Genomic DNA, 144,179 nt, shown 5'->3' with positions numbered 1-144,179 from the left:
AGTGTTTGCCTTTTAAACAACTTGTAAACATACCAAAAAAACCTGCTTTGAGGATCATTTGGGACTCCTTGGACATAAGAAATTATCATCAAGGAGTGTGGTCTCTAAGTCTTGCCATCTTTTTCTGGTCATTAAAAACTATTCACTGAACATATACTACATCATTGTGATAAACAAACTAACCATGTAATCACCACTATAATCACAGGTACATGAGTATGTGTCAATACATAGTTTTGTGTGTTTGTGTGTGCATGTTTGTGTTGCTTTCTCAGTCTAATAGATATGCCAGTAATCTATTAGGTTAGAATATTAGCATTCTAAAGGCTGGAGAGTTGCTCATCAGTTAAGAACACTGGCTGTTCTCAAAGAGGACCCAATTTGGATTCCTGGATATCTCACAACTTTCTGAAAATCTAATTCTAAAAGAATGGCAGCCCTTTTCTGGCTTTTTTAGGCACCAAGCATATACACAGTGAACAGACATCTATGCAGGCAAAACATGCTTACATATGATATATAAATATATTCCACCTCAACTCTTAAATCTTCAGTTTCCTCCTTGTATATGATTTGCCTTTGTTTGCTGGCTTCACAAAATGACAGCATGCTTTCACTTAAAACAAATTTATTAATTACTGGCATACACTGTTAGGTCCCATCACAGCATACTTCAAGAAAAACTTGGGTTTTGTTGTCTCTCATTCTCCTCATTCCCTTATTAAAACAACAGTTTTATGACTCTCTAACAACTCCAACATTTGGGATTTGTTTTACTGTTGACCAAGAACAATCATTTGCAAATTAACCTTTTTCTTAAAGGTGCCTATTTTTTGTTATTCTGTGTATGAGTTTTTTGGGTGCATGTATATTTGTGTGCCATTTGCATGTCCGGTACAGTCTGAGGCCGGAAGAGGGTATTGAATCCATTGAAACAAGAGTTATAGATGGTTGTTAGCTGGTATGTGGGTGCTGGGAATCAAACGCAGGTCCTCTGGAAGAACAGCCAGTGCTCTTTACTGCTGGGCCATCTCTTCAGCCCCTTAAAATTATGTTCTAAATTCATTCTATTTCTGCTTAAAGTCAAAACATGACTTGAAAGTAACACACTTTCCAGCTGAGCAGTGGTGGCACATGCCTGTAATCCCAGCACTTTGGGAGGCAGAAGCAGGCAGATTTCTGAGTTCGAGGTCAGCCTGGTCTAGAGTGAGTTCCAGGGCAGCCAGGGCTATACAGAGAAACCCTGTCTCAAAAAAAAACAAATCCAAAAAAAAACAAAAAAGAGGAAGAAGAAGAAGAAGAAGAAGAAGAAGAAGAAGAGGAAGAGGAAGAGGAAGAGGAAGAGGAAGAGGAAGAGGAAGAGGAAGAGGAAGAGGAAGAGGAAGAGGAAGAGGAAGGAGGAGGAGGAGGAGGAGGAAGAAGAGGAAGAAGAAAGTAACACATTTTCCAAATCTTAGTTAGGAATTCTTTCAACGTGTTCTCTTCTACAGCAACTGTGAGACTGCTTGTCCAAGAGAGAGTTTGTGACTACTTTTCATAAGCAGTCTACCACCATTCCCAATTAGATGCAAATGACCTGGGTTTTGTACTTTGAAATTTTCAGGGGTGGAGGCTCAAGTAAAGCTCAGAGGTGTTGTTTTGTTCTGTTTTGTTGTCTTCTCACCTTTCAGTAAGGTAGGGCCTGAGATGACTTTCAGGAAGCTTTCAGATGAGGAAGTAAGTAGCAAAGAAGACAGAGAATACAGGGCAGGCATGGCAGCTGCCACTGTTCCTGACTGAGAAGATCCAGAACAGGGTCCTTGTATGTTCATCCTCTCTATTGATGTGATTAACGAATATCTACTGAGGACATTCAGTGACTGCTCAGCTGTGTGGGGCTCTGGGCATGCTCTTCAAACAGATAGAAGTAGATGGACAATAAGTCATTCTCACTCCATCTTCCCACACACAATGCCTGCAAGGCATAGAGAATCAGTACCCTGAGCAGCAAATAGAAGGCTACCCATTTTTTTAAGCTCAAGTATCTTCATCTTTTAATACTTTCCTAGCAATACACTAAAGAGTCATATGCTTGTTGTCTATGACTTATTTCCTTGTCTATGAAGTGACAATAATAGTAGAAGCTGCCTTATGATGTTGGGGCTCAGGAAATCGCCACTCAAACCATACATACACGCTCAGTTAAGCAAGAATAGTTTATCGAATATACACCACAATACTGCATGTCCAGGTCTGCAAGAAGGAAAAACGTAATCATGGCACTAGTCTGCTCTCAGTGTAGACTTTTTTATAGGAAAATCCAGGTTCAAAAGTTTAAAGGGCAAGGAAGGGAGTAGTTGACTCACTAGGCAAAATATTATCAGCTACCCTGTAAGCTGATTGGTCCTGAGTAAGCTAAGGGGTGGTGGATGGGCGATGAACAGGGGAATTTCAGAACATTGAGATAACAGAGCATGGGTATTATAATCATAACCCTTTGGCTTATTAGTAGCATTCTTCAACGTCAGCCACAAAAACCATAGTGAACTCATGCCTTGGTGCAGGAAGGGCTGCCCAGTGGTCAGCTCTGACTCACGCCATTTTAGACATGACAGTTCATATTGACCTTTATTTGATGGGTCCTTCATAAAGCTTTGTGGAATTTTTTAAGATTAGCAAACCTCATCCAGATAATTCAGAACAAAACAGGGTCTGTGGTCAGCATGTCCTTGAGCCAAGTCCCTTCTCTGTGTGAATGACTGGCAGGCATGGTACAGCAACAACATTGAACAGCTGTTGGACATGGGACAACATGGAATAGCTGTCAGGCATGGACAACATGGAACAGCTGTCAGGCATGGACAACATGGAATAGCTGTCAGGCAAGGGACAACATGGAACAGCTGTCAGGCATGGGACAACATGGAACAGCTGTCAGGCATGGGACAACATGGAACAGCTGTCAGGCATGGGACAACATGGAACAGCTGTCAGGCATGGGACAACATAGAACAGCTGTCAGTCAGGCACGGGACAACATGGAACAGCTGTCAGGCATGGGACAACATGGAACAGCTGTCAGGCATGGGACAACATAGAACAGCTGTCAGTCAGGCACGGGACAACATGGAACAGCTGTCAGTCAGGTATGGGACAACATGGAACAGCTGTCAGGCATGGAACAACATGGAACAGCTGTCAGGCAAGGGACAACATGGAACAGCTGTCAGGCATGGACAACATGGAACAGCTGTCAGGCATGGAACAACATGGAGCAGCTGTCAGGCATGGGACAACATGGAACAGCTGTCAGGCATGGGACAACATGGAACAGCTGTCAGGCATCAGACAACATGGAACAGCTGTCAGGTATGGGACAACATGGAACAGCTGTCAGTCAGGCATGGACAACATGGAATAGCTGTCAGTCAGGCATGGGACAACATGGAATAGCTGTCAGGTATGGGACAACATGGAATAGCTGTCAGGCATGGGACAACATGGAACAGCTGTCAGTCAGGCATGGACAACATGGAATAGCTGTCAGGCAAGGGACAACATGGAACAGCTGTCAGGCACGGGACAACATGGAACAGCTGTCAGGCATGGAACAACATGGAACAGCTGTCAGTCAGGCATGGGACAACATGGAACAGCTGTCAGTCAGGCATGGACAACATGGAACAGCTGTCAGGTATGGGACAACATGGAACAGCTGTCAGGCATGGGACAACATGGAACAGCTGTCAGCCATGGGACAACATGGAACAGCTGTCAGGCATGGACAACATGGAACAGCTGTCAGTCATGGAACAACATGGAACAGCTGTCAGGCATTGGAAAACATGGAATAGCTGTCAGTCAGGCATGGACAACATGGAATAGCTGTCAGTCAGGCATGGACAACATGGAATAGCTGTTAGTCAGGCATGGGACAACATGGAATAGCTGTCAGTCGGGCATGGACAACATGGAATAGCTGTCAGTCAAGCATGGGACAACATGGAACAGCTGTCAGGCATGGGACAACATGGAACAGCTGTCAGGCATGGGACAACGTGGGACAGCTGTCAGGCATTGAACAACATGGAACAGCTGTCAGGTATGGGACAACATGGAACAGCTGTCAGGCATGGGACAACATGGAACAGCTGTCAGGCATGGAACAACATGGAACAGCTGTCAGGCATGGAACAACATGGAACAGCTGTCAGGCATGGGACAACATGGAACAGCTGTCAGGCATGGGACAATATGGAACAGCTGTCAGGCAAGGGACAACATGGAACAGCTGTCAGGCATCGAACAACATGGAATAGCTGTCAGTCAGGCATGGACAACATGGAATAGCTGTCAGTCAGGCATGGACAACATGGAATAGCTGTCAGTCAGGCATGGACAACATGGAATAGCTGTCAGTCAGGCATGGGACAACATGGAATAGCTGTCAGCCAGGCATGGACAACATGGAATAGCTGTCAGTCAAGCATGGGACAACATGGAATAGCTGTCAGGCATGGGACAACATGGAACAGCTGTCAGGCATGGGACAACATGCAATAGCTGACAGTCAGGCAAGGGACAACATGGAACAGCTGTCAGGCATGGACAACATGGAATAGCTGTCAGTCAGGCATGGACAACATGGAATAGCTGTCAGTCAGGCATGGGACAACATGGAACAGCTGTCAGTCAGGCATCAGACAACATGGAGCAGCTGTCAGTCAGGCATGGGACAACATGAAACAGCTGTCAGGCATGGGACAACATGGAATAGCTGTCAGTCAGGCATGGGACAACATGGAATAGCTGTCAGTCAGGCATAGGACAACATGGAACAGCTGTCAGTCAGGCATGGACAACATGGAACAGCTGTCAGTCAGGCATGGACAACATGGAATAGCTGTCAGTCAGGCATGGACAACATGGAATAGCTGTCAGGCGTGGGACAACATGGAACAGCTGTCAGTCAGGCAGGGACAACATGGAACAGCTGCCAGTCAGGCATGGACAACATGGAATAGTTGTCAGTCAGGCATGGACAACATGGAACAGCTGTCAGTCAGGCATGGACAACATGGAACAGCTGTCAGGCATGGGACAACATGGAACAGCTGTCAGGCATGGGACAACATGGAACAGCTGTCAGGCATGGGACAACATGGAACAGCTGTCAGGCATGGGACAACATGGAATAGCTGTCAGGTATGGGACAACATGGAACAGCTGTCAGGCATCGAACAACATGGAATAGCTGTCAGGCATCGAACAACATGGAATAGCTGTCAGTCAGGCATGGACAACATGGAATAGCTGTCAGTCAGGCATGGACAACATGGAATAGCTGTCAGTCAGGCATGGGACAACATGGAATAGCTGTCAGTCAGTCATGGACAACATGGAATAGCTGTCAGTCAAGCATGGGACAACATGGAATAGCTGTCAGGCATGGGACAACATGGAACAGCTGTCAGGCATGGGACAACATGGAATAGCTGACAGTCAGGCAAGGGACAACATGGAACAGCTGTCAGGCATGGACAACATGGAATAGCTGTCAGTCAGGCATGGACAACATGGAATAGCTGTCAGTCAGGCATGGGACAACATGGAACAGCTGTCAGTCAGGCATCAGACAACATGGAGCAGCTGTCGGTCAGGCATGGGACAACATGAAACAGCTGTCAGGCATGGGACAACATGGAATAGCTGTCAGTCAGGCATGGGACAACATTGAATAGCTGTCAGTCAGGCATAGGACAACATGGAACAGCTGTCAGTCAGGCATGGACAACATGGAACAGCTGTCAGTCAGGCATGGACAACATGGAACAGCTGTCAGTCAGGCATGGACAACATGGAATAGCTGTCAGTCAGGCATGGACAACATGGAACAGCTGTCAGGCGTGGGACAACATGGAACAGCTGTCAGTCAGGCATGGACAACATGGAACAGCTGTCAGGCGTGGGACAACATGGAATAGCTGTCAGTCAGGCATGGACAACATGGAACAGCTGTCAGTCAGGCATGGACAACATGGAACAGCTGTCAGGCATGGGACAACATGGAACAGCTGTCAGGCATGGGACAACATGGAATAGTTGTCAGGCATGGGACAACATGGAACAGCTGTCAGTCAGGCATGGACAACATGGAACAGCTGTCAGTCAGGCATGGACAACATGGAATAGCTGTCAGTCAGGCATGGACAACATGGAATAGCTGTCAGTCAGTCATGGACAACATGAAACAGCTGTCAGGCATGGGACAACATGGAACAGCTGTCAGGCATGGGACAACATGGCTACAGCTATTTGGTGGGGTTGGGGTGTCAGACTATAACAGTGAAAATATAAAAAACAATACAGGTGAGGGTGCCACAGTACAATAAGGGACAGTTTGAACTTTAGTCTTAGTCAGGGTTAAATCTGTGTGCTTGACTACAGAACTGTGGTGCTTTCATAATATAAAGGTGTTTTGATAAGTAGTTTGATAGCTGCTCCATTTAAAAAACAATTTAAAAAGCCGGGCAGTGGTGGCACACACCTGTAATCCCAGCACTCTGGGAGGCAGAGGCAGAGGCAGGCAGATTTCTGAGTTCGAGGCCAGCCTGGTCTACAGAGTGAGTTCCAGGACAGCCTGGGCAATACAGAGAAACCCTGTCTGGGGGCGGGGGGGGGGGGGGGGGGGGGGGGGCGAAATCCAGTGCTGGAGAGATGGCTCAGTGGTTAAGGGCACTGACTGCTCTTCAGAAGGTGCTGAGTTCAAATCCCAGCAACCACATGGTGGCTCACAACCATTGGTAATGAGATCTGATGCCCTCTTTTGGGGTGTCTCAAGACAGCTACAGTGTATTCACATATAATAAATGAATAAATCTTTGAAAAAATAAAAATCATAAAATTAAACAAACAAAAACATTTATGTAGTCAAGCCTTTACTCTCACCACTTTGGAGATTGAGCCAGGAACATTTATGAGTTTGAGACCAGCCTAGTGTACACAGCAAGTTTCAAAAGAGCCAGGACCACATTGAGAGATCTTATCTCCAAAACCCAGAAAAACAACAAAAAAATGAAAAGCAAGCCAGGCAGGTGGATCTCTGAAAGTTCGAGGCCAGCCTGGTATATAAAGTGAGTCCAGGACAGCCAGGGCTTGTTACACAGAGAAACCTTGTCTCGAAAAACCCAAACCAACTAGCCAAAAACCAACCAACCAACCAACCAACCAACCAACCAACTAACCAAGAATGTATTTATTTTCCACATACACACATGAGGATTATGCAGAAGTTGATTTTCTTCTACCATGTGGGCTCCCAGAATTAAACTCACATCATCAGGATTGGTGGCAAGCAACCTTGGCCACTGAGCCAGCTCTCTGGGCCTGCCTTTTTTTTTTCTTAAGACCATTTTGCAATACTATTAAGTAAACCCTTTCAAATGTTAAAGCTTGACATTTTCTCTACTAAGCAACACTGGAATTTGATCTAACAGAAATTTGAAACTATTCCTTGGAGGCTTAAATTCCAACCCATTTTCAGTGTATATTCCCTTTTGGTTTTCAATCATTTTTGTTTTTTTTACTTCTATGGTTAAAAATAGACATTGGTCACCTTTGGGAGCAACATTGATGAAGAAAAAGAAAAATTACCGAAGGCAACAGTTGGCTGGAGTGAAACTCAGTAGTATGGAGACCGTAGAAGGAATGAATACCCACTAAATACCTCTGTGACAGTGTGGATGAGGTTCCCAGAGCACCTACTGTGTTCTCAGAGCACCTACTGCGTGTGTTCTCAGAGCACTTGCTGTGTTCCCAGAACTCTACTGCTACTACTGCTGATTATCAGATTTTCACCACAGCATTGCAAAATGAGGACACAGAGCCTTAAACAAGTTAAGTAATTTCCACAAGGTCACATGAGCAGCAGTGTTGGCACAACCTAGTTCCATGGTCAAGTCTGTGTGGTTTCAGCTCTGTTGCTTCCATAATGTCTTTCCACTTTGCTCAGGTATTGCTGGGAAAGGGACCATTCTAAGCTGGTGAACCAGGATTTCAAATCCCAGTTGGTAGACCTATCTTTATCCAAGTTCTCACAAGTCTGGCTCATGAGTTTGGAGAGGCTGAGAACTTATGAAACTTATGAGACAGGAGCTCTGACTCCAGAAAGTTCCTGTCTTCCTTCTTCCCTTCCTACTTCCTTCCCTCTTTTCTTTTTGAGGCAATATTTCTTGTTTTCCAGGCTAATAGCTAACTCATTATGCTCCTGCCTCCATTTCTGGAATGCCTTGGTTACAGGCTTTTCCCACCCTGCCTAGTTTGTAATGCTATACCAGGCATGGAAGCTGGCTTGTGTTTTGTGCATGTTAGTTAGGTAAACACTTTACCAATTAATTGAGCTGTGTTTCAATCCTTGGTAAACTTTCTTTATCTTTTTGAGACAAGGTTTCATTGTGTAGCTCTGGATTCCCAGAGCTTGTTATGTAGACAAGACTAGCCTTGAACTCAAAGGGACAGAACTGTAGTTACCTCCCAAGTGCTAGGATTAAAGGTATGCCTGGCTGGGCAGTGGTGGAGCATGCCTTTAATCCCAGTACTTGGGAGGCAGAGGCAGGCAGGTTTCTGAGTTCGAGGCCAGCCTGGTCTACAAAGTGAGGTCCAGGACAGTCAGAACTATATGGAGAAACCCTGTCTCAAGAAATAATTTTTAAAAAGCATTAAAAAAAGTGCCTGGCTATGGATATCTTTTTTATATATTCAAGAAAAGACTCACCTGTTGTTATGTACAACTGTAATACTAACACTAGAGGCAGAGGCAGGAGGAGTCTGAGATTAAGAGTAGCATGGGCTATATAGTGAGTTCCAGGCCAACTTGTACAAAATGCTGAAAAACTAAATATTGCTGTAAAGGCTGTTTTTGGAAACATCTCATTAGCTTTAAAAAATGCCTTTTAAAGTGCAAAGTATATGCAACTGTGGAGTACCCAGCCCTGACTGAATATCTGTATCACACCCCTGTCCTCCAAGACTCAGGAAGTATCACAGAAGAGGGGACAGAACGTTGTTAAGAGCAGAGATCAGAGAGCACTGCTTTAAAATAGTGCCTTCTGGATAGACACAGTCAGAACACTCACAGTCTCGCAGCAGCAAAGGCCACCTGCACAACACAACCTGCACAAGATCAAGCCAGTCAGATCCCAACTAGAGTGGGAGAGGGCCTCCCAAGATCCCACGCCCAACTGAGGAGCTTTTACAGGTGACTGTTGAGGAAAAGAGAGTTGGTTTTACTCAGCACTGTGGCCCATAAACATTGTTCATGGTTCTATGGATGGCTCCACACCTGTGAACATACAGGCAGCACTAATTATACTCAGAGAGATTCTTAAAAAAGAAATAAAAGACACAAAACTAAGAGGAGGTTAGAAAGAGGATGGTTCAGGAGGGGGTGGAGGGTAAAGTAAGGGAAGATGTGATCTAAATAATTGGTGTTCATGTCAAGAACATATAATTCTAAAAATGCCTTTAAAGCTTCCTGTGATGGGCAGTGGGGGCAAGGAGACCGGGAATTCACAGTCATCCTCATCACATAAGGAGCTGGAAGCCAGCCTTTGTTCTCAAGAAAAACATAAAAGCCACACAGGGAATGACTTTTAGGAGTTGCTGGTTGCTCTAGACAATACTAAATTCCAGTTTGCTAGAGCGCTGGAGGCTTCATTGTGAGTACAATGTTTGCACTTCTCATGGGAGCTGTTGGGGACATGCACTTTGCTGATACATCACGGGAGTCCTCTAGGAGCAACACGGCTCAGAGTTCAGAGGCCAGAGGCTGGACAGCTTCTGCTCTAAGCAGTCCAAGTGGAGTGAGAAAGAAGAGGTGTATGTAAAATGTTTCACAGGGTGAACTATGCAGTCAGCCCCACACTCGCCTGTGCTAGCTGCACCAGGAGGCAGGAGTTTGTCAAATGCTTAGATTTGTTCTCTTTTGCACAGTAAGGCCCGAGGACATCAGAATATGAACTTAATTCTATGGATATCATCACCACCCTGATTTTTGCTTCTTAAATTGCTTGGCATGTTCTCTCTCACGTGCAGATCCCAGCTTCCAATTTTTATGTACTGTTTATGTGGGAGTGAATTTTGAGCAGAGGTCAAGAAATTAGAAAGAGGACCTTGAGAGGAGGAGAAGACACCTCAGTGGTAGAGGGCTGGGGAGCACAATAGACTACATGTGATAACTGGGAATACGAGGAATGGTGGAATGGTGTCTGTAAGCAGAGAAAGGGAACCAGGAGGGGTATGCAGGGAAATCAGGAGAGGAGCAGGTCGTGGAAGAATCAACCGAAACTAAGTGTGTATGAACATTCCATAAGGAACCTGTTAATTTATGCTAATTAAATATTAAATGACAGGAACTTGGGCTGTGACTCAGCCGGTAAAGTGCTTGCCCCGCACGCACAAAGCTTGGGATCGGGTCCCAACAATGCATATATTACATGAGATAGGAGAATCAGAAGCTCAAGGTCATTTTTGAGGCCGGGTTGGGAGGCAGATGCAGGCAGATTTCCTCTGGGTTCCAGGCAGCCTGGTCTACAGAGTGAGTTCCAGGGCACAGAGAAATCCTGTCTCAAAAAACCAAAATAAATAAATAAACAAAATAAAGTAAATTAAATTAAATGAAAAAAATTCCTTGGCCTGATGAAATCAGATGGTCTGCGTCTTGGAGAAAGGATGGCAGTCATTGCATTTACATCTCAAATATAGGATTTGTTAAAGAAAGTCGTCTAGGTTTCGGCAGCACTCAGCAGCCCCCTGCCCTTTGCAGAGTGCTCAACGCACTGCTCCTCCTGTCTAAGGGGTGACATCATTAACCAGTGTCCTGCTGCCTTACTGCTCTGTCACCTGACTTCACACTTACACTTTCCCTTCTATACAGAAGACAAAACGACGGAAGGAAGGAAGGAAAGAAGGAAGGAAGGAAAGAAGACCACCTGATTTCATTATGCTAAGTAATTTTTTAAATTAGTTATACTCATTTACTTACTTGGGGGATGAGACAGCGTGTGTGTCCAGCCTGCGAATGGAGGTCAGAAGATACCGTGACCTTGTTGGAGTCAGTTCTCTCCTCCCATCCTGTGGGTCCTGGGGATCAAACCAAGGTTGTCGGGCTCCACGGCAGGTACTTTTACCAATTAAGCCATTTTGCCAGACCCAGGGAACATTTACCAACAGTAAACAGGGAACGTTTAGACAGTGGTTCTTAACCTTCTTAACACTTTGAGACCCTTTAATATAGTTCTTCAAGTTGTAGTAAGCCCAATCATAAAATAATTTCATTGCGGGCTGGAGAGATGGCTCAGTGGTTAAGAGCACTGACTGTTGTTCTAGAGGTCCTGAGTTCAATTCCCAGCAACCACATGGTGGCTCACACCCATCTGTAATAAGATCTGATGCCCTCTTCTAGTGTGTCTGAAGACAGTTACAGTGTACTCAAGTAAATAAATAAATGAATAATTTAAAAAAAAAAAAAAAAACAAAAAAAAAATTTCATTGCTACTTTGTAAGTATAATTCTGCTACTGTTATGAATCACAGTGTAAATATCTGTGCTTTCCAATATTCTTTGGTGACCCCTGTGAAAGGTCTGGTTGAGACCTCTAAGGAGTCTCGACCTACAGGTTTAAAATTACTGACTTAGATTCTTCAATATCTGTAAAACATACTTTTTTTTTAAAGGAAAATAAACTTTCCCTAAGGATTTACCATGTGCCAATCATTGTGGCTGATAAAAGGACAGATACTTGCTGCCTTTAAGAAGTTTTCTAAGGTCCTGGAAAGATGGCTCTGCGGTTAAGAACACTTGCTCTCGCAGAGGACCTAGGTTCAGGTCCTATCACGTACACGGAGGCTCCAGTTCCTCCTTCTGACTTCTATTCACAACAGGTACAGCGTGGTACACATACATCTATGCAGGCAAGCCAGTTATGTAAAATAAATAAACAAAAAGCTTTAATCAAGTGAGCAAGCTGGGCATAGTGATACATCTCCTTAGTCCCAGGACTCAGCAGGCAAAGGCAGGCACATCTGTGTGATGTCCAGGCTAGCCGGGTCTAGATAGCAAGTTCCATTCAGGAACAGACAGTGAGACTGTCGTAACACTCAGGAGGCAGGCAGGAGGATCTCTGCGAGTTTGAGGCTAGCCTGATTTACAAAGTGAGTCCTGGACAGTCAGAGCTGTTACGCAGAGAAACCCTGTCTCAAAAACACAAAAACAAAAACAAATCCTAATTTATTTAATCATTATTTTACTTTTGTTAGAAACTATGCCACCATGTAGGACTCTTTTGAGATGCCAGACTAAGATATCATTAAAGAGATCTGCTAGATTTTGCTTAATCATTGTTTTGCTACTTTGAAAAATAATACATGTGGGGCCAGTTCAAGGCTAGCCTGAGCTAAACTGATAATGACATGTAATGACAATTCTGGAATTTTGGTTTCTTTAAAAAACACCGAACTATTATAAGAATGTGCTTTTGTTTTCATCCCATGTGCAGGGATGTGGGGCTGCTTCGCACTGTTCTCAGCAGCTGACTATGATTTGCCTTAAGCTCTGAGGTGTAGTTTTGCCAGCTGCAGATAGTTTCTGCAATTGTGTGATGCTCGGAATTCTGGGAACATTTTAAAGGGTATATATAATGCTAAGAGCCCTGACAGGCATGGTTGGTGTTTGTTCAGAGGGGTTGTGTGTGGTTTGTTAGTAGCTGTGCTCAAGGGATGGTGAGACGGCTCAGTGGGTAAGAGTGCTTCTCTGAAGGTCCTGAGTTCAAATCCCAGCAACCACATGACGGCTCACAACCATCTCTGCACAGCAACAGTGTACTCATATACATAAAATAAGTAAATAAATCTTTTTTTAAAAAAAGTAATTGTGCTCAAAGAAGAAATTAAATTCAGGGATCTCTTTCTCTCAATCTCTCTCTGATAGTATTAAAGATCTAGTAAGAAGGGTTTTATGTTAGTTATGTATACATTTGCATGTATATGAATGTTGAATAAATGAACATATATAAATGCATACACAATGAACTTAATTTCATAGCAACCTTAATAGGAAACCACTATAATCCATTTTAATATGGAAAGACCTAATTAAGAAGGTGACAAAATAAGAAGGTATTGGATTTCTCAGAAGGATTCATCCCAGAATTCTAAGTCTGACCTAGTGAAGGCAGAATGAATGTTCTTTACCTTGGTTCAAGCTATCTGAGCTTGATGAAAGCATTTGGGGAGGGAAAAAGCCTACTTGGCATCACACCAGGAACTGAATTGCCCACAGTGCTGCAACTCACCAGGGACCCCTCCCCAGCAAGCTATCGCTATCATCAGTTTGAATCCGATCACTCTCTCTCTTGGGAGGGCATGTTACAACTCACAGCTGTCTCCATTAGGAACTGACTAGAGTCACTCTCTTTATGGGCACAAACCAAGCCCACACTCTCTTTCCTCCTGTCATTACCCTGCAGCTCATTTGTGGAAACACATAGCATTGAATTAAAACTTTGAACACTGTAAAAAACAGACGTATTCAAATGCTACTCCAAAATGCCTCTCTGAGAATAAAGCATCTTCATTAAATGCATTGCCTGTTAAATCAGATGGGGCCTGGGAGCACAGATGTACATAACTCTCAAAGAGTACTGGGCAGTTGAAAGAAAACAGCCTGATTATTTGGGACTGATATTACAGTTGCATGTGTGACTCTGTCTCATTGTCTGACTTGAAGAAATTATGTTTGTTTCTATTTTACTGTTACTACTTATCAACTTGATAGCTTCTTTCCATATGTGTTGTTATTTTGTTTTGTTTTATTTTTTTAATTTTTGGTTTTTCCAGAGAGGGTTTCTTTGTAGACCGGGCTGGCCTCAAAGTAAGAAATCTGCCTGCCTCTGCCTCCCAAGTGCTGAGATTAAAGGCGTGTGCTACCACCACCCAGCTGTGTTGTTATTTTTTATTCTAAGTATTTTCTGTGAATAAATAAATACTGTCATTGTAACTATTTAGTGTTTGCTGAACCCAGCAAGGTAATTGGTTGCATGACTGCTTAGTATTTTATTCCCAAAGCTAATTAGACGCTTGATATATACAGTCCCTAAAGAAGACAGTTTAAAAAAAAAAAAAACCTACTAGGGCCAAATGCAAAAATCAGCAAGAATAACTTAACTATAAATAAACAAGCACTTATTCCCTAGGAATTGGCTTATAAAGGTACAGACATGACATGATAACTTTCAAAAAATAAACTTGGCAGGGAGCTAACAACCGTAAGTTGAATACTTGCATCAGGAATTAAAGGCTGGGCTCTGATACACAGCAAGTTTCAGACCTGTCTGGGGTACAAGGTGACTCTGTCAACACACGAAGACACACACACACACACACACACACACATCTCACTTCAAGTTTGTCAAATCTGGACCATAACAATGGAGGAACTTGAGTCCAGCGTAGTGATGCTGGCATTCCATAGGCAGGGCCAGGAGGAGCATGAGGTGGAGGATAACTTGAACTATCAGGAGCCCTTGAGTTTAAAAAGAGAGGCAAGAGGTAATAATGAGGGGATCAAGGGAGTAAGAAAGGAAGATAGAGAGAGAGAGACCAAGAGAGACAGAGACTTTTATGCCAGATTAACAAGAGGAAGAAGTACTTTACTGGCAGATTTAGAGAGCGAAGCAGAGGAGGAGGCTCCCTGATCATATGTGCGAATATCCAAGGAGAGAGAAAGCTTGTCCTCAAAGACCTGAGGATGGAGTTTCCAGGAAGAGACTTTGTATGAGTTATCTCTTTCTTTAGGTTTCCTAGAGGAAGGGAATGCATCTGGGTCAGCCCTCTTAAGGTCTTTCCCAGGGAGAGCAAAGTTTGTGCAGTGAAGAGAATGAATCACGTAGGCTGTTCCAGGAGGAGTGATTGCCTGAGGAGTGAGTTACTAGAAGTGGGAATAAACCTCCGAGTGTACAAGTTTGGAGGAGACACTTGAAGAGCTATCAAGAACCCCTGGTGCTTAGGAGGCAGAGATAAGAGGATCTCTGAGATGGAGGCCAGCCTGCTCTACAGAATGGCAGGACATCCAGAGCTACACAGAGTAACCCTTTTCAAAACACAAATAAACAAATAAATAGAAAGAAAAAAACCTTCCCCCCACATAAAATGCACCACCACTGCCTGGTTTGAATTTTTTATTGTATGTGTATGTGTGTGCTGATGATGGTGATGGTGGTAGTGGTGGTGGTGGTGGCGTGGTGTTTGTTTATAGATGATATCATTGCTTTCCTGGAAAATGATAAGAGAACTAACACAATGTCTATTACATGCAAAAGAGAATTGATTTCAATTGTTGCAATCTAAAATCACAAAAAAGTTAATGTAAAGTTCTCTAGAAAATAAGTAATAGTTATGAATATAGAAAGTAAATAGAAAAATTAACAATAGCAACAAAAAATAATGTATGGGAATACATTGATGAGAAATGTACAAGAACTATATGAAAGTTCCAAGGGATAAAAGTATCCAAGGGATAAAAAAGATTGAAACAGTCTGGAGAGATGGCTCAGCGGTTAAGAACACTGACTGCTCTTGCAGAGGTCCTGAGTTCAATTCCCAGCAACCACGTGGTGGCTCACAACCATCTGTAATGAGGATCTGATGCCCTCTTCTGGTGTGTCTAAAGATAGGGACAGTGTATCCACATACATGAGATAAATAAATAAATCTTAAAAAAAGAAAAAAGATTGAAGCAGTTAGGAGCATGGACCCTGCTCATGGGAAAGAAGTCCATAGAGACCTTAGATGTAGAAATAGAATGTATAATTTGAAGCTTTACTAATAAGAATTCTAACTGAATTTTAATTTAGAATAAAATTGTGTCTCAAATCCAAAATAGTAAGCAAGGATGGAAATAACTGTTATTTAACAACAACTGTTTGTCCAATAACTATTATATGTGAGGCTGGGAAGATGGCTTATCAGTTAAGAAAATTTGCTGTTCTTGCAGAAGACCTGGATTTGGTTCCCAGTAATCATGTTAGGTGGCTCATATATGCATCCACTCATGTACAAACACACACACACACACACACACCACCACCACCACCACCACCACCACCATCATCATCATCACACACATACACATACAATAAAAAATTCAAACCGGCAGTGGTGGTGCACGCCTTTAATCTCAGCACTTGGGAGGCAGAGGAAGGTGTATGTCTGAGTCCGAGGCCAGCCTGGTCTACAGAGTGAGTTCCAGGACAGCCAGGGCTACACAGAGAAACCCTGTCTCAAAAAAACAACAATAAAAAATGTTAATGGTTTTCGAGAGGAGGGGGAGGTGGAGAGGGAGGGGGAAGGGACAAGGGGAGAGAGGGAGAGGAGGGGGGAGGGGAGAGGGAGAGAGAGGGGGAAAGGGAGAGAGAGGGAGAGAGGGAGAGAGAGAGAGAGAGAGAGAGAGAGAGAGAGAGAGAGAGAGAGGGCCACAAGTTCATGACCCTTCAGAGGTCATGTACATAGATAGCCTCTGCCTTCTCTGGAGATGGGTTCTCCAGTGTCCAGTTTGGTACTGTAGCCCAGGTGGGAACAGTAAGTCCATTTTGAGGTCAGGTTAGCAATAACAACAACCAATCAGGAGGAAGAAAGAAGAGAGAGTACCATGCTGGAGTAATGACATGGAGTAATAGCCATGATGCACTGCTGACAGCGGTGTGACAGTGCAATCGACAGAGAAACTGCACAAACTGGGTGGAGTGCTACCTGCCTGTAATCCTAGCACTCAGGACAGGGAGTCAGGAGGATGACAAGTTCAAGATCACCCCCAGGTTTTTTATATATCTATAGTTTGAGGCTAAGCTAAGCTACATAAGACCCTCTCTCTCTAAGGAAAACTAAAATAAAGCAAGAAAAAGGAAAGAAAAATTTTAAATGTGTATATATACACATCAAGAGACAAGTATGTTTGGTACTGGATGTGTAAAATGTAATACGAAGAGCTGGGCGGTGGTAGTGCACGCCTTTAATCGCAGCACTTGGGAGGCAGAGGCAGGCGGATTTCTGAATACGAGGCCAGCCTGGTCTACAGAGTGAGTTCCAGGGCAGCTAGGACTACACAGAGAAACCTTGTCTTGAAAAAAAATGTAATATGAAGTTCCACAACTTATTTTGCATGCTTATTTCTTTGTTCTTCTGTTTGTTTGTTTGTTTGTTTGTTTGTTTGAGACAGGGCTCACTATTACAACCCTGGCTGTCCTGAAGCTCAATATGTAGACCAGGCAGATTTGCGATCACAAAGTCCCTGGGCCTCTGGAAAGTGTTAGGATTAAAGGCTTTTGCTACCATGCCTAGCTTATTTTTTTTCTTTTTTTTTTTTTATTCGATATAATTTATTTACATTTCAAATGATTTCCCCTTTTCTAGCCCCCCACTCCCCGAAAGTCCCGTAAGCCCCCTTCTCTTCCCCTGTCCTCCCACCCACCCCTTCCCACTTCCCCGTTCTGGTTTTGCCGAATACTGCTTCACTGAGTCTTTCCAGAACCAGGGGCCACTCCTCCTTTCTTCTTGTACCTCATTTGATGTGTGGATTATGTTTTGGGTATTCCAGTTTTCTAGGTTAATATCCACTTATTAGTGAGTGCATCCCATGATTCACCTTTTGAGTCTGGGTTACCTCACTTAGTATGATGTTCTCTAGCTCCATCCATTTGCCTAAGAATTTCATGAATTCATTGTTTCTAATGGCTGAATAGTACTCCATTGTGTAGATATACCACATTTTTTGCATCCACTCTTCTGCTGAGGGATACCTGGGTTCTTTCCAGCATCTGGCAATTATAAATAGGGCTGCTATGAACATAGTAGAGCATGTATCCTTATTACATGGTGGGGAATCCTCTGGGTATATGCCCAGGAGTGGTATAGCAGGATCTTCTGGAAGTGAGGTGCCCAGTTTTCGGAGGAACCGCCAGACTGATTTCCAGAGTGATTGTACCAATTTGCAACCCCACCAGCAGTGGAGGAGTATTCCTCTTTCTCCACACCCTGTCCAACACCTGCTGTCTCCTGAATTTTTAATCTTAGCCATTCTGACTGGTGTAAGATGAAATCTCAGGGTTGTTTTGATTTGCATTTCCCTAATGACTAATGAAGTTGAGCATTTTTTAAGATGCTTCTCCGCCATCCGAAGTTCTTCAGGTGAGAATTCTTTGTTTAACTCTGTACCCCATTTTTTAATAGGGTTGTTCGGTTTTCTGGAGTCTAACTTCTTGAGTTCTTTATATATATTGGATATTAGCCTTCTATCTGATGTAGGATTGGTGAAGATCTTTTCCCAATTTGCTGGTTGCTGATTTGTCCTCTTGATGGTGTCCATTGCCTTATAGAAACTTTGTAATTTTATGAGGTCCCATTTATCAATTCTTGTTCTTAGAGCATACGCTATTGGTGTTCTGTTCAGAAACTTTCTCCCTGTACCGATGTCCTCAAGGGTCTTCCCCAGTTTCTTTTCTATTAGCTTCAGAGTGTCTGGCTTTATGTGGAGGTCCTTGATCCATTTGGATTTGAGCTTAGTACAAGGAGACAAGGAGGGATCAATTCGCATTCTTCTGCATCCTGACCTCCAGTTGAACCAGCACCATTTGTTGAAAAAGCTATCTTTTTTCCATTGGATGTTTTCAGCCCCTTTGTCGAGGATCAAGTGGCCATAGGTGTGTGGGTTCATTTCTGGATCTTCAATCCTGTTCCATTGATCCTCCTGCCTGTCACTATACCAATACCATGCAGTTTTTAACACTATTGCTCTGTAGTATTGCTTGAGGTCAGGGATACTGATTCCCCCAGATTTTCTTTTGTTGCTGAGAATAGTTTTAGCTATCCTGGGTTTTTTGTTGTTCCAGATGAATTTGATAATTGCTCTTTCTAACTCTGTGAAGAATTGAGTTGGGATTTTGATGGGTATTGCATTGAATCTGTATAGTGCTTTTGGCAAAATGGCCATTTTAACTATATTGATTCTACTGATCCATGAGCATGGGAGGTTTTCCCATTTTTTGAGGTCTTCTTCCATTTCCTTCTTCAGAGTCTTGAAGTTCTTGTCATACAGATCTTTCACATGTCTGGTGAGAGTCACCCCAAGATACTTTATACTGTTTGTGGCTATTGTGAAGGGGGTCATTTCCCTAATTTCTTTCTCAGCCTGCTTATCCTTTGAGTATAGGAAGGCCACTGATTTGCTTGTGTTGATTTTATAACCTGCCACTTTGCTGAAGTTGTTTATCAGCTGTAGGAGCTCTCTAGTGGAGTTTTTTTTTGGGGGGTCACTTAGGTAGACTATCATGTCGTCTGCAAATAATGATAGTTTGACTTCTTCCTTTCCAATTTGTATCCCTTTGACCTCCTTATGTTGTCGAATTGCCCGAGCTAGTACCTCAAGTACAATATTGAAAAGATAAGGAGAAAGGGGGCAGCCTTGTCTGGTCCCTGATTTAAGTGGGATTGCTTCAAGTTTCTCTCTCCATTTAGTTTGATGCTGGCTACCGGTTTGCTGTATATTGCTTTTACTATGTTTAGGTATGGGCCTTGAATTCCTGTTCTCTCCAAGACTTTAAGCATGAAAGGATGCTGAATTTTGTCAAATGCTTTTTCAGCATCCAATGAAATGACCATGTGGTTTTGTTCTTTGAGGTTGTTTATGTAGTTGATTGCATTGATGGATTTCTGTATATTGAACCAACCCTGCATTCCCGGGATAAAGCCTACTTGATCATGGTGGATGATCGTTTTGATGTGTTCTTGGATTCGGTTGCCAAGAATTTTATTGAGTATTTTTGCATCGATATTCATAAGGGAAATTGGTCTGAAGTTCTCTTTCTTTGTTGGATCTTTGTGTGGCTTTGGTATCAGCGTAATTGTGGCTTCGTAGAAGGAATTGGGTAGTGTTCCTTCTGTTTCTATTTTGTGGAATAGTTTGAAGAGTATTGGTGTTAACTCTTCTTTGAAGGTCTGATAGAATTCTGCACTGAAACCATCTGGTCCTGTCCTTTTTTCAGTTGGAAGACTTTCTATGACTCCTTCTATTTCTTTAGGCATTATGGGACTGTTTAGATGGTCTAGTTGGTCCTGATTTAATTTTGGTATTTGGTATCTGTCAAGGAAGTTGTCCATTTCCTCCAGATTCTCCAGTTGTGTTGAGTACAGACTCTTGTAGTAGGATCTGATGATTTTTTGGATTTCCTCAGTTTCTGTTGTTATATCTCCCTTTTCATTTCTAAGTTTGTTAATTTGGATACTTTCTCTGTGCCCTTTGGTCAGTCTGGCTAAGGGTTTATCTATCATGTTGATTTTCTCAAAGAACCAGCTCCTGGTTTTGTTGATTTTTTGTTTGGTTCTCTTTGTTTCTACTTGATTGATTTTGGCCCTAAGTTTGATGATTTCCTGCCTTCTACTCCTCCTGGGTGAAATAGCTTCTTTTTGTTCCAGGGCTTTCAGGTGTGTCATTAAGCTGGTAATGTATGCTCTCTCCATTTTCTTTTTGGAGGCACTCAGGGCTATGAGTTTTCCTCTTAGCACTGCTTTCATTGTGTCCCATAGATTTGGGTATGTTGTGTTTTCATTTTCATTGTGTTCTAAAAAGTCTTTAATTTCTTTCTTTATTTCTTCCTTGACCAAGGTATCATTGAGTAGAATATTGTTCAGTTTCCACGTGTATGTGGGTCTAGCTTATTTTTTTTAATATTTATTTTATGTATATGAGTATCTTGTAGTTGTCTTCAGACACACCAGAAGAGGGCATCTGATCCCATTACAGATGGTTGTGAACCACCGTGTGGTTGCTGGGAATTGAACTCAGGACCTCTGGAAGAGCAGTCAGTGCTCTTAACTGCTGAGGCCCATCTCCATCCCCTAGCTTCTTATTTTAACTATACAGAAACTGATTGATTAGTATAGACTTTGGGTCTGGTTGATTTTTGTGTGTGTGATGTTTGTATTTATTTCCAAGGTTTTTTTTCATAATAAAGTTTATAAAACGGGCTGGAGGGATGGCTCAGTGGTTACGAGCACTGACTGCTCTTCCGGAGGTCCTGAGTTCAAATCCCAGCAACCACATGGTGGCTCATAACCATCTGTAACAAGACCAGATGCCCTCTTCTGATGTGTCTGAAGACAGCTACAGTGTTCGTAAAAGATTTTTTACAAGTTTATAAAAGTACACTTATAACAGCATTCAGCAGCCGAGCAGTGGTGGCGCACACCTGTAATCCCAGCACTTACGAGTCAGAGGCAGGTGGATTTCTGAGTTTGAGGCCAGCCTAGTCTACAGAGTGAGTTCCAGGACAACCAGGGCTACACAGAGAAACCCTGTCTCGCAAAACCAAAAAAACAAAAACAAAAAACCCTCCAGTGTTCAGCATTTTTCACAAGTAAGAAAACCTAAACAACCAACATTAACATACAATAAAATGAATAACTAAATTAACATATCTTTATAACAGAATTCTATGCAATGAAGAAATATACTGCAAGTGCAAATGACATCAAATTCAAAGTATCTATTATTTCACTGTTACAGTGTACAAATAAGCAAAAACTAAACTATAGGGGCTCATTTCTAGGTGTACACACAATGTCTTGCTATGTAGCCCTGGTTGCCCTGGAATTATCTACATAGTCCAGGCTGTCCTTAAATTTACAGTGATCTGCCTGTTTTGTTTTCCAAGTGCTGGGTCACTTCAATACTGTAAAACTATGAAGTCATGATTAAATTCGGTATGGTAGTTACCAGTTTTTAAAAATTAAATTTAAAAGCTATGTGTTTATGTGTATATCTGTGTGGATACATGCACACGTGAGTGGAAGAGTTCTCGGAGGTTAGAAGAGAATCCAGTGCCCTGGCCCTGGGGTTGCTGGCAGTTGTGAGCGGCCTGATGTGGGTGCTGGGGAGCAAGCTTAGGTCCTCTGCATGAATAGCACACACTCTTAACCTCTCGACCAGCCCACAACTTTTCTTTTTCATGTGCTGAAAAAGTATAAGCTAACCAGGAGCCAAGCTCCTGTTGTCATAGGCAAAGGAGTCAAGGTGCTTAGGGACAACGTGGAATTATATTCCTTGATCTTAGTAGTTGTGACCATTTTTATTTTGTGGTCCTTTGCTGATTTATATATTTCTGGGTTTTTACCCTTTCTGTACGTATATTCAATTTCAATCCGATGGAAGGTAAAGTAGGGTATTAAAAGGCTCAGTGATGACTGAGGCAGGATAATTACAAGTTGGAGGCAATTCAAAGTTACATAATTAATGGTAACCTGGGCTATAGGGAGAACCTATCAGAAAGAAAAAAAGAAAGTAAGGAAGGAAAGAAGAAAGAAAGTAAGGAAGTTAGGGTTTCATTGCTGTGAAAAGACACCATGACTGCTGCAACTCTTATAAAAGAAAATATTTAATTGGGACTGGCTTACAGTTTCAGGGGCTCAGACCATTATCATCATGGCAAAAATATAATGGTAACCTGCAAAAGTGCTAGAGAAAGGCAGCCAGGAAGAGGCTCTGCGACACTGGGTGGAGCCTCAGTATAGACCTCAAAGCCTGCCTACATACAGAGTGACTCACTTCCTCCAACAAGGCCACACCTACTCCAATAAGGCCACAGCCTCTAATAGTGCCACTCCTTATGGGCAAGCAGAGAAATACAAGAATTTATGGTGGCCAAATCTACTTAAACCACCACAGGAAGGAAGGAAGGAAGGAAGGAAGGAAGGAAGGAAGGAAGGAAGGAAGGGGAAAAGAAAAGGGGAAAAGAAGGAAGGAAATGAAAGGTTATTGGGGGGCTAGAAAAGGGGAAATCATTTGAAATGTAAATAAAAAATATATCGAATAAAAAAAAAAGACAAAAAAAATGTCTGAAGAGAAGGCAGCTGAGGTGCAATGCCAACAGTAGTGCAGATGCAGGGCATGTTGACATTGTAGCATTTATCAGCCTTTCTGTAAGTTGGAACATTTATTTTTATTGCTTAATTAGTTAATTATTGACAAGGTCTAACTATGTAGCCCTGGCTACTCTGGAACTTTTCATATAGACTAGGCTGGTCTTGAATTCATGGAAATCTGCCTGTCTCTGCCTCCTGAGTGAACTCTTTTGAACTGACTTATGCTGAAACCACTTTCCATTTCAAATCCTGTTCCTTCTGGCTAATCTTTTGACAATGCTGTGCACTGCGGGTCTCCAGTTCCTTTTCTCCACCATTTTCCTAGATGGCTTCTACAGCAGCAAAACTGGTTCCTTAGTTTCCAGGAACATTATGTGAATAACTGAAATCCCAGTTCTTGGTCTACTTTTTGTGATGTTTTGCTCTGTTTATCTCTTTCCTAACACATTTTCCAGCATATAGATTATGTGCTTGGGGCTTGGGGATGTTGCTGCTCAGTGGTGAAGAGTTTCCCAGCATGCATAGGGTTGTGAGTCTGATTCCCATTACTGCCTCAGGGCATGTGATTGACTGTCATCTTACCATCCAGATGCCTCTCTCTGGTCCTGTTCCTGACCCCTACATGTTGGAGTGGCCGCTTGAGGTTCTGTCCCCTAGCTTGTACACGAGCAACTAGACCTTACTTAAATTCATTTTTTTCAGTAAAGATTTATCTGGCCACCCATTTTTTTCTTAGTTCAACTTTTTATTATTTTAAACTGTGTGTCTGTGTGTGTGTGTATTTTATTAGTTCTATTCCTTTAGTACAGGAATCCTGATGAATACAGTCATTATTTTAAAATATTTTCTATTTTATATTCTTGTGTATTGCCTGCTATTCTTTCTAGAATATCTTCTTTTGAAGTTTTATAAGACGAGGTCTCTCTACGTAGCTCTGGCTGGCTTGGAACTCATTATGTAGACCAGGCTAGCCCAGAATTTAGAAATCTGCCTGCCTCTGCCACCCAAGTGCTAGGGTCAAAGTTGTGTACCACCCTGCCCATCCCTAGAATATAGCTTTCAAAAGGGAGGTAACTATATGTCACTGCTGCATGTACAGTATTTGGAACAGCACCTGCATACATGAAGCAGCCAATCCATGTAGAGTAACAAATTGCAGAGTAAAATCCAGGCCTAGGTTGTTTTCTTTTAGTGTCTCTGTTCTCATTTCATATCCTTTTCAGTTCACTGATCATAGCAAGCTCTTCTCCAGCCCATAGACTTAGAAACTTTGCTGTGTGGGCTTTGATGTTGGGGCTCTGCTGAGAAAGTTTTTATAGGGATATTTCTATAACTGACTCAGTCTTGGCTGGTCCTGGTGTTGCAGGCCTTTTATCCCAGAATTCAGAAAATGAAGGTAGGAGGATCTCCATCTCTTGATTTAAGGTTGATTTAAGCATCCTGATCTATAGCCTGAGAGAAACTCTGTCTTGAAACACTTTATGTGTGTGTGTGTATGTGTATATATATTCTTCATTCCACAAAAAAAAAAAAAAAAAAAAAAAAAAAAACCCCAATACTTTCTGGTTCTCCTGAGTTACTATTTTTTGCTATAGTTTTGTTTTGCGATAAGGTCTCATTCTGTAGCCCAGCCTGCTATTGAACTTAAGTTCTTGTTCCTCAGCCTTCTGTGTTCTCGGATAATGTGTGTACCACCATACCCAGTCCAATTACTCTTTTACATATTTCCCTCTTTATTTCTGTCATAACACTTCTAAAGAACTTCCTATTTGACATGTGTATTTCTCTACCTTCATAAAGTGTAAGCTCCATGAGGAATGGTTTAGGGTGTCTTTCTTGTTTATAAATCCTTGAGATCTAGCACAGGCCTGGCACATATTGGTTCCTTATTAAATATCTAATAAATAAATGGAGCGTAGATAAAGTGCTTGGCTTGTAAGAATAAAAAATAGCCTGTGATCCCCAGAACTCACATAAAAAGAAAGTTAGCCATAGTAGAATGTGCTTATAATCCCAGTGTTATGGCGAAAACAGGCAGATCTGTGGGTCTTACAGGCTACCAGTAGGACAGTAGTGAGAGACTTATCTCAAAAAAGGTGAACCTGTGTAACCATCCATCAGTCACAGACAAACTGGGTTTATCTGAAAGAGAGGATGGAATTAAGGTAGGGGGGTGAGAGAAGAATGGGGCCAAAAGTTCTGATCAAGGCTCCAAGTTTAATTTTCAGTTCTGTGTTTCTATAGGTAAAGACCAATCCTTAGTTTCGGCTGGGTTCTTGTTTCCAAACAAGCTTCAGCAGGCAGTCTTGTTTTTGCAGGAATACTGTGGGTGTGGTAAACAGGAAGACTTCCACCTGGTCAGAAGACTCCACTCCAGGTGGGCTAGGCAACTGTGGCAAAACAAGGTCTGATTAGCCTGCTCAAGGCTGGGGAAGGGTACAGACCTGAGGTTACCTTCTGGACCTTTGTGTGCACAACATATATGTACATGTGTGTTCTCTCTCCCTCCCCCTCCCTTTCTTTCCTTCATACAAAGGCACACAGTGTCTATTGAATGGGTGAATAAGGGGTTAAGCAAATAAAGAAAACAACTTTGACAGTCTTTAAGGCAAGATGCAGTTATGAAGAACCAGTGCCCCTATTACCAGTAAGAGGACAATAGGCATTTGTCTTGATGCATTAAGTTCCAAAAATGAAATCTCAACATTCCTTATATTGCTTGCCTTATATTCCTTATAAGATCTTTTATCCTTGAGTAGCCTGGCCCTATCCTGAGGGAAAAGAGCACATGTAGCAATAGTCCACCTGCACCAAATGGGTTTCTTTGATGTGCTGGTTTGAAATGTGTGGTTATGGACCATTAAAGGTGACTGGCCTTTGAAACAAAGTAAGTAGTGCATGAAATAATAATAGCTGCATGGGAAGAGGAGTGGGAAGGTGGCTTCTGGATATATTATGTTTTTCTCCAACTTGTCTATTATTTTTATTACCATTACTCTATATATGAAAGCAAATTTTACATTAGAGTAAGACCAAACTATCGGGGCAGAGGACAGAAGTCGTAAAAGAGAAGGATGTAACTTGGAGTCAAACTGTAGAGTTGGAAGGCCATGACATTTCCCTGGAAGAGCTACTATGGGCCAGACATTTGCTTAAAGGATCCTAGTAAATCTCAAATAGAGATGTATGAATGACATGTGGCATGATCATCACTGTATGCTCTTCCAACCTGGCTTTACTCCCAGCATACACAGCAGCTTAAACTCTATATCTCCAGCTCTAAGGGATCTATTGTCTTCTTCTGATGTCTAAACACACACACACATACACACACACACACACACACAGAGAGAGAGAGAGAGAGACAGGCAAACCAACCATACATATGAAATAATAAGCCTTTAGAAATAGCACAAACAAAGAAGAGACCATATACACTGTGGGGAGAGAGTGTTTCTACTCTCAAAAGTTCTACAGGAATAGCATATCATTGAAAAACTACTACAAAAGCCCCAGAAAAGGAGGGAGGACCATAAGTTTGGTGTTATGTTTCCCTGCCCATCCCTGGAAACTTGGATTATATTGCCTGCAGGATTATGTTTTGGTGATGTATGTAATGTATTAATACCAATGCCTAGCATTTATTGATCACATACTAGGCATTGTATTGAAGCCTTTCTAGTTTATTCACTCAATCCTCCAAGATCTGAGAGAAAAGTGGATTATTTCAGTTTCACAGGTAAAGGAGAGGTTGTGTATGTCTGAAATAACTGTCAATTTGTAAGGCAAATACAATAAAATTCATTTTCTGTCTTTTTTTGCCTTTCTTCTTTGCGCAAGTTGTGAAAATACAATCCACAAAGAAACTTTATTTGACAGAAAAGAGGTTACACAGCTCCCCCTTGCTCATAAAGACACAAGGCGTTGTATTTAGCCTGATGGCTATACTAGACCAGGGCTGTTTTCATAAACACTTTAAACAACAATTTTTAAAATGATGTTCTGAGTTTGTGCAGTGAGTGCTGGTGACTCTAGGGACAGAGGTGTTGGATCCCCTTCAGCTGCAGTGACAGGTGGCTGTGTGCTGTCTGATCAGGGTCTGAGAACTGAACTCAGGTCCTCTGCAAAGCAGAAAACACTCTTAATTGCTGAGATATCTATCTCTCCAGCTTTCTAAAATGTGCTTTTATGTGGGAGAAAGTACTGGCTTTCATATTAAAACCATAAAATCTTAGCACTGGGTCCTGCTCCATGGTTGACTAGGTATTTATCTGGCATCAGCCTTAAAGAACTTGAGCTTCAAGTATGTAAGGGTAATGATACAAATTCATTCCCAGTGAGGCTGCCCTAAGGATCAAATAAAAATCTGAATAGAAAAAAACCCTGTCTCTCTCCAAATGCTATTTTGCAAGGGGGTGGAAAAGACAAAACTGCCTGATATAACAGACAACTCCCGCATCTCACTGAGTTCATACAGGAGTTATTATCTGTGGCTTAATGCATGCCTATAGTCTCAACACTTGGAAGTTGGAGAAAGGAGCATTTGAGTTTTAATACAGGTAGGTTACACTATGAGAAACTATCTGGAAAAAAAGTCACACAACAGTCCAGACCACGCTGGAGGTAAGCAGAGGAGCGGGGATACACTCAAGGGCTCTACTGAGTCCCACGAAGGAAGTAGGCGTGAGCATGGAGAAGAGAGACAGGTCCCTGCCTGAGCCAGGCCTGGAGGTACTGTTGATCACTTCCGATTCCATGTTGTTGAGTAGAACCAGTAATGTGGCTGGCCTAACTGCAACAGAAACGAAGTCTTTCTATGTGGTTAGGATGAAAAGGAAACTGTTTGACTAACTAGTCAGCCTCTGCCCACTGGTACTCTAACCATCCAATGTCTGCCTGGCTGCCCCTCAGCCTCATCAACAAGTCGCAGAGTGAAGAGTAAGGGCTTTATTAGCAACAAGGCTGCCTGGTGGAGAGGGCATGCTCCCTCCTTCCAGCAACTATCCTTGACTTTAGGGAGACTCTTTTATGACTTTCCGAGGAAAGATATGTGTGTTCCTGACAGGTGGGTACCTTAGTCCTCAAGTGTTTTAACAAGGAGCTGTTTCTAGGTTGTGGGCTGTGTACTTCTTATCTAATTCACAGGAGAGAGTGCTGTCTACTGGATCTAAAGGAGGCATAAATGAGCAAAGTTTCAGCGCTCATTAAAGTGATTTGTATTTGGCTTTTGCTGTGGCCAGGGTTTCTAGCAAGTAACCTTGCAGGTGTGATTTTTTCCTATAACTTGAACTAGGCTATGCTCAGGAAGGGGTTTCTGTATTCCTAGATAACTTTAGTGTACAGTTAATCAAAGCCAAACTTCAGTGAGCAGCTAATCCTTAAGAGATAGAGTAGGCACGAGGTGGAGCAACACCTGAGAATGGGGTCAATGTGTGTGTGGGTGGGGGGAGGGGGGTGACGTGAACCTGCAGTATATCAGATGATTTAAAAAGTCTGGCTCAGCATCTTTGCACCTGGAGCAAGGGTTTGATTTTTATCATGTTATACTCCCCAGCGAGCTAATTATAGTACCAATTATCTTCAGACAGACAGACAGATACACACACACCAAATAAGCAAATATGGTTATATTCCAAAAGGTTGTTACTTTCCCAGAGTTGCATGGCTAGTAAATAGCAGAATGAACATTAAATCTAAAGACTTTGAAATAACTGAACAATCCATGCTTTTCTTTTATAAGGACAATTCTTTCTTCTGATTTCCTAATAAATCTTACCATATTCTTACTATTGGCCAGTAATAAAAGAATCTGGACCAGTCTTTGCTAAGGGTGTTATTCCTACTATATAACTGCAGGTCCTTTGGACAACTGATCTCTAAATGGAGTGTACACGCTAAGGCAGTGAGGTATGGTAAGAATTGTAACTTCTTATGTCTTCTATTTATGAATCAACAAGTTTCCATTCATTTGGATTGAGGTTCGCATACTCTGTAGGAGCTTTGCCTTTCTGCTCTTTTGCAGTGCTGGGTATTTGAACTTAGAATCTTATGCATGCTAGGCATGTACTCTGCCCTGAACTACACTGCCAGTGTGCTTTTACAAACCAACTTTTTTATTTTGAGATGGCCATGCTGTTGTGAAACTGGCCTGTAGCTTTTTAGCCTTCTGCTGCAGCCTTCCAAATAGCTGGGGTTACAGACCTGATCGACCATCTCACTAAAGTCCTCACTCAATTCCAGGCATCCTTGAACCCATCTTTTCTTGTTGGGTACATGGCACACACACCTACACCCAACTTTACTCTATCCATTTAAAGTGTTTTTGCCTGCATTTTATATCATATCATTACCAGTAGTACTTGTAATTTGAGATGTATCTTACACATATTGTGGGTATATGTTAAAATTAATTTGATATTATTGATTTAAACACTTTCTATCTTTTACCAGCTGAGTGTCTAGTATGTGAACACAGTACTACTCAGGACATAGTAACCATGAAAAATACGAGTTCCATGCTAACCTGGTGGTGGTGGTGGACATCTTTAATCCCAGCCCTTGGGAAGTAGAGACAGGAGGTTCTCTAAATTTAAGGCCAGCCTGATCTAGTGTGAGTTTCAGGAAAGCCCCCAGGGCTACCCAGTGAAACCCTGTCTTGAAGCACCCCCTACCAAAACAACTATAGTCTCTATGTCAATATCAGGTTTAGTTCTTAATTCCAAGGAAGTACAGGTGATTTTGAGGCAGGCTAATGATACACTCACGCACACCACTTTACCTCAAATAAACAACATAATTTGGTGTCTTTGGAGACACTTTTTTGGTCTGAAGTTATAGAATTTGCTGCCATTATACTAATACTGGATTTACAAGACTGATGCTGTAAGAAATCCAAGAAAGGCCTCCCTCGGATCTCCTCCTTTACTGCCGGGCAGACCCAGTGAGATGGTTCTGCAGGTAAAGGTACTTCTCCCTAACCTTAGCAACCTGAGTTTGACTACTGGACCAAACTGCATAGTGCAAGAACAAAACTGAGTCCCGTACATAGTTTTCCAACCTCCACATATATGTAATGGGACCAGACTACCACCACCACCAAAAAGTCATAAAACCACAACAAAAAATCCAAAACAAATGTAACTTTAAAAAGTTTTAGGGGCTGGAGAGATGGCTCAGCGGGTAAGAGCACTGACTGTTCTTCCAAAGGTCATGAGTTCAAATCCCAGCATCCACATGGTGGCTCACAACCATCTGTAAAGAGATCTGACACCCTATTCTGGTGTCTGAAGACAGGTACAGTGTACTTACATATAATAAATAAATAAATATTTTAAAAAAAAAGTTTTAAACTGCCGGGCGGTGGTTGTGCACGCCTGTAATCCCAGCACTTGGGAGGTAGAGGCAGGCAGATTTCTGAATTGGAGGCCAGCCTGATCTACAAAGTGAGTTCCAGGACAGTCAGGGCTACACAGAGAAACACTGTCTTGGGAAAAAAAAAAAAATCAAAACCAAAAAAAAAAAAAAAAAAAAAAAACCCACCCACCCCACCCCCCAAAGTTTTAAACTACATAGTGGGGTTTCCCACCTAAAGACCTACTCTAAGCACTGATTTCTGGGCTGAGATCTCCATCACTCTGCCTGTAGGGTTCATGTTCTCTGTCTTGTGCTCCTAAAAGCACATCATAAAGCCTCAATAATGTGTCTGAAAGCAGCTACTTGACTGTGTCTGTCTGTCTGCCTGCCTGCCTGCTAACAAGCTCTGATGGAGATAAAGCCTGCTTAACTCATAGGCCTTGTAGTGCACACTGACCTTAGCTGTACTACTAAATCTCTCTTAGAATACCATGTCATCTGAAAAGTAGAAAAACTCTTCCTAGGGCTGTTTTAAAAACTAAATGAGATAACAGGCCCTGAAAAAAAAAGAATGTAGCAAATTTTTTTGGTACTCAGTAGAGGTTATTTTCCTCTTTTTCTCACCTAAAACACTAAATCCTGCTTTGGAGGTTTGTTCTGTAAAAGGATGATTTACTTTTTAAAGCTCTAAGATTCACTGGGCAGTGGTGCCACACACCTTTAATCCCAGCACTTGGGAGGCAGAGACAGGCAGATTTCTGAGTTCGAGGCCAGCCTGGTCTACAGAGTGAGTTCCAGGACAGCCAGGGCTACACAGAGAAACCCTGTCTCTGAAAAACAAACAAACAAACAAACAAACAAACAAACAAACAAGCTCTAAGACTCTCTTGCCAAATGTGACTTTTCATTGAATAAAGTCTGTTTACTGTGTCAGATACCGTACCTAGTAAGTACTTTCCACTCATTCTTCTTTAATACTCACCACAACAATATGATGAACTAATAAAAGGTCAATTTCAGCCAGGTATGGTGGGGTGGTATATACCTATAATCTTAGTACAGACATAGGAAGATCATTCCAAGTTTAAGGCCAGTTTGTTCTACAGTTCATTCAGGTCAGCCAGCTATCTAGCAAGATCCTGCCTCCAAAAAATAAAAATTTGAACAGCACATATAAGAAAACTGAGTCCTAGCAATGATCTACAACTGAATGCTGAAGATAATTAGAACCAGGACTTTCTGACTCTGGGACTCACAAGCTTGTTGCCTGCAGATTAAGGGTTTAAATAAGCCCTACTTAGAACTGCCCTTGTGTTTTTTATTGACCAACCCCAAATAAGCCTTATACATTTGAATTCAGAGCAAACACTGCCTAGGGCACTTGCAAATACCTCCTGGAGACTCTAGCATTACCTCCCCCAAAAGGTTGTGCCCTCTGGAAAGCAATGTGCACAGTAGTGCCAGCAATCAGATCCTTTGAAGTATACAGCCTTGAAATCAACCTGCCCAGGCACTGGCTCATCTGCCAGCTCTGAGTCAGCTGGCAGGCAACAGGGCCAGAGGCTTAGATGTAATCAGTTCCTAAACAGGTCTGACTACACCACCTCTGCCTTCCTTAGCCTGCCATATCCTTCCAACCTGATCTTACTGCAAGGATCCTCCTAAGAAGGCATCAAGTCTCAAAGGGCACACTGATCCCCCTGAATGCTTCCCTGACTACAGAAGTGACAACCACACTTACTTTATAAATGATTGATGGCAATTCTGAATGTTTTGAGGATGATACTGAAGTTGATTATAGATTCTGGAATCAAATCAGCCAGGGGTCAAAGTCCCATCTTTGCATTACTGTTGTACAAATTGTCTAATAGCTTCACATTTTAGCTTTCTTATTAACAAGTTGGGGATGGCAATATTAAGCCTCTTACTGAGCTGTTTAGAAAGATTAAGTGAGAAAAACAAATAGGAAATTCATGAAAAGCCCTTGGGACAGTGTCTTAACCAATAGTAACCATTGTTTCAATGTGCCAGGTTGCCCAGAGTGTGCGAATGAGAGAGCCTAACACCCTTTGCAAACAAGTGGTGTGAAAATAAAAAAGGCCCTGGCACATATCAAGTGCTCAGAATGAGAGTCCATTTGATCAGCAGACTTTGTTCCATAGTTTGTGAACAGTAAACAATTTGCATTTCTTCCATCATAAACCTACTTGAGCTACAAGTCTTGCTCTCATGAGAAATAGGCAAATGTTTCTGGAGCTTCAATAAGCCGATAGCTGCTCTGTTTAAACTGCAATAGGTATTCCTTGGCAAGGGAAGGGTGTAGCTGGTCTTGCTATTTTGTGAGTTCTTTTTCTACCCTTTACCTCCTCCCCTAGTTTCACCCCTTAACAGTAGATAGGAGAGAAACATGGATAGAGGGGAAAGGTGAGGAGGAAGAGGAAGGAGACAGGAAGAGGGGGAGAGGGAGAGGGAGAGAGAGAGAGGGAGAGAGAGAGAGAGAGAGAGAGAGAGAGAGAGAGAGAGAGAGAGAGAGAGAGAGAGAACACATGTTTCTTTTGTTTTCTTTGACCAAGGCTACTAACAAACTGAACCTAGCCTCCCTAAATGACCATCAACCACCGACCCCGCCTCTTGAGGCACTTGCATTTATGTATCCTCCATGAAGTTCCCAGAATTCCAAACATTAGACCATTGCAGAAATTATTTGCAACTGGCAAAACGATGCTTGTGCTAGATCATAAGGCAAATCATAAACAGTTGCTGCAGACAGTCTGAAGGAGCACATCCCTACACCTCAGATAAAAACAAAAGCACATTTTTTTCCTGTATTTTTAAGAAACCAAAAATTCCAGAAGCCACACAAATGTCACTACAGGAGGGACAAACAGGTCATAAGAAAGTATGCACTACGTGTACCATTCACTGTTTTCTTTTAACCAAATTGACTCTCACAACTTTGTGGGGCATGTTATATTCAAAGTACAGTACTTGCTTTACCTGCCATTTTTACTCACTACAAGGCAAGACAGGGCTTTTTGCTGTTGTTGTTGTCTTTTGTTTTTAATCATCATTGCTCATCCAAATGTCAGAGGGGCAGAGCTAAAGAATTCCAACTGGATTTCAGAAGAGAGAGTGGTAGAAAACAAGAGTGATTACTTAGTACAAAGTCCAAAATATGCTACGTGTGGGTAGTCTTCATTTCTTTATCTGTAAAACTGCATACAGTATACAGTTTTTCTTTATCTGTAAAACTGTAAACCTTTACAGTTTACTGTAAAGGTACTTGAGATCTTGTGTCCAACAAAGAAATGTTTAAGAGATCATGAGGGCAGATCTTAAGTGGGGGGAGTAATGGAATATTGTGACATGATATAAAATACATGTGATATGAAAGCAGAAGGGAAAACTATTTTAGGAGGGAGAGTATCAGCCTGGGGAGGGTAGGGAGAATGGAGGTGGGCAGTAAGGTAGAGGGATAAAATAGAACAAGGAATCTCTCTCTCTCACACACACACACACAACTTTCAGAAATGCCATATCGAAATCCATTAGTTTATATGGATAAATTTCTTTAAAAAGTATTATATTACAACCCTAGAAAAGTCCTGGATTTTTTATGCAGTGGCACCTCACTGTCTTTGCCCTTAAAGTGGAGGTCAGCAGAAACAAATCTTCTTTCTGAAGCGTTAGACTTAGCTGGCTTGTTTAGCACAGGCCAGCATTCTTAGCCTCTCAAGACTCTAAAGCAGTAGGGCTACAAGTTCAAGGTCTATCTGGGGAGATTCTGACCTGTGGTCATCTGAGTGAGATACGGTCTAGAGATAAAACATGAAAAGAAAAAGGCAGAGTATCTACCTAGCCTTGTATTAATTTCTAATACTGGAAAAGAAATTGAAGTGACTTACAGTATGTTTTTAGTTTTGTTGTTTCCAATACAATGCAGGATTCTTTTGTGAAATCTTTTTATCTCAATGACTGAAGGCATGTACCACATACCCTTAATCCTAGCATCACTGAGGCAAAGGCCGGTGGATTCCTTAAGGCCAACTTGGTCTACACAGCAAGTGCAGGCCAAGCAGGGTTTGAAAGAGCCTGTCTTAAAACAACATTCAAGCCCGCAGTGGAGGCGCACGCCTGTAATCCCAGTGTTTGGGAGGCAGAGGCAGGTGGATTTCTGAGTTTGAGGCCAGCCTGGTCTATAGAGTGAGTTACAGGACAGTCAGGGCTACATAGAGAAAACCTGTGTGGAAAAAACAACAACAACAAAAAAAAAACCTAAAAACCTACAGGTGTAGGAGTCATGTGAACTATTAGTGGGAAATTGGCAAATAGGATCACTGATGGTTGATAGGAAACTGGTATAATTGAATGTTTAAAAAAAATACAAACAAAGGAACATTAAACATGGCTTTAAACCATAAAAGTTATGAGGTAACACATGAGGCTTCTGCGAGGGTGATGAAGGTGCTCTGGGCTTTGAGTGTGGTGGTTCTTTTATGACTTGAATTTGTGAAAATTTACAGTCATGTAGCAAGAGGGTGAAACTGAATGTCAACTTAAAAATTAAGATGTTAAAAAGAAACAGAAAAAGTTCTAGTCTATTGGTGCTCCTCCATTGTGCAGGACAGTCACTTTGTGGCATTGCTCTGTGTAACTTTGCAGTGGTAGAGATTTCATCCCTGGTTTTGGGGGGGCTGGGGGTGGAGTGGGGGAGCTTATTGGGAAGATGTCTTTAGAAATTCTCCTTTTCACTTCTCTGGAAGGAGGAAATTTATTCCACTCAAGGTTAAAGTTGGTGCCAACAAGGGAATGGAAATGAACAAACTAGTAGGAAGGTCTAGGAAAGACAGAAGAGAATGAAGACTAATGCTAAAAAATTTAAGATAGCAGAGAGGATGCCCAAGCAGGAAAAATGAAAACCAGACTGAGTAAGGAAAGTGATGGGCTTCAGCTAACATTCACTCCCAGCATCTTGCACAGAACCTTACCTTGAGTTTATTGTTTTTTGGAGACAGGGTTTCTCTGTATAGCCCTGGCTGTCCTGGATCTCACTCTGTAGACCAGGCTGGTTGGCCTCGAGCTCAGAAATCCACCTGCCTCTGCCTCTGCCTCCCAAGTGCTGGGACTACAGGCGTGCGCCACACCAGTCTTTACCTTTATTATTCCCAGCCTCCTACTCTAGGGTCCTGCCACTTGACTTATATCGTCTATGACTTGTATATGCTATGACCATTATACACAATTTAGGCCAGCATGTTTTTGGCTTGGTATTGAATTAAAAGTGTGAAATTAACTCTAGTAGAATGACAATATAGTACTTAAGCAACTTGGTTTGCAGATCTATTTTTGATAACTCTTTAAGACTGCTACATTTTCATGGACATGGTGTGTTTACCTTGGTGTCTGTAGAATAGCTACCTGTGAATTATCTGACACCTAGTGGATACCTAACAAATATTTCCTTAAACATTTTGAGAAGGGAATGTGAAATGGTCTAAATTTTAAAAGAACTTTACAACTTAGTGATAAAATTTTTGCTTTTAAAAAACCACAATCTCATATAGCCTAAGCTGTAGTTTGCTCTGAGCTCACTGTGTTGGTGAGAAAACTTGAACTTCTGATCCTCCTGCCTTTACTCAGAGTGTTGGAATTATGGGTATGCCTGTTTATCGCAGTGCTGGAGGCAAATTCAAGGCTTCGAGCATACTGGGCATCACTACCAACTGAGCTACAGCCCTGATTCAATAGTCTTCACAAATATAAGTTGAAAAAGAGGGCAGGGGTTTTCAATTATGTAGAATTTGATCACAGAACCCAGTACTTACATGTTGTTTTGATGTTAAAATGTGTGGGGGTTAGAGAGATGGGTTAGGAGCACTGACTGCTCTTCCAATGGTACAGAGTTCAAATCCTAGTGACCACATGGTGGCTCACAACCATCCATAATGAGATCTGATGCCCTCTTCTGGTGTGTCTGAAGAGTTACAGTACTTAAATCTTAGAATAAAAATGTGTGAACTCAGATCCCTTAATATCCTTCCATGTATTGCTGAAGCTCTGACAAAAACTCTTTTTAGGTAGTAAGAATGCAAGCAAGGACTAGGCATGGTGGTACTTGCTTTCATCCCAGCAAACAGGAAGAAGCAGGCAGATCTTTATTAGTTGCCAATACATGTAGCCATCTGAGGACTAAACTTAGTGCCTTGTAAACATGGTATGATTACATTACTTCCCCAGATTTCATTAAGAATTTGAGATTGGGGGGCTGGAGAGATGGCTCAGCGGTTAGGAGCACCGACTGCTTTTCTTTTTTGAAGGTCCTGAGTTCAAATCCCAGCAACCACATGGAGGCTCACAACCATTTGGAATGAGATCTGATACCCTCTTCTGGTATGTCTAAAGACAGTTACAGTGCATTTACATATAATAAATAAATCTTTTCTAAAAATTTGAAATTGTATGCTAGGTAGTTGAGCCCATTCCAGTACTCACCTTGGAACTCACAACCATCTACAGAACCTAGAAACCTCTCTTATAACATTGGTATGTGTGTACGTGCGCACGCGCACACATACACACACACACCTCATGGCACTCGAGAAATTAGAGCCAAAAAAAATATATTAAACTCAGTTAAGGGCAGAACTTCCATCCATTCATTTGGAAGATATTTTGTAGGCACACCTTTTAAAGATATCTGTTACTATGTTTTCAGGGTCATGGCACTCAATGGATAAACCTTAACATATATTCTGAGTTTTATTTATGCCTGAGTGTATGTGCAGCATATTCATGCAGATGATGCCCATAGAGGTAAGAGGGTGTCATATATCCTGGAACTGTAATTTGTGAGACATCAAAATTAGGTGCTGCAATTTCTGTAAGAGAAATGGCTCTTAATTAATCTGCCATATTTCCTGTCCTCAACAGATTTTACTTCTAAAAACATGGGCAGTTTTACGTGTCCCTGCTGTAGACTAGGCTATTACACCCAGGATTTGATGCTAAGTCAAATTTTAAAGGACTAAGCAATCTACCAGGTTTATAATTTAACAAGATATTCGTTTAACAATTACACTACAAGTACTGTGACCATGCCAAGAATCAGAAAAGCCCCAATTCATGTACCACCATCTGGCTGCTAAGTGTAGCTTGCTGGTGTGTGTACAAGTCTTTTGCTGTGGGAAAGAGGAGTTATAAAGTAGATTGTTTTGTAATCAGCTTTTGGAGAGAGGGCATTATAAATCTTGAAGGTGATTTTTCTACCGCTGTTGGCTGACTACCATTTTCTAGTCAAGTGATAAAATTGTACATTCATTCCTATTTTTAAAAAAATTAAAAAAACATGCACACCTTTATTCCCAGTGTTCGGTGGGCAGAAGCAGGCTGGAACTTAAGGTCAGCCTGGTTTACAGAGTAAATTCTAGGACAGTCAGTTACAGACAGATCCTGTCTTGAAAACAGTAAAATAGGGCAGTAGTGATGCATACTTTTAATCCTAGCACTTGGGAGACAGAGGCAGGTGGATTTCTGAGTTCAAGGCCAGCCTGGTCTACAGAGTGAGTTCAGGACAGCCTGGGCTACACAGAGAAACCCTGTCTCAAACACACAAAAATCAAAAAAAAGAAAACAGTAAAATAAACTGGTTGAGTCTATGTTGCCCAGTCTGTCCTGGAAACTATGTAGACCAAGCTGGCCTTGAATTCAAGATCCTCCCAACTCAAGCTCCCCAGTGCTGGGACTTAGAGCATGATAATTATTTTTAAAATATAAAAACTGGATCAGCTGGCTATAGAAGCCTGCAACCTCAGTGTTTGGAAGGCAACACGAGTTCTAAATTAGTTAATCTGGGCAACCTTAGCCCTGTCTGAAGATTGGGTGGTGCTGAGTACAGGAAAATAGGACCAGAACTGAATGGATGTAGCTCCGAAGTGAATATTGTTCTATCATAGGGCTGGAGTTTGGGTCCCAACAACAAAGTCAGGTACCTACCTCATAGTTTAACTAGTTACAGGGAGATCTGGCACCTCTGACATCAACACTCACCTATATCTGCCACTCATAGAAAGTAAACCCTTTCATAATACTAGCATTCATGAGGCAAAGGCAGGTGGGCTGACAAGTTTGGGGCCAACCTGGTCTACAAGGTAAAACCCTGTCTCAAGAAGTCAGCATTATTCTAAAACTGATTTATCTATGGTACTTACAGTACCATATGACCCAGGCAGATTAACTGTTCTGGAAGGGAAATAACCATAGAAAGTTCTTTAATCTATATACTTAGGATCAACAATGCAGTATTCATTTCCTGGAACTAGAATAGCAGTTGTCCCTGTGTGTATTGTAATGAGTCCAGACATCACAAGTTGGCACTAGGAATCAGTGATCAGTACCTGTTACTAAGGACAACTCAGCTAAGCGTCAGATTCTGGTCTAAGGCTTCCTATGTGGAGCAGAGGGGCTTGAGAATCATTTTTCACTTTTACTATTGTGTTTATCCAAAGAAAAGTTCTGTCTAGACTGCTTTTCATTCTAGACAAGCATGTAAAACACACTGTGTGTGTGTGTGTTTGTGTATACACGGGTTAAGAACTGTTGAATTGTGAGCTATGAACACATACTCCAAAAAATCTTGGTATTTTTCTTGGAAAGTGGAATTGATCAAAGAATACACTGTAAAGACAAGAGAGAGAATTACTGCAGCATAAATATATACACTTGAACCCTTTAAAAATATATGCAGTTCTAAGCTAGGAATGGTGGTACATACCTTTAACCCCAGCAACCAGGATATTTTCTGAGACATCATCTTGGAATGCCCAAGCCAGCTCTTAACTCAAGCTTTCAAGTCCTGGTATGTTTATGAAATCATGCACAGATGGTGTGCTTTAAACAGAACTTTTGTCACCAGGTCTGTATGACATTGGTTGCTGCACCTCTTTGGGGTATGTGCAGAAAATTTAAAAATGTCATTTTCTTTTTGCTTTTTCTTGATCCAAGTAGCAGTTCCTGTACAGTGGACTAAGGTTGAACAAACCTGTTAAATTTTCAGCTCCTCTCCTTGTTAAAGGATACTGTCAGGCACTCTTGTTCTTAAGGTTTTTATTGTGTTAGTATGTAACAGTATATGTGAGTTTAGGCTGGCAGGCTTAAGGTCAGAGAACAACTTTTCAGGTTTCCCTTGTAAGGTGGGTTCTAGGGTTCAAACAAGTCAGGTTTACCCGAGTTACCTGGACAGCCTGGACTTGTGCTTAAATTTCAAAACTGTTAATCCCTGTAGCAAGCAATGAAAATGATAGGTAGATATATGCTATGCCACTAGTTGTTTTCTGTTGAGATTATATCCTTATGTTGATATTCTTACATTAGAAACCACCTCTCCAGCGCCTGGAGTATTGAGATGAGTAGTCCCACATACTGTCTCCACGAAGCTCCTCGAATTTACTATTCTCCAACATTGTTCTTCTATTCACTTGTGTTACAAGGCTCTCATCACACATGTACCAGATGCACCAGACACAGCCAGGCCCACAATTTTAATACACCTGTTCTGGAGCTGTAACAAGACAAATGAAAGATTCTAATACTAAGGTTTCATCATCAAAGAAAAGACTTTTTAAATTCATATTATTTTTTAACGGGGTTTTTTTTTGAGACAGGGCTTGCTGTGTAACCTTAGCTGTCATGGAATTTGCTCTGTAGAGCAGGTTGGTCTCAAACTCAAGATCTCAAGATCCGCCTAAAGAGGGTGTCATCACCAGCCAGCTCAAAAGCATTTTTTATGTGCATTGTATGTGCCTGGTACCCAGAGGCCAAAGGAATTAGATTCCGAAAATGGATTTACAGCCCATAGTGAGCCACCTTTCCAGCCCCTTAAGCTCATTTTTAAGTATTTTGAACTAAATGGGATAAGACACATTTTCAATGTTGAGATCTTTTATTTTTTGAGATAAGGTTTCTACTGCACAGCCTAGTAGTTTTCCTATTCCACTAGCCTCCTCCATGGGAGGTACCACTAAATTAGCCTTAATTGGCCTTGGGTATAGTAATGAGAATAGTTTCTAGAAACTAGTCATAAGTTAATTCTTTACTTTCATTGACTTCTATTAAAATCTTAATGTAAAAAAAAATAAAAAAAATCTTAATGTAATCTGGAAGAAAGGGTGATAAAAATGTATTAAATTCTCAAATAAAAATAATATAAAACTTAGAGACATCATATATAGAGTTTGGTAAATTGCAGTGCGTGTTTATTTGTACTTTTTATAATAAAGAAAAAATCTGGGCTGGAGAATTAGTGGTTAAGTGTTCAATTCCTATCAACCAACCATCTGGTGTTTCACACCTACCTGTAATGGAATTGGATGTTTTCTTCTGGTGTGTCTGTAGACAGCAACAGCAAAAATAAAATAAATAAAATCTTAAAATAATAAAGAAAAAAATGCCCAATGTAAACAAATTACAGTATTAGCAGTAAATATGACTGTCCTGATTAAAGTGCATTTTCTTATAATATTGCTGCAGGCAGTTTGAAATGTCTGCTGGACACTAGCTGATGCACTGCTGATAACCTATTGTTAAAAAAAAAATCTATTCCTCTGTAACAATTAAAATTTTAAGATTTTTTTTTTTATTACTTTCTTCCCAAATCAGTCCACTGTACTTTATGCACTTAGGTTTTGTTTTTGAAGAGGTCTCTAGACTGCAGATTGAAAAAGGGGTCCATGACACTGAAACAGGCTGTCATGACTTAGAGGGAGGGACATAGGTATCATTATCTCCAGGCCCTTGAGCTCAGTACATAAGTGTTATCGACTCAAAAATTTACAATTGGCTCAAACTTTGATTCAAATATTGACATTTTTAAGTATCAATATATTATAGGGCAGTTTTTTAACACTTTTGTTTTAATGACACATTAATAAAACCCCATGATTTACAATTTCCCTAAAGTTAATTATATATCTACTCATTGGATCTGAACAACACATAAGTGGTTGGACAATATTCTTCACTGAATATCAAATGCTCTGGTATTTGTGTTGGAATTCTAACAATGATGAGACATACTGGGGGCTAGGCTTACAATTAGGAGTTAGGGCTGGACATATAACTCAAGCACTTGTTTGCAAAGACGCCATAGGGTCAATACAGGTGTCTGGTAGGGGTAGGGGACTCAAGTGAATTAGGGGACTCAAGTGAATTTCTATATGGAGAAATCTGACTTTGGTGACAAACTATTCACGTTGGTGCTTTCTCTTGTTTTGTGAGACAGGATCTCATTATGTAGTCCCTGCTAGACTTGAATTCAAGAGATCTGTTTGTCTCCCTACTGCTGAAATTAGTAATGTGCTAAGAACAGTTTAAAATTAAGATCTAATCCAGATCTCACTCCTCCAGGAATGGAGGGTCTAGACACTATCCACTTTGGATTTTGGAGTCCTCATATACCCAACATTCTTTAAGCAGCCACCTGACCCACACAACTTTAGGTATCTTTACATCACATCTCCCAAATAGGTAGTTATATTACTCAGGTGCTCTCATTATTTCAATCTTTAATGCTAAGTCTTTCGGTTACTGTAAATTGTGTATGCAGAGATTTTACACATTATATAGGATATCACTAAATGTAGTATTGATGGCAGTTAAAACTGAAAGAATACAGATTTATAATATGGAAAGTCAATTTTTAATGCTTATAAAGTGGTAACTTTTAGTATTTAGTGAATTTTTGTGCAAAAAAGTTGTTTTCCCCTCAATTTGCATAAGATCATACACAATACTGCCTTTGGGAATATTAAGCACTTTTTCATATACTTAAATATATATATATATATATATATATTTTTTTTTTTTTTTCTCCAAGACAGGGTTTCTCTGTATAGCCTGGCTGTCCTGGAACTCACTCTGTAGACCAGGCTGGCCTTGAACTCAGAAATCCTCCTGCCTCTGCCTCCCAGAGTGCTGGGATTACAAGCATATGCCACCACCGCCCGGCTTTTCATATACTTCCTTAATTCTTTGGAAAACTCAATGAAATAGGCATGCAATTTTTATACCAGTAAGCCCAAAATGAATGTGTCAACATCATATGAAAGCGAGACTCAAACATATCCTCCTATTGCTAAAGCCTACACTAAATGACAAAACCAACTTTCTGATCAAACATGATCACAGGTGTATACTTACCTACCATGATGTACAGTAGTAGAAATGGCTTGACAAACACTTTAGTTTGACATCAATCAGCATACATATTTTATCATGCATGTCCAGTATTACTACAGGAATTACTTCCCATATGTCAAATATTTTTTAAGACAATTTTGTCATGGTAGTGAAGTATCCTCTAAAAATTCACTTACCTCAACTATGACAGGCTATCAGGAACTCATTTTTATGTCAGCATGGTGCATGGGTAACCCCAGCACTAGGGAGGCAGAGATCTCTGAGAGTTCAAGGCCAGTCTAGTCAAGTTCTAGGGCAGCCAGGCAAGGCTATGTAAAAAGATCCTGTCTCAAAGAAAAAACAACTTTTTTCTTCTTAAGTTACTTGAAATTTATTCTGGATCGTTGCACAAGTATTAATTAGTTACCTAATTAGACTAGCAGAGAAAAAAGGGTGGCAAGGTGGATCAGGCTGAGGCCAGCCTATGTTTTGTAGATAGCCCCAGGACAGCCAGAGCTATTAAGAGAATCTGTCTCTGGAAACTAAAAAGGTGGTGTGGGGGAAGGTATATGTATATGTGCAGGCCAAGTGTCTTTTGAGTCTTGATTTCTAGTTTTTCATTTTATAGAACTCTTTCTGTATTCACTCTTTTTCTTCATTTATCTTTCCAGTTAAATCTCTAGAGAAAACAGGTAGTATGAGATGATAATAACTTCAGGCAATGTAAAATTTGATCCGTAACTGTTAGAATTGGATTTATGACATTTACAGAGGGCTATTCTGCCTGTCAGTTGCTTTTCTCCTTTTGCATCTTTTGTATCTGCACAATCACACTTTTCCCACAAAAGTAATCTAATAAATTCAATTATGGATTTCTCTTATCAGTAACAGAGACCAGTGGCATTCACTGAACATTTAATACTCTCTCTAATAACGGTTTTAAAGATCCCAGTTGAGTTTGATGTGCATTAATGAAGTATAAATACCATGCTTTAGGATGAAATTACTCAGTAGGTAAGGTTCATTGTCACTGCTACGTCTTGTTTTTTTTTTTTAAATCATAAAAAATTCACAAAATCCAAGTTTGGTTATACAGGCAGCCAAGACTTGAAAATGGCAATCATGAAAAGAAAAAAAATTTCCTGTGGTTTGACAAGAATTCCCCACATAGTCCAGGCTGGGCTCCAAGTAACAGTTTCCTTCTTTCTCCCTCAACAGTGCTGGGTTTTAGAAAGAAACCCAAACCACTGAGTATTATGCAAGAAAATTACTGTAAAAGAATTTCAGAGATCCTTTTCTTTGCCTTTTTGGCTGGGTTTTCCAGCAGAGTGTAAGTATAAATGTCCTCAGATTCCTTTAGGACGTAATCATTGTGCACTGAGTTAAGGCTGGACTTTAGTTTCTAAGAGGGGATTAAGACAGTTGTGAGAGGATAGAGACAGTTCAATGGTTAAGAGCACTTGTTGCTTTTTCAAAGGACCAAGTTCAGTTTCCAACACCCAGATGGTGGCTCAAAACAATCTATAACTCTAGTTCCAGGGCAATCTGAGGCTCTCTTTTGACCTCTGTGGACACCAGAGTAGGCAATTACATGATGGCAAATACCCAAGCATATAAATCCTTAAAAATAAATAAGTTGTTGCTTCTAACATTTAAAATAAACCCACATTTATCTTTCAGAGACTCAAACCTCTTATTTTTATTTGGTACCTGTTTTTCTCTATTCCATTCAGTCCTTAACCCTGAAATCTGGTGACTCTTCACTATATTGGTAATTCAGAGTTTATATAAAAAATAACAAAATTTAGTAAGCCTTCATGGGCAAACAATGGCAGCTTGGGGAAAAAATGCTCATGAACCATCTCAAAAGCAAAATGAAAGCTGAGGTTTAGAAAGACACACAAACATGAACACTGAACATGGAATAAGCTCAGGGACTAAAATTCAATAAAGGCGTAATGCCCAGCATGATAATCATACAGAAAAAGAAAGCAATCAATCAAGTACGAGTCATCGTTAAAAGAATTCTCAACTGAGACAGTGCTGTATCATGTAACTGCCAGTAACCTATGCTACAAAATAGTCTGTTTCCAGTAAAAGCCACTTATTACCTACAAGGAACATGCTATTTACTTGCAGTATTGCAATTGTAATTGAAGTACTTTAAGACTACATTACCCACAATAAGCTTTGTATAATACCACTTTAGAAGAAGACACAAATCCTTCCACAGTTATTTCTTTATACTTACAAGCATGGTTTTGCATAGTTTTTTTTTTTTTTTTCCTGTATAATTGTGTTGATTGCCCGAACTCTGGGCAAACTAAAACCCATTGGACTGTACCCTTTATATAGGTGAAGTGCACATGTGAATTTCATTTCAACAAAGCTGAGTATAAAAAAAAAAAAGATACAACCCAGAGGATTAGTTTATAGCAACATCATACACACAGCATTATTGAAGATTCTCAAAGACCTATGAATGTATGCCTACTTACACAAATGGCTGCAGTTGAGCATCTCAGCATACCTGAATTTCCGGAAATGGTTATATTCATTAACATATACAGTTTATCAGCATATATTCTTGCAAAAATATGTTTTCTAGTGCCCTTTAATTATCCAAGCCTGTTAAAAATCTGAGAAATAAGATAGTAAGATAAAGAAAGCTTGCTTTTCTAGGTAGTCATTAATTAATATAAATTTGATGTCATTTAGATTTCAAATTTTGGGAAACATTTGTTCCATTTACCTTAAGCCATGCAGGAGCAGCAAAAATCTATGTGAACGAATGTCTAAAATATGAAAAATTTTAGTTTTCTTATTATTTAAAATGAGTTAATGATTTGCTCCAAGGGGGGGGGAACCCCCAAAACCTTATTTGCTAAATCCAAATGGTGTGTCTATCTGTATCAACTTAAGGAAATGGGAAATATGGTATTTACCATAATCAAAGAGGTCTGAAAGATACATTTGGTTTTTTCCTGGTAAAATGTTTTCCCTTATGTTTCTAAAGAATATCGATTTTTTCCTATGAAAGTAGACTTAATTTTTAGTCTAAGACACTGATATTTTTCCCATGCATTTATGCTTGACTATCCATTATATAGAAGGCTAGAATACTTCAAAGTACTCAATCACATACATATTGTAGAACCCATTACATTAAATTAACCCCATTTTCACACCATTTTCAGCTACCCTGTTATTTTCTTTCAATAAGTCTTTTACATAACTCAAACTTAGGTTATTGCTCATATAAACGTATTATAAAACAAATGGTTTATTAGCCTGAACCATTTCTACATTTCAAGCAAAGGACACAAAGGAACTTCCTTTCCTTTCTGGTACTTACCAACATTACAGGCAGAAGAATCATCATATTTCTGAGGCTTTTATATTGCTGAATTCACAAGACTGGCTTTTGCCACTTCTGTGGCTGCGTCTCCCAACATAAGCCTAGTCTTTGAAAACTGCCTTTTTAGCTACCATCATCTCCATATATCTTTGAGGGTTCCTGTTGTGTTTTGGCAATTTTAAAAGCAGCCTGCCTATCTTTTTGAAAGGAAGAGCTACTTATCAGCAGAATTTTATTAATTTCTAACAGAGGCACTGTATATATTTTCACTGATGCTAACAAACCAGTGTTGGGGATCCAATCCAGGGTCTTGATTGTGCTGTGTGAATTCAAACCACCACTGAGCTACATCTTCTTCACAAAGCTTGGGAGGGAAAAATAAAATACACAAATTATGCCTATCAGCATTTTTAACTTTTCAGAGACAATCTGCAGGTGTTTCTATAGTAAACTTCAGAACCTGAAAAACAAACACAGTACTGGAGAAAGGGTGTCATTTGTGATGCCGAGCAAACAGGCTCAAAAGTTCTTTAAGTCATCTGAATGCATTTTCATTGGTAAAGGTACCAAGTGGGTAAGGGAAGGGGGATGATGAATGTGTTAACTAATGTTATCTGCATGAAGACAAGTCACAACGAAACACATTATTTTGCACAATTAATATAGGTAACAAAAGAAAAGGGAAGTTCTCCACGGTTATCAACTTTGAATTTACGCAGTATTTTTAGCATAGTTCATTCAGTGTTAGTCCGAGTAAGACTGCTCACTTGCAGACCCTTTTCAACGTCCGTTTACTTTCGCTGGAGGGGTAAGAAAGATTAGGTGCTAACTTCGGTAGATCCTTCCTTTGTCATTTTCAGGGCCAAAGTTATAACCCTTTGTGATCACGTTATCTACCAAAGATTTCTTTGAGGCCCTCTGCAATTCACGACGGATCGAAAATTCAGTGGTAGGGGCAGGGGTCCGACACCTGAGAAAACGATCATGAGGGACGGAGAAAAATGACAAGACAAATAATACTAACAACAACAACCGCCACCTAGTAAGTTTAGCTCCACTCAGGGTGCAAGCGGGCTTTTCGTCCTACAGGGGCGAGGCCTGCGATCCCGAGTCCCCACACCACAACAAAGACACCTTCTGCTCAGACAATCCGTCTAGGAAGTCTACCGGGTCCTCCACGCTCAGAAGTAAAGCGACTCCCTGTATTCCCCGGTAGCGAGGCCTTGTGCAAGCCCTGCGGGTTGAGGCTCATTACGACTCGCGAGGCCATTTCTGGAGCGACAGCCCTGTCGGTTCCCAGTGTAGCCTCTGTTCACTCCTACAGGGTGCACGAGGCTATCAAGTTCTACATCCTCGCCTCACCATTCTCACCATGCCACCCACCTCTCAGCTCCACGAGCCCCTGCGAAGCCTCGGCCCGCCGCAGCTTCAGGGCTCCAACATGGCGGCCGGTCCGGTCCCTCTCTGGGCGCTTTGACCAGAGCATCCTGGGTATTGTAGTTCCAGCTGTAGCCTCTGCATCGCTCCCGGACTTCAAGGAACTACAAATCCCAGAGTGCACAGCTCTGGAGCATGGCTATTGGGGCCGCTCGGACAGAGGGATGATGTCATCGCAAAACCCTACTGCATTCATTGTGCTACGGTCTATCTACCCCCGCCCCCCCTGCTGATGCTGCTGGGCTCGCTATTGCCGCTTACTCCAGCTGAGCCTTGAGTAGCAGCAGGACCAGGGCAGGGACTGACTCCAGTCCTTGGACTTAGGACACCGCAGCACCTTCTCTTGCGTGCGTGACTCATTCGTATATCATTTCTGTTTATGCCTGGGGTGGGGAGAAAAATCCCAAACCAGGTGAGTTAAAGTGATTTATTCAAATCGTTCTCCCAAGTTATTCCTCCCGCTTAGTTCTCAAGGCTTTCTTTTGAGAAGATGGGGCCGGGAATGGGGTTATGGACTCGGGAGGTTCTCACTGGCGCTGCTAAGAGCTAAATAGCTCTGTGCAATTTGGGTCACTGCAAAGAACAACTCCTGCAACCTGCCCCCGCCAGAGGACTGGTGCCTGCCAATTTCCTCGCCTCAACTCCCTTTAAACCTTTTTGAGGCTGGGAGAGGGGGCTGGGCTGGGAAGGATGTTGGGAAGTGCACTTGGAAAACACGAGGAGGGCAAAGGTGGGGGACTGCAGTCCTGTCATTGCTCGGCGCCAGTGCTGAGGTTTGAGTGGAAAAGGGTGATGTGTGGGGAGAAATGGAGACAGTGCTTTAATGTGGCCGTACTTCTTGAGAACATTTGTGTCGCTTGGACTAGCACACACTATTTTTAAGATGAGCATGTTTCTCTTGAGACGCTTAAGTTTCGTAGGGCTTTATTTTATGTTCGTATGTCTGTGTCATTTGTCTCGCCTTTTTCTGCTGATTTGAGGTGACAGTGTCCTTTAATGGTGCACTCCGTGCCAGTCAGAAATATTTCACGTGTCTAGGGAAGGTTCTCTTCTGCTGCTAGAAGCTGCATTTTTGTTAAGCGTTTTTATTTTTTGTGTTCTCCCGACTGAGGGATTCGGGATGGTTTGGAAGTAGAATTTGTGCTAGTGTGAGTGTTTTAAATCACATCGCTATAAGCTTCTGCCACTGACAATGGTACTGTAACAAGCTGCCGTTTCCCGAGGCTTTAGTCTCCACTCAGAAATAACGGTTTGCAGACGGAATCAAATCGATTAGGAAACCTGGGTGCTTTTTTTTTTTTTTTTTTTTAACACTTTAGGGAAAGGAAAAGTTAGATGTAGTGTCACCCTTTAGTGAACTTTAATGAAAGGTATCCAAGCACAGAGAACCTGACCAGGGAAACCAGGGAGCATGGTATTGTGCTGTTTGTTTGAATTTTGTTTTTTCAACGAATTGACACATTTAATAAGGCAGGCAACATTCTGGCTTGCATGATGCTGGCCCTCCTCTTAAGAGTTACTGGGATGAACTCTGCAATAAATATGTTTCTTTGAGATAAACAGCTGGCTGACTCCAGAACAGATGGGGCCAGTCTTAGCTGAGAGATATACAACCTTGGAAATGAATGGACTTTGGGTCAACCACACCCCCTTTCGGAATGTCAAAAGAAGGAGAAATGCCAGAGTATTTGCTTAACTCCAAAAGGCTAAAGCTTTTTCACAGCCTCTGCCAGCTTTAGAGGAAAAATCATTACTGTCTGTCTCTAGCTTCTGTGAACCAATTTTATTCATTTTCAACTTAGATTCTCATGTCTCCAAAGTTGGAGTTGCTGGGTGACACTTTGTTAAGTGTTTCATGATTCTGAATGCGAAGGACAGTCCATCCTACGGGCTTTGTAAGTGCAGGGACTCATTGGGGTGCAATGAATTAGATTTGGGGAACGATGAGCCCGCAGGATCTGCTTCTTCCCACACCTTTGATGTTACTCTGCTCTTCTCTCTGCCTTTCTTTCTCTCCCTACCCCGTTCACACCTCTTCAAATTCCATTTATTTCCCCTTGTCTATTTGTAGTAAATATTGCCTTTTCTCTCTGTTTGAGGATTTCCCCTGTGTCAGGAGACTATCATGTCTCTTTCTCTAAGTCACTTTCCAAGCTCTGTATGCCACCCTCCATACCTTCATCCTCCCTTCCTTGAAGGAACCCTGGAGGATTTGGGTGATGTGTAGATCTTTATTCAGAGTCATACCCACCCCCCCCCCACCCCCGTGGAGCCTGTGCTTGGCAGGGTGACAGCCAGAACAGGGCTGGGATTGTGCTTTCCAAGGCAGATATAACCTGGGCCCAGGAGCATATGGGCAGTGAATGCAGGCCTGGAGCTCTTGCGCTCTTCCTTTCCATGGCACTGCTAAGTCCCCATGGTTTAGCAAACATGTTTTAATGCTTTACACAGAACGCTCTTGTCACTCCCAAAGTAGTCTTAAGTAGCTTCTGCTACATCTAGTATTTGTTTCTTCCCTCTTCCAGGGAGTGGTGGGGAAACAGTGGATCCTCTCAGCATGGTGCTGAGTACCAGCAGTACAGCAGGCAAACTGCAGGTTTGTGTTTTTGAAGGTAGTTAGAGTTCCTGCCATTTTTGTCTTCTTGGTGGAAGAAAGAAGTTTGTTGTTCTATGCTGCTCTCCCCAGGACCTGGGTGTGGTGGCAGCTGTATCTCCTTTTTTACTTAACTAGGAATTTAAGGGCCATTGTCCATTTGAAGTCTGCCTTTGGCACAGGTGATGAGGCCTCTCTTGTACTACCTTGCAGTACTAATCCCTCTTTCCTGCAATACTCCCGGGCTCCCTGGGGAGGGGGGTGTTCAGTGGGGAGGGGGAATGAGATGAAGATTAGCTGTCGCAGCTGTCCAATGACTTTCAAGAGCTGCAAGTTTCTTTCTGCCTCAGTTTGTACATCTACAAAAGGACACCAGCCTTTGCTTCTTGGTTTCCTTGGATTTTTGTTATAATCCTCCACAGTAAAGCCTGAAACTTATTCTAACAGCAAATGTCAGTTGGGCAGGTATTGTGTTTGATAAGCTCTGTGGTGTATTAAGGAAGACAAATGTTCCCCCAGGTTGAAGTATTCCAAGTGTCATGTATGCGTCTTCCCACGGGTTTGCAAGATGGGATGAAAGTACCAAATATGACTCTGTTCCCTTTTCTGGTGTAACCAGGGAAGGTTTCCTGTAGGGAGTGGCATTTGAAGGGACTTGAGTGGTCATACATAATTTGAGGTGGCAATGGGAGTTGCTTTGAGTAGAGCAATTAGGATTTGTAGGCAGAAGGAACTGCACGTTCAGCTTACAGAGAAGAGTGGTGAGTAGGAGATGGAGCTAGAAGAAGTTCGGGAGCCTGGGCAGTTTTGAATGACAAGGTGATTTTGGTTTTTATCCTCAGTGTAATGGCAACTTAGGAAGTGCTTTAATTAACTAGATGAATATCATATGTGGAATTACTTTTAAAAACACCCCGCGGTTAGTGAGATGGCTCTGTGGGTAAACACAATTGCCACAAAAAAAGCCTGAGGACCTGAATTCTGTCCTTAGAACCCATGGTAGAAGGAGAAGACTGACTCCTAAAAGTTGTCCTCTGACTTCCGTATGTGCTGATGTGTAGGACACACACACACACACCAATAATAAATGACAGGCATTTTTAAAAGACAGACAAAATATCGGGAGGACTCTGGCCAAGTTGAGCTGGTGAAGACGGAGCAGCAGGTCACTTCTGGAGTCTTGGCAATAGGTGATGACACTTGACTCTTGGTGGAGACTGGAGAGACACTAGGTTTGAAAATTGTAATTTTCTAAATGTGTAATTGATTGATTAGATTAGACTAGGAAGAAAAAGTATGGCTTTTCAGAGAAAGAGAAAGCTGATTTGGCACCTGAGTTTGTTCAAGAAGGGGTGGGTAGGGCTCTGGGTTCTGTTGATTTGAGGCTTCTGGAACAATCTGAGATCTTTGTTTTATTCTTCCTAGGGTTGTGTAGGATGTAGCATGGTAGTCTAAGGAAGAGAGATGTAATGATGCTAGGGTAGGGTACTACTTATTTATTGATGTATAATGTTGGGGATGGCATATTCATTTTCAAGGTTTAGTTTTCTCATCTATAAAATGGGTTTATCCCATGACAGACTATCCCCATGTAGGTGCATCATCCTAGGACTGCGACATCAAGTGAGATAGTGTATGCTTTCAAGAAATTTCTCTGAAGGGAGGAAGACACATGAACAAATGGAGGGTGGATAGCAATTCTGAGATAGCACAGCCCCTCAGGAGACATTTGTGTTTGGAGGGTGGGAATTTAACTATGTGGCCCCCAGCCTTCAGCTCTGGAAGTGAAGGCAAGGAGCAGCTCTAGAGAGGAAGTTCCCAGGCTTTGAATAAATTAGAGATTTTGCATGTTTATTAACTGGATAGACTAGCCAATGCCTCTAATGATTCTTTCTTTCTTTTTTAAGATTTCTTCATTTCCTGCCTGCATATATGCCTGTATACCAGAAGAGGGTGCCAGATCTCATTATAGATGGTTGTGAGCCACCATGTGGTTGCTGGGACTTGAACTCAGGATCACTGGAAGATTAGTCAGTGCTCTCAACCTCTGAGCCATCTCTCCAGTTTCTCTAAGGATATTTTCTAAATAAAGAAAAAAAATCAACATATTGAAAGATATAATTTGTAATAATTAAATGTCAAATGTAAATGGCTACTCCCAGTTTATTTTCTAAGACCTATATAGTCTTTGAGATGTTTTGTGGGTAAGTTTAGGGAAATTCAGAAGTATTTCAGTTCTGCTTTCTTTTAGGGCTCAACTTCCTAAATTTAAGTTAGTTTCCCAAAAATCATTCTAATAGCTCATAATATCCCCTAAATAATGGGCTTTTGAATTTTACAGATAAGCAATGTCATACCAAATAAATATAATTGGGTGAACTATTTACAGTATTTTTCTGTAGGAAAGAAACAGAATTCTCTAATGTATCTTTCCCCCATTATTTTATTGCACAGGGAGGGCTAAAAGTCAAAATTCTACAGTGTTATCATTACTTAGGAAATCATTGATGTATTTTCTTGGCTGTAGTGGAAATGTGGCTAGTTAAATGAACATTTCTGAGTGAAGAGGGATTTTATGTGACTCCCAGATAACTTATTCTCAGGTTCCTTCCCACAGGAATCTGACCTTTGAGAACTAGGAGCCTCAACATTAGTCTATCAGAAAGGTTCTTGGGAATTTATTTTTCTTTCAGTGTTGTGGACCAAACCTGTAACATAAAGGTCCTTTGAAGCTTCGTCAGGAAGACATGACCCATGGGATCACACGCTAATTTGTCTGTATTTTTGTATCATAGTTCATTTGAGTGATCCTGCATTTTCTCTTTTCATTATGTGTGCTCCTGGACAAATACCTTAACTTCTTTGAACCTGTTTTGAAGGAGGATTGTAGTGAAGATTAATTGAGAATATATTTTCAGATTTATTTATTGTATGTGTATAAGGCTGTGAGTATATATATATACATATATATATGTGTGTGTGTGTGTGTGTGTGTGTTTGTGTGTGTGTTTAGTGCCCTCAGAGGCCAGCAGAGGATATCAGATCCCCTGAAACACATTACAGATGATTATGAACCACTATGTGGGTACTGGGAACTGAACCTGTGTCTTCTGTGAGAGTAGCAATATTCTTAACCACTATGCTATCTCTCTGTGAGAATATAAAGAATATTGAGAATATATTTTAAGCATCTGGCACTAGGCCTAACATAACTGGTGTTCATGGTGACTTTAAATTTTTTAAAAAGATTTTTTATTTGTATGAATGTTTGACAGTATGTATGTATACACATGTGTGTACCACAAATACACCTGGTATTTGCAATGGTTGGAAAAGGATGTAAGATACCCCCAAACTGGAGTTACTGATGGTTACGTGGGGGCTGGGAACTGAACTCAAGATGTCTACAATGGCAAAAGTGTTCTCAACTACTGAGCATCTGCTCAGCCCCATAGTAGCTATTTTAAATACTACATTTATTGGTAACTTTCAACATTGTATTTATTTGCTGGTGCCTATTTAGTACTCACTGTGACAAAGGAGAAATGGTGTAGTAAGCCTAGCTGGAGCTCACATCATCAGTGCTGAGTTGATGGAGTAGAAACTGGTGTTTGCCAGAAATGTTTAACTTGCATCTAATCATGAGGAAATAATTAAACACATCCAAGTGGTAGAATGCACTATACCCAGGAGCCGACTTGTGATCTTTACAACATCATGAATGATTCCTGGAATAGAATGAAAGGTAAACATTAAAGAAGGCTAAAGAGATAAGATAACAGAATGGCCTGCATTCTTTGATTGAAGCCCTAAAAACAAAAGAAAACAAGTCTTATTATTGAGGACATTTGGGGAAATTGGAATGGGAGCAGGACTTTAGGGGGCCGTTAAGATCCTTCTTGAGGTATAGGGGTGCATGCTTGTAGTCCCAGCACTCTGGTGGGTGAATGTTCAGTTCAAGGTCAGCCTGGTCTACCAGAGTTCCAGATAACCAGGGCTAAACAGAGAAACCTTGTCTGGAAAACCAAAACAAAATAATAAGCAAACAAACAAAATTAATCCTTATTGGATATAATGAGTCCTTTGTTTAGTGCAATATGTGCTGCTGCTAAATGTGTCACAGCAAAACAAAAGGGCATGTTTGTGGGGGCCCGAGCCCACCCACCATGGATGGAGCCACCTTAGGCAAGTGGTTCTGACAGGTATGAGGTATGAGACCAAACCTGAGTCTGGAAGCAAGGCCACCAGCTGCCACCCTCCCTCGGTCTGCTTTGGATACTGACTCCATGGTTTCTGCCTCAGTTCCCGCCTTGGCTTTCCTCTCCTAAGTCGGGTTTAGTCAGTGTCTTATCACAGCCACAGAAACCTAAGTAGGACATGTGTGTAAAATAGCTCTGACAAATTTGCATGTGCATAAGCACATAAATATATGCTGTCTGTAAGGTGCTGGCACCTCTGACTAAATTAGTTCATAGCAGTCGTTCCTGAAATTCCAATGGCATTTTTTAGGAAGAATGTTATTCTTGTTCTCATAAAGTCGGGTCTACTTTGTCAACCAGAACTTCTGTGCATAGGTTAAATACAAGGTCCTCTGCTGGGTGCTCTGACAGAGAAGCAGAGATGGAGCTTTTCTTACACCCCACTTGATTCTGTGAAATTCAGATCTCTTAGTAAGATCTTCAAAGGGAGATACACTATTTAGGGGTACTCTGTATGCTGTCTCAGAGTTCTTTCAATCCTATGCAAATTTAAAATGTTTAAATTACATTGATTGATAAGGTGTGTGTGGTGGTGGTGTAGTATGTGTGTGTGATCATTAAGCCCGGCAATGGTGGCGCACGCCTGTAGTCCCAGCACTTGGGAGGCAGAGGCAGGTAGATTTCTGAGTCTGAGGCCAGCCTGGTCTACAGAGTGAGTTCCAGGACAGCCAGGGCTACACAGAGAAACCCTGTCTCAAAAGAAAAAAAAATTAACCTTTTTATTAAACAAAAAAAATGTTTGATCCAAAATCTATTTAGGTATGATTCATACAAGATAATTGTGTCCTTTAGTTGTTTATTTTTAATTTAGGATAATATATATCTGTCTTCTTGTCTTGGTGTTAAGATCTTTGAATGTCTTAAGTCTGTTGTTCTGTATGCTGAAATTGTACTTTTCTGACCATTTTCTCATTATTGAACGTGGGTTAAGGAATTTTGGTTGGAATTTTCAGCCGCACCCCTGGCCCCTTGCATCTTAGGGATGTGTAGGGTCAGTTTTTCAGATCCCTGGTGATATGAGGGTTGAGCCCTTGGTTAAGGTGGAAAGTCAGGACTTCCCATGGAAAGGGCATCATATTGAAATGACCAATATGAGGTTTCTCTACAACTCTCATCTAATATTTCCTAAATTTCCTCATCCTATATTTATCATATGATCAGTTAGCTTCCGGCTCCTCCTTGCCACTTCAAACGCTTTAAACGTTTGCCCTCCAGTGTATTATAATCGTTATCAGGTTTCCTCTGTTTATGCTTTCTGATATTCAAATTGTCTCAGACATAATCTATCTTATAGTTAGTCTTAAAAGCATGTGATAATGTAGGCAAGATGCTTATGAAAGTAAGGAAACTAAGTCTTTGAAGCCACAAGTAATTCACAGTGTGACTAGTCACATAGCCACTTAACAGGAGAGACCAGTTGCAAATACTGTACTAACTCCAGAGTGCTTCCTGCTAGTCCACACATTGTCCTGGCTGTCTGGGAACAGAGTGTCATCTGTCGAAACACAATGATCAAGTGCAATCATTGCAGCATCTTGCTGATAGAAAATGGTTGGAAGTGTGCATCAGCAGGGGACTGGATATCTTTACACAAGGGAAAAATCTTTAAAGCTACAAACAGGAGTTCGGATGCTCTCTGAGGCTATATATAGTAAGTGATAGAAGGAAGTGTGAAATATATTTTGTGAGGGATAGTTATATTTTGAATTTGTACAAAGAAACCATGGAAGGCTATGAAAAAATACTGTGGTTACTTGTAGAAAGTAGGTAATGGACAATGTGTAGATTATGGATAGCGTATGTATATACATGTATATTGAGATATTTTGATAAACTTATATCATGTTCTCACTCTGTAGCCCGGCTGGTCTGGAACTCATTTTGAAGCCCAGGTTGGCCTCAGTCTTAAAAAAGTTCTTATGTCTAGTGTTCTGAGTGCTGGGATTCTATAGGTTGGAGCTACCGTAATAAGTATAGAGTTCTGATTTTAAAAGTAACTCTATTGATATGTGGTTAACATATATCACATAAATTGCCCTTAAAAATATACAATTTAATATTTTTCAGTATGTTGATCAAGTTGTATAGTCAACTTTAGGATTTTTTTGCTCACCACAAAAATGTTATCACAATCAAATTTAAGATTTTTTTAAATCACCACCAAAAGAAACTTCATGCCCCTTAGCAGTTATTTGCTATTTTCCACACCCCTACCTGCCCAGCTCAAGGCCACCTCTATTATATTTTCTATCTGTATACATTTGCTATTTCAATCATTTAACATGCATGGAATTATACCACATGTGGTCTTGTGTGAATGACTTCTTTCATTAACATAAAATTTTCAAACTTCACCTATATCACTCTGTATCAGTGCTGCATAACTTTTTATTGTCAAATAATATTCCATTGTATGGCTATTCTTCATTTTATGGATCTATTTTGTCATATTATGTATAATTTGAGTTGTTTATACTTTTTGGCCAATTTGAAAAATGCTGCTGTCAACATATACTTTAGATTTTTAAGTGGATATATGTTTTGATAATTATTGCTCAGGATGTGGATAGAGAGATGGTTCAGTGGGTAAGAATGCCTGCTGCTCTTCCAGGGGCTCTGAGTTTGATTCCCAGCACCTATAGGGAGGCTCACAACTATCTGCAATTCCTGTTCCAGGAAGTTTGACATTGTCTTCTCATCTCTTTGGACACTAGTCAAGTGTGTGGTGCACATATACATGTACACAGAACACTCATATACTTAAATTAAATAGTAAGTTATTTAAAAAGAGTTCCATTGTTTTTCTATCTCTGTGCCAATATCTGTTAAAAAAATCATTATATCTATTCTAGTGAGTATATAGCATATTGATTTTTTTTGCGGGGGAGTGGGGGGGATGGGGTTGAGACAGGGTTTTTTTTTGTATAGCCCTGGCTGTCCTGGAACTCACTCTGTAGACCAGGCTGGCCTCGAACTCAGAAATCTGCCTGCCTCTGCCTCCCAAGTGCTGGGACTACAGGCGTGCACCACCACTACCCGGCACATATTAATTTTTTAACTGTGCCAATACATTAACCATGTAATATATAATCTAAAACAAAAAAAAAACAAAAAAAAAACAAAAAAAAAAAAAAAAAAAAAAACTAGGAAGAGAGACTAGAGAGATGGCTCAGTGGTTAAGGGCTGTTCTTCCAGAGAGATCTGGGTGCAGTTCCCAGTACTCACGTGGTGACTCACAACTGTGTGTCATTCTAGGGAATCTGAAGCTCTTTTCTGGCTTCTGTGAGTACCAGTCATGCATGCGTACACAAACTTACATGTGGTTCAGACACTTATCCTTATTAAACTTTTTAAAAAATATGAATCTTTAAAAAAAGAGAGAGGGAGAAAGGGAGAGAGAGAAATAGGAGCTCAGAAAGAACAGCTTCAGCCAGCTAGTTGAATGGTCAGGGTGTGAGAGATAGTTTCAAGGCTGAGACAGTTCTCAGGTTTCCCCTTTCAGCTGGGGGTTCAGATGCGCACAGTCTCCTGTTAGGCATTTTACTGTCCCAGACTTTCTTTCCTCTAGCACAACCACATTCATTGTTTAGAGTATAGAGGCTTCCTTCCGGTGTATAGGGCCGCCCTCAGGATGACTTCCTTCCGGTCTAAGGGGCTGCCTTAGAGTTTACGAGAAAAAGCACTAGAGACAGGGTGACTGGTCATTTGAACTAGACATTTACTGTCTATTTGTCCTTCAGTCTCGGTTAATTTAGAAGTGTTCCAGTCTTTCATACTCCACCTTATTTTTATCCTAGACGTTTAAGACTAGGATTGTGTGGGCCCTGAAGTCGTTTTGTGAGGGTTAGGGCATTGGATGAGGCCACTTTAGCCATGGTGGCTGGTGTGGGAAACAGAGGGCCTTTATGAGAAAGCTCACAGCTACCTGCCATGTATCTTTGGGGGCTGGTGAGATGGCTTAGCAGGTAAGAGCATTGACTGCTCTTCCAAAGGTCCTGAGTTCAAATCCCAGCAACCACATGGTGGCTCACCATTCGTAATGAGATCTGTCGCCCTCTTTTGGTGTGTCTGAAGACAGCTATGGTGTATTTACCTATAGTAATAAGTAAATCTTAAAAAAAAAAAAAAAAAAAAAGAAAGAAAGAAACCTCAATATGGGAACTTACATATGACTTTGCATTTATGTATTGGTATCTTTAAGATTTATGACATTGGATAAGTCCGTTTTCTCCAAAGTTCTCATTGTCTGAGGCAGGGGATGCCTGCCTCAGCATCTCCTCACAGATAGGTAGGTACTCATTAGTTGTAAAGGGGCAGGGGTGGGGGGCAAGCAAAACCTTATTGTCAAGGAAGACAGCAGACATTACTTTTGCTGAGTGACCAAATATCAATGATAAGGCAAATAGACTTATGAGGAAAACACCCCACTCCTTTGTAGAATCCCTCCCTCAAATATATAACTGGAATGTAACCACAAGGGCTTAGGGAGATGGCTCAGTGGGTAAGAGGCCTTGCTGTGCAAGCTGGAGGTTAAAAGTTGGGTGTGGTCGTGGCTTGGTGTCATACCAAGCAATGGAGGGGCTGAGGACAGGTGAATCTTTGGGCCTTGATGACGCCTGTGTAGCTGAACTTGGCTTCAGGTTCCCTGAGAGACCTGTCTCACAGAATAGCATGGGGTGTGAAAGACTGAACTGCTTCTAAATTAAGAGTCGGAAGGACAAAAGATCAAAGACATTTTTCTCTTTGTCCATCGATATAATTTATATTGCCATGAATGCTCTTTGGACAGTGGGTAAAATCAATTAAGGGTTGAAACTGGATTAGGTTTAGGGTCAATATTAATTTCCTGATTTTGATAATTATATTGTGGAAATAGGAGCGAATAGGCTTTTAAGGAAATACTGCATATTTAGAGATGGAGTGGTATCTATAGGAGAGAAAATGTGAAGGGAAAAATGGGGTACAACATTATTAACATTTGAGTAATTTGGGTAAAGACACACACCTTTAATCCCAGCACTCTGAAGGCAGAGGCAGCAGGATCTCTGTGAGTTTAAGGAAATAAATTCGTAGTAACTGACTTGAAATTTTTTGGTAAGACTGAAACGAATTTTGAGATAAAAGAAGAAAGTTGGAGGGAGGCACCACTCCTTAGCGTGTAATGTGGTTGTAAGGATTAAACCCCACTCCAGTCTCAGGATGGCGCCTGACCTGGTCAATTTTGGACATCCTCCAGCGAGCAAGGCAAATGGTTGCTCTTAGGCATGATTTGGGAGTCTAAATAAATCTGTGTTTGGGGCTGGAGAGATGGCTCAGGGGTTAAGAGAGAGAAGGATTCACACACACACACACACACACCACACAGTTTCCATATATACATAAAATAATAAGGATAAACATTTAAGTAATTTTACGTATAGTATATATGGTGACAATTATGGCTTTGAACTGAAGTTGAGATTCATCCAGGAATGGTGGTGTATGCCTTTAATTCTAGCACTCTGGAGGCAAAGGCAGCCTGGGCTTTGTGAGTTTGAGGTCAGCATGTTCAACATATCAAGGTTCAGGCTAGCTAGGGCTGCAGAGCAAGACCCAGTGTAAAAAGTCATTCATTAAAAATAAGTAAATAGGCTGGGGAGATCGATCCAGGATAGTCAGGGACATACAGAGAAACCCTGTCTCAACAAACAAACAAACTGGGAGTCATGGTCTGATGGAAATGTTTCCCTTATTTATAAATCCATTGACTTGAAAAGCTTCAGAAAGTACACACACCAAATAACTCAGCCACTGGAGGAAGACATCATCTTAATCCACTGTTTTTCGTGGAACTCTGATTGTCTCAGAAAGATTATGGGAAACAGTCACCTTTGCCATTTGGGGAACTTTTGGGCCAGTCCTAGCATTTGTGCATTTGTTTCTTCTTTTTCTCGTTCCCACCCCCACACGGGTTCCTGGTTTTGTCTTGGAGAGCAAGTTTAATTAGTCATGCCAAATTGTAATTGTTTTTGGCAGACAAAAGAAAGCTGAATAAGCTTTTCTGGTCAAGATTCAATAATTTTGCTTTCTAAGAGTTAACTTTGGAGCTGGGCAGTCGTGATGCATGCTTTTAATTCCAGTCCTTAGGAGGCAGAGACAGGTGAATCTCTAAGAGTTAACTTTGGGAAGAATGCCACTAGTTTGGAAAATCCAGGTTACCCTTAGAAGAAATTTGTATTCTTGTGGAACTGTGAGTGGGCTGGGGAACTAAGCTTTTGAGAAAGACTGAAAGAAATATGTCTATCTGAAATAATTGTTTCTTTTTTGTTTTTTCATCTTCCAGCATCTATATATGAATGTTTTGGTGAGATGGCTCTGAGGGTAAGGACACTTGTTGTCTACTTGCTCTCCATTCCTGTGACCCAAGTGACAGAAAGAAAGAACCTATTCCTGCAGATATCCTGATCGCAACATGAGTACCATGGCATATGTGTTTATACCCTGCCCTGTGCTCATACACAGACACACATAGATACACACACACACACCACACAAACAAATAACTATACTCAATAAATGCATGTAATAACTTTAAAACAGACTTAGTTCATGCACCTAAAAGAAACAAAAACTTGCAAATAATACTGATTAAAAATATTTATGAGGGGGCAGAAAGATGGCTCAGGGGTTAAGAGTATTGGCTACTCTCGTAGAGGACCTAAATTTGATTCTCAGCACCCACATGGTAACTCAGAGCCATCTGTCACTGTAGTTCCAGGGCACCTGGTGGCCATTGTAGTCTCTGCTGGCATCAGTCATGCTCATGGCATGCAAATAAAGATATAGATAAAACACCCAGATGCATGAAATAAAAGTTAAAATAAAAAAAATTATGAGATTTTTGGACAGGATAGGTGCTAAGATAATCTTTAGCACTTAAGTATAGTACTTAAGTGCTTCTCTTTGAGGTGAGGAAATCTCTACCCCTTGGAGCTGTAGGTTTTGTTTTGTTTTTGAGATGGGGTCTGATGATGTAGCTAGCCTTTCTTGGCTTTCCAGGAACTTCTTATGTAGACCAGGCTCGCCTTGAACTCATAGAGATCCACCTGTCTCTGCCTTCACCATGCCTGGATGGATTATTTCTGCAGGACTTAATTCTGTTTTGAATGTTACCTACAAAAAGTTTGTCTACCTTTTGCTTTTATAGTTATGGCTAAGACATGATTGTATGTGCAATAAAACATATTTATTATAACTTAATAATGTTGGACACATTTTAAAATTTTATAATATTCCAACCACTGCACTGACTAGATAAATTATGCCATTGAATTGTGACAAAAATCTAAAGAGGATGCTTTATGTCCAAGAGCCTCAGTGGAATGCTTAAAATCATTTGACAGTCTTGATTTCTGCTTTAGGACTGTTTTGTACTAGCCAAATGTTCGATTATACAGACTGTTAAGATGATACATTTTAGATTGGCTGTACCTTCCTATAATTAAAACCAACCAACCAACCAAACAGCAAACCTATAACATACCTTGTCTTAGTACATTTGACCTGATATAACAAACTGACTGGGAAATTTACATACAATAACAGTGAATTTCTTTAATGAGTTCCTTTAAAAAATACTATTGTTGTACAGTTGTGGTGCATATCTTTAATCCCAGCACTTGGGAGGCAGAGGCAGGCAGATTTGTGAGTTTGAATCTAGTCTGGTCCACAGATGAAGTTCCAGGATTGCCAGATCTATATGGAGAAAACCTGTCTGAAAAATACTATTTTTATTATTTGTTTTTAAAGACAGGGTCTTGCTATATAGCTCAGGCTGGCCCAGAACTCACTATGGAGTCCAGGTTGCTCATGACTTGTGGCATTTCTTCTGTTACAGTCTCAAGTGCTGGGATTACATATGTGCGCCACCACACCTGGCAATACAAGTTTATTTCTAAGGCACTGCAGGCGGGAGGACGAGGTAAGACACTGGCAGGCATCTGCTGGTAGCTGCTTTCTGCTCCCAGAATGATGTGTATTTCAGTGTCTTCATATGCCAGGGGATGAACTTGCTTTTCGGGTACTTTTGAAAAGATTTATTTATTCTTATTTCTTAAATTATATATGTGTGTACATGTTTGTCGGGTATGTCTGTGTAAGTTCCGTTGGCCCAAGGACACCAGAAGACATTGTTAGATCCCCTGGAATTGGAGTTACATGTGATTGTGAGCTGCCTAGCATGGGTGTCAGAGCCTGAACTCAGGTCACTTGCAAGAGCAATTAAGTAAGTGTTCTTAATTCTTGAGCCATCTCTCCAGCCCCTTTATGTAGATTTCTAGGTCACTCATGCATTTATGAGAGCATGAAGCCCCATGGTTGAACCAGTCATTAATTCTCTTAACACTGCACTTAAATTGCAGTTTCAATGTAAATTTTGGAGGGGACACAGCCATTCAGGCTGTAGGATGCTTCACCTCACAGAGTGGAAAGTGACCGCTGAGACAAGGAGGGACTGGTGAGGTCACTCGGGTTAGAGAAGCTTCCCTCCTTCTGTGTATTGGTCACTTTCTGTTATGGTGCTGGAACACTGGAACAAGACACCTATAGAAGAAAGAGTTCACTTAGACTTGGGTACCAGAGGCTAGAGTTCAAGCGGCAGGGACAGCGTATCAGAAGGTAGCAGGTGTGGCAGCTGGGACAAAGAGCTGGGAGCATACATCCTTTAAGGCAACCACATAACAGAGAGTGGACTAGAAGTGGCATGGGGCTTTAACCTCTCAGAGCCCACCCCCAGAGATGTACTTCTTCCAGCAAGACACACACCCTAAACTCCCCCAAGAGTACCTCCAACGGGGGTGGGGGGTAGATGCTCACATATCGGAGTCTGCAGGGGGCATTTCTCATTCAAATTGCTATGTCCCACCGCAGGGTAAGTCTGGCTAGGCAATAGAGACTGTTTTTTGTGTGACATGAGGACAGTTGGGAGGGCAACTCAGAGGAAGGGAACAGTGAGTAGGGTTGTCAGAGGTGACGTTGAAAAGCACCTCTGCTGTTTCCAGTGCTATGACTGTATAATCATAGGTAACCTTGCCACCTTCCAGGTTGGCAGAGAGTTAAAAGCAAAGTCTAAACTAGATTTGTGATGTTGTGCTATGCTGGACAGGGACTCAGTCATGATTCACCCAGGAAATGTTTGTTTAGCAAATAGTGCTGATACTTTGCTAGGCCCTTTGCGTATGCTGGCAGATTTAATAGCCCCAACAACTTGGGAGCTATTAATAGCCCAGTTAACAGATGCTGAAACTATGAGTCAAATGAAGTAACTTTGCTCGAGGTCACATGACTGGCAGGTGGCAGGACCAAGATGACACCTGGGGCCCATGTATCCAGTAAATCACATGACCTCTCTCTGGGCTAAGTGTGAGCTGATGGCTGCCCTTGAGCTCAGTCACAATGGCAGGTGACTGCCACCCCTTGTCATCTTCTTGCTACTGTTGACGGTACCTTGGATGAGTTATCTGACAACTTTGAGACTCAGTCTCCAATGTCAATGACCAGATGATCTGTATTAGATCAGATCGTTAATAGTTCCTCTTGGTCTCACTGCCGATTTCTCCCATGTGGTAAAGGGTACCGTGGTTTGAAAGTTGGAGTCCCATCACCTCTAATTCATTAACCAAACATTAATATCTGCTATACTACCAGCTACTAGAGATACTAACAATTGAGATTTGTAGGACCTTGCCCGTAAGGCAGTTTGAGTCTAGCAGAAGAGACACACATACCATGTTGGTCTTAGGGCCAACACTGGTGTACACAAAGGACCTGGGAACACAGAGGACGGGCACTGACCTCTTTTGTGGATAGGAAGATGTTTGGAAGAAATGACCCCACAGACCAGGAGGATGACGTGGGAGGCCACAGAATCTCACTCTTCTTGTTGTTCTTGTAGTACATATTTAAGAAACTTTGGTAAACCCTGAGCTCCCTTTTATCCTGTGTTCAGTTTAGTTGGATTTGATAGTTAAAGGTAAGTACTGGGGTGCAGAGATGGCTCGATGAGTAAGAGGACGCAGAGTGGACACAGGCAGAGCCCAGCAGTTTCAGGTTCAGTGAGAGACCCTGGCTCGGAAAGGTAAGGGGGCAGGCGAGAGAGGACAACTGTCGTTTCCCTTGGGCAGGCATATGTACGGTAGACCTGAAGGCACAAGTGCACACATACCACACAGGCACACACACACACACACACACACACACACACACACATACAAGGGTAGGTGTCTACAAAGTGGTTCCCTTGTATTGGAGAAGGATTGTAAAATTGGAGAGAGATCTGGTGGTTAAATTATTCTAAAAGGAACTAGGAAGCCTGGAGCAGATTGGTAAGAGGCCCAAAGGGCTCAGAATTATTTGAGATTGTTCACAACTAAAGTTGAAGATGGTTGTGCTCCATAGAAGTTAATGAGATGGTCAAGATCCTGGGCAGATTGCATAATCATTTCCTCCTGAGGACTGATGAGGTACTAAGAATTACTGAATATTGGAATTCTGATCTAAAGGAGTAAGGTGGAAGCCGGTGGCGGGGGGGGGGGGGGGGGGTGGGGGGGGTGGGGGGGGGTGGGGGGGTGGAGGGCGGAGAGTCGGTTTCTAAGATTTATATTAAGTAGCTACTAAGCCAGGCACTGTGTTACAGTATTAAAAAACATTTACTTAAATTTCAAAGAGGCTTATTTTGTTTTTATTTTTTGTGCATGAGTGCTTTTTCTGAATGGATGCAAGTATACCCTGTGTATGTCTGGTGCTCATGGAGGCCAGAAGAGGGTGCTAGGTCCTCTGGGACTGCAGTTCAGACAGCTGTAAGTTCCTGTGTGGAAGCTGACATGGGAACCTCTCTGAAAGAGCAGCATCTGCTTTTCATGCTGAGCCATGAAAAGCTGTACGCCAGCCCTGCGTACCTGTTCATACTGGACCCAAACTTGGGGCGGTAGTTTCAAGTAACTGTGAGCTGCGGGGTGTGGGTGCTGGGAACTGAACCTGGGTCAGGAGCAGCAATGACTCTTAGCCAGCAAACCATCTCTCAGCCCCTGTGCTATATGCTCTTTCTTTACATTTTATTTTATTTTCCCCACAGTCCTGTAAAGCACACTCCTTTTCCTCCCCCTTTACAGGTACAGAACCTGAGGCTTACAGCGATTATGGTTGGATTTAGGTCACAGCTAACAGGAGACTGAGGTAGTTCAAGGCCAAGTTTGTCCAAGTCTTTTTTTTAAAGATTTATTTATTTATTTTATGTATATGAGTACACTATAGCTTACAGATGGTTGTGAGCCATCATGTGGTTGCTGGGAATTGAATTCAGGACCTCTGTTCAATCCTGTCTACTCACTTTGGCCTAAAGATTTTTATTTATTATTATATGTAGATACACTGTAGCTGTCTTCAGACACACCAGAAGAGGGCATCTGATCTCATTGCAGATGGTTGTGAGCCACCATGGGATTTGAACTCAGGACCTTCGGAAGAGCAGTCAGTGCTCTTACCCGCTGAGCCATCTCTCCAGCCCTGTCCAAGTCTTTGTTGTTCCACTCTGGTTTTTTTTTTTTTTTTTTTTTTTTTTGGATTTGGTTTTTCTTGAGACAGGCTTTCTCTGTGTAGCCCTGGATGTCCTGGAACTCACTCTGTAGACCAGGCTGCCCTCGAACTCAGAAATCTGCCTGCCTCTGCCTTCCAGAGTGCTGGGATTACAGGCGTGCGCCACCACTGCCCGGCTCACTCTGTGCTTCTTCAGGGACCTAAACTCTGTGTTTCTCAAGGAAGTAAACCCACACAGGACCCCCTTGGCCCGTGGAGCCTAAGAGAGCAATGATAATTATCTGATATCAATTCTTGAAGTTTGCCAGTTCGCTGAAGCGAAGGGAGTGCGCCACCTCTTTTCTGTGTTACCTTCTAAGGTGACAGGTCGTCAGCTCCCGAGGGGCAGGAGCTCTCACTAAATCATTAATAGCTTTTTTCTTTTTTCTTTCTTTCTTTGTTTCTTTCTTTGTTTCTTTCTTTGCTTCTTTCTTTCTTTCTTTCTTTCTTTCTTTCTTTCTTTCTTTTTTTTGGGGGGGGGGAGGTCAGGTAGGTATAATGATTTGATCCTGACTCTTTCTCTAAGGGTAATTTCATGTATTCTCCAGATTTTATCTTTTAGTCCCTAAGAGACCTTGTCTCCTTGTCTTCAGAGACCTTGAACAAGATTCTGGCTGGACCATGGAGGTGTCAGGACTTCCAGTCCTTGAGTCCTTCTTTCCTCTCATGATCCTTGGTGGGCCTGCTACCTAGTCAGGGGATATTTTCCCAGCAGGCTTTGGAGGCAAGCCACACATCTATCATAGGCCTTTTGAACCCTCTAGAAAGTTCTGCCGTGTGGCTTTATGAGACACTGAAGACCAACTGCCAGTGTGTGGATGACTTGTGAGGGTTGGGCAGACTCTCCTCCAGGATTGCCTGTGCTCTGATCTTCTGTAGTGTGGGCTGTAGTGAAGTGGAGAGAGGTCCAGAGTTCAGGAGGTCGGAGCCAAGACTTGGCTCAAGTCACTAATCCTAGGGCTGTGAGCATCAACCCATCTGTGCCTGTTTTCCTAGCTGTAAGTGAGGGCTGATGGTAACCCCAGCTTCACTCGGTTGTTCTAGAAGTCAGAAGGTTGCCGTGTAGTGTCAGAGGGCTTAGTAACAAGCTCCGAATGTATTAGACTGTAATGTATTACACTGTGTTATCATGCTTTATGTTGCAGACCAGATCTGGCTCCTCGAGAGACCATTCTGGAGCCTGCCTAGCATGCTTCCTTCATCATTGGCCAGGGTGGCCTTTCACTCTGCTGTTTATTTGTAACCTTCTCATTAATTGGCTTACAAACGCTGCCAAGCTCTGGTGACTCTCTTCAAACATTGCTTGGGTTCCAGTTTACACCCAGGACTGTTTACCTCAGCCTTATGACTCAAATTCTTGGAGTTGCCTCCGGATGCCTTTCCTGGTAAGATCTGGGACAGCAGTGGACGCTACTTATGATTAGTGAGCCTTACCATGCTTGCTAGAATTCTGGATGATAGCTTCTGAGCGCGTCGATAGGACATGCCGAGGCAGGGCTGTTACAACTGAAATGTTCATGCACATTCCTAAGATGAGAGAATACAGAAAAGAGCAGCTTGCCATGTGAGCTCAAAGCTGGGAGGCCCTGGACGTAGCAGAGGCCCTGGACGTAGCAAAGGGTCTTTGAGTGTCAATGCCACCATCAGTTGCAATTGTCACCTTGTTCTGAGGAAATGGTTAGGTTCCTAAGACATTTGGGGATTGTCATATATTTCCATCTCCCTAGCATTTCAGATGCTTGCTATTTATTGTGCCTGGCTGTTAGAACTCTCAAAGCTATAATGAGAGAAACCTAACTCTTACTTCAGCAAAGAACCTTTTTCTCCCCCAAGAAAGGACACTGTGTATTATAGATTTTTTAGAATCTGAGGCTTGGGTGTATTAGAAAGGTCACTTGTGGAGCAGCCCCATGTTCACCAGGTAAACGTAGTTGTTCATTAGTCTGCCTTCAAAGTCCCACAGGGCCAGGCTCCTTCTTTCTTGTGTCTTCTCCAAATTCTGAGTTTTCCCCTCTGAATGCGAATTTGGAGAAGATCCCCCGTGGGAAGTTTTGATGAGCAAGAGGTAGGAATGTTTTCTGGCTTGTGTTCTTATTCCACTAACTACAGTCAGGGTGAGGTCTCCAACTAAAGAGTGCTAAAAATATGTCTTGCATGTCTAAAAAGGGGGTAAAATAGGTTGGTTAGGCACCTACACTGGCCTCTCCAAACTGTCAAGACTCTGTTCCTTGTCTTTGTTTCTCTCTTGCGTGACAAGAATCACAACCAGTGACTTCCCCTCTTAATTTCTAGGCTTGCAGAAAATTGAGTGCAATATAAGTCATTGTTCCAGTTCCTTTAAATCTCACTATTGTTATGAGCAAAGGACTGACCTATACTCTGATTGGGTCTTGGTAGACTATCTCTAAGAGTAATGCTTGGTCTAGTTTTGATCATGTGACCTTCGCTTAGCCAATCATTGGCTACTAGAGGGTCAAAGTGATCTAGCATCAATGTATCAGCATCATCATAACAGAAAGTCAAGTAAGACAACAGCCAACCAGGAATGAGGTCCAGCTTCTTTATTTGTACTCTTGTGGAAAAGTCAGCACAATGTTACAGTTGCCTTTTCAAACTCCCTTACCAAAGCACACCAAATAAGTTTACTTCACTGACTGGATGGATACAATGATTTTCAACATGCCCTCCTATTTTATATATACCTGAGAAAGAAAGACAAAAACAGGTAGGATGGCATCCAAACCTATGACATCATCTCCTGTGGTGTAGATGTCATCTGTTGTGGAATGTATCCTAATTTCCAAGCAGATGGTATTTATCCTACAACGAAGCTCTATACTTCCATCCCTTGGACCATTGCTTGTTCATTTTTTTCCTCATTCATCTACCTATTTACAAAACATTTGTGCATCAGAGAACATTAACACTCAGCTGCCTCCCCTTCCTTCCCTTACAGTTTACTCTTTTAAAATGTTTTCTTTAAATTTTATGTGTCTGGGTGTTTTTCCTGCATGCTTGTGTGTGCGTCACATGTATACCAGGGGAGGCGAGACGACGATGTCAGATGCCCCGGAACTGGAGTTAGATGGTTGTGGGCCACCATGTGAGTGTTGGGAATGATACGCAGGTCCTCTGAAGAGCAGCCAGGGCTTTTACCCTTCAGCGCGTCTCCAGCCCCCATGGTTCTCCTCTTTTTAGTCTTACAGTGTTAGGTTTATTTTTCCTTCTCTTTCTCTCTTTTTAAATTTATTTCCTCTATCAAAAGCTTGGTGAGCTAGGTCAGTTGTGAAGACAAAGCTTCATAGAGCTTGCAGTTTTGGAGTGAGAAAGTCCGGTAGCAAGCCACAGGCTCTACCCAGAATGCCAAGGTTGGTGACAGTGGTGAGTGCTGTCCGGGAGAGAGCACATGGTGAGCAGAAGTCAGAGAGAGACTGGGATCTGGCTCAAGCTTTTATAGAAGTTGTTCTCCTGAGACTCACTCCAGGAGGCTAACATTTCCTTCCGAGGATGGCCGCTTCCGTCACCTAAAGCCTTTCCATTTGCCCTCACCCTGTCTTCTTTGTTGCTTTGTTGTTTTGTTTGTCCACTTCTTAGTCTGTCATTGAAGGAAGTCAAGACAGGAACTCAAACAGGGCAGGAATCTGAAGGCAGGGCTGATGGGGGCCATAGAAGAGTTCTTTTTACTGGTTTGCTCCCTATGCATTTCTTAATCTGTTTTCTTACAGATTCTAAGACCTCCAGTTCAGGGATAGCATCTCCTACAATGGGCTAGGCCCTCCCATACCAGTCACGGAGAAAGTACTGTGGAGGAGGTGCTGGGGGTGATACCCAGAGTGGGACTCCCCCTTCTCATAGGGAAAGGGACTGAGAGGAGGCTCTGCATGAGGGGGTACTGACTTTGAGGAGAGGGCGCTGATGTTGGGATGTAAAGTGAATAAAAAAACAAGTAAGTAAAGTACTATATAGGCTTGTCTTATGGTTGTTAGGGAGACATTTCATAATTGAGGTTCCCTCCTCTCAGATGACTGTAGCTTGTGTCAAGTTGATACAATACAGCACAGACTTGTCTTAAAAATAAGATGGAAAAACAGTGGAGGAAGACGCCCGATAGCAACATCTGGCACACGTGAATACAAACAAATACATACATAAACTCATGTGCACACCACATGAACATAGACACATGCATGCAAGATTCTTTCTAGCTGAGTGACTTTTTTTATTTCTGTCCCCAATGAATTCTGTAGATCACGTGCTCCAGCAGGCAGAAAGGAGAAGCAGCTTAGGAGGGGCCTTGTGGAAAACAGCCGTGTGTGCTGTGTCCCAGCCTCGGGGAAGGCTCTTTGGAGAACATGTGGGTGAGGCTCTCTGAGATGAGATCAGGGATCAGTGATATTGCCTCACCACCCTAGAGAGCTCCAGGGTTCAAACAGTTGAGGACTCCTTATCCCTCAAGCAAGGATGTTGATGTGGTTGGACCCATTTAAGAAAACCACAAAGAAAATGAAAAGACTCTGCTGATAAATCTGTTGGTGGAGGGTCAGAGAGAGGTCCACAGGGAGGTCCAGTGACAGATCTTTCTGTTCTGGCTGTGAGGACAAGCTTACCTAGTGAGGCAGAAACAAAAACTAGGTGTCTGTTAGTCTCTCTTTAGGTTCTGAAGAGTCTGGACAGGAATACTGAGACAGGCAGGATTTTGTTTTCAATTCACTCAGGTCAGCTTGTCCAGAGCAGGGTACTTAGTGGTTAGCTGTGAGGGGAGAGATGGCAGGGTTAAGGCATGCGAGTCTATCTTGCCTTTGAGCACAGAGGCTCTTGAGGGAGAAGAGACCTCACTGGGAGAGGAATTCCTTGAGGAATTTCTTATTGTTTCATTTATGTGTGTATGCATTAAACACGTGCCTGGTGCTTGCAGAAGCCAGAACACCTTGGATCTCCTGAAACTGGAGTTCCAGGTGGTTGTGATCCACCATGTGGGTGTTGAGAACTGAACCCCCAGTGCTTTGAACCACTGAGTAGTCTCTCCAGCCACACAAGGAACGTGTGTGTGTGTGTGTGTGTGTGTGTGTGTTTCTAGACCAGCTTTGTGAGTATTTAATAGCAATTTGACAGTGAAAGGGAAACTTGGCTGGAGCTCCGGCACCCCTACCCTTTCCAGAACTTGTAAGTTTACAAGTAGAAGAGGAGCAAGAGAAAGAGAGTAAGCTATTTTTTTTAACGCAGCAAAACTTTTATGCTGTACAGTGATTTATCAGTGTGCAGGGGAGGCACATTAAAAGAATAATTGCTGGCTGTTTATTCTGGAAATCTGTGTGTAGTTCGAGTCGGGACAGGGAGCTTTATTTCCTCTTTTACCTTGTTCACACTTCCATTAGTGTTAATAGGATCATATATCCTAGGCTTTCCTTGGCTCGCTGCCCTGACATAAATGCTTGAATTCCTTGTTTTGTTATTATATATTCTTAACATCAACAGGAGGAAATAGAAACAGAATGTTGTGAGCTGAGTTATTTTATGTGCTTTGTGGTAGATAGGATATATTCACTGTAGTCCATGAGTGTTAGGATGATCTGTTCAGATAATCTGTGTCCTTGGGGGCTTTATAATTTGCCCGAGGTGGGTTGTTCCTGGGATGCTTGCATATATTTTTTATTTAACGGAACAACACGATTCTTGATTGGGGTTGTCTGGGTCCTTTCTGCTCTCTGTGTTATCAATAGCTCTATGGGTTTGTTCTTCTCATTGTGGACTCCCTGGAGGCATTTCTCAGGAGATCTTTTGGTACATATTGACCTGACTTACTTGGGGGAGGATTTAATTCTTGAGGTTGTTGCCTCAGAGACCATTTAGCCAATTAAATAAATAGCAGCTGAATGTCTGTTGTGTCTCCGGTCTTGTCCCAACTCCGTGTAGAAGGTCTGAATCAGATCGGGATGTAAAGAAACCTGATTGGAGTGCTAGGTATTAAGGAAACCTAGGTGATTGAATCCAGGGCTTAGCTGGCATTTTCTGCAAAAAGCCAGAAATTAAATATAATGGTCATTAGGGACCACATATAGTGTCCAGTGTGTATGATATCTTTCTAATTTCTAGCAGCTGTAAGCTGTCGTTCCAAGCTAGGTGTGCAAGCTACAGTTTGAGCCCTGATCTAATAGATTTCTCTCATCTTACCATGAGTAAGAAGAATATCCTGGCCTCCTCCTTACACGGTGTCACAGAGTTAGTGACTAACAGAGTGGGGTTGGGGACATATCATAAAGTCACCTGTGCTGAGGTACTTTGTAGATCTCTCCAGAGAGAACGTGACTCCTAGTTGGTAAAGCAATGTGTGTCTAGCCCACATCCAGGTGCTCTATTTAGGGATGAGGATGCACATCAAGTGTAGCAAAATCTCAGCTGTGGATCAGTATCGTTGTTATCCCATGTGGATCGGAGGACGAAGTGGGAAGGGGCTAACTGCACGGATGAGTAATGAGTGTCGATGCGCCCGACAGCTCTCCTGCCCACATCCACTCCCTACCTTCTTCCCACGCGTAGGTTTGAGAAGCCATTCCTCAACCCCAAGGATGGGGACAGATGCTGAGCTTCCCCTGCAGATGCTGCTTGCTTTCTTTGGAGGCATGTCTCATCTATGCAGGTGTAGATAATGAGGCTAAGGAACTAAGATGGAAAACTGGTTCAGTCAGTCTCCCTCCCCCAGAACTGTCCATTTGACCGTTGCTTCTTAGCACTAGTTTATTTGAGTAGCAGCACTGAGACATGCAACCATGCAAACGAGATCATCTTCTAATATTGTGAACATTGACGGGATTTTGGGATCACTAAACTGTCTCCTCTCTTGTAACAGATAAAGAGCCTGGGGCTGGGATGCTGTGTGCCTCATTTTGTAGAGTTCCAGGGTGAGAATCGTATACAATTAATAATTGTAGACTTACCTAAAGTCCACTGTGGCTTGCAGAGTAATACACATTATCTGTTTAAATTCTAACAGTAGCTCAATGTGGTTGGTGTGATCTCCATTCCTGCATTGTAGCTGAGCAAGTTAAATCTGGAGAGATGAAGTAAAAATTGCCAAAGGTCATTCTACTTGGTTAGCAGTAGAGTCAGGATTCAGGCTCAGCCCAAGGGCAGTCTGTGCTTAGGAACATTTGCTCTAGCTTGGCTCAGTGTTTGTGTAGATCCTGCTTCTCCGTTAGTCTGTGGGACCTTGTGGGCAGGGACCATGTCATCAGTATTATCACATTCTGGCTGTCAGTGTACGGCTTACCCAGCCATGTAAAGATAAGTGGGCTAGCAAGTCTATATTTCTTTCAGTGGTTGATACTCCTCGTGACAAGGAAATAAGAACTCAATGGCTGAGCCAGACCCCTACCCAAGTCTTCTGGTGTCTAGTCTTTCATGAAGCAGAAACGTGAGCGTGTAGACAAGGGCCAGAAAAGCTGGTGACTCTGCGATGACTTTCCCATGTTCCTGATACTTACTTACTTGTGTATTTATTTTGATAAGATCTCACTCCGTGGACTGGGCTGGCCTCAAACTTGCTGGCTTCATGCCTGGGCGTGCGTGTGGAGTGTTAGGATGACAAGCCTGCACTGCTCTGCCCCATGCTTTCTGAACATTTACAACAGAGAGTGTGCACAGCGAGCTCTACTGAGCATCAAAGGTTCCTTGAAGGCGTAAAAAGCCTGGCTGGTGCCTCTGAACCTGATGAAGTTTGTGTGGGCAGCTGGGAGGTTCTCTCTCTCTCTGTGTGGGAGGTTTACCTTTTGCATAGCCATTTAAAAGATGTGATTTCAAACTATATTCTAAGACATCCTGGGGTTTGTGGGCCAGAGAACTAAGGAATTCTGCAAGAAAAATCAGACATGGATTTTACCCCATACCAAATAATGCCTGAAACAAATACCCTTGCAACATAATTGATTTAGTTCTGACAGATAGGTGCAGCCAGCTCATTAAATGCACAGGATCTTGCAATGCCTTCCTTTCTCCTACTTATATAATCTGAATGCTTTATGTAATGGGTCAAATATGCCCTGTATGGCCTTGGTGGCTTGGGACAGGGCCAGCAGGCATGGGCCTCCATGTGTGTACCTGGCTGCCATGGGCATAAGGCTTGTTTGTATAATAATGTACATATGTTTATGTTCCCTTGAGGAATGTCCTCCCTGTTAATGTTAATGACTATGTGACAGACACAGCATGAGTCTGGGAGGCAAAGGTGTGGCTAATGTTGCAGCAAAATAGTAAAAACTGGGACTTTCGGGACAGCCCTTAAGGCTGTGGAAAAAGAACTCTAAAAACATGAGTTCGGAAATATATAATCTCTCAAATACGCACAAATATAAGAATGCACTATGAATTGTTTAAGGAGCTCCACAGATCTAAAGGAACAGAGGCAGCTACACTGTGATCCAGCTTGTCAGAAAGATACAAAGATTCCTGAGTTCAAGGTCAGCCTGTGACTGCCAGTTCAGGCTCAGGTGTGGTAGATTTGGTAATTTCAGAAAGGAGGTCTCACCAAGGTAGTTTACAGGCTGTATTTTAACAGAGGCAGGCAGATCTCTGAATTCTTTTGAAATGTTAAAAGAAAATGTGTGCTTGCTATCTCCTCAGAATTAAGGAGTTGGGGTCACAGGATGCTGATTCCTAGGATAATCAAAAGGGAACCTTGAATAAATAATTAAACTGATCTGTAAATAAAAACAGGGCTTTTGGTCTGCATGAGATGACCTAGCAAAAAGTGTTAGCAGTTCTTCTTTGAATTTTTCTTGAGTGAGAGCTGAGCTGTCTGGATATCTCTGGAGAGCGAAAACAGCTCTTCAAGAATTCTTTCTAACAGGATTTCTGATTTTAGTTGGAAAATCCATGGAAAGCAAGCACAGCTCTTTTAGAGATTTTTAGAGCTCGTCAAGATTTTTTTCTAATAGGATTTCTGACTTGGTTGGAAGATGCAAGAATTTTTTTTTATAGCAGCTTTTCTGACTTTGGTCAGAAAACCCATGAGGTATCCAGAGAACCATTTAGAATTTTTACTAGCAAAGTGCTGTCTCAGCAGAGTTTTTAGAACAGCAAGAAAAAGCTATCTAGAGCAGAGCAGCAGAACACACACATACTCAGAGAGAGAGAGGGAGAGAGAGAGGGAGAGAGGGAGAGAGAGGGAGGGAGGGAGAAATAGGGAGGGAGGGAGGGAGGGAGGGGCCTAGGCCACTAACTTGGACCTGTGATTTGACTTCAAGTCCTTTGTTTTTGCTTCGCCTGAACACCACTCTCTCAGGAGCCCCTCTCCAAGCTGAGGCTAGTCCTTGGTAGCTTGACCCATGGGCAAGTAGCACTATTAGGAGGTGTGGCCTTGTTGAAGGAAGTGTGTCACTGTGTAGGTGGGCTATGAGGGCTCCTAGCACTCAAGTTCCACTTGATGTGGAGAGAACCTTCTCTTGACTGCCTAGGAGAGTTTCCTGCTGCTGCTTTTGAATCAAGATATACAACTGTCCAGCACCATGTCTGCCCACATGCTGCCATGCTTCTCGCCATGATGAAATGGACTGAACTCTGAAACTGTAAGCCAGCCCTAAATCAATGTTTTCCTTTATGAGAGTTGCCTTGGTTATGTTGTCTCTTCACAGCAATAAAACTCTAAGACACTTTACTCACCTGACAATGGTAATACATATTTTCATGTACTAAAATATATAAATGGTAATATATAGTCAAAACATGTTTGCTAGTTCTTTGAGAATTTCTTACAATGTGTTTTGTTCATATCCATCCCCACTACCTCATCCCCTCTACTTTCTGTGTCTTTTAAACAAAATTTAACAAGACTGATTTGTGATACTCAAGTATTCTCTAATGTATGGCCTCCTACTGGAATATGGTTGGTGTACCAGTGGCTACACTCTTGGAAAAAATTGTCTCTTTTTTCTTAGTGTTCTGTTGCTGTGAAGAGACACCACAATCACTGCAACTTTTATAAAAGAAAACATTTAATTGGGGCTTGCTTACATTCAGAGGTTTAGTCCATTGTCATCATGGCAAGAAGCATGGGGGAACACAGGCAGACATGGGGGAACACAGGCAGATAGGGAGGAACACAGGCAGACATGGGGGAACACAGGCAGACATGGGGGAACACAGGCAGACATGGGGGAACACAGGCAGACAAGGTGCCAGAAGAAGCATCTGAGAGTTCTACATGTGGATTGGCGGCTGGCACTAGGAAGAGAGAGATCTTGGGCTTCCCCTGAAGCCCACCTCTAGTGACACACTTCCTCCAACAAGGCCACACACCTAATCCCTGTCAAGTGGTGCCACTCCCTCATGATCAACTATTCAAATATATGAGCCTATGGGAGGTGCATTTCTATTTAAACCACTTTACTCTCCCTCTGCCAGAAGCTAAACATTGCCAGTAGCTCCTTTGTGCCCAACTCCTCTCTCCATGCTGGGATTTGGTCTGGCTTGAGTTTGTACATGTTTTCTGCATGCTGTTGCAACTACTGTGAGTTCATATGTGCAGTTACCTTGTTACTGATTGCTTACAGTTGTCCACCTTGTCTTAGTCAGAGTTTCTGTTGCTGCGATGAAACACCATGACCAAGAAGTAACAGGGTTACTGAGTCGATGACTGGATCAGCATGCTTTCTTATAGAAACCTGGGCCATAGCCCAGGGACGGCACCACCCACAATGGGCTCCCCGACCCCATCACTAAACGAGAAAATGCCTTACAGCTGGATCTCATGGATGTATTTCCTCAACTGAGGCGCCTTCCTTTCTGATGACTCTAGTTTGTGCCAAGTTGACACAAAACCAGCCAGTCTTTCTGATCCTTCTTCCAAATGATCCCTGAGCCTTAGGAGGGGTGGGGGCAGTGTATGTCCCATTGCGGATTGAACATCCTGCAGCCTCTCTCTGTCTCTGTCTCTGTCTGTCTCTGTCTCTGTGTGTCTCTGTCTGTCTCTCTCTCTCTCTCTGTCTCTGTCTCTCTGTCTTTCTTTCTGCCTTGGCCAGTTGCAGTTGTTAATCTCCATTTAACCCAAAGACTTACAATAGATTTACAGATACTATTCTAAAAATAATCACCTATCCAGATTACTGTTTTTATGTGAAGGATGACACAGATTTTGTTTGCTTTTCCTTGTTAAGCAGAGGTTCTCTATATGGCCAGTGTCCTTGGATTTGAGTTCACAGCTCTGTATCCTTTGAACTTAAACCCCTGAATTTGTTAATAATTATTTCATATCGCTTAAGGATAATTCACATTAAATAAAGGCTTTATTGGGCTGTTGGAGGTGGGGCAGATTTATATTCCATTGGCAAGACTCTTCGGGGACTTCATTTGTAGGCATTAGAGAAATAGAGAAATATATGGGCATTTCTTTTTAAATACAGAATAGCTTGATGGCCTGCCTATGTTTCTTCTCATATCTCACCCAACCCTTAATGATTTTTTGACTATGTGAATAAGAAAATCTCCCTCATTGATTGTTTCCTATTAATACCTACCTTTAAACATTCCTTCATTATTAACTAATCTTCTTTACAACTGTTCCAATTGGGTTTGGAGAGTTGACTTAACAGTTAAGTATATTTGTTGCTCTTGCAGAGGACCCAGGTTCAATTCTCAACATAGCAGCTTATAGCTGTTTGTAACTCCAATCTCAGGGGAGCTGATCCAATGCCCTTGTTTGACTTCCTTGGGCACCAGGCATGCTTGAGGTGCACATAAATACATGCAAGCAAAACATTTATACACATAAAATAATAAAATTATTATCTATTTGTCTGTCTGTCTATCTATCTATCTATCTATCCATCCATCCATCCATCCATCCTCTTACTATAACTGTAACTGTTCCTTTTGCTCTTCAGTGACAATAGTAGTTTTCTTCAGTAATAAAGGAAGGGGCCAGGGTTGGTTGGAAAGGATTATCGTCTGTTCCTGCCTGGTGTGTCCTGCTTATGGAAGTGAAGACTAAGTGTCACGATGGAGATAGCTGTGCAATTTTTTATCTGTTTGACTTTGTGTATGTCTGTGGTATGTGGGCATGTGTATATGTGGTATGTGTTGGGCTGTGTGTATGTGTGTATGCTTGTGTGTACACATGTACATTTGCCACTGCGTGTGTGTGTGTGTGTGTGTGTGTTAGAGAACAACCTTAGGTACTGATCCTTCCCTTTCACCTTTTTGAGACTGGGTCTCTTGTGCACTGCTGTGGATACCAAGCTAGCTGGACTTCTCCACCTTCCATCCTACCATAGGACCCTGGGATTACAGATGAGTGATACTGGGTCTGGCTTGACATGGTTTCTTGGAATCTGAACTAAGGTTTTCATACTTGTGTGACAAATAAGTTACCCACTGGGCCATCTCAATACTTCTGGTCAGTTTGTTTGTTTGTTTATTGAGATAAGGTCTCACTATGTATCCTTGGGCTGGCCAGGAACTCTGTAGACTCGACTGGCCTCGAACTCATAGAGATCTGCCTGCCTCTGCCTCCTGAGGGCTAGAATTGAAGGTATGCAGCACCATGCCCGGCAGCTGAGCTGCATTTGTCCAGTGACACAGAAGTTACCCCCGTTCACCCAGTTCAAGCTAGAGACCTATGAGTTTGTATCCATCCACATCCTCATACAAACCACCAGCAAGTGTTTTCAGTCCCACACATCTGGGAAATATAAAATCCATCTCTACTGCCTCACTGTGGCCCAAACCCCTAATCCTTTCTCCCCTCTCCTTGTTCCAACTTTTTTGTCTAGTCTTTCTTCTACACAGCACCAGAGTGCTTTAATATTCCTTTAGAATAAGTCTTTAACTTTTTTTGTTACATCTATTTATTTGTGTGTGTGTGTGTGTGTGTGTGCATGCACCCCTGTGGATGGATGGGGTCAAGTCAGTGTTCTCTGGGGTCAGGAGTCAGGTTGTCAGGCTTAGTGGTGAGTGTCTTAACCTGCTGAACCCCACTGTCTTTTTACTCTCTTTGTAAGGTCAGCATACACAATAATGATCCGTGTATATGGCGTGCTCATCAGGGATGCCTCCTCCCTCCTGGATGCTACCCATCAGATTCAGGTGTTTGTTACTGCAAAATGCTGTACTGAGTGAGCTCGGCTCAGGATTATCTCTGTAGAACATGAATTGAGTTGCATCACTTCCCCCATTAAACTTGACTTTTGTTTTTCGTTGCCCTTAGAATAAAATCAAACTATTTGCAGTAGTTCCCAAGACCCCACCTCCTTTGAACCATCCATCTTCCTGCTGCGCTCAGTCCCTTCTTGTCCCCATGGCTCCCTACTCCTTCCTGCTGTTTGTCCGTGCACTTCCTGTTCCTTCTGCCCACACTCCTCCAACACTCTGCCAGCCGCCCTCACCTTCCTGAGAGGCTGACTCCTCCTCTTTCAGGTCTCAGCTGGACTCTTTGTCTGAGAGGCGGGTCTGCATTCTCATCTCATAGCAGAAAGGATATTAAAGTCATGTTAAAACACATCTGAAGCTAGGAGTGGTGGTGCTTGTCTGTAATCCCAGCATGCAAGAAAGTCCAGAGTTCAAGGCCAGCTTGAATTATAGAATAGCTGAGCATGGTGGGGCATTCCTATGATCCCAGTTCTTGAGAGGTAGAGACAGGAGAATCATGAGTTCAAGGCCAGCATCAGTTACATAGCAAGTTCTTGGCCAGCATAGTCTCACAAACAAACGAAGTATGTGTGTGTGTGTGTGTGTGTGTGTGTGTGTGTGTGGGAGGGACCCTAAATCCAAAAATCAAAAAACAAAATAAAACCCAAAAACCAATCAAATAAACAGACTAAAAACAAACAAACACCAACAAGTCAGATTTGAATATGAACTTTAACCCTTCCTGTGTGACTTTAGGCACCGTATATTACCTCTCTGAGCTTGCTGCTGTCTCTGCCCAATAGCAGTCCTGTCTGCCACATAGAATATTCTCCAGGTTAAGACACAGCTGCCTGGCATACGTGTGCTTTGTCTGCCTCGGAGCCATCCTGAAGCCTCATTGTCTGTGCATGGAAGAGTCCTTTCGTGTTGCAGCCTGCTTCATGTAGCTGGGGGTTGTGCCTGTGTTTGCACTGCCCATAAGTGAGGGTGTCATATTCCTGTGCTACACCCTTCTCAAGAGACATTTTCCTGGCTTGGAAGACAGTTCTAACTCAGTGTATGAGCTGTTGGACTGGGTGGGGCTCCGTATGACCATCTAGGAGTATCAAGCACAGAGCTTTCATTGGGGCACAGAACACAGTGCCTGAGAGCTATGTGAGCGAAGCTGGCAACATGAAGCTCCTGTCTTGTCAAGATGGATTGGGATGCTCTGTCTAGACAGTCCCTTCCTTTGGGAAATCACAGTTGCTCTAGGTAGAGGCACGTGGTCTCCTGTTACGAATACAAAATGAGCCTGTGTGTGGTTGGGTGGAGGCTGCTTGTAAGGTTGTGTGGATTGATGAGGTAGTATACAGGAAGAAGCTGCCTGTCCCTCACACATGGGGGTCTCTGGCTAAGGGTGGCAGCCTCCTCTTCACCACATGCAGAGTCAGCAGAGCCCATGTGCTTGAGAAGGTTTAGTGATCAGAATTCCCAGGGCCAGTGGTTCTATGATTCCGCTGCAGGGTACTGGGGGAACGGGGACTGAAGGTAAGCCTTGAATAGATTGGGAAGGAGCAAGCTCTGTGAGACTTGCTTGCCAGGCCTGATGACCTCGGCTGTTTCCTTCTGTAGGCTGTTTCCTTCTGTAGGCTGCAGGAGTCTTTAAGGTGGGAATTAGATAGCCTAGGGTTAAAATCCTGATGCTGGTTAACATCAAAGCCATAGCTTGTTCATGGTAAAATGGGGATGGAAGTGACTTCTATCCTATCTAATTGTTCTGACGATCACATGATAGAATGCCATCAAATAGCTTAGCTTATTTAGTGCCAGGCACATAGCCAGTGTGCAGCTAGTGACCATTCTCTTCTTATTAGGGAAGGCAGTCCAAGGTGTTTAGTTTGATTCTTTCTCACCTCAGTGCTGAGGATTAAACCTGGGGCCTCACAGATGCTAAGAGATTTTGTTTTGTTTTAAGAGGGGGTAGGGGTTGAGGAGAGACAGGGAGGCTTACTCTGAGCCTCTGTCTGGTATGGTAGCAGGCTCACAGCCATCTTTCTTCCCCAGCTTTTCAATGTAGAGAGTACAGGTGTGAGCCAAGTTCAGGCTTCAGTTTGTGGTCATTGTCTCTGTCTCCGGGGACTCTGTGTTGTATAGGCTGGCCGCGAATTCACCTTGAACTACTGCTTTTGTGCCTCTCCCCAAGTGCTAGGGTTACAGGCATTTTACAGGCATTTGTCACCATGCCCGGGTTATGTGGTGTTAAGGATCCAACCCAGGGTTTCATGCATCCTAGGGAAGGAGTCTACTAGTAGGCTGCATCCCGAGCCCTGTAGTTTGGATTTTTTTTAATTTAATTTTATTTTATTTTTTTTGGTATTTAGAGACAGGGTTTCTCTGTGTAGCCCTGGATGTCCTGGAACTTACTCTGTAGACCAGGCTGGCTTCAAACTCAGAAATCCACCTGCCTCGGCCTACCAAGTGCTGGGATTAAAGGCATGTGCCACCACCGCCCGGCCCTTGTACTTTACTGTATTAAACTTTGGTCTTGGTACCCTGAAGAAGTTACCCAGCCTCTCTGAGTTGGAGGGTTTTTTCCCCATCACACAGAGTTCACAGTTCCCATCCACAGAGAGACGGGCGGGCACAAGCTTGAGATCAGCATCGCTTCGGGAGCAAGTGCTTCTGATGCACACGTCCTTTCCCGCTGCCTCTCAAGTTTGTGAAATCTGGTCCCTTCCCTTTAAGCTTGTTAAGATTCTCCACTAGCTTTGTATGCAGCTGCGGGCAGGCAGGCAGCTTTGGCAGAAGGAGAGAGGAGCCTTTAGAGAGAAGAAAAAACGACTGTTTCATAATCTGTGGGCACAGAACTGCTGTAGCCACACCCTGTGCTCTGCAGGGTCCTGGGTCCTGGTGCAGTTGGCATGTGCCATGCTCTAACCTAAGTAATCCCAGAAAGCAGCTGCTGTGAAAGGCAGTACTGAATGCAGAATGGATTTTTTCCCCCTCTGCACTCCCGCGAGGAAGCTGGCTCAGGGATTCTTAACTGCAGAAGGAGGGGCCTTCGGGCTTGGACTGCAGTCCTGCCTTGCAGCCAGGGGTTTTCTGGTTTTCATTAAAATTCTTGGGCTGTCTTTGGAGATTGCTCCATTGGATATGACTTTGCTGTAGCTGTCGTGCTGCCGTCTCAGCTTCACCCTGTCAAATACCAGTGGCCCGAGGAGGAGAGACTAAAAGGTGGGAGACGGCTTGGCAGAGGGGTTTTGCTCAGGGGTCTGTGCAGGGGGACCCCTAAACTGTAAAGCTTGACTTTGCTGACTCCCAAATGCGAACAAGACGGCAGACACAGCCAAGCCCGGGGATGGGTGGGTGGCGGCTAGCTCGAGGGCAAACCGAGGTCTCCGTTAATGTTAATGGAATCAGTTTGACCTGATATTTCTTTGAAGGTGTCGGTAACTTTGTGTGCCTAAAGGGGTCTGGGTCAGGGTTTGGGCCAGTTCTCTGAGGGTGCCAGGCTTTTTTAAATGATAGTTTCGGGTGCTGAGGGCATCTCACTTGGGAGTGAACCCTACCCACACCTGGGAAGCTGAGTGATCTGTGATTCTGTGGTTGACGCGCTTGTGACCTTGTACCAGTTACAGTCCCAGCCTGGACATGGTAGTGTGCTTCTGAGGATTAAAGGAGACAAATTATGTAAAGCTCTTGGCAAATCCTATATTCTCAACCACCGGCAGACGTTATTATAAATCGGGCTAGACTTGACCTGTCAGTCCGGCTCTCCAGGCCCTATCCCAGTTCTGTCATCTGAACCGTTTCTTCAGCCTCCCTCCCGGCTTTATGCCATTTGTGAATTTGAGGCAAATGAATTCCCTGGAGAAAGCTGGAAGTCTTCTTACTGGAAAAATATATGAAGCTATATAATTGGCTTTCCCAGGGAGAAGTTTAAGATGTCAGATAGTTCATCACTAGGTAGCTTAGTGGAAGGAAAAGATTTTTCTTTAATCATTCTTGATGGATAGATTTCAAGAAAGCCATGTTAATTGATCTTGGGAATAAATATCCCCCAACGATAGCCCCAAAAGAGCATCCCTGAGGGATGCCTTCTCGTAAACTCCATTTCCAGGCTTCTCATTGTAACTTTATCTGTAAGCCCTGTGTTTTGGCTTCGGTGGATGGCTCACAAGAAAACCTAGTTAACCTGAAATGTAACAGAAGACTAAGGAGTGCTTTTAAGCTCTAAGGTTAAAATGAAAATGATGATCCCATCATTCAGTTAATTAGAAGGAAATCATTGATTCCCTAGAAGCAGCATTTGTCCCCTCCTCCCCAGAAAGGTGACTGTCCTGACTTTGTGGTCTTCATTCCTTTCCTTTTCTTGGTGGTTTAACCAGACACGGTTGTATTACTTAAATTATTTTGGGTTTTTGTTTTTTGTTCTTTTTTAACAAAAGGAAGCATAAACTTAATGGGTGTAAACTCTTGGTCAGTCTGCTTCTTAGGCCCTGGGGATTATGGAAGGTTCCAAGGAGAAAGCAGGAAACATGGAGAGTAAGTGTGAGGGCTATCAGGTTGTGCGCTGCTGGGGTGTCTGAGAGTTATAATCTGGTCACAGAGTGGACCTCAGTGCACTGTCATTTCGAGTTTCCCTGCCCTTCCTCTGGCTCTTAGGAAGTAGCTCAGAGTCAGACTCCTTTAAGTTAAAGTGAGTGCCATCCCTGAACCCATACAGGCGTCAAGGAGCAGGTGCACAGTGGAGAGGAACCTGCTCCCCCACCCCCCTGCATTCTTGAATTCTTTGTCCGGTTAAGGAAAGTTTGCAGTAGTACCCAGCGACTGCCCTGACCACACAGTGGATCCCCTAAAACCAGTCAGGCATCAGGGCTTAGACTTCCTGGAGACAAGGGAGAAGAGGACAGGTTGAGCAAACAAACACATACATTTAGGATGTAGGACATGGTGTTGACAGCTGGCTGGGCTTGTGAAACCTTAGTGACATTTTAAAAAAAAAAGAGTAATGACCTAAGAATGAATTCTGAGATCTGGACTCATCTGCACACCTGTAGCTCCAGGCACTCGGGAGGCTGAGGCAGAAAGATGGCCTGAGCTGAGGCGTTCTGTGGTAGTACAGAGAGACTCCATCTAAAAGAAAAAAAATGTAACTGACAGAAGCATGTGATTCTTGCTTTGGTTTGGAATGGAGTGAATTCATTTGCTGGAACTGCCGAAATAAAACACCACAGGCCAGGGTGGCGTAAACAAAAACTTTTCTCTCAATTCTGAAAGTAGGCAGAGCAGTGTGAAGGTGTTTGAGTGCTAGTTTCCTCCGAAGCTTGGTTTTTGTTTTTGTTTTTGCTATGCCTGTCTGGAATGGCCCCATTTCTGTGTCCTAGTCGCCTCTCCTGTAAAGCTACCAATCAGATTGAGGCCTCTTTAACTTCCTTACTTCTTTAAAAGCTCTGACCCCAATTAAAGCTACATTCCGAGGGTCCGGGAATAGGTTAGCGCTTCAGTATGAATTTGGGGATTGTAACACAGTTCAGCTCATAACATAGAATTCTGTTTTTTAAGAAGGCATTTTAGGACGGTTGTGAGCCGTGATGTGGTTGCTGGGATTTGAACTCCGGACCTTTGGAAGAGCAGTCAGTGCTCTTAACCGCTGAGACATCTCACCAGCCCAAGAAGGCATTTAAAAAAAAACAATTTTGGGGAAATTTTAGTATATGTGCTGCTGAAGCAAACACGATTTGGGGGAAATTTTATCACAGATTGTTAGGTGATAAATATGAGTTACTGGTATTTTTAGGAGTGATAATAATATTTTGAAGGAGAGGTGATATAATAATGGACTTCGAGATACATAAAGATAAAGTGTCATGAAGTGGAATTAAACGAAGGTAAATGTGATAGATTAAGTTAGTGTGCCAAATTCGTGACTCTGGAGAATGGGTGTAAGAAGGGCCTCCTTTTGTATTTGAAACTTAGCAATCATACATATGACACAAGAAAGGATTTCCCGCCAGTGGAGGGGCTGGCATCTTCAGAAGCGACCATCTTCAACATGCCTATACCATGAGCGCTCTCCCAGCCGGGTGGTTGGCTCTGTGTGTGGTAGTCACACTGGGGGACCTCCTGCCCTGGAAACTGCTTTCTTGTCGATCACGTCATGAAAGACATCCTCTGGGAGCATCTTTTAAGAAAGTGAATGGAGTATGAATTCCTATAATCCCTTGTGCTTGAAAGTGCTTTTAGACTTGATTTATCTTTTGCCTTGCACATTCCTTACTTCTCTGGTTGCTGTGATAAAGTACCCAACAAAGGTGACTTTAGGTAGGAAGGATTTATTGTGGCTTACCATCGGAGGGTACAATTTCTCACTGCAGGGAAATAGTGAAAGGAGCCTCCTCCGGCAGCGGAGCACGCCACACCATTGATCAGAAAGCCAAGAAAAAACAATGCTGGCACTCTGCGAGCTTTCTTTTCACTTGCCTGAATCACAGCTCGCTGTATGCTGTTGCCCACACCCAGGGTGGGTCTTTCGTCTTCCATTAAACCTTCCTGGAAACACCCTTATAGCCATCCCAGAAGTGTGTTTCCATGGTGATTCTAAACACAGTCCCTTGACAGTGAGGATGAACCATCACACCTAGGCATTGCAGTCTGTGTTGGAAGTCGTTTTCTTTTGCCTTTTAAAGGTTTTGCTCTGTTGTCATCTTGCTGCTGTGGAGAAAGAAATCAGAAGGGTTCTGGTGTCTCATTTTTTCTACGGAGCCTGTTCACCTTTTCCCTGAATGACAGCTTATAGAAGGACTCTCTTCTTCATCTGCCATTTTCTGAAATTTCATAAAATCTTTACAGTGGTTGGTGACCCAAATCATTTCACCATGACAATCAGAATCCTTTAGTTCTTTGGGGTTTTGTTGCATGTCATTGTTAGGATATTTCTTTCATTTTTCTCTTCTCTCTTTCTTGGGAGTTTATTTTGTCCGCCAACAGGCCCATTGGAGTAATCTGCAGAACGTTCACCACTTCCCTCTCTTAGTTTCCGCATCTTTCCTTTGATTTTGTTTGATGCATTTTGTCATGTTTATTTTCTAAACCTTTTATTGAGTTTTAAAACTTTCTGTGGTTTTGTTTTGACATTTTATAAGAACTTTATATTCTCATAGTATTTTCTCTTAAACTGTCCTGTTTATTTTGTGGTTGCAAGGTTTTTACATTTTTCTTGTGCATGAGTGTTTTGCGTGCATGTATGTGCACCTGTGTGTGTCTGGTGCCCCCAGAGGGAGCATTGGCTCGCTCAGAACTAAAGTTAGAGATAGCTATGAGCCACTGTCTGCATACGGGGAACCAAACTCAGGCCCTCTGGAAGAACAGCAAGCACTCTAAGCTCCTAAGCCATCTCTCTAGCCATCTTTAAGTCATTTTATCTATCATTATCATTATTATTATTATTATTTGAGATAGGGTTTCTCTGTATAGCTCTAGCTGCCTGAACTAGCTCTGTAGCCTAGCCTAGCCTCAGACTCACAGAGATCTGCCTCGTCAGTGCTGGGAAAGCTTGCCCCAGCACCACTTGACTTATTTAATTATTTTAATTAATTTAATGAGAATATTAGAGGCATCTTTCCTTTTTCACAGGGTACTTTAACTAAGAAGTCACTCTGAAATGATTCCTTGGCCGTCCTGCTCTGGAATAAGTGTGTGTGTGTGTGTGTGTGTGTAGCTGGGGACATAGGAGTATCAAGATCTTGACATTATAGCAAGTGAAAGGAACCTCTCAGTAAAACCTCTTAGAATATGATGTCATTTCTAAGAAATGACTAGACTAGACAAACTGATGGAGACTGCAGATGGATTAGTAACGGCCCAGAACTGGAGGCTGGAGAATGCAGAGTGACCTCAAATGGGGAAAAGGCTTCTTAGGAGAAGAGGAAAGTGCTCTAAGATTGATTGTAATATACTTTAAAATGTTGAATCGTATGTTTTAAAAGATCAATTGTGTGGCATGTGAATTCTATTTCAATAAAGCTATTTAAAAATGCAGTCAAGAAAGTCCAAACACAGGACACTGATTACTAGCTCTGGTCTAACCACAGTGTGATTGCGGAGGTGGTGTGGGGGTGGTGTGTGTGTGTGTGTGTGTGTGTGTGTGTGTGTCTTTGTGAGGACCCTGATGTCAGCCCTCAGGTTTTCCTTGGTTGCTTCCATTTTCTTTGCAGAGTGAGATTCTACCTGAAACACAAGCAGAGAAGCAGGAGGGCCTACCCGTTGGCCCTTAGGGAGCTGTAGAGATGTGCTTCCTACCCAGTCTCTCTGGGGACTCCCAGGCCGAGGCATGCTGCTTCCACTGTGGGAAAGGAAGCCTTGGCTCCTGACGACGTCAAATCAGAGAAGAAGAACAGCATTCTCTTTGCTCAGGGGCGCCCATGGCTGGTCATGGATATTTTGTTGCCTCTCTAGCCTTGACTCCTGTTCCCCAGAGTTATTTGGAGCAAATGCTGGACATTTGTACAGATGCTCCCCTGTGACTCGGCCTCCAGAGTGTGGTCAGTGAGGCGGGAGCTGGAGACAGACAGCCTTGAGCAGCTTCGCCCTGTGTTCTTAATCTTGGCATCCTCACATCTGCCTGGGAGGAGAAGGGCCTGGGTTCTGTCCATGATGAGGATTCGGGCGTTTAAACAGCTGAGTCTCGGCTTTTCCTGCGAATGTCTCAGGATTCAGATTTCCCCAGTTTATCTCTTCCCAACCTCACTAAGTTTAATACCATTCTCCTCTTTCATCTGTGTCTGTACTTGCAAGCTTTCCTTGGGGGCGGGGGGAACGCTTTACTGAGTTTTCATATAGTTTGGGGTATATGCAAAATTAGACAGAGTTCTGTGAGCCAGCTTGGCTCCTCCCTTTTCCTTTTAACCCTTGCCTCGGTGTCTACTCAACTTGCTGACCCGATTTATTCACCTGTATGCTTATTTGCCTAGGAGGCTTTCTGAGGTCTTCAGGACACTGAAGGTTCCCATGCCTCTTGGTTCACATGTCTCTCTTGCGGCCCGGTGAGGAGTCCCTGCTTTTCTGCCCCCTTGGCCTTCTCTGCTTAGTGCCCATTTACAGAACTGCCTGCCTGGCCTTTGCTTTCCGCCTGGCTTGCCCGGCAGCCCTGTTACGCGCTCACCTGTCTCTCTGCCCCTTTGGCCTGAGGAGGGGAACTTGATCTCATTCTTCTCTGCTTTATGACAACGGTGCCTCCTTCTCCGCACACATTTCTTAGCTGGATAATTCAGCATTGTGCTTGCAGGGTGGGACTGGAGAGTGCACCATGGGACCTTTGCTTCTTACAGTTTAAAGGCACTACTGTGGGGCAAATATTAAACAGCAAAACGTGCTCTGTGGGCTTGTAATGAAACACCGTTTCCTCTGTGACCAAGTCTGATGTACTCAGTCAGCAGGCTGGAGAAGAGGGAGGGGAAATGGTAGTTTCATGAATGTAAACATCCTAATAGGGACGTGCTGAACTTGTTCAGACGGGCAATCATCTTCCTCCTGTGGTAGAAAGGTTGGCGCCTGCACTCCATTATTCTATGGAGAAGGACATAATTTGTTCCACATTGACAGACATAGTGTGTTCCTGTGCGTTTTCTTCTTTGGACAAAACCTCAGTAGGGTTTTGGAAATCACAGAATGCATTCGCACAAAATCTGATGTTAGGGTCATTATGTGTATGAGGTCCTGTTCCAAATAAAAACGTAATAATGAAAGGATGACAACATGTTGTCTCTTAACATATGTTTCCACAAATGTTAGAAATCTCTCTCCGGAGGAAAGGTACAGGGAGCTGCCAGTGGGGTCGGCTTGGAGTGACGGGCTGAGCAGCTGCAGTGTTCCTTCAGCCTTCTTGGAGCCCCGGGGGACTAGTAGGTAACTGCATTCTTTAATTTGCATTTCATGAGAAGTACAACTGGGGAACCCGCTCCTGACTCCAGTCAATCTTTTCTTGGTCTAGTTCAATGCCACTCCCTCCAAGGCCTTCCTGTCAGCACCCAGAGATGCCCCGCCGTTTGCTCCTGCTTTGCACTGTCCCTACCTTCTGGGAAATCACCTATTCCTCAGTCATGGTAGATTTCCTTCTTCTACTGCACTGAATACTTTTGAGAGCCATCCCCAAGTCCAGAGGACACTAGTGGGGATGGATGGGCTGGGATCAGAGCCCAAGGAAGCTTGGGAACTCAAGACCCTTATTCCTTAGGCATGTAGATAGGCAGTGGGCAGACTCCCCGAGAAGATGCAGGATCAGTGTGGGAGTCAGACCCCACACAGGAGATCCTGGGAGTATAAACTGAACATGCTCAACACCTGTGGAGACACTGGATGTGTCAACTTAATCCCAATATGTACGTACATGTGTATGTTTGATCTATCTATCTATCGATCAATCGATTGATCGATCTTGCCAGTGTGAGTTAGAAGCAAGGCTGGAGAAGTTGAGAGCATTATGAACAGGTTGAAAAGTTTTAGACTTGAGTTTGAAAAGTGTGAGAAGCCATCATCGGATTCTTTTAATGGAATCGTGATATTTGAATGGAAGAGTGATATTTCAACAGATATTTTGATACCAAACTATGAAAAATGAGTTTGAACTGGGTAAGAACAGAGGCTGAATAGCCCGCTATACCTCTCCACAGTAGCAGAGTGAGGTAAGACGGAGTCTGTCATGGGGCTGTGCCAAGAGGGTACAATTCGATAAATATTCAGATAGTAATAGGACTTAGGGAGCAGGGAGGAGTCAAGTTCAGTTTTCAGGCTTTAGGCTTGTGTATCTTTTTTTTTTTTTTAAATTAACTGACATGTCTCTTGATGTCTTGCCTTTGACACACCCCAGGTGAAAGGTAGGCTTTGGAATGACTTACTGGGAGATAGTGTTTTATGGAGATGTTGGCATGTAGTTTCTTTAAAGACATTTGACATTAGAGCACGTATATGTTGTTTGTTTTGAAACTTGTATTTGCCTGACTCCTGGAGTAGTCTATTGGGAGAGAATGTGATCCCAAACAGATTGCTATCAGATTCACCTATTTTTTCTCTCATTCATTCATTCATTCATTCATTCATTTTTATGTTGAAGATTGAACCCAGGACCATGCGCATGTGAGGCAACTGTCTCAAAACTTATATATAAGAAATTTCAGGGCTGGAGGTATAAACCAGTAATAGAGTTCTTGTTTAGCATGCATAAGGTTCTGAGTTTAATTGAATGAGGAAGAAAGGATACAAGGAAAAAATGGAGGAAGGGAGGGACACAGAGACACAGGAAGAAAATTTCAAACTTTAAATTTGAGACAGAGTCTCCTTGTGCAGCACAAGAGAGCCTAAGACTTGCTATGTATCCCAGACTGTGGTCAAGTTCCAGCAATCTTCTTGCATCAGCCTTCCCATTGTTTTATTATAGATAGGTTTCATACCCAGCCTGAGGATTTTTTCCACATAATTAATTAAAAAAAATCTGTGTAGCTAAATGGAAGAAATCTTTGTAATAGTCTAAATTTCAATTCTGATTTTGGTAAGTTTTCCTGTCTTATTTTAAAATTATAAAATAAAGTATACTTATGGGGCTGGAGAGATGGCTCAGTGGTTAAGAGCACTGACTGCTCTTCCGAAGGTCCTGTGTTCAAATCCCAGCAACCACATGGTGACTCACAACCATCTGTAATGAGATCTGATACTCTCTTCTGGTGTGTCTGAAGACAGCAACACTGTACTTACATATAATAATAAGTAAATCTTTTAAAAAAGCTTACTTATGAAAATGCAAAAATAAAGAGAGAAACAATGACCAAACACCTCAGTAAAAAGTGAAAGCCCTGTCTTTTAGGGCGTGTTGGGCAGGGGATAGAGTCTTATTACGTAGATCATAAGGCTTGAACTCCCTGAGATCTGCCTGCCTCTGCCTTGCAAGTGCTCAGATGAAAGGCCTGTGCTCCCACTCCAGGATAAAACCCCGCCTTCTGAAAGGAAGCGCTGTTGATAAAATGCCACTTCCTGGAACATGAGGCCGCTTGCGACCTAAGATAGTCGCAAAGAGAAATCCAAACCATTGTGTGCTTTCGTTTCCGGCTTAGTCTTGTTCAGTGTACACCAGCATTTAAAAGTCTCTCTGATGCTTTCTCAAGTGCTGGAGAAAGTTCCCTCAGTTTTTCTACTGACATTGAAATGTGATTTTTCTGCATTTGTCATCTCTCTGAACATAAAGTGGCAACAACTTCGGAGGGTCCCACAGTTAGTTGGATCCCCTGACATACTGCAAACATCAGTGACATTTGAAAACAAATTCAGTCATAGAAGTCTGTAATGGAAAACAGCCTGCTCACAGAGATGCAAGAAGGGGATCTGTTTTTGTTGGCTCGCTCAGCCTGGCCGAAGAGCCCTTCCGCTTTGTTGCGGTTATCTTCAGAGCCTGAGCTTGGGATCTTTCCCAAGAGCCTGATGTGTGTACTAGAGTCGCCGGTGCGGCTGTAAGAGGGTGCACTGGGGCAGGACAGACCGGCTCTTCTGGGGCAGTTTAGTTTATGGGTTTTTTAAAAACCTTGTGGACATTACTGACTTGTAAGTTTTACTATAAGGCCTTTGCAATTTGTGCTATATTCCTCCTCTCTACTCTTGCTAGATTGACTCTGATGCAGAAAATTCTCAGTGCCAAATAAGCACGCCCCAGTATTTCTCAACCAAGAATAAGTCAACTCCTGGGAGTTCCTAAGAACTTTTCTAATTTTATCTCTCTTAAACTTTCCAAAGTAACTTCTTTTCTCAATTACAAACATGTTGCTATCCTGGCCCTGGCCGCCTCCAGCGTTACCTTTCCACGGCTCACTTCTGATATGAATTCTAAGCTGCCCACAGGTTCGGCTCTGCTCCCCCCTCGCTCTGCTCATCTCTCGCTCTTTCCCCAGAACTCCCCGTGTTTCTATTACCCAGTGGCCTTCATGGCAAATCTAAGGCTGCTCTCTTAGGTATGCTTGTATTTATTGATTGATTTCGTTTGTGCTCTGTTTGTGTGTGTGTGTGTGTGTGTGTGTGTGTGTGTGTGAGCATGTATAGATAAGCACATGTCTGTGGAGGTTGGAGGTTAACATCAGCACCTTCCTTAATCATGTCCTTTTGTTTTTATTTATATGTATATCTGCCTGTATTACTTTCTAGTTAATTGTGGAATAGTTAATTGTGAAGTCACCATGTGGATTCTGGGAATCGAAGTGGGTCCTATGTAAGAACAGGAAGTGCTCTTAATTGCTGAGCCATCTTCCCAGCCCCTCCACCTTAGTTTGTGAGAGAGTCTGTTATTGGTCTGGATTATTCCTTGTCTTGAAGAAAGTGTTTGTTGTTGTCATTTGTTTTTTATTTTCCCAAAGGTTTTATGTATTTTATATACATATGTATGTGTATATATGTGGGTGTATTGTCTACAGGTACCTCTGCATACTAGAAGAGGGTATTGGTCAATGGTCAGCTGCCATGTAGGTGCTGGGAATTGAACTCAGGACCTTCAGGATAACAGTGAGTGCACTTAACTGCTAATCCATCTGTCTAGGCCCTATCTCCACTGAAGAAAGGTCTTTTTTTTTTTTGTTTTTGTTTTTGTTTTTCCAGGCAGGGTTTCTTTGTGTAGCCCTGGCTGTCCTGGAACTCACTCTGTAGACCAGTCTGAGTCTCCTGAACTCAGAAATCCACAAGCCTCTACCTCCCAAGTGCTTGGATTAAAGGTGTGCGTCACCATTGCCAGGCTCGAAGAAAGGTTTTAAACTGCCCTGTTCATTCACTAAGTGGTCAGTAGTAGCTCGTTTAGAACCAGTCCCATGTTGCTTCTGTTCCTTCTCCCCAGCACAGAGATACTGAATCGTAATAAGGGATGGCTTTTCCCTGGGAAACTCACATTTTCTTCTCTTGGTTATAAGATCTTTGCCAATTACATCTCTTTGGATCAAGGGGCTTAACACCCTTATTATGGTGTTTACTCTTTCAGAATAACATCCTTAGGTTTATGAATATTGGCCACTTTTTCTATTTACTGAATAAATATTTATTTTGAGTCTATCAGAGTGACAGGTTATAAAGATACAAGTAGATATTCTCAGGGGCCTCTATCCTAAGGCCTAGAGGAGAGAGCAAGTAGTAAACCAAGAAACAGAAAAAAATGTTGGTGTAGAACAGTGATATTCTCTCTCTCTCTCTCTCTTTGTCTTTCTCTCTGTGTCTCTGTCTCTCTCTGTCTCTGTTTCTCTCTCTCTCTCTCTCTGTGTGTGTCTCTGTCTCTCTCTGTCTCTGTTTTTCTCTCTGTCTCTGTCTCTCCCCCTCTCTCTCCCTCTACCCCCCCCCCCTTTTAACCTGAGACAGGGTTTCTCTGTGTAGCCTTGGCTGTCCTGGAACTCAATGGCCTGAATTCAGAAATCTGCCTGCTTCTGCCTCCCAAGTGCTGGGATTAAAGGCGTGCGCCACCGCTGTCCGATTAGAACAGTGATTCTCAACCTTCTTAATGCTATGACTCTTAAAGAGTTTCTCATGGTGGGGAGACTCCCAATCATACAACTATGTTTCTTGCTATTTCATAACTGTAATTCTGCTACTGTTATGGATTGTAATGTTATATGCAGGATATCTGATATACAACTCCTGTGACAGGGCCATCTGACTGCCAGAAGTCACACCCCACTGGTTGAGAACCACCGCTGTAGCCCGTAGAGGAAGTACAAAAGAGGGAGTGGCTGACTCACAGGAGGAGGGGACTTCAGAGGGCCTTCCCAGCAGCCCACAACCAGAAGATGCCCTGGCAATTAAATGTGTGACAGAATGAGCCCTCCTCAGCCTACACTCTAGGAGCTTACTAGAGCTTGTGATCCCAGTGACAGCAGTGACATTAACACTGCAAGAAACAAAACCAGAGAGCTGTACAGGAGCTGCGTTCTGTAGCCCTGCTAGGAAACTGGCATGTGCTAGCACGTCTGGCGGTAATAACAATAACACCGTTCTACCCAGGGCAGGCACAGCTACAAGTAGGTGTCATTACAGTTCTTATTTGCAAATAAAGGAACATAAGGACCAGGGTGGGGAGATGACTCATTGAATAAGGTGCTTGTTGTGCAAAAATGATGACCTGAGTTTGGCTCTCCAGCTGAGAAAGCTCCTGTAACTCTAGCATTGGGGGAGCATTGGGGACAGGCAGGCAGATCTTGGGGACATGTGGCCAGCTAGCCAAGACAAACACCAAGCTTCAGGCTTAGTGAGAGTCTATGTCTCGAAAAATTAGGGAGGAAATGATAGAGGAAGGCTTCTGAACTCAACCTCTGACCTCCACACATGCAGACATAGGTGAGCACACATGTACACACATGCATATACATAAGCACACACATGCATACAGACAAGTGCACACACACATACAGACAAGTGCACACACACGTGTGTGTGTGTGTGGGGGGGGGATGATAAAAGAATAAAGATGGGCTCCTGACTCAAGCAATTTGAATTTAACATCCTCTCTCTCTCTCAGTCGGAGCCCTGCATTTCCTCCTACAAATGACTTTGTGAAGGCAGCAGGGAACCTCAAGGGAGGTTTGCAAGTCACAGTGACAGGATCAGATTAGTTCATTAGCAGGTTGTGGCAGAGTCACATTGCATCTTGTAGGGGGCGATTTCCAAATGCGACATCATAGGCTACAAATGCCAAGTTCAGTTTCTCGCTGCCTAGACGAGTTGCTCTGTTGGTGGCATGCTGCATCTCAGCCATTCCAACCAAACAGCTTTCCTCCATTGGAACAGAGGGCAGTGTTGTAGGCGGGCGGGCATACAGTAGATGAATAGTAGGTTTCTGTTGGGCACCCATTGTTTGGAAGCACAAAAGGTTCACACTCTTGCGGAAATGGATCTCCTCCAGGCTGCTGCTCTCAGAGCCCTCTCACTGCTCAGGCGACATTCATTTCTGGGCCGCAGACCCCTTGTATTACAAGGTACACACCGTGTGTGTGTGTGTGTGTGTGTGTGTGTGTGTCTTTCTCTCTCTCTGATTCATATACACACATGTGGACTTGCATGCATGCCCTCTTGTTTTTCTCTGTAGAAGAATTCTGAGGATGCAGGTTGCAAGTTAGGCCTGTGTATCATCTGTGGTGCAGGCCACAGGCTGCACAGTGCTGCATGGACCTCAGGCAGGGGAGGCGGTAGGAGAAGCCTGCAGCTGCTGCTTGCAGAGGAGTTTGCCCTTGGTGAAGGTCAGAGCAGGGGAGGTTAAGTATTCTGGACAAACAACCAATCTGTTCCCTTTAAGCCTCTTCTTTTTTTTTTCTTCCAAGACAGGGTTTCTCTGTGTAGCCCTGGCTGTCCTGAAACTCACTCTGTAGACCAGGCTGGCCTCGAACTCAGAAATCTGCCTGCCTCTGCCTCCAAAGTGCTGGGATTAAAGGCACGCGCCACCACCGCCCGGCTCAAGCCTCTTCTGATCTGAGCGTTTACTATGTCCGTCTTTCTGCTTTCGGAGCCTTATAAAATTCCATCTGCTCGCCAGCTACTTCAATTTTAGCAGTGGTGCATCTGCTGTCCTGGCTTATGGTCGTCTGCAGTGTTGGGAACATTGCTCCATCTCTCTGTTTTTGTCACAGTAGCACACCTATGGTTCTTTGCTTACAAACCATTATAAGATGCCTCTTTATAGACCTTGAAACAAAAAAAGCACAGTAGGTCTCACAGAGGACACGACTAGGACTGGGACAATCACCAGCATGTTTTCATTTAGGACTTGTGTTAAGTTCCCTATTTTTTTTTTAAATTGAAATAACTTTGTTTAATAACTTTTAAATTTGCTATTGCTTCATTTTTATTTATGTGTATGTGTGTGTGTCTGTGTGTGTGTGCTCTATGTGTGCCAGAGCTCTTGGGGGTAGGAAGAGAGTGTCAGAGCTTTTGGAGCTGCAGTTACAGGCAGCTGTTAGCCACGTGATGTGGATGCTTTTTTTTTCTTTTTCTTTCAGGGTGGGGGTGGGGGGGTTGGATTCTTGAGACAGAGTTTCTCTGTGTAGTTCTGGGTGTCCTAGAGCTAGTTACGTAGACCAGGTTGGCCTTGAACTAACAGAAATCCACTTGCCTCTGCCTCCCCAGTGCTGGGATTAATCGTGTGTGCCACCCTAGACAGACAAATAAACCTCTTTTGTTTTAATTTATTTTTACTTTATTTAATTGAGTGTTGGTGTTTTGCTTGCATGTATCTGTATACACATGTGTGCCTGGTACCTGCAGAGGCCAGAAGAGGGCATTAGCTCTCCTGAAACTGGAATTCCAGCTGGTTTGAGCCACCATGGGAACTGAACCAGGTTCCTCTCAAAGAGCAGCAAGTGTTCCTAACCACTAGGCTACAGCTCCAGCCCCAATATGTGCTTTTAGCTGCTGAGTTCTCTCTCCAGCTCCCTGACCATTTTTTTTTTTTTTTTTTTTTTGAGGCAGAGCTTCACTGTGTGGCCATGGCTGGCCTGGAGCCCTTTGTGTAGAGTAAGTAGGCTGGTCTCAAACTTAGAGAGTAGTTCATCAGCCTTTGCCTCCCAGAGTGCTGGAACTAAAGGTATGTGCCACCAAAGAGGAAAAAGAGATGACAGGACATGTCGTATGCTGACAGTAATTGCACTCCTATTGTCAATTTATTTTTCTCTTTAATTAACACTGGAAACACATGTGGTGTGTCTAGTGTTACAAAAAGATGAACTTTAAGCATAAAATGCCCGGCATTCCATGTTCCAACGCAGCATATGTTTTGCTTTCAGAACTCCCTTGATCACACACAAAACTGTAATCCCAACAGTGCAGCTCTGTGCATTCGTTTTTTATTGCTCACATTATTTCTTATTTCCACATAGTTTTCATAATTGGCATTTCTAATGGCTGCCCTGCGTAACTTGGTGTGTGCTCTATAGTAACGAACCCTGCTTGGACATTTGTATTGCTCCCAGTTCTTTACTCTGTCAGCTAAGAGTCAGTTCACATTTTTTTTTTGTTCAGTTAACACTTTCCATTTGTTCGGTTTTGCCCCTAGAGTGAGCTCCCCGCATGAGAGGTGCACCTGCTGTGGCTTTCGTGGCTTTTGCTTTCCCTGTTCTGGAGAGCCGTTTGAATGTGGGTGGTCACTATCACTGTACTTGTGTCCCCACCGACCTGAGGGTCTCTTACCACCCTTGAGCCCTGTGAGAGTTTAAGGATGTGCATCTTTTCTAAATAAGTCCTGTTTATTCAGTAGGTCATCTTTTGAAGAAACCATGGGAGATACATAAATGTATAAACAAGAAAATCCGTTCTTCCTGATCTTAATGTTACCAGGGAAATCAGGGTTCCCTTCTGGATTCTTTTTTTTTTTTTTTTTTAAGATTTCTTTATTTTATTATTGCATGTAAGTACACTGTAGCTGTCTTCAGACACCCCAGAAGGAGGCATCAGTTCTCATTACGGATGTTTGTGAGTCACCATGTGGTTGCTGGGACTTGAACTCAGGACCTTTGGAAGAGCAGTCGGTGTTCTTAACCGCCGAGCCATCTCTTCAGCCCCACCACCGTTCTGGATTCTTAATACTGGTAAAAAAGCAATTTAGAAATGGACTTGAAAAAAAAAAAGCTCAAGTAAAGTTTTATTGGGGTGGGGTTTAGGGGGTTATCCGGGAAAGGGGACAATATTTGAAATGTAAATAAAGAAAATATCAAAAAAAAGATTAGAAAAGTTTTATTAGAGTTTGAGAGAAAAGAACCCAACAGGGTTGGCAAGCTGTGAATCCTGGCGGCTGCCAGGAGGAGATGGAGACAGAGATTGGCATCTGGGTCTGAGAATGCTGGCTGTTCAGCTGTGCCGGTTGGTGACAGAATGGGAAGGGGGACTTCGGAAAAAAGCAGGAAAATCCCAGAGTGTCAGGGAAAACACAGAAAGGCTTTGGCCAGCGTCCAAAAGTAGGAGGAACAGAAAGAAGTTACACCTTCAAGTTAGAACCTAGAAATCAGGCAGCCTATGGGCGAGTGGTGCTGGGAGGGTCAGAGGATAATTACCCCTCCAGCCTCCTTAGCTTGTCATCAGCTGAGTCAGCTTTCCTAAGGAGTGCCTTCCTGGGCAAGTGATTGACAAGCCTAGCTGGGTTAACCCTTAATGAGACAATAGTATGTGATGTTTTCATCTCTGGAGCAGATCAGAATGCCATGTTTCTATCCAGGGCCAGAGGTAGCACTGGACTAAGCAGCCTTCTCTTAAAGGACCTCACCAAAGCCCTGAACCCGTCACCTTGTCATACCATAATTTAAATCTTATGTGAGGGAAGATGCAATATTCCCCTTTTAGAGTTCACAGGGAAGCGGGAAGTGAGGTTCGAAATGAAGGGGAATTCTGTCTTCCATGGCCTCCAAGCCTCATAATTATTCCTCTTGAGCTACATAACACTACCACCCTGGGTAAAGATTTTAAAGATGTGGTTTTACCCTAAGTGTATCTGTTATAATGTATTAAGTACTTGTCTTGTTGCTGTGATATAATCCCTGGCAGAAGTAACTTAAGGAAGGCTGTACCTTTCCTAGTTCAAGGGCACGTCCGTCATGGTGGCAGTGGGTGGGGGGAGGGGTATATCATGGCATTAGGAGCTTGAGACAGCGGTCATATGGCATCTGCAGTCAGGGAACAGCCTTTTTATGTGGGTGAGTAGCTAAGGTGGGTCTTCCCACACTAAGTAAGCAACCCAAATACTCCCTGGCAGACACACCCAGAGGCTTTGCTTCTAGGTCCTGACAATATTAAGTATCACACGTGTTACTCCATTTGGCCCTCTGAAGGTGTATCTTCCTGTAAGACAGAAGTTTCGCTTTTTCCGCCATCTTGAGGGCCCAGTCTGAGTGATACTGGAGTGAATTTTCTCATCTGTATATCCTTCTGCATATCTTGGAATCATTCCTTGGGAACATTCCTAGAAGCAGATGTGCAGGGTCAGAGGATGGACCTTGTTAGGACGTTTAATGAACATCAAACGGCATGGGAGAAAGCTGTACTCCTGGCGCCTCATGTGATGTTCCACTGTCAGTCACCCCTGTATTCTCTGGTTCAAATGCCAGTGGCCAATTATTTACCATTTATCTTAAAAGAGCTTTAGACTCCTGCCTTTGCTCCTTAGATATCTTGTTTCAGGGTGAACTTCCCAGAATTTATTTATTTATTTATTTATTTATTTATTTAATTATTTCACGGGTTTTCTTTGGATTCCATCTCTTGGTGATTTTTACCTATCTACATCTTTCCTTTAACTGTGTCCTGCAGCATCTTTGCTAGGCTTCTTGGTTAATGAGACATCTTGAAATCTAGAGCTCCTGGAAGTACTGCTGGCTTTAGCTTGTTTCTTTAGTAATGTTTACTGAATTTTAGTTTGAGAATCTCAGTGTTTAAGGAAAATGGCTACTTACTAATGGATAATATTTATAATGTGCTGGATGACAGGACTCTGTCCTTACAGAGGGCTGGGGAAATGTGGAGAAGGGACATATGTATTTTGGAGCTTCGTCTGTGAAGATAAGGAATTCTGCAGCTAGGAAGGCTGTGCCAAGGAGGAGAAGGACCCACTGAAGGATGAATGCCCAAAGGGTGAAGGCTATTTGGAGAAAAGAGACAAACCTTTATGGCGGTGCCTTGGGTTCTGTGGGGATTGGAGACAGGCATATGTGGGTCAGACTCTAAGAGTCCTGTTATATTCACCTATGGAGTTTAAACTCAACCTATTGTAAGGCTAAGAAATAGTAGGTTCTTAGGGCAAAAATCCTTGGTAACAAGTAGTAGTGAGCCAGGCTAGAAGTCCATTGTAGTGTACATCACCAGAGCTGCTGGAGGCCTGAGCTACTGCCGTGTAGGAGGGACAAGGGTGGAGCACGAGGCTGTTCAAGAGCCATCTCTGGCAGAAAATTTGCAGGTGACATATGACTTTGGGTAAGCCATGTGTGTGTGTGTGTGCGTGTGCGTGTGCGTGTGTGTGTGCGTGTGTGTGTGGTGTGGGAGAATTTGTACCCTATCTGTTTCATAGGAATTTGTCAGGATACATGAGAAAGCACTTAGCAATCTAGAGGTGCTCTCTACACATGGGAAATCTTCATTATATTTCTACCGTACTGGGGAGGTGGCTCAGTGGGTAAAAACAGTACTGTGGCACACCTGACGACCTGACTTTGTTCCCTGGAACCTATGTAAATAGCTGGATGTGGTTTACATCTCTACTTCCAGTTCTGTGGCAAGCCGGGAGGTGGAGACAGGAAATTCCCTCAAACTCTCAAGCTAGATAGCCTGAAGTATGTAGTACACAGCAGAAACAAGGGGAGAGCCCTGACCAAAACAATGGAAGGCAAGAACGGACTCCTGAAAGCTGTCCTCTCAGCTGCACGCATACCATAGCGCATGCGCACCTGTGCTCTCTCTCCCCGCCCCCCTCCCCACTTTCTCTGACTCTCTCTTACACATACGGTAGAAAATGTTTGCATATGAATATTACATGAAGTAATAAGTTTCATAATGATATTTTATTGTAATACTTAATTTGACCATATTCACCGCTTTTATCTTCTGTTGCCCTCCCCAGTAATCCCCTTCCTTATCCCAAAGAGTCCCCTTAACCTTTCATGCCACAATTGTGAATGTAAACAAGTGTATGTATATGTATTATACAAGTGCAATGCAGCTTCTGCACATGACATAAAACATACAATATTTGTCTGAGTCTGACTTATTTTGCTTAACTTGATCATCTCCTTTTCCCTTCGTTTTCCTGCAAATGTCACAGATTTTATTCTTTATGGCTGACTAAAACTCATACATTGTGCATTATACGTTCTTTATTCATTGCAGCTATAAAATTTTATTGATAGTGGTGGTGCTTAAGAAACCCTTCCCTAGAGGACTGTTCTACACATGAAGAGGGCCAGCGTGTAAAGCATCTGAGTGCCTCACAGGTAGTTGTTCTTGAGATGTGTGCTTTATCCTCACCCACTTATCTCCCAGACCCTGGGGGGACTTCTTTCTTAAAGCTGCGTCTGCATGCAGTGAAAAGTGAGTCCGAATAGCTGAGAAAGGGTCCGCTTGGACCCCGGTAGTCTTCAGCAGGGAGGAGAGGTATCTGTGGTAGGTCTCTGGTCTCTGAGATGAAAGAACATCAGGGGAAATGCTTGGATCCACTCTGGATAATAGCTCTGACCTGTGGGCGCATGGTCAGGCTGCATTGTAGGATTAGCTGTGTGGGCGATGGGGTGAGGATTGGTGGTGAGGGTGAGGTAGGAGACTGAAGAGGACGACCAGGGGCCCTTCCTGTCCAGTCAGCCAGGCACGGGAAGGCTTCAGCAGAGAAAGTATTAGACCTTGGCCTCGCTTTGGAAAACACAGACTGGAGGACTGTGGGGCAAACTCCAGACTTGGTGGTGGTGTTGCTTTTGTGGATAGCAGACAACAGAAGGAACTTGAATGCCAGAAACAGCACATTGGGTCTGGGAGGACCTTTTTTAGATCTGTTCTGCAGAGCGAAGCTCCTGCCTTAGAGAGGATTAATGAGAAGGCCGGCTGGTTTCTCTCCCCAGGAAACAGAATGCCAGGATGTGCAGGTGCTGCAAGCCTCTGTCAAGCACCTGCCCCCTGAGTATGAAATGGATGAGTTCTGCTTGAGTTAACCATGAGGGGGCAGCTCTCTAAGCAGCACTCCCCGCCCCCACTCACCACCTATTGGTGGAAAATGACATCCCTCCAGCCTGTCACACCGAGCAGGTGAGAGAGCCCCGAGAGACAAGTCAGAGGTTTGCTCGTTTTAATGATTGTCAATGCAGTTTTGTATATTATTTTTAATCTTTCATACATGTTTAATTTCAAATCTACTTCCCATTTCTAAGAAATAAGAGTATAAAATACAGTACGTGAAGAAGATATTTCGTCTTGACTTAGAAAAATATGCTGTGGAGATCTTAGGCCTGCTTTATTTTCATTTTTATTAGGTGTAGAAAATTGCTTTTTTGAGAGGGTTTCTCTGTGTAGCCCTGGCTCTCTCTCCTGAGTGCTGGGATTAAAGGTGTGTGTCACTGATGGCTAATTTTTAATTTAATTTAATTTTTTTTTTATTTTTTTAAAGACAGGATTGCTATATAATCCATGCTGGCCTCAAAGTTGAGATTAAGTATGAGAGATTTCTTTTGAATTATTTATACTTCTGTCTTCAGCTCTTAAGTCTTGGGATAGAGCTGTGTCTACCATCATCCTAGGTTTTCTTTGGTGTGTGCCGGATGAGTGCTCTGTCCCCTGGCTACAGCCCCAGCTGTACTCAGAGGTCAGCTTTAGAACTCTCCTCAGCCCACTTCAGATTCATGACCTGGGTCTCGGCCTTGGTTCTTCCCCTGGGCTTGCCTGGTAGGGTCTTCTATTCAGAGATCTTCTTTGTCCCAACAGCAGCTCTGATTTAGAGTCAGGGGACCATTGTAAGAAAGATCACTTAGGTGCAGCATAGTCTGAGGAGAGTCACTCCTTGGTTTCTGGTTCTGTCTCTAGAAAGGGGAGAGAAATGACTGGCTCCTCCTGCTTCCTCGTGAGGATGCCCAGATGCCCTGAGCGGGTGAGATTAATTCTAAACTGTAAATGTGTGAGAGTTTTGCTTTTATCCATGTCAAAATATTGTTTGAACCTCAATTTACCTTTCATTTAGTAGACACTCACTTGTGAGAGATGTTAGTCTTAAAGAACTGAAATCTTTTAGACATTGCTGTACTTCAGCTTGGTTTAACAGAGACAGCTGTGATAAACCCCGTGTGCTGGAAAGAGCAACCCAGAGGTGTGGTGGGATATTTATTTCCTCTATACAGCTCAGTCATGGAAGGGATAAAGCAGAGCAGACGAAGAAAGATGGAGGTGCATATGTTTACGTGTGTCTGCACGTGGCATGGGTGTGTTTATTTTCTCATGTCTGTGTTTGCATGTGTAGAGGTTAGAGAGAGATGGGCATGAGCAGCCGACTTACTCCTTTGTGACAGAGCCTCTCGCTGCACTGGAAGCTAGTCTGATGGCACTGGGCCCTGGAATACTCCTGTCTCTCCCACCCAGTGCTGGAGTTTCAGGCACATGCGGCAGGTCTGGCTTTTTACATATGTGTTGGTATATATGAACTCAGGTCCTCAAGTTTGCACAAGCAGCATTCTTACCAAACTACTTCTCAGTTTTTTTCAGAAGTCTTTATTACGTGTTTGTGTATGCACGTGTGTACACGCCACGGTGTGCTCGTGGATGCCAGAGGACAGCTTGTGGCGTTTGTTCTCTCCTTCCAGTTCGTGGGTCCTGGAGACCATCCGGCATGGTGAAAAGCCAAGCCATCCTGCCCGTTCTGCCTGTTTTTTGGTTGGAGTGTATGTGTGTCTCAAGCTGACTGGCTCCCTAGCTCGGGATGATCTTGAACTTCTGACATTCCTGCTTCTACCTCGTCTTACATGTTGTAGTTACAAGTTTTATGAAGTATTGGGGACTATATTAGCCTAAGTTCTGTAAAGGAACAGTACTATATGTGTGTCCAGTGCCCTTGGAAGCTAAAATAGGGTGTGGGATCTCCTGGAACTAGAGCTTTGGATGGTTGTGATGCACTATGTGGATGATGGGATTTGAACTACAGTCCTTTGAAATAGTCTCTAGCCTCTATCATTCCTATCTATCTATCTAACACACACACACACACACACACACACACACACACAAAGGGGCTTTATTAGATTGGTATACAGGATGCAGTCTAGGTAATCCAACAATAGCTGAACCAGGAGGCAGTGTCTGGTAGTCCATTGCTTAATCCATTAGCTGGATATCTCAGCAGTACCAACCTGGCACCAAAGTCCTGGTGGGTTCCTGGAGAGCTGTTGCTCTTCAAGGATGTTGGAGTCTGAAGAAGTAGGTTCTAGAGAGTGGGAGCAAGCAGGCAAAAAGCAAAGGTTCTTTCATGTCCTTTTAACTTGGCTGCCACCAGAAGATGCCATCCACATTTAGAGTGGGTCTTCCTGCTTCAATAATCTGATCAAGAAAATCCTTCACAGGAGTGCCTAACAGCTTGTATTTTAGTCGTTTCCTGACACTGTCAAGTTCATAACCAAAATTACCCATGATGGGTTGAGCCCAGGCCCTCCTGAATGCTAGGCAAGCTCTCCACCAGCTGAGCTAGAGTCCAGGCCTCAAAGCAGATTGCTTTAAAAAGATAATTATTTAAGTTATCTGCGTTTCAGATGTTGCTCTCTAGTTCCCCTCCCCCCCAGAGTTCTTCACTCCATCCCTTCCCCTTCAAAGCAGATAAAGGATCTTCTCTCAATGAACTAGGAAAACTCTCGCTTTCCTTGTGCTTTGGAGACTACATAGAATTGAAGAAGATATAATTTGAGAGTTGGAAGTTATATTCTTGTCTAGAGAAAGCTAACTCTCACAGCCTGTCCAAGGTCAACTATTGCTGTTTATTTGATAACATTCCAAAAGTATTTTGTAGCAAATACAGATGTAGAACTGTATCTACCATACCCCTTTCATATGCTAGTCTCCATTTTTTTTCTTTGTTTTGTTTCATTTTTGTTTTCTTGAGACAGAGTTCTTGGTGTATAGCCCTAGCTGTCCTGGAACTCAGTCTGCAGACCAGGTTGGCCTTGAATTCATAGATATCTGCCTGCCTCTGCCTCCTGAGTGCTGGGACTAAAGCTGTGCATCATCACAGACCAGCTAGTCCCCATTTTTCACCTTACTGTATTTAATAAATTTTGCAGATGTGTGTAGCAGGCTATGTGCTTCATTAATGTTTGCTTGCTGTGCTCTATGTGACCATTTCTGTGCAGATGGACTTTTAGTTTTCATGTGATTACCATCAGAAATATAATATTTTTATAATGAATATCTTTCTACATGTGCCATTGTTTATGGATATAGGTGCACAGGTGTGATAGCTCTCTAAAAGTACATTTGATGATATAACCATATGGTTCATTTACTGGCATAACCATATGGTTCAAGATGTTCCAGTCTTTTTTTCATTTATTGTTTTTGTCATCTGGGCATTTGAAAATGTACTTCACTTGAAAATAGATTCATTTTATTTTAATTTGTACTTGTATCTGGGTCTAGGTATGCACATGTGTGTGCAGGTGCCCAAGGAGACCAATGGAGCCCCTGAAGGTGGAGCTGCTGAGGCTTATAGCCACCTGACCAGCATGTTGGGAGCCAAACTCCACTCCCCTGGCAGAGCATCAACCACTCCTAACCATTGAGTCATCTCTTGAGCCCCTACAACTTGCTTACTTGTGTTAGTTTTCATTTTTACAGCTTTGATTTTTAGTGATTGAGTCTTTCTAATTATAAGGTCTTATGCATATATAAAATGGTTTTCATTATTTGGATCTAAATCTTGAATCCATCTAGAATTTATTTGAAGAATGAGACAGAATCTGAATTTCATTCTCTCTCTCTCTCTGTCTGTCTCTCTAAGATATATTTATTTTATGCATGTGAATACACTGTCACTCTCTTCAGACACACCAAAAGAAGGCATCTGATCCTATTATAGGTGGTTGTGAACCACCATGTGGATGGTGGGTATTAGACTCAGGACCTTTGGAAAGGGAGTCAGTGCTCTTAACCACTGAGCTATCTCTCCAGCCCCCTGAATTCCACTTCTTTCCAGAAATATCTAGGGTTTGTTTGTTTGTTTATTTTGATACATGCTGTGGCTGCATAGTTGGGTTGGCCTAGAACTTCTTATGTTGGCCAGCTTGCAGCTGTCTGCCTGGCTAGTCTCCAGAATGCTGGGAACAGAGTACACTACCACACAGAGCTAAGAACTGGGTTGAATTTAGGTGCCTTTTTTTACTCATTAGCTGTATGATTTTAAGATTAAGATGTGTGTGTGTGTGTGTGTTTATCTAGGTGTGTACAGGAGCCTGCATCAGCCAGAAATGGGCATTGGATCCCCTGGAGCTAGAGATAGAGGAGATTGCTATGTCCTTTGCCTTCTGTGTCCAGCCATCCCAGGCCCTGCCATCCCAGTCAGAAGTAATCTTAACCACTGAGCCACATTTCAGCTCTATGATTTTTAACTGATTAACTTAGAGCTTCAATTTCTTTATCTGTATATTGGAAAGTACTAATAATGTGCTATTGAGGATTAAATAAGATTACATATGGAAAAAATTTAGCCCCTCTCCCAGTATGGTATGTTAAGATCATGATTTAAATACTCAGAAACCTGAGAAAACATACTGTATTTTGGCAAAACAAAGTCCTACAGGGCTGAAGTGGTTACCTTGTGACTCATCAGTGTGACTTAGGTTGAGTCACTCTATAATCTAACCCCTGTTTCCTCACCTGACTGATGAAACAGTCTAGATCATGAAGTTGACAGAGGTCCTTATTAGATCACATGTTCAAATATCTTGTAACCTCTAAAAGACTATATAACAAAATGTTGCAATTTATTTCCTGATACGGAAGTAGCCCAGCACAGGTGGCTCTCTGACATATGGAGAATAATTAAGTTGCGATAATACAGAATTAGCATCCGATGTCAAGCAAGTAAGATTGCAGCGCTGATGATGGTAGTGGTTAGTGATTGCATCTTTGTAATTAAGCAGTAATGAGCTCCCTGGGACAGAACCTTGTTAGAGTGAAGGATGGATCAGAAGCCTTCGGTTTAATGTATACTCACCGAACACAGTGGCAGGTTAAGCAAAGAAGAGGGAGTTGTGGAGCCATCGTGCTTGTCCTTGAGAGCTGCAGGGTGACAGACCTGTAGAGTGCAGCCCTTCAGCAGACACATTGGCAGACTGGGGTTGCAGATTCTGGCACAGATCAAACTGGCGGCCAGGCTGGTGAGGCCGTCTCTCCCTGGCTGCCAGTTTGATCTGTGCCAGAATCTCATCCTGATTCTGTGCAACTCCAGCTCAGTAATATGGTCTTGAAATTCTACTCATCACCCTCACTGTTGCGCTATTTAGTACTTTTGGGTCTGCCGAAGATCTCTTGTTTATCTCATCCTACCCTTCTCCTCCATGGAGTCTGGGTGTGAGTGTTGTACCTCTGGCCTGGTTCTAGGGTGCTCTGACCATTTGCATTTTCTGGGGTAGTAAAATAAAGCCACTTGGGTTTTAGATAAACCTCCCTTTCCTTTAGTGTAAGTATGCCCACAGAACATTTGGCCCATACTTATATTCCATTCCCATCACCACATATACAAGTTTATACATGTCTCTCATAGCTTATTTGTCAGGAGGCATACATTAGATTATGTGTATGAAAATAGTAAAACATATTTATTAATATCTAAAATTGAAATGTAAGGGCTGTCCTGGCTCCCTTTCAGATCTGGCAGCTCTACCTGGGCAGTCCTGATTCTAAGTGGTCTAAAACAGCATTGAGCACCCGAAGATTTCATGGTACCCCAGCGGCAGGGGATATTAAAAGGCTTATGTGAGGAAAGAATTCCCACCTTATGTCATGTTTGGTAAATCTAGGGTTAAACAGTGTTGAGTGTTTACTAGTTGTTTTTTTTTTTTTAATTATGTCAGTTTTCAGAATATTAAAAGTTCCTGGGTTTCAGCAGTGAACATTTCTCAGTGGTACCACTGTGAGTCTACCTCAAACACACTGTTTCTCACCTTGAGTGTTTGTGGTATTGAGCAGGTGTTGAGTGTCTCTGGTGGCCATTTTCATATGCAGACCGTGAGTTCAGATAGAACTTAATGACAGCAACAAAGACCTTCCTGTAATGTTGTGATACTATTGAGTTTTTAATCCACAATTTGACAATAAAGCCAATACATAGACATAAAAGCTATGTAAACTAAAAGATTAGAAATGTGTATATAGAAGGGTAAACTAATTGTACCCAGAAGAAAGAGAGTGTAGGTAATTTCCTTTCCCTTTTTGTCTGCAGTGCCTGTACTTATTAGAAGCAGTAACACAAATATATTGAAAGGGATACTTTCCCATAGTTTATTACCCAGCAGCTCAGTGATGAGGGCTTAGGGACTTGAGTATCATCTCAATTTTATGGATTCTTTCGACTTCATTACCTGGATGAGATGTGCTTTGGGGAATGGGGTTAGTGCTTATAAATCAGCCTTTACGTTTATAGACTGAGGTGAGAGGCCCTAGGAAGGGAAAAAGACCCAAGACATAGCCTTCTTTCCTTTTCCTATCTCCTGCTTTCTTTTCTTCCTCCCTCTCTCCCTTCTTCTTTCCTCATTTTTCTTCCCTTCTTAACTCCTCCTTAAGACAGAAGCTTACTTAGTAGCTCAGGCTAGCCCTAAACTATGTAGGCCAGGATGGCTCTTGACAACTTTCTTCCTCAGCCCACCAGTGCTGGGTTAAAGGTGTAATCTTACCTTCCCCCTTCCTCCCAGTTGTTTTGAGTATCACTATCTAATTAACATAGGCTGGCCTTGAACTCTTGGTGTGCCTCCTGCCTCAGCACTCCAAGTGTGGGGTTATAGGTGTGATCTACCATGGTGGTCTTGAGCAAAGACAAGTCCTCTAAATATTTCTGGGGACAGAACTGTGGTTTAGAACAGAGAGGAGGGGACATGACTTTTGAGCTTATCTATTTTACTGAACCCCAAAGGGCAAGGGGAAAATGTGTGACTAGGCAACAGTGAGCATGCATGGGTGTGCAACAGTGAACATGTATGGATGGGCAACAGTGAGCATGCATGGGTGTGCAACAGTGAGCATGCATGGATGGGCAACAGTGAGCATGCATGGATGGGCAACAGTGATCATGCATGGATGGGCAACAGTGATCATGCATGGATGGGCAACAGTGAGCATGCATGGATGGGCAACAGTGATCATGCATGGATGGGCAACAGTGAGCATGCATGGATGGGCAACAGTGAACATGCATGGATGGGCAACAGTGATCATGCATGGATGGGCAACAGTGAGCATGCATGGATGGGCAACAGTGAACATGCATGGATAGGCAACAGTGAATATACATGGGTGTGCAACTGTGAGCATGCATGGGTGTTCAACAGTGAATATGCCTGGATGGGCAACAGTGAACATGCATGGGTGTGCAACAGTGAGCATGCATGGGTGTGCAACAGTGAACATGCTTGGGTGTGCAACAGTGAACATGCATGGATAGGCAACAGTGAATATACATGGGTGTGCAACCGTGAGCATGCATGGGTGTTCAACAGTGAATATGCCTGGATGGGCAACAGTGAACATGCATGGGTGTGCAACAGTGAGCATGCATGGGTGTGCAACAGTGAACATGCCTGGATGGACACCATGAGCATAGTGTTTCAAAGGATACTTAAAAGCATGGTATATGTTGCCAAATCTGTTACTCAGGATGGTTTTCTTTAAGATTTTAAAAACATACTCAATTTCTTTTCCCTTTTGAATCTCACAGATATATCCATTTGTGTAGGACTATGTGGTAATTATAGTATTTGGGATTCCACTTGTTCATCTCAGCAGTGTTCCTATTTATCCCTCATGCCCCTAGACCCGGTACCTAGTTATATGGGTGAATGGCAAACAAGTTTTGGGAGTGGTATTTGAGGGAATCCAAGTCTAGCTCCCAAAGAGAGCGTGCTGGCAGAGGGTGGTTGAACAGCAGCGCATGGCCTGGAGTCAGTGTGCACACTCACGGGTGGGGGGTTGGTGCTTTAGCAACAAGACCACTTTATAGACCACTGTGTTCAAAGGACATGGGGCCCATTCACCTGAACTTCAGACAGACTTAGAGACACTGTTGATCACAAGAGCAGAGGTAGCAGCGTTCTGTTTTGGGTCAAATGGCTCTTAGGTGATAAGAGCATCTACCTTATAGTGTTGTGTAGATCTTGTGAATAAATACATGGAGAAGGCCCAGTACACATTAAGTCTCAAGAATCAGCTATTACTACTGTTGTTAGCAGAATGGAAAATTCCTACATACCCTTGCTTAGTATGCAACAAATTTGCTCTGTAGATAAGGTATGATTGTTTGTTTGTCACTCTAGGGCTGGGTTAATCTGCTTCTGAGATTCCCCGCCTGGGATCCTGTCTCATCACAGTGATTGGCAATGCCTGGGCAGTTTCTTTGACATCTGGCAAAAATTAGAATAAGTGTGTCAGAGCATCTATGCACGGGCCCACTCCCATTTTCCAGTCTCTGACTTAGGAAATACCTGCCTCACGCAGCTGCGGGTCCCCCTGCATCTTGCACTCAGTGCTGAGGTTTCTTTCCGTTTGAGACAGAGTTTTTGTATGTAGCTTTGCTAGCTAGCCTGGAATTCACAGTGTGGATGTGGGGTAGAGGTGGCTGGGTATTGGCCTTGAATTGGCAACAGTTGTGCTGCCTTCTTTGGGTTTTAACAGCAAATTTTCAACTGGCATACCATCTCCCTAAGATTTATTGGGAACAGCATTGATTCTACTTTAGGCAGTATGATAATATGGAAGACTGTCTTAGGGTTTCATTTCAGTGAAGAGACATCATGACTAAGGCAACTTTCATAGAGGACAACATTTAGTTGGGGCTGGCTTACAGTTTCAGAGGTTTAGTCCGTTACCCTCATGGCAGGAAGCATGGCAGCATCCAGGCAGACATGGTGCTGGAGAAGGAGCTGAGAGCTCTACATCTTGACCCAAGGCATGCAGAAGGAGACTGTCTTCTGCAGGTAGCTAGGAGGAGGCTTCTTTTCTCACTGGGTAGATCTTGAGCATAGGATCCTTAAAGCCCACTCCCACCATGACACATATCCGCCAACAAGGCCACACCTCCTAATAGTGCCTCTTCCCATGGGCCAAGCCTATTTAAACCACAACAAGGACTCACATATGAAGTGCCTGGCCTTCACTGTTCGGGTCACCTGAGTGCTTCCTATGCCCCAGGCCCAGTGAAAGTCACCACTGTGCAAGTGAGCTAAGGTTGAATCGGACTCTCAGCTCCTCTAGTAATGAACTATTGGAGCACAGTACTTTCTTCTTTATGATTTAGAAACCTATTTTATTAAAAATTTAAAACTAAGAATACATTAAATCTGATGTACTATGGACCATCAAAAATGACATTCTTCAATGGTTTTAGAGAAAAAGTATTCACAAAGAAGTAATACATTTGTCTTAAACAAATCATGTTAGTACATGTCTCACCAAGAACATTAAGTGAAAGAGATAGAAGAATAGTATCTTAAAGTACTGAAAATGTAATTATCAAATTTCAGTTGAATATAATTCATGGTGTTTTTCTTATTTAACTTTTCTAGTACCTTCACGCCTTTATCTGTCAAGTTAAAAACGTCAGCAGTGTCTGCTTCACAGGACTGATGTGAGGTTAAATAGTTACTGTTGTGAGGTGGTGCAGATAGTGGAGGGCATGATGATGATGATGTGCATTATAGGATCATGCGTTAGCAGTGCACAGTATGTGCACATTCGCTGAGAGCTGCTGGAGGAGTATAGACAGATACACATAGTTAATGTATGCAAATGTTAGTGCATACATAACACTGTCTAAGAGGAAGAAGGCAGTATGGAAGTAGAAATCAGAGGGGCCCAGGCCTCTCTTAGGCCAGAGAAACCTACCAAAGGATGTGATGCTTCAGCTGAGATCTAAAGCAGAAGTGAGAGTTAGCTGGGTTGGGGGAGGTGGCAGGAGGCTATGAGCTCTTATTCTAGCCAGAAAGGGTTGAGAAGAAAAACAGACCTGTCTATGGTGTTTGGAAGCTAGGGAAAAACAGTGCACCTTGTGAGGGCTGGAGTGAGTTATGACTACAGCAAGAGACAGAAAGCAGATGATGGGGAACCTGAGAATGATCTTAAGGAGTTTGTTTTACCAAGACCAAGAACTGTCCTTGAGACCTTTGATTTTGTTAGCCGTGACTTCGTGCTGCGTCTCCATATTGTCAGTTGGGAGTACAGTCAGTAGCCCAAAGGCACAGACTGCGAATACAACTGCCAGAATGTGAACCTTAGTCTCTTTGTTTTTTACAGTTAGAATTCTTTTTGATCATTGATGCCCTTTGAACTTGAAGTCTGGCTGGGTTGATTTGGAGCCAACTTTTCTATCTTCTCAACTTTAGCTGGCTCAAATTACATACAGCATTAGTCAGTATTAGCTTCATGAAGTTTTGAAAATGAGAAAAACATACATAAAAGGCCAACTATAGTGCAAGGTGTATATCTCATATTCTTGATATATTTTCATATTCAGAGAGATATTTTTTTCCTTCACAGTTTCAGTGACACGAGACAGAATCCTATGAGCATCTGACTACGTGCTTGATTGTCAGCCATCTTTCAAGGACTGTTGAAATCCACATACAAATGACCTTACATGGCAGGTCCAGCACACTGTGTTCTCTGCCTGCAAGCCTGTTGTCACTGAGGTGTAAGTCTGCTGCCAGCAGTGAGCCTGACGCTGACTCACCTTCCTAGGACCCTTATCTCTAGGATTCACTGTCTGTCTCTTCTTCCTCCAGAGCATATCCAGGCTGTTCTGCCTAGGACACAATGATCTTCAGCACTTACCTAGAATTATTGAGCTTGTCTGTTTGTTGTTTGAGATACAATTTCCAGCCAGGCGGTGGTGGCGCACGCCTGTAATCCTAGCACTTGGGAGGCAGAGGCAGGCAGATTTCTGAGTTTGAGGCCAGCCTGGTTTACAGAGAAGCCCTGTCTCGAAAAACCAGAGAGAGGAAGAGGAAGAGGAAGAGAGAGAGAGAGAGAGAGAGAGAGAGAGAGAATGAATTTCCTTTTGTAGATGTTTGACTTCAAAATCAACAGTTGCTCCTGCCTCAGCCTCCTGAGTGCTGAGATTGCTACCTTCTTTATAGTTAACTTTGAAGCTTTCTCATTTTGGTTTTAAGGGCAGATGTCTCCAGGTGATAGAAGAAGGTGAAGGAACCACTTGGGTTAATATTTTTCTCATTAGAATGGGGCTCGGTGGGCTGCATATTGTTTTGTTTGCCTGTTTGTTTTTAATCTTGAAAAGCATCCTCTCTGTTACATTATGGTAATATTCTTAGCACAATTGGAGAAGCAAATGTTTATATTTAAGCAGTATGCCTTTGAATAAATTCTTTCCATCTACAGAGTAGACATTTACTAAGTGTGACTGTTCTAGGGCTAGGAAATAGAGGTGAAAGCCATTGTCCCTTCCTTCAAGGATAAGGCAGACATTTAAACAAATAAATATGTATAGAAGTGAAGTGCTGGGGCTGGAGAGATGGCTCAGCATTTAAGAGCAGTGACTGCTCTTCCAAAGGTGCTGAGTTCAAATCCCAGCAACTACATGGTGACTCACAACCATCCGTAATGGGGTCTGGTGCCCTCTTCTGGGGTGTACTTACATATAATAAATAAATAAATAAATAAATAAATAAATCTTAAAAAGAAGTGAAGTGTTGGGATGGCAGAATGGTGAAACCGTGTCAGTTTATATTTATCGCTATTTGAAGACCAGTAAATGATTCAGAGACGATGAGAGGCTTACACTGGAAGAAAAAGTTGGTCAGAAGACATTCCAAGTGGAGGAGAGGACCTAGCACAGCTCATGGCCATTAGAAGACAGGTGTCATTGGAGGCCATTTAGCACCAGCGTGGCAGGTAGCAGGTAGCTAGAAAGGGGTAGTGGGAGAAGGGCACTATGTTGTCCCAGTGGGACCTAGGACCCAAGAGCCTAGGACCTGTCTGAGACCGAAGGGTCCTTTATGATTGTCTCCCTTCTTATGGTCTCCCAGTGGCTATCATTTTTCTTCCCCAAGAGGAATACATAGCCTATTAACTGTCTTAATTTCTGAATGGCTTTTGTCTCTCCCTACTTGTCTGCACTCCTGGTTAGCTGGCTAACAAAAAGAAAACACACTTTAGTACTTGAAAACCTATGACCCGATTGCTTGGAGGAGCAAAGGTTATCAGGTGAAAGGTAAAACACAGATCAGTATCGTTTGCTTTCTGAAGCACGAGGTAGCTGGGAGAATGAAGTCCATCTGTGACCAAACACCTACGTTCCTCTTTCGCTGGCTGCGTCACTAGAGCGGAGCTTTAAGTTGCCCTGCATATGCGTTAAACCATTAGTTTCTGTGGAGAAGGGGCTGGGGCAGGGGAAGCTTGGACTCTCACTGTTGTCTGTGTTTGCTTGCAGCTGTGTAAATGAGTATGGAAGATTATGATTTCCTGTTCAAAATTGTTTTAATTGGCAACGCTGGAGTGGGAAAGACGTGCCTAGTCCGACGATTCACTCAGGTAAGGGGATCTGGAATCCAGGGTGGGGTTTGTCTCACTTGTCTTACAGTGACCATCTTTTAGATGGGGGATTGGGCTGAGTGCCCTATAGCCTCTATGCCTTAGGCTCCTTTTTCTTTTTAATTTTTTTCTCTGTGGCAGGGTTCCTCTGTGTAGCCCTCGCTGTCCTGGAACTCACTCTGGAGACCAGGCTGCCTTCAAACTCAGAGGTCCGCCAGCCTCTGCCCCCAAAATGCTGGGATTAAAGGTGTGCACCACCACTATCCGGTACATTTCAGGTTCTTAAGGCGCCCTTTGAAAGTTCCATTGAGTTTCATAGCCTAAGGTTTTCTAGATTGCCTAAGGGAGAATGGTACCGAGGTCTTCTCCCACACCTTCTCTTGCTTCCTCTTACAAGAGGGTCAGGTGGTTTTGTTTTCAGTGTACAAAATCAAAAATAGATTTGGGTAAAAAAAATTGGTCAGTAGTTCATAATCATCTCAAGGTGGGAACACATTAAGTTGGGTATTAAACTGAGACCAAATATTCATTTTAAAAAAGCCCAATGCAGACTCCAGCCTGTGTTTGTTCTCATCCAAAAAAAGAGTGAATTCTTTTGGTTTATAGCTGAACGTTGTGCTTGTCTGAGTCTCTTAGGTAGGACTAAGCTGAGGGCAGTGAAGAATGGAACTGAATTACAAGTCCCCTCCAAGGTTGGCCTCTGGAAAATCACTGGTCAAGGTTACATTGTAGAGTTTTTATACAGAAAGTAGGGAACAATCACTCTGCCAGTGATTTTGTTTCTCACTGAAAAGTCTCACTGATGCTCTTCTCCGGATTGTCATGTACACAGCATAGTCTGGTTGACAGTCATCTTGGGAGTTGTGATGAACTCTTTTAAGGCTTAAGATGACCTGGTGCCAAGGAAAGAGCAGAGGCTCAAGGTTCTTTACCCAGGTGCTAGTCCCGGCTCTGCTGCCCACCGAGGCCTCTCCGCTGCACACAGTCTGTGGAAAACTGGAGCGACAGATTGGGCAACATAAACAACTTAAGGGTTCACAGTTGCTGGAAATGTCAAGGTTTTTCCCATGCTGAGTGACTACAGACAAGAGCCTGTGTTTTCACCAAGTTTTAGTCCTGATGAAATTGAAAATCTCAAGTTCCCCAGTGACAGGAATTCAATCAATTATCACAGAGCTACAGGAGACTCCAGCTGCTTTTCCATCCTATAACCTTGGCAGTCTGAAATGCTTCTGGAAGGAGGACTTGCCCACATAGTTTGCATAGAGAAAGGTTTTGGTTTTTAGTGCATTATAAGCATTTGCATTATAAGTGGTTTTTTTTTTTTCAGGGAGAGGTCACTTAGAGATTATCAGTCCAGTCTTCTCATACAGATCCAGAGGGACCCAGTGACATGCTTAAGATCTTCAGGCATGTAGCTGGCAAAGCTGCAACCCTCATCTCCTGCTTCTTACCCTAATAGTCTCTCTACAGTTTTGCAACCTCTAGGGCTACTCTTCTTCAATTCCTGAGATAAACCCTTCTGGTGAAGGATGAAAGGGTTTTGTTGTTGTTGTTGTTTCTTGCTTTTTACTTTTGATCAGTAGTTTACCCACAGGCGTGAGCATGGTTTCTTATTTTTCTTTTCTGTCTACCTTTTATCTCTCTATCTGTTTAATTCTCCCCAAAGTTCACATTTCATAGACAAGATCACCTATGTTTTTGTTATGTAGCAAGCAGCTGGTTTTGAGACATGGAGGTTTGGAGAACAAAGTGGGGAGGGGGACATTGGGAAGGATTTTAAAAAATAGTTTGTCATTTGTTAGTCTGCAAACAGCTGGAGCCACAAACCTGCCTCTTGGCAGGCTTCTCACTTGAACTAAGCCCAAAAACGAGAATTGATTCAGGATTTGTAAACAGAGTTATGAATGTTTATATTTACATCGTTTCCAGACCCGCAGGGAAGCTTTTGCTTTTGGTCTGAAGCTTGGTGTCCTGAGTGCAAACGTTAATTAAGAAACTCTCTTGGTAGGGAATGGATTTAATTAAAGATATCCCAGTCTTAGCTGCAAGAGCTAATAAAGTCCATTTTGCTTTATCCCTGGAATTCTGCAATCTGGAGAGGGAAGCGGCTAGGTGAAGACTTTTTTCTTGGTAGAAGTCCTTGCAACCCCAACCCCCTCCCTAAGCTTACAGGAAAGTAAGCTGCATTAGATGTGAAATTTTGCTAATGGCTCTATTCTCTTGAAACTGTTATGTTTCCAATTTAAGGTAAAGCAATTTTCTCCTAGTTCATGCGTCTAACAACTTCAGCCTCAATGATTTTGAGGCCTCGAAATGGGGAGAGGTCTGTGTGGGCTCACCTGCTGCCTCCTGTGCTGCTGCTGTTACCTCTACTCTGCTGTCTTTCTGTTGCCCTCACTTCTTGATGCCATGCATATGGACCGTGTGTGTGTGTGTGTGTGTGTGTGTGTGTGTGTGTGTGTTCATGTGAATGTCTGTCTGAATTGTATAATTTTTCGTATTCCCATTTGGACTGTTCATAAATATGTGTATGCCCATGTTGACTGTGTGTAATTGCCTGGACTGTGTACATTTGTATGTATGTCAGGAGCATGTGTATGTATGTGTGTTCCTGGACTGTGTAATTATGTGTATTGTATCTGTTTGGACTGTGTATAATTGTGTGTATCCATCTAGACTGTTTGTAAGTATGTATGTGTTTGTGTGTCCGGACTGTAATAGTGTGTATGTATGTGTCTGGACTGTGTGAAATTGTGTGTCTGGACTGTGTATAAGTATATATGTGTTTGTATATCTGGACTGTAATTGTGTGTGTGTGTCTAGACTGTGTATAATTGTGTGTGTCTGTCCAGACTATCTGTAATTATGTATGTGTATGTGTCTGGACTTTGTGTACCTGTGTGTGTGTTTGGATTGTGTGTATGTGTGTCTGGATTGTATGTAACTGTATATGTGTCCATATGGACTGTGTGTAATTGTGTGTCTGTGTCTGTCTGTATTTGTATGTGTGGCACAGTGTACCTCAGGCTGGTGACCATCCTGAGGGCCCAGGAAAACCCAGCTGTGTGTCTTTGTCCTCTCATTCTGTAGCAGAGGTCCTCCACACCTCATTTTCCTGTTTTTAACCAGTTTTACCTTTTCTTTCGCCATCCTGACAATCCTGATGTCATTCTAGTGACTCATCCCTCCCCATCTTATCCTTCTGTCCGAGTTTTCTGTTTTAAAGCCATCAGGGCCCACTCTCCCCTCCAGACGCCCTCCTTTACAGTCAGCCTCTTGTTTGTCATTCCTCTCTGTGTTTGCTTCTGTCAGCATTTCTCTCCAGTTCCCTCCCTGCTCTGTTCCCCTTCAGACATGACAAGAAACAGAGTGAGTTCCTTGTCCTCACAGTTACCTCAGTCAAAGGGTGGGTGGGGAGTGAGGAGAGGCCACTTAATTGGAGGATGTGCTTAAATGTTACCTGCCATTATCTTTCCCTTAGGGTCTTTTCCCCCCAGGTCAAGGAGCCACAATTGGAGTTGATTTTATGATTAAGACAGTGGAGATTAACGGTGAAAAAGTGAAGGTAAGAAGCTAAATAATAAATAATAGTAACGCTTTGATGGATTCTCTTAAGAGTTCAGGGGAAGAAGTACAGGCATATTTTTATAACATTTATTAAACTGCTTCATTCAAACCCACATTGGAAATGATGCCCTGGGGTGGGGCTCAGCTGGCAGAATACTTGCCTAGCATGCAAGAAGCTCTGGATTAAACCATTGAGACCACATGAAACTAGGTGCAGTACAGCTTGCTTACCTATGATCTTGACAAGGGTCAGGTAGATTAACTGGATGCTCAAGGTCACCCTGAACATAGCATGTTGGAGGCCAGCCCAGCTTACCTGAGAAGCTATCTCAAAAGAAAAGAAAGGAATTATACAGAATCACTTTAGGGATGGTATGCTTATATATGAAGATGATGAGGAAAATACATTTTCCTGTCATACTAGAAGTGATGTGAAAACAAAGTAGGAATTTCTTTTTCAATTTAATAGATGGACCAATAACATTTCTATTCTAAATAAAAGGCCCATTTGAGAAAGCCTTGTGATCCGCACATTTTGCTGTCAGTAGTGTAGGTAATTTAGTCACATGAATTGCTTATTAAAATTATCCTGTCTAACAATTCACATATCAAATGATGCCCAAGAAGAAGGAAGGGGAGGCCCCTGGTCCTGGAAAGGCTCAGTGCAGCAGTGTAGGGGAATAGCAGGACAGGGAAGCTGGAGGGGGTTGATTGTGGAACGGGGGAGGGCAGAGGGCTTATGGGACTTTCGGGGAGGGGGGAACCAGGAAAGGGGAAATCATTTGAAAAGTAAATAAATAATATATCTAAAAACAAACAAACAAAATACCCAGAATGATATATTCTCAAGATACATAAAAAATTACCCTGTCTCCCAATGTACCTTTGTCTTAGAACTCTAAATGTCTGAGAAAAGACCTTTGATCACTGCTTTATTTTCTACTTGGTACCTTGGTACTCAGAAGAAGTATAGTATGTACAGAAGCAGGAGAAAGTGTATTCATTGAGTATGTGTGGTTGTAAGTTAGTGCCTCTGAGAGACTCTTTTACATATTTACCATTGCTGCTCTAAGTCTTAGTACGATCTCTGGGAAGTAGATGCATTGTCCTTATTGTACACGTCTCGGAGGTTACTTAATGAACTTCTTTAACCATGGTTGTTGTCTGGAAGGGAGATTAACGAGATGTGAACTTCACTTGCTGACCTTTAGTCTTCTGACTCTATGAGGTCTCCTGTGGGATAAGAGGATAATGAAGGCACAATTGGCTCGGTACCTTGCATCAAGAAAATGAGGAAGATGATGGGAAGAGGTATGAAGTGAAGAGCTGGAGAGAAGGCTTAGAGGCTGAGTTCCTACTGCTCTTCTATATGACCTCAGCTTGGTTTCCAGCACCTGTGTAGGGATGCTTACACTGTCTGACAATTTATTCTGGCCTACACTCACAGACACCGATACTTACCTGCACATCCATCTACGCGAGTGGGCATGTGTGTTCGTGTGCACAGGCGCATACACCCACATACACATACACAATTTTAAAAATACAAAGTGAAACTAAACTTCATGAAAGGAAGTAAGGATACTGATGTTTAGAACTGCCGTTTACTTACTGAAGGCTCTTGCTCAGATCTTCAGAGTCAAGCGCCATGGAAAGAGAACCAGTCAGGAGCATCATGACGGATACCGGTACTAGAACGGTAGCTAAGTCTCCACCTAAGCATCCCATATTTGGTTTGTGTTCTTTGCATCCTTCTCCATTCGATTGTTAATTCACATCTTACGCATGCATGGGAAGGTAGAGATGCTTCCTCACATGCTTTCAAGCAGTTCATAGGTAGCATCACAAACGAGGCCTGACATGTGACTCCTCTCATGTTCAGGTGACAGTCAGGAACCTTCTTTTTCTCCTTTTGTCTTGACTCTTTAAAATGGTTCCTTACCAGGGAGACATCTGTACTAAGTATATTGGTGAAGAGAAAGCTGGAATACTGGAAAATAAAAGCAGGTTCTAAAATCTACACATAAACAACAACCAGAAGGTCAGGAACCTATCTGAAAGGAAGAAGAGGAGCTAGGGTTCAGGGACAGGAGACAGGAAGACAGGAGCAGACTGAAGAGATTCTGACAGGAAGAGCCTTTTGTAGTTTTCTTTTATTTTAGATGAGGTAGTTGCCAACCTAAAGAATTAGGGAAGGATAACCACTTTTTCATGAGTTTCCGCCCTAGATATAAATTACTATTTGCATATGTACTTGTGAGTTCATTTGTTTGACTTGAAATGTTGATGCCTGCACTGAAGAGATGGCTCAGAGGTTAAGAGTACTGACTACTCTTCCAGAGGTCCTGAGTTCAATTCCCAGCAACCACACAGTAGCTCACAACCATCTGCAATGGGGTCTGATGCCCTCTTCTGGTGTGTCTGAAGACAGCTACAGTATACTCATAAACATAAAATAAAGAAATAATTCTTAATAAAAGAAAAGAAAAGAAATGTTGGTGTGTACCATGTACTTGGCTTATGCTAAGAACAAGGGAAAATAAGGAATTGTCCTATGGTTACACAACAGGCTCTTTTCCATTCTTGACTTTCTTTCTTCCTACCTTCCTCTCTACCTACATTTCTTCTTTCTTTCTTTCTTTCTTTCTTTCTTTCTTTCTTTCTTTCTTTCTTTCTTTCTTTCTTTCTTTCTTTCTTTCTTTCTTTCTTTCTTTCTTTCTTCTTCCTTCCTTCCTTCCTTCCTTCCTTCCTTCCTTCCTTCCTTCCTTCCTTCCTTAAGATTTATTTATTTATTTAATGTATTCACCATTGCTCTCTTCAGACTCACCAATAGAGGGCATCAGACCCTACTGCAGATGGTTGTGAGCCACCATGTGGTTGCTGGGATTTGAACTTGGTACCTCTGGAAGAGCAGCCAGTGCTCTTAACCACTGAGCCATCTCTCCAGCCCTCCATTCATGACTTTTAAGCTTAGGCATTCCATTTATTTTATTTTTTAAAATAATGGCTTCATTTTTTAAGTATTTATTTTTATTAATTTGTGTCTCTGTGTATATGTGTGTTGGAGCGTGAGCGTGGCATGCATGTGAAGGTGGAAGAACCAGTTATAAGGGTTCTCTCTTCCCACCCTGTGGACTCTGGGGATCAAACCTGGCTCTTCCCCACTGAGGCATTTTGTTAGCCCTGACCTCATTTTTAAGTGCTTATCACATGACTAAAATTCCATCTTTTTTGGCATTGGACTCCACCACAAGACCACAGGCTCTCCAAGAGCAGGGCTTTCTTCTTACTCATCTTTATATTCACAGCTTAATTGCTGCCATTAACACCTCTTTAGACTTCTAACATCTCATAAGAAATGAGTTGGCTAGTCCAGTGCAAGCTGCCTGTGATTTATTTCTAACCCAATATGTAGAATGAGTTACAAAAACAGAAAATAAAACGATGCATAAGGAAATAAGAAGTAGCATGATGTCTTTCACAAATTAGTGAATAACAAATAAAAATGTAAGGTCAGCTTATTTTTTTTTTTAAAGCTAGAGAGGTTTTATTTGTTCTTATTTATTTATTTACTTACTTACTTTATGTATGAGTGCTCTATCTGCATGTACACCTACATGTCAGGAGAGGGCATCAGATCCTATTACAGGTGGTTGTGAGCCTCAATGTGTTTGCTGGGAATTGAACTCAGGACTTCTGGAAGAACAGTCAGTGTTCTTAACTGCTGAGCCATATCTCCATCCCCAGCCTACCATTTAAAACCTTTGACTGATTATGACAGAGGAGGTTTTGTTGTTGTCTTTGTTTTTTTGAGATAGGATTTCTTTGTGTTGCCCTTTGTTGTCCTGGAACTAGCTCTGTTGCCCAGGCTGGCCTTGAGCTCACAGAGATCTGCCTGCCTCTGCCTGCCCAGTGCTGGGATTAAAGGTGTGCATCACCTCTGCCCATCTCAAATGCTTATTCTTTTGATGATTTGTTTGTCCATCTTGTGTTACAGTTGATGCTTGATGCAGAGCTCCATTGGTAGGTGAAGCATCACTGATCTTTGGAACTTGCTAATACCTAGCTCTGATAACATTTTGTTTGAGATCTTTCAAACACCACTCATCTAAGAATAGCTAATCAATTCCTCCTTTGTGATTCCACAATCCTACGTTCATCTCATTAACCACCATTCAGCTGTACCCACTACATACTGTGTTAGGAAGGAAACAGAGATATGAAGTCAGAGAGACAACCTTGGTCCTCAGAGAGCTCTGTCCACTGAAGAGGACGCCTGGCAAACTAATGACATTGCTGTGACAGTGAAGGAAGAGCAGTGCAGTAAGAGGCTGGTGAGCAGTGTGGGAGCCTGGGCTGTAGGTGAGGGTGGCAAGGGAATCATGGCTACAGTGCTGTGAGGACACATTGACAGGACAGACAACCATTTGTAGATACTCTGTTCTTCTGGTTCCTCTTTGAGAGGATATGGCTAATTAGTTGTAGATTTGGGTGCTTTGTAGACCACGACCTCTTAGATCAAGGGTTGTGTTTTATTCATCTTCTCTCTGGTACCCTACAACGGATGAAAAGAGACAAATGGATTATAGAGAAAGGTGATGATGAAACTAATTTGAGCAATAGATGAATGGAATATAAGCATCCTTAATAATCAATTCTCAGACTAGACACAGGCAGTCCTCTATGAGAAAGTGACATATATCTTGGCAAGGCCAAACAGTAACTATTTTAGAAAATATTTTGATGCTTAAAGCAGTTCCCAAGATGTTCCAGTCATGATCACAGTGTTTTCTAATGACTGACAGTATCTAAATCCAGTCAAAGAGTTGTAGAGGCTGAATGGGGCTTTAAAACAATAGCCTAGTATTCTAAGGCACATCTTGGCAGAAGGAGACCATGGTCCTACTTTGAGGCAGAGAAGAGAAATAGCTTTGTTCCAGGACAAACTGTCATGTGTGTGTTTGGATTTAGCACACACAGACTTTATTTTATATTGTCAAAGAGCTGCTGCAACTTCAAATCAAAGGAGAATGTGTGCGCCAGCTCGCAACATGGGCACTGGTCACTACTCAGTGTCTTTAGCTAAACTGTTACAGGGCTAGAGTGACACCAAGTGACTGCTAGGTGTAGATGTCCATTTAAGTGAGTGTGCGATAGTAAAATCAACAGGGCATGCCAGACTGAGTCCTGGCCTGGAAACAGAAGATGTGGAGTCTGTCCAGCTCTGTGGGTACCTGGGTAGAAGAAACAATTATTGAACTTGCCTACCTCACTCACTGGGAAGGGGTAAAGAACAATTAAGACCATTGATTTAAGACAAACATCTGCTTTTTGTTCCAGGTGCACTGTTTGTGGTGAGTAAAATAGGCGACTCTTCCTTTTATGAAGCTTTAAATCAAATAGGGCAGACAGGCATTAATCAAATTATTTCAAGTACGTGATTAAGATATGCCAGTTGCTATGGGAGAAATGATACAAAGGACTGCTAGGAGACTGGGGGCCGATGTGGGGGGCGGGGACTGCCAGGAGACTGGGGGCCGATGTGGGGGGCGGGGACTGCCAGGGGGCCGATGTGGGGGGCGGGGACTGCCAGGAGACTGGGGGCCGATGTGGGGGCCGAGGACTGCCAGGAGACTGGGGGCCGATGTGGGGGGCGGGGACTGCCAGGAGACTGGGGGGCCGATGTGGGGGCCTGGGACTGCCAGGAGACTGGGGGCCGATGTGGGGGCCTGGGACTGCCAGGAGACTGGGGGCCGATGTGGGGGCCGAGGACTGCCAGGAGACTGGGGGCCGATGTGGGGGCCTGGGACTGCCAGGAGACTGGGGGCCGATGTGGGGGGCGGGGACTGCCAGGAGACTGGGGGCCGATGTGGGAGGCGGGGACTGCCAGGAGACTGGGGGCCGATGTGGGGGGCGGGGACTGCCAGGAGACTGGGGGGCCGATGTGGGGGGCGGGGACTGCCAGGAGACTGGGGGCCGATGTGGGGGCCGGGGACTGCCAGGAGACTGGGGGGCAGATGTGGGGGCCGGGGACTGCCAGGAGACTGGGGGCCGATGTGGGGGGCGGGGACTGCCAGGAGACTGGGGGGCAGATGTGGGGGGCGGGGACTGCCAGGAGACTGGGGGGCAGATGTGGGGGCGGGGAGAGGTTCTAGAAGGCCTTACCTGAAAAATTAGTATGGAGGTTAATTTACCTGTGACCTATGGGGTTCAGTTAGGACGGAAGCTCTTGGTGATGTTCTTCTCTCCGCACACCCTGCTCGATATTTAGAGTTGTATCTCGTTGCCTCTCATTTGTTGTATGGTCTGTGCAGAGAAGTTAAGGGAGATTTGGAAAGTAGTTTTTCTTCTTTTTTTTTTTTTTATTAAAACATATGTTTTATTAAAACATATGTTTGCTAGGTTTAAAAATAGTAGATGACTTATTAAACTGTATTGTAATCTCTCTCTCTCTCTATCTCTCTCTCTCTCTCTCTCTCCCTCTCTCTCTCTCTCCCTTTCTCTTATATGAACAAGTAGAGTCCAAAAAGATTAAGTGATCTAAAGTCATAGAGTTTAGTTGTGTGCTGGAGGGGCATGACTGTAATAGTTACCATTTCTATTTCCATTAACAATGATAATGTCTTGATAGGCTCATTAGGATTCTAAACTGGAAAAGTAGGAAGTAGGAAGTTGAGGAGGTTGTATTTTTTGTTGTCTTGCTTGCTGACTGAAAAGCCAATGACCACAAAACAACAGCTTGCTCTCTATTGCAATGTTTGTGTACCTAGCTTATGGGGAGGGACACAGAGTCCATACACAGTGAGTGTCGAATTGTCTGAGACATTGATCAAGTTAATAGATCTCATGGTACTTTAGTTTACTGATAAGGGAAATGTAGTATAATAATACTTACCCTATTGGGTTATTGTGAAGACTGAATTATTACATATAAAATGAAAGACTCGAGCTTGAAATATAATAATGTACAATAGAATTTGATTTGGCTTTTTGAGAATAAAGAAAGAAGTCTTAAGCAAGCAAGCAAGCAAAGAAACAAACAAACAAAGTAAAGAGATAAGCTCTTTTCCCAAACTTAGAAACATTTGACAGCAAAAAGTACTTTTCAGGGCAGAAAACAACCATGGAATTGTTTATGAGATGCTCTCATGTCTGAGCTCTGGCAAGGCCGTGCTCTTTTGTTTTGTGCTTTTCCAAGCTGATCCCTGTCTTCTGCCTCTGCAGTTACAGATCTGGGACACTGCGGGTCAAGAGAGATTTCGCTCCATCACCCAAAGTTACTACCGAAGCGCCAATGCTTTGATCCTTACCTATGACATCACCTGTGAGGAATCCTTCCGCTGCCTTCCCGAGTGGTTGCGGGAGATAGAACAGTATGCTAGCAATAAAGTCATCACTGTGTTAGTGGGTGAGTAAGGGCTGAAGAGGAAGGAAACTGATTTGAGTGCATCAGAAAATTTATGATCATTTAATGCTAATGTGTTGGTACCTTCCAAGAATATAGTATAGTTACCTGAATTATGTAGTCAGCATTCGGTTATAGAACTGAGAACATGAAACTAGCTCTATACCATAGTGATAATTCAGAAAAATAAACAAACATATTGCTGACTTCCCTATCACTGTAGGTGACATCGTTATAAGATGGTGGGTACTGCTGGTGTAAAACTAAAAGGGATCTTTCAAGTTGATGAGGAATTCATAGTGAAGCAGTTTTTTCTTTTAAAAGCTTACTTTGGTGAGATTTTTTTCTTCTTACTTTATGCTGACTTCAGACATCCCTCCTGTGCTTCAGAAATCTATGAAGGGAAATGCTGTAGTGGGTTTCATCCTGTAAGAGGAGAGAGTCTATTTAATGTGGGAGAAACCCAGAAAATAACCCTTGATTTTCTATGGTGACAAATGCAATCATTAAAAATGGAAGCGTGGGGCCTGGGGGATAACTGAGTTGGTAAATTGCTTATCAAATAAATGTGAGTTCCCAAATTAGATCCTTGGTACCCGAGGAGAAACCCTGGTGTGGTGTACCTTTGCTTGTAATCTCACAGAAGGCTGACTCGGCAGACCCCTGAGTGTTGGCAGCCAGCCTAATCATGGAGGCCCAGGCCTTATGGAGTCCCAGGCCTTATGGAGGCCCAGGCCTTATTGAGAGACCGTTACAAAACCCAGAAACATAACCAAGGTACACTGCATCTAAGGAACACATTTGACCTTTGGCCTTCAGGTACATGCTTTTGTACATATACAGGCACACATGCACACATGCATTCGATTGCAATAAAATGGACCATATAACTATGAACTCTTACTCAGTGCAAGAGTATAGGGGAATTCCAGAACAGGGAAGTGGGAAGGGGTGGATGGAAGAATAGGGGGACGGAAGAGGGCTTATGGGACTTGCGGGGAGTAGGGACCCAGAAAAGGGGAAATCATTTGCAATGTAAATAAAAAAAAAGAAAAAGAAAGAAAAAAAAAAGAAAAAAAAACCCCAAAACTATGAACTCTTCCAGCTGTGATTAAAAAAGAGGCTTAAACTACCTACTTGTTAAAATATTTTCTCCCTGGGAAGAACTTCTGCTGTATAGCTAGTCTCATGACTTGAATTTTAGAAATAAGAAAACTATAGAAAGCATCATTAAGTTACACATTATGGCTAACAGTAAACTGAGCAAACATCCTATCATTTTTTCCTTTTACTGAAAATTGATTTTTTCCCCGCATTATATATCTTGATTATAGTTTTTCCTCCCTTTGCCCTTCCCAGTTTCTCCCTATCTCCACTCCCATCTGAACGGACGCACCATTTCTGTCTTTTATTAGTAAAACAAACAGTCTTCTACAGAATAACGAAATAAAATGAGATAAAGCAAAAACTAACACATTGGGGTTTGACAAGACAAGGAGAAGGAAAGGCACCAAAGAGGAGGCACGAGAATCAGAAATCCATTCCTTTGCACACTCAGAAATCCTCTAAGGGGACTGGAGAGATGGCTTAGCGATTAACAGCACTGGCTGCTCTTCCAGAGGTCCTGAGTTCAATTCCCAGCAACCACAGGGTAGCTCACAACCATCTATGATGTGATCTGATGCCCTTTTCTGGCATGCAGGTTTACATGTGGATAGAGCATTCATATGCATAAAATAAATAGATCTTAAAAAAAGAGAAATCCTGTAAAAATCACTAAATTAGAAGCTGTAATACATATGCAGAAGACCTAGTGCTGAGCTGTCTAGGGCCTGTGTATCCTACCTCAGTCTCTGTGATTTCATATCTGCCTTGATCATATTAATTTAGAGGGCTGTGTTTTCTTGGTGGCCTCTGGCTCTTACTCTCCTTTCTACAGTGTTCCCTGAGCCTTGAGGGGAGGGATTTGCTGGAGACATCCTGTTTAGGGCTGAGTGTTCCGAGGTCTCTCTCTCTCTCACTCTGCAGAATGTCTGTCTCTGATTTCTGTATTTGTTCCCTTCTGCTGTAGGAGGAAGCTTCTCTGATCATCGCTGAGCAAGGCACTGATGTGATCTATGAGTGTAGCATAATATCATCAGGAGTAATTTTATTGCTATTTTTTTATTTCCTTTAAACAACAGTAGTATTTGGTTTTACCCTAGGTCTCCAGGCTATCCTATCTCTGGCTCTCGGACACCCAAGCATTGCTGGGTATGAGTTCAGTCTTGTTGAGTGGGTCTTAAGTCAAATCAGATACTGGTTGGTTACTTCCACAATCTTTGTGCTACTATTGCCCTCATATATCCTATAGGCAGGACATCATTGTAGATCTAAGAGTTTGTGGCTGGCTTGGTGTTTGCCTTCTCTTTTGATAGTCTACAGAGCACCTTCCTGTACAGAGACACTAGACCATAGGGATGAATGCTTGCAGTGGGCACCAGCTTGACCTCTCTGTGTTCTGCAGTTGCTGTCAGTTTGTGGAGAGCAACCTATAGTCTTGGAAAAATCCTAAGTTGTTTGGGGATCCTATGGGATCCCTTTGGCAAACAACTCAAGGAGATGTAATGCAATCCCAGTAATGGAAGCTTCATTTAGTGACAAGAGGTAGTCGGTTGGGGACTCTTCTCTATTATTTGGTGAATTCATTTAGATTGCCTTTACATATGCATATATTTTAGGAAGCTTCTTTGTGGTAATTTTCTGTACTACCCCTCAGCTAGCCCTTAATTTTAGCCGTCTCTCCTCATATTCTCCGTCATCCCCCTCTTCAGTCTTCTCACTTGATCTTCCTATTCCAGCTCCATTTACCCATAAACATTTCTGCTGTTTCCTAACAAGATCTTTCGGTCCCCCCAAAACCTTACTTTATATCTAACTTCTGTGATTCTATAAATTGTAGCTTGGTTATCATTGACTTAATGGCTAATATCCACATACAAGTGAATAAATACATAAACATATTTGATTTTTTTGGATTTGGGATACCTCACTTAGAATGACTTTTTTCTAGCTCCAGCCATTTACCTGTGAATTTCTTTATTTTGTTTTACTCCATTGTATAAATGTACCACATTTTTAAAAATCCATCTAGGTTTCCATTTTCTGCCTGTGATAATAGCAGAGAATGGTGGAGCAGATGTCTGTGTGGCTGGATGAAGTGTCTTTTGGGTATATGCCCAAGAGTGAGTGGTATAGCTGGATCTTGGGTAGAATGACTCCCAACTTCCTGAGGAACCACACTGTTGTGGTTGTACACATTTGTACTCCCACCAGAAGTGGAAGAGTGTTCCCTTTACCCCACCTCACCAGCATGAGCTGTCACTTGTTTTATTGATCTTAGTCATTCTGATGTGTATAAGATGAACTCTCATATATTTTTGACTGTGAGCCCTGTAGCAGTGAATAGTTCATCTGTCTTGGCACTTTGGGTCCCGCATGCACTCTGGATCCACCCAAGAGCTCTGGATTTGCAAATAAAACACACACACACACACACACACACACACACACACCAGCTAATTTTGATATGCCTTGACTAGCTCAATAGTTGGGGGTTTCTAAATCTCCCCATGGCTAGCATACACTCCCCGGTATTCCTGGCTTAACACCTTCTAAATCTCTATTTTCTCTTTGCTGCCCTGTTACCCTGGGCAGCCTCCTCATAGGGCCGCTTTCCCTTTCCACCTATGATTTCTCTCCAGCAGCTCTTACATCTGATCCCTTTGCCTCTGAGTCATGGTGATTCTCCTTTCCTTCTCCCCTAGGTCCCTTGCCTGTGGAATCCAAAGTCCCCCCTCTATCTCCCTGCCTAGCCATTGGCTGTATGGCAATTCTTTTTTTTTTTTTAATTCGATATAATTTATTTACATTTCAAATGATTTCCCCTTTTCTAGCCCCCCCACTCCCCGATAGTCCCGTAAGCCCCCTTCTCTTCCCCTGTCCTCCCTCCCACCCCTTCCCATTTCCCCGTTCTGGTTTTGCCGAATACTGTTTCACTGAGTCTTTCCAGAACCAGGGGCCACTCCTCCTTTCTTCTTGTATCTCATTTGATGTGTGGATTATGTTTTGGGTATTCCAGTTTTCTAGGTTAATAACCACTTATTAGTGAGTGCATACCATGATTCACCTTTTGAGTCTGGGTTACCTCACTTAGTATGATGTTCTCTAGCTCCATCCATTTGCCTAAGAATTTCATGAATTCATTGTTTCTAATGGCTGAATAGTACTCCATTGTGTAGATATACCACATTTTTTGCATCCACTCTTCTGTTGAGGGATACCTGGGTTCTTTCCAGCATCTGGCAATTATAAATAGGGCTGCTATGAACATAGTAGAGCATGTATCCTTATTACATGGTGGGGAATCCTCTGGATATATGCCCAGGAGTGGTATAGCAGGATCTTCTGGAAGTGAGGTGCCCAGTTTTCGGAGGAACCGCCAGACTGATTTCCAGAGTGGTTGTACCAATTTGCAACCCCACCAGCAGTGGAGGAGTGTTCCTCTTTTTCCACATCCTCTCCAACACCTGCTGTCTCCTGAATTTTTAATCTTAGCCATTCTGACTGGTGTAAGATGAAATCTTAGGGTTGTTTTGATTTGCATTTCCCTAATGACTAATGAAGTTGAGCATTTTTTAAGATGCTTCTCTGTGTATGGCAATTCTTTATTACCAATCAAAGCCAGCTGGGGGCATGGACCCTCAGTGTCTGTAGACCAGGCTGGCCTTGAACTCACATCTGCCTGCCTCAGCCTCACTAGGGTGAGGATTAAAGGTGTGCATCACCATGACTGGCCTTTTATTCTTTTTATTCAGCAGTTTCCAGTGTTATGAGTTGCTTTCTTAGGATCTCCCAAAATTAACCATTAAAATTCATCCCATAATTGGATAGAATGATCATTATTATTATTCCTTCATTAAAATGGGAAGCTTCTTCAAATGAGCTCCCAAATCCTTTGGGATTACTCTAAGGCGTCTTTGAGACTATTTTCTTACTCTCCAATATGACAAATATTCAGGCATATCATTTAATGCCTCACACCTACAACTGACGATGTCTTCAAGACCCCAGGTATCAGGAAACAGTTCACTGTGACAAGTAAAAGAGATCCACTGGCCTAGATGCTTCTGTGTCCCACAGGAACAGCTCCACAAACGTAACTGACAGAATTTTTCGATGGTGAATCTGCACTCAGTTATTCCCAGTGTTAGGACTGTCTTCTAGGTATTTATAACTCATGCACAGTGTAACTTATCAATTGGCTCATTTAAGCAGTGTTACCAGATAGCACAGTTGATTATTGTCAGCCTACTTGGAAAAAGGGAGCAGAAGACTTTAAAAAGATAAAATATACCGAGTTAATCATACAAATACTTAAATTTACATTTTAAAACTGTAAAAATTTTTATCTTAATATCATTGTTCTCATACCTGTATTTCATCGTTCTCATGTCTAAAATCCCTCCAAGTGGCACCAACATAATTAATGACATGCTTTATCCCTTAATGCACATGTAGCAGACTCACAATCCCAGTACCAGCTCTGTCACTGACAATATGATTACTGAATATGTTAAAGACTTTGCCCTTTCTTTCTTTCTTAACTTTCTTAAGGGTAAACTTTCTTTTGCCCTTAGCATGCACACCTAATGATGCAGGGTTAAATCATGATGTTTTAAATTCAACTGAAATCTTTGTATGTACTTATGCAACTATATGACAAACATGCTTAATGTTTACAAATTACTTTTAAATTTTAATTTTGTATTAGTTACATAATTGTATTGTTTAGTGATATTAAAGTAAGCTTCTAAAGTCATATCTGTAAAGCAGAATATGATCAGAGAGGTCTGGTTTCCACCCCTGTGCTTTCTACATTTGTCTTTCTGGGTGACCATTGTCTTTTAAACTACAATCTTGCTTTATTATGTTCTTAAAAATGGAATTTCTCTCTATTTTTTTATTTAGACAGTTGAGGATTATACTTTTTTCTGCTTCCTTTGCTTTATCTTCTCAATTCATGGCACTGGTACTTTACAGTAACAGTCGTGCACTCACGGTCATACTTACTGGGCTTTACTCACTCATCACTTCAATCTCCTCGTGGACATCGGGTGTGTATAATTGAATCGTGATGCTTCCTGGCTGGAACAAAGTCAAGTGATGGTTCTTTCTTTGATTTACCATCGTTACAGGCAACAAGATTGACCTCGCTGAAAGGAGAGAGGTCTCCCAACAGAGAGCAGAAGAGTTTTCAGAGGCTCAGGACATGTATTACCTGGAGACTTCAGCCAAGGAATCTGACAATGTGGAGAAACTCTTCCTTGACTTAGCATGCCGACTCATCAGTGAAGCCAGACAGAACACACTGGTGAACAATGTATCGTCACCCTTACCTGGAGAGGGCAAAAGCATCAGCTATTTGACTTGTTGTAATTTCAACTAAAGGCTGAGGCAAAGAGAATCAAAGGGAATCAGTAGTTGCCTTGGTGGGCCGTATGTTGCTAGGGAATCTGGCAATGACTGGCTCCCGCTCTTGGACCTTCTGACTCCTGTAGGCTCCAGAGCTTACCAAGCATGCAGGCCAAGGGCCTTGACTGCAGGCCAGCATTAGCAGAACACATAATGGTTTCACCCTTCCGCAGTCTGGCGTTGGAGCAAGGAGAAAATTGCACTAAGCGCTCCAAGACCTGCAGAGCATGTTGCTTTTGTTTTTAAAAAAGCAAGTAAAAATGCATTCCTGAACACAGAGCAGGGGATCATATAATGTAGGAATCCTTCTGTGTGTCAGCGGGTGCATGAGGGGCTGTTCTTTAGGCTTCAGTGGTAATCTGGTGCCCATGGATTTCTTGTCCACCAGGTAAACCAAAACTGGAAAGGCCAAGTACTGTCTCTGTAGGACTTATTGATGACCCCATGGAGATTTTGAGAAGTGTTATTTCTTGTGTCCACAAGCACTTTCAAAACCTTTGGGATATAAAAATGGGAACTCTTCTCATGACCAACAGTAAAAATTATTGTTTAATAATATATACAAGCTCCATGACTCTTTTTGGTGCTAATGATTATGCTATTTCACAGACCAAATGTTTTAATACATTGATACCCTTAGATGTATTACCTAAAAATAAAAAGAGAATGGGGGAAATCCATGAGTCAGCAGTCTTTTTCAGTCTCATTACCACTGTTTCTAGGATGGGTTTGGATATGAGAAGGCCTTTTTCTTTCATATTCTCCTTGAAATTTATTAACTTTCTTCTATTCTTTCACACTTATCCCTGCCCTTCAAGTAAATCAAAGTATAAAAACAATGGGGGGAAAAGTATAAATGATGACATTCGAATAAAGAAGATTAGTTGCACAACATGTTGAGTAGCATGAGAAAACAGAGCAGATATGACCAAAATACTGTGGACTATGGACTGACTGCAGAGCAGGCTTCTGGACAGAGCACAGCTCTCTCTAACAGGTCACGCCTTTTCCTTTCTGGAACTAGCCTTGGATAGACCAAGGTTTAGGATTTTGTAGACATTTTTAGTATAGTAAGTGAGAACAGCAACAGATGAAAAGTCTCACAAACCATTTTTGTATCTTCAATAAACGTAGGAAAGCGCTGCTCAGGAAGCAGGCTGAGTTGTCCTTTATTAATATTAATGTTGATCTTAGATTCATGACCATGCATTTCTTTTCCCTTTATCTTTTCTTTCCCCTAGTCTCCCCTTATAGTGTTCCTTTCCCCATTCCTCCTTTTTCTCTTTCCTTCCCATACTGGAATGCATGTGTTACTTGAAATCTCCAATTCAAATGGAGGTATATATGCCTTTACTTTGCCGATTTTACAACAGGACTCATATTGGAAGACGTGCTGCTGAGTGAGTTCCTGTTTCTTCAGTGCCATGTTTGGATATTTTCCAATTTGTTCACTGTCATAAATGCAGATGCGACAGTAATTAAGTCTGTATGCTCTTGGTGTTGTCAGGCGTTGCTGTAGCTTGCTGAGTATGAATCACTGAATGAGGAGGATATGACGTGTAATTCCACTGTTGGTATTGATGGTGACAATCTTGGACCTGACATGTCACTCTTGAAAAGCTACTGAATTGTAAAGCAATGAGTCAACACGGCAGGATATTGATAACACATTTCTAGCATTCCTAGCAGATTCCATAATGTCTGATTTTTTTTTTACACGTGACTGTATGTATTATTACCAGTCATTGGTATTGATTGTCTCACTATGCTTGTTTTGATTCTGTAGGAAAGAAAAAAGCTTCCTAAAAGTTTGAACTGTCTTTCCTTTATACAGGAAGGGGAAATAAATCACTTTAATTAAAATAAAAATCATTTATAATTACCTTTGCTTAATATTAAGCCAGCAACCAAAGGCTTAAGAAGATAAACCAATCAAAGTTACAGAAAAAATGTTATCTTTCTACTGTGAATGTCCTAAATTTAGATTTATTACTTTTCTTTATGGCAAAATTCTGATCTCCTCAGCATAAGATGACTCAGCCTTGTCTCACAGCAGTGTGATAAAAATAACGTTGCTTTGTGAACTTTAAGGGCTTTGTTAGATTGGACTAATTTAGCTCTAGAATAGCAGCTTTTAGGGTCACATTTATGTTATGTTATTCTTATTCCTTTGGGCTTATAGCACCCCCATCTGTCCCCATCTGAGTTCAGAAGCAGCTCAGAGAGCTCTGTTCCAGGTCCATTGCCCCCTGGGTCTCTGAGTCTTTGAGTAAATCATAGTCACCAATCTTTGGCCCATTAGTGTGGACAGTTGAGAAGGTGGGTCCTTATGTTCCACAGTTCTGTGAATTTAAGATTAGGCCTTTTGGAGATTTGCTCAGTTACGTATCTCAAGTTCTCAAACTTGATGACAATATTATAGGTGCAATAAATACCAGTTGAATAAATGATTTAGTGCCAAGAGTTTTGTTTGTTATTTTTTAAATGAAAGTCCATGAAGTGGTTCTTGAGAAAGAATCATTTCAATCTAGGGCAGAACATAAATATTATTTTGCCTAATAATTCTAAATGCCAGGGCAATATTTGCTTAAATCAGCCTCCTTTACATAAAATTATTTAATGGTGAACCCCCTCCCCCAAGTTTTTGTTTATTGTAATGTAATTCAGCTCATCCTGACAAGGCCATCTCTCCTGCCATTTGTAATATAACCTTTTTTTTCTTTTTAATAAAATTATTAAATATGTGGCTGTCTTTTTAGTTTCCAGTGAAAATACATGTTCAGGTTATAGAGTCATGCTTGAAAAAGACCTATGGAATCATAGTTTTCTGATATGGCTTTTTACAGACTGTATCCTCAAAGAACTTAGTGGTTTCTCCTTTTCCTACAGAGCTGTGTTCCTTTGTATTCTTTCATTAGATCTGTTGGATTATATTAATATTTAATTGCTTAGATCCAATCATGGTTTGTGTAGACTTCAAAGGTTACATCATTGGCCTTTTCTGGCTTTCATCCCATCTCCCCACCCATAGTGTCGTCATTTTTTTATGTCAGCATCTTTCCTTAAGTGGAAAGACAATGACTAAAATGAAATGGAAATATATTAGCAGTATATAGTATGTCAGGTTTTGACTTTGAAATAATTAAGAAACCACTGACCAAAACAAGATGTTTGGATTAGCATGATTCAGAGCAGTGAGGCTCGATGGAGGGAGGAAGGAAGCAAACTCTTCTCTTCATCAAAGTGTACCTGGAAGGACTCCCAGTGGTAGAGCAGGGATTTGCCAGTCTACTCTTTGAGCTATCATCCCACAACATCAACTTCACTTAGGCTAATTCTGAAGAAACAGTTGCAAATCATTTTGAACTTGATTTTTAACCCCAATGTGTCATACCAGCATGGACATATGTACTTATTAGGGATCACTTTTTTAGTAGTTCTGAAAGAAGTTGTAGGGTTTTTTTTTTTTAAGAACTTTTAACAGCAACGGTTTACTTTCACATCTCATTCTCTGACAAGATGTATTCTGTATAAGCAATTATTGTCAAGATAGGTTTTCTTTTCTGGGACTTTTGTTCCTGTAGCACAAGTTTATCTGTGTTCGAAAGGAAAGCTCCCTTATACTGCACAGACAGGCAGTATTAGCTTATGATCGCAGTCCTTCAGGTCAGTCATTGCTGTTGAGTAATATAGATTGTTCTTCACTCCCTTCCTGAATCACAGGATGTTCTTGTCCTAGTTACTCTGGGGAGACACTGATTTTTACTTTTTGTCTCTCTCTTTTTTTTAAAGACCAGATCTCAGTCTGTAGCTCCAGAAATCAGGCTGGCATAGAAATCACAATGTAGTTCAGGCTGGCTTTAAACTCATAATAATTCTCTTACCTTAGTCTTACTATAATTAATGAGCCACCATGGTTAACTCATTGAAACTAAAAACAAGTGGAGGGATAACTAGCGGGGTAAATGAATTTAACACAAGATAGTTGGAGATTATTTGGAGGATTTTTGTCGGACACTGCATAGAGAGAGGAATATAAAAGATATTTCAGAGTTCAAAGAGATAGAATAAAGCCTATCACACTCAAGCCATAGAAACACAGATTAGGCTGTGCTAGGGAGAAGTTCACACACACACACACACACACACACACACACACACACACACACAAACACACAAAGAAAAAAAAAAAAACCCTGGAACCCTCTGAGGTAACTACCTTTCTGTCAGGCAAAGAGTTGATACAAACTGAGCAAAGAAAATGTGGAGAGGACTGCAGTGTGGAGAGGACTGCAGTGTGGAGAGGACTGCAGTGTGGAGAGGACTGCAGTGTGGAGAGGACTGCAGTGTGGAGAGGACTGCAGTGTGGAGAGGACTGCAGTGTGGAGAGGACTGCAGTGTGGAGAGGACTGCAGTGTGGAGAGGACTGCAGTGTGGAGAGGACTGCAGTGTGGAGAGGACTGCAGTGTGGAGAGGACTGCAGTGTGGAGAGGACTGCAGTGTGGAGAGGACTGCAGTGTGGAGAGGACTGCAGTGTGGAGAGGACTGCAGTGTGGAGAGGACTACAGTGTGGAGAGGACTGGCCCAGATGCTCTATTAAATCAGAATCCTAAATAGCAGTACCTTTTCTCATGTTGAGTAAATATACGTTGACTAACAGTTAATTATAGTTTTAAAAAGGGATTATATTCTGTCACAGCCCTTAGGGAAAAGGTTGGGTCATGTGTCCTTAGACCAAGACACTGATCTGCTATTAATCCCTAAATTAAAAACACTTGTTAGTCGCTGTTGAAATTAAATGGGCTTCCAGGTTAGACATGGAAGAAGTATCATTTAGGCAGAGGTTATATGGAAATTATCCATCTCATTTGGCCTAATAAAGAGCGAGTTCTCATCAGGATGTTAGAAGTGGTTTAGCAGAGGAGAACCCTCCATTAGACAATCCCCAATGGTCAGTGTTCATGAGAGGGCAGGAGGATCACAGGGACAACGGCATCCTTAAGATCTCCTTTTGGAAGTCTCAAATGACATTAGGTGGTTTTGCTGATTGTGGAGAAAGTGAGTTTAAAAAAGTGAAGGCCAAATTGCTTCATATACAAAGTAAAGTGCATGCACAAAGTACAAAACAGGTCTTTAACTCGAAAATAAAATAAGAACAAATTTGCTAATTAAAATGTATGAGCTAAATGATTCCATTTGTAAAACTGCTTGCACCCTTTCTAGTCTGATAGGTGGCTCTTATTTAGTTTTTAGAAAAGGAAAACATTGCTCTTGAATCAGTATGGGGTGAAACATTCTTGAATTTGGTGAGACTTTCTCTGACTGCGTATGAAATCAGAATTTAAAGGCTAGTTCTGCTTTGACCCCATCAGGTGTATGTATGAGTTACGTTTTTCCCCAACTGACTCAAAGGAGAATGGCAGGTGCTGAGCCACATCCTGATGAAATTCTTGGTCAGTGGTGACTGATACCTCAGACAGTGATATATAGAGAGAGGTATAAAAGACGGGCTGTCACCAGGCTGGCTGTGTGCAACCCTACAATATAAAAGTTAGCTGGGGTTTTGGGCAAAGGCAAAGTTTGAACAGGAGTTTTTTCCATCTGTGAGATTGACCTGTTAGGAACATGCTGAAAATTAGATGAGGTAAACTGAATATATGTTGCTCAGCAAATAGAAAGAACTCAAAAATTAGGGTTTTTGTTTGTTTGTTTGTTTTCTTTCTTCCTAGTTAAAAATAGACTTTGGAAGTTGGAGCAGTGACATGTGACTTTAGTCCCAAGGACTTGGGACACTGAGGTGGGAGCTAAGGCAACTTAGGGAGACTCCATCTCGAGACTTTACAAGTGATTTGGGTCAGTCTGTTAAAAGAATTCCATTTCTTCGAGGGTTCCTTAGAAGGAAGCGTCTGGTTCGATGCACTTTTACATGTCAGTCACCTGTTCTTTCCCATACATCTTGAGAGACATTTTGTCTCCATAGACGATTCCAGGGTTGTAAACTCCTTATTATCAGGAAACTTTCTCTTAGAACTGAAATACCTCACAATGTAATACAAACCTCTTGTCGATTTCATTCTCCATGGGAAGAAAGTGGCTTGGTTGTTGTCTGTAAGGGGTCACATTTGCTGTCTGTTATTGCCCATTGTCTACTAATTGAAAATGAAGTCATAAAGGCGTGTTAAGGTGGTGGTGATCCTTATCCTCTTGGTGAACATCAGGACAGTCACTGATTAACTCTTAATTTCTTACTGGGATCAGATTTAGATAATCCTATTGTTCATTAGTTCTTTAATTATCCATGCATTTCTCCTTTACTAATAATGTATAATGGATATCCAAGTAAGACTAATTCTGGTTCTGTGGCTCTTCTCCATCTATAGGTAGAAATGATATCATAAATCCCAGTTATGTGATCGGATTTTAGAATTTAATTCCATATACATTATTGGATGAATGTATTACTAATACTCTAAATGTTTCTATCTCCCTTTCTATGTGTTTGCTACATTTTGAAATAAAAATTAGGGTACTAACTTCCTAATAGAGTAAAAAGTTCATGTGCAATGTAAGAAAAGAATTTCTTTGGTTAGAATAATTCACTAGTTAATGAATGGCATATAGCTTTTGTTTAATATTACAGTTATGCCTGGATTAAATAATAATAATAAACTTGATAAAGCCCTCTGAAAAACAGCTGCTAAGCATACTGCTTCTGGAATGTAATCATTAGGAGTAAATATTTTCATGTTCTATAAAATTACAGAATGTTAGTGGAAGTTTGTTGTAGACTATTTGACAATGAATGTCAGTTGATTTATTAAATGAATTCTTTAAAGTAATTTTATCCTTTTTAGGGCTGATTGGGACTTTCCGGTCCCTGATACAAAACATTTCAAATGATTGGAATGCTGGCTTCTACCGTTACTCACTGGAGAATCCATCTAGACCTGCCAAATGTGAGCACTCTTTTGATGGTGTGTAAATGAGACACACAAATCTTTCTTAAATGGTGCATGAGCAAAGTTGCTGTTTTTAGAAAAGAAAAAAAATTCTGCGAAAAATTTCAAATAATAAAGAACTGAGACAAGAATTGGAAGAACGTGTGCCCTGTGTGTTATTGCACACGCTGTAATGCATGACTTTCAGCATAAGGGTGACATATAATGCAAAATATTTCATTCTGGAAATCTCCACAGCTAGTTAAACTATTTATAGAAGCTGCTTTGTCTCCACTTAGAAAATCCCTTATTTTCTTCATTTTCTTATCTCTCGATTAAAACACTAATATTTTATACAGTTTCAGCAAACAGGTTGACCAGTAGGTTTTATTAACTCAGTTCCTAATATATGGCTACTGGCTTTATGCATAGGATCTCAGTAAACTCCACACATATATATCACTATATAAATCCTAATCATCTACTTTAATAGATGCATAGTTCTTGGTTTTAAATGTGATATGCAGATATTAACCTACAATATATATTTTGTGTCCATGTATTAAGTTTACTTAACAAAAAGGCCATTATAAATATAAGCCATTTGTAACTTGAGTATAATTAGTTCAAAACATTGTGTAGAAAGAGGATTTGTAAAAAATTTAGTCCAATTTCAAAAGGGGGACAAAGAGGAACCAGGAACTCAAAAAACCCGCATTTTTAAGTAAAATCATATCTTTAAAAATTTCAGATAATTCACACACAGTAACTTGCCCCTCTGAAGTATAAAATTCAGTGTTTTTAGTATACTCAATATATTGTACATTGTCACTACTGTCTAACTTCAGAATATGCCATTCCCCAAAGGCTCTGTATCCATTAGCAGGCAAACTTCCTTCCCCAGCATCTGGGCACCATCTATCTGCTTCCTGTCTATGAATTTGCCTTTCATATAAATATAATTAGACAATGTGTGGCCTCTTGTGCCTGGCTTCTATTAAGGTTTTCAAGACTCCTCTGTGTTGTATCATACGTCATGATGTTCTTTTTATGGCTAAGTAATATTCTGAGTGTGTGTGTGTGTGTGTGTGTGTGTGTGTGTGTGTGTGTGAGAGAGAGAGAGAGAGATAGAGAGAGAGAGAGAGAGAGAGAGAGAGAGAGAGAGAGAGAGAGAGATTTTATTTGTAAATTAATCAAATTTTGGAAATTTAGATTGTTTCTACTTTCTGGCTAGTATAAGTAATGCTGCTAGAACGTTTGTGTAATTTTTGTAGGTGCTCATGGTTTCTTTCACATCTTAAAAACAGATTAACAAATCAAGTAATTTGTATTTAGTTAAATAGAATCTTTTAAAGTCCTGCTTGGAGAATGAAACTTGTGATCTTGATTAAAGTGGTCCATTGGACTCTAGAATAATGCCTGTCAGTTATGTCCGTAAGAATTTTTGAGTGAGGATGTCATGTTGTTATGGTTATCAGTTTCATGAGGACTCCTTCAGTCCTTGTAGAAATTACATAGTCATCCCTGGGAATTTCAAAGTGCTCTGCATTCTTTTAAAGACAGCTATCAATTGTACTGGAGAGGGTACTCATTAAACTTGGTAGGATCATTTAGTCAATGAAGGAGCATTTTAAAGGTATGGTTTCTTACGTTTTAACTATCTCAACATTTGCATCTTGGAAAAAAAGATAATCGAATTGCCAAGCCTTCTGAGTGTTGTGGTTTAAATTTTTATTATTAAGTAATTCATAATGAGAGCAAAAGTGTCAAGAATGTATTTTGTGTTCAAAGAATGAATGTATTTAACAAAATCTTTTTATTTGTAATGATTTTTTTAAAGTTGAATGGAAATTGATTTCCCATGTACATAAATAAACATTTCCTGTTGCCCGCAATTGGAGGATTATATACCACGTCGATACGTCAAAACTGAGTCAGCACAAGTACACTTATGTCCTTCAATATAACCTGGATTGTACCCTGCAAGTTGGGCTCTAGATTTTCTGAGTTTGAGTGTTAATTCTGTAGCTGGCAGACCTTTGGAAAGTCATTGAACATTTTGTATATTTTTCCTCCTCTATGATAGGGCCTATTCTAGTTCACCTTTAAAGTTTTCTTAGGTTAGAATACTAAGATTACCCTGCCATATTCAGATGTGAAAATTCATCTATGTTAATTAGTGATAATTACTGAGAAAGTTACTTTATCCTGTGATGCATTAGAGGGGGTAATGCACTGGTAAGTAGGAATATAAACTGTGTTCATGTCTCAAGTATGGCATTAGTGTTATATTTTTCAATCTTTAATTTTTTTCAACTTCAAAATATGGGTATCTAAGTTTAACTTAAGTGTAGCTAAATCCATTGCATAGTTCTGAAGAGCTATCATTTAAGATGTTATCCTACACAATTCAAAATGGGCATATTTACTAATTACCAGTGAGACATCCATCCATTTGTTTGTATATTCACCGTCATTGAGGCTGACACTGTACTCTATGGTATACTTACAGACAGGAGCCAAGTATGGCTGCCCTCAAGCAGCTGAAAGAGTCAGATGTAGATACTTACACCCAACCAATGGACAGAAGCCAGGGACCCCTGTGGTTGAATTAAGAAAAAGCTGGAAGAAGCTGAGGAGGGCAACCCCATAGGAAGACCAGCAGTCTCAACTAACCTGGGCCCCTGAGATCTCCCAGACACTGGGCCACCAACCAGGCAGCATAAACTAGCTGATATGAGGCCCCCGACAAATATACCACAGAGGACTGCCTGGTCTGGCCTCAGTGAGAGAAGATGCACCTAACTCTTGAGATCCCAGGGAGTGAGGCGGGCTGGTGGGGTGGGGATGGGATGGGATGGGGACATCCTTTTGGAGAAGGATAAGGAGGTATGGGATGAGAAACAATCAGAGGGTGGACTGGGAGAGGGTTAATGACTAGACTGTAAAAAAAGATTAAAGAATAATGTAATAAAATAAGACAAAAAGGAAAATAATGTGGTATCTACTGACTGTCTAGCAGGTTAAGGGAGGGGGGAAAAGCCACCAGCAAGACTTCTTGAAACACTGGAAAGTTTTGCAAATCTTGTAGGCCTATGTAACTAGATATGCCTGAAATCTACTTAGTAGCACTGTATTGGGAATGGATTTCATATCATTTCCCAGCAAACCTACCATAAGGTGTACTAAGGAATCATCTTAAAAAGGAATATCAGAAATCTCTGTATATACAGTTTCTAAGATGTTACAAATATTCTATGGCCTTGAAAACAAAACTTGGACCAACAGAGTGACTTTACGAAAAACCACTGAACATTCTATATTGAAAGGGATGGGTGATGCAAACCTCAGGGAAGTGGAAGGACCGAGACTAGACAGATGGTGCTCAGCATCTCATTAGAGGCAGGCACATCTTTGAGTTCAAAGCCAGCCTGGTTTACCAAGAGAGTTCTAAGGACAGCCAGGGCTCCACAGAGAGTCCCTGTCTCAGAGGGGGGTGGGGAGAGATGAAGGGAGGGAGGGACGGAGGGAGTGGGGAGGAGATGATCTGGCTTGTCTTGCCAAATGATGACAATCTCCCATGTGCTCTTGCCATCAGAATGCCATCAATAATGAAGCCTTTATAAAAGCCCCAGTCAGTACTGGTGCAGTCAGTACTCCCCTTGAGCCTCCAGAACTGTGAGCGAATTCACCCAGGAGGAGTAGAAGGCAGGAAATCATCAAACTCAGGGCTGAAATCAATCAAGTTTGAACCATACAAAGAATCAACAAAACCAGGAGCTGGTTCTTTGAGAAAATCAACAAGATAGATAAACCCTTAGCCAGACTAACCAGAGATACTGGCACAGAGACAGTATCCAGATTAACAAAATTAGAAATGAAAAGGGAGATATAACAACAGAAACTGAGCAAATTCAAAAAATCATCAGATCTTACTACCAAAGCCTATACTCAACACAACTGGAGAATCTGGAGGAAATGGACAATTTCCTAGACATATGCCAAACACCAAAATTAAATCAGGATCAAATAGATCATCTAAACAGGCCCATAACCCCTAAAGAAATAAAAGGGGTCATAGAAAGTCTGCCAACCGAAAAAAGCACGGGACCAGATGGCTTCAGTGCAGAATTCTATCAGACCTTCAAAGAAGACCTAACATCAATACTCTTCAAACTGTTTCACAAAATAGAAACAGAAGGAACACTACCCAATTCGTTCTATGAAGCCACAGTTACACTGACACCAAAACCACAAAAGATCCAACAAAGAAAGAGAACTTCAGGCCAATTTCTCTTATGAATATCGATGCAAAAATACTCAATAAAATTCTTGCCAACTGAATCCAAGAACACATCAAAAGGATCATCCACCACGATCAAGTGGGCTTTATCCCAGGGATGCAGGGATGGTTTAATATACAGAAATCCATCAATGCAATCCGCTGCATAAACAAACTCAAAGAAAAAAAACCATATGATCATTTCATTAGATGCTGAAAAGGCATTTGACAAAATTCAGCATCCTTTCATGCTAAAAGTCTTGGAAAGAACAGGAATTCAAGGCCCATACCTAAACATAATTAAAGCAATATACAGCAAACCGGGAGCCAACATCAAACTAAATGGAAAGAAACTTGAAGCAATCCCACTAAAATCAGGGACTAGACAAGGCTGCCCTCTCTCTGCATATCTTTTCAATATAGTACTTGAAGTCCTAGCTAGAGCAATTAGACAACATAAGGAGGTCAAAGGTATACAAATTGGAAAGGAAGAAGTCAAATTATCACTATTTGCAGATGACATGATAGTCTACTTAAGTGACTCAAAAACCTCCACCAGAGAACTCCTACAGCTGATAAACAACTTCAGCAAAGAGGCAGGTTATAAAATCAACGCAAGCAAATCAGTTGCCTTCCTATACTCAAAGAATAAGCAGACTGAGAAAGAAGTTAGGGAAATGACACCCTTCACAATAGCCACAAACAATTTAAAGTATCTTGGTGTGACTCTAACCAAACAAGTGAAAGATCTTTACGAAAAGAACTTCAGGTCTCTGAAGAAGGAAATCAAAGAAGACCTCAGAAAATGGAAAAATCTGCCATACTCGTGGATTGGCAGGATTAATATAGTTAAAATGGCCATCTTGCCAAAAGCAATATACAGATTCAATGCAATCCCCATCAACATCCCAACTCAGTTCTTCACAGAGTTGGAAAAAAGCAATTCTCAAATTTATCTGGAATAACAAAAAACCCAGGATAGCTAAAACTATTCTCAACAGTAAAAGAATTTCTGGGGCTATTAGTATCCCAGACCTCAAGCAATACTACAGAGCAATAGTGTTAAAAACTGCATGGTATTGGCACAGGGACAGGCAAGTGGACCAATGGAATAGAATTGAAGACCCAGAAATGAATCCACACACCTATGGTCACTTGGTCTTCGACAAAGGAGCTGAAAACATCCAGTGGAAAAAATATAGCCTTTTCAACAAATGGTGCTGGCTCAATTGGAGGTCAGCATGCAGGAGAACGTGAATTGATCCATTCTTATCTCCTTGTACTAAGCTCAACTCCAAGTGGATCAAGGACCTCTACATAAAACCAGACACACTGAATCTAATAGAAAAGAAATGGGGAAAACCCTTGCGGACATAGGCACAGGGGCAAAGTTCCTAAATAGAAC

General features: G+C 42.3%; 1 protein-coding gene and 1 long non-coding RNA gene across 4 annotated transcripts; one reads left to right on the top strand and one right to left on the bottom strand.

Moving 5' to 3' along the window:
* Positions 1-35,435: 35,435 nt before the first annotated feature.
* On the bottom strand, positions 35,436-47,274 carry LOC127665957 (uncharacterized). Its single transcript, XR_007973526.1, has 5 exons — positions 42,665-47,274; positions 40,646-40,679; positions 39,661-39,852; positions 39,067-39,317; positions 35,436-38,969 (listed from the first exon to the last, which is right to left on the bottom strand). It is a non-coding gene; the product is annotated as an uncharacterized LOC127665957 (long non-coding RNA).
* A 213-nt stretch (positions 47,275-47,487) lies between these two features.
* On the top strand, positions 47,488-135,698 carry Rab30 (RAB30, member RAS oncogene family). 3 transcript variants are annotated; one of them, XM_052158568.1, is made up of 5 exons: positions 47,488-47,674; positions 113,966-114,066; positions 117,551-117,634; positions 124,861-125,044; positions 131,278-135,698. In XM_052158568.1, exons 2-5 carry the CDS (start codon positions 113,974-113,976, stop codon positions 131,526-131,528), a joined length of 612 nt encoding a protein of 203 aa, XP_052014528.1. In that variant the 5' UTR covers positions 47,488-47,674; positions 113,966-113,973; the 3' UTR covers positions 131,529-135,698. The 3 variants fall into 3 exon arrangements, with proteins under 3 accessions (XP_052014528.1, XP_052014536.1, XP_052014543.1); XM_052158576.1 differs by lacking the exon at positions 47,488-47,674 and adding an exon at positions 87,781-87,866; XM_052158583.1 differs by lacking the exon at positions 47,488-47,674 and adding an exon at positions 112,057-112,210.
* Positions 135,699-144,179: the final 8,481 nt, after the last annotated feature.

Source organism: Apodemus sylvaticus, chromosome 1 (assembly GCF_947179515.1).
Source record: "Apodemus sylvaticus chromosome 1, mApoSyl1.1, whole genome shotgun sequence".
In the NCBI taxonomy this organism is placed as follows: domain Eukaryota; kingdom Metazoa; phylum Chordata; class Mammalia; order Rodentia; family Muridae; genus Apodemus; species Apodemus sylvaticus.
Note: the sequence above shows the minus strand (reverse complement) of the source record. Positions and strands in the feature narration are given on the sequence as shown.

What these genes read in the sequence shown, in the direction of transcription:
- Rab30 (XM_052158568.1), top strand. Translation starts at nt 113,974, where the DNA reads ATGAGTATGGAAGATTATGATTTCCTGTTCAAAATTGTTTTAATTGGC. An exon ending in TTAACGGTGAAAAAGTGAAG is followed by an intron (nt 117,635 to 124,860) that starts GTAAGAAGCTAA and finishes CTGCCTCTGCAG; the next exon opens with TTACAGATCTGGGACACTGC. An exon ending in AGTCATCACTGTGTTAGTGG is followed by an intron (nt 125,045 to 131,277) that starts GTGAGTAAGGGC and finishes CCATCGTTACAG; the next exon opens with GCAACAAGATTGACCTCGCT.